General features: G+C 41.3%; 2 protein-coding genes, 3 non-coding genes and 1 pseudogene across 7 annotated transcripts; 1 reads left to right on the top strand and 5 right to left on the bottom strand.

Moving 5' to 3' along the window:
* Positions 1-28,784: 28,784 nt before the first annotated feature.
* On the bottom strand, positions 28,785-28,975 carry LOC112439523 (U2 spliceosomal RNA). Its single transcript, XR_003027792.1, has one exon. It is a non-coding gene; the product is annotated as a U2 spliceosomal RNA (small nuclear RNA).
* An 18,589-nt stretch (positions 28,976-47,564) lies between these two features.
* Positions 47,565-47,670, top strand: LOC112439416 (U6 spliceosomal RNA). The gene has a single exon (XR_003027701.2). It is a non-coding gene; the product is annotated as a U6 spliceosomal RNA (small nuclear RNA).
* Positions 47,671-55,876: 8,206 nt separating this feature from the next.
* On the bottom strand, positions 55,877-55,980 carry LOC112439482 (small nucleolar RNA U13). The gene has a single exon (XR_003027757.1). It is a non-coding gene; the product is annotated as a small nucleolar RNA U13 (small nucleolar RNA).
* Positions 55,981-68,784: 12,804 nt separating this feature from the next.
* Positions 68,785-141,090, bottom strand: PPP4R2 (protein phosphatase 4 regulatory subunit 2). Of its 3 annotated transcripts, none has more exons than XM_034956888.2 (9): positions 141,012-141,090; positions 139,683-139,764; positions 90,598-90,768; positions 78,862-78,955; positions 76,932-76,969; positions 74,255-74,329; positions 73,860-74,003; positions 72,877-73,166; positions 68,785-72,621 (listed from the first exon to the last, which is right to left on the bottom strand). In XM_034956888.2, exons 1-9 carry the CDS (start codon positions 141,019-141,021, stop codon positions 72,296-72,298), a joined length of 1,230 nt encoding a protein of 409 aa, XP_034812779.2. In that variant the 5' UTR covers positions 141,022-141,090; the 3' UTR covers positions 68,785-72,295. The 3 variants fall into 3 exon arrangements, with proteins under 3 accessions (XP_034812779.2, XP_034812780.1, XP_034812781.1); XM_034956889.3 differs by having other exon boundaries at positions 140,770-141,089; XM_034956890.2 differs by lacking the exon at positions 90,598-90,768 and having other exon boundaries at positions 140,770-141,052.
* On the bottom strand, positions 74,833-76,917 carry EBLN2 (endogenous Bornavirus like nucleoprotein 2). The gene is given in 2 exon segments (XM_014344297.3): positions 74,833-75,754; positions 75,756-76,917. Coding segments are annotated over 2 exon segments (816 nt in total). The 5' UTR covers positions 75,917-76,917; the 3' UTR covers positions 74,833-75,099.
* LOC112439432 (U7 small nuclear RNA) lies at positions 110,082-110,147 on the bottom strand (annotated as a pseudogene).
* Positions 141,091-144,179: the final 3,089 nt, after the last annotated feature.

Raw genomic sequence — 144,179 nt, 5'->3', positions numbered from 1 at the left:
GGGGAATGAACCAAAATCTCCCCAAAAAGGAAATAAAGTGCTGTGTGTTTGAACTTCCCCTGGAATTGTTTTTCCCTTAAAAATCAGTGTGTGACAGTCAAATGCAGAAAATGCCACAATTGTAATAGCTTTTTCAATGCCATATTTAAACAGCTGAGTGTATAACTTTTAAACCCTTCTTCAAAAACTCATGCCTGACTTCTATTTAAAGATTAAAAGAAAGTCTGACTTGTTTATTGATCATTCACTTAATTACCAAGTATAACAGTTTGCATTCTCAATATGATTTATTAATGACATAAACTTAATATTAACTCATGCTCAACTTGATACCATAATAGCCTTATACAGGAAGCTCTAAACATGTTACACTATTTTTACAGCCTTCTGGGGCTTAATTCCATCCTATCTCTTGATTGAAAACTTCCTCATCTGATCCAGAGAGTTTTCTCCCCAAGTTTTCTTATTGTGAGTCAAGATCTGTCCATGTAAGATTCTTTTTATGTTGGTATTTTAATTGAACACTAAAAAATAATAGTTCTTGGAATACAAGATTTAGTGTAGCCCATAAAAAAATAAAATGACAATAATAAAAAAAAATCTAGCTCACTCACATAAATTAAGGCAAAGCCCTAAAAATTCAACCCTCTGAATATCATATATTCTGCAGTTGATTTTCCATTTTCACCTCAAAATGCAATAAATTACAAAGTATTAGCATGTAGCAGTGCAACATGGATACAGATCAGACACACAATTCTCCCTTAAAACATGGAGGCCATTTCTTATATTTGTCTTTCCAAATCTTTATTAACTCCACAAAAAGAGCTTATTGAAGCCCTACCTTCACTTTGACCTCAGGGGCTTTCAGCCAGTAAAAAAAAAACAAAAAACAAAAAACAAATTAGAACTCTGATATTCACATACATATGGGGGAAAATCAATAGTTTTAATTTTCACATTGAGGCCCACAATTTTCAACTGATGGCCTCAGCAGGTTTTAATGGACACAAACAATTTACTTTTACTGTTTTAATTGTTTTTAGTCAATCACTTTTTATTGCGCCTCTACATCTGACTAAACAAATTAATCGAGCTATATTCATAAATGATGACTTGGTAAAATGGCCGGTTATGTGTATTTTACTATTTGAGTCTCAATTACAGGCGGCATTAGGAACAAGCTGGCCCAAAAGGTAGCACTGGTCATTAAAGCAGAAAGCAGAACAAGTCGGGAAGAAAATGACAGAGCCGTGGCCTTCTGTGGGTTAGGGCATCGAGGGCAGCTCCCAGCAGTTCCCTTTCTGCCATCTGAAAGCAAACGGCCCTCAAGTTGTTCCCTGGGGAGAAGTGCAGGGTCGTGGGTTTTGGGGATGGCAAAGGCCGTGGAAGCCAGAAGGCAGGTGAGAGCTGTTTGTGTCTAGTTAATTGGAAGACTCTATTACAGCCCAGGCCAGCCTGTAGTCAGACATGCAGACTGTTGTGTACACAACCCACTTTCTTTGGAATCAAATAAACCCTCTTCACTTTGCAAAAGCCCATAATATCCTGGAGCTGCAAGTTATCACCTCTAAATAGGTCATTTGGGGACCCTTTACAAACATCAGGAAAACCCCCTTCTCACTGAAAAAGCTTAAACACAATTTCTCCTAACTTAAAAATCTCCTTACAGATCTAAGAGTTGATCTGTAAGAGCCTCGCCAGAGATAAATATCTATGCCACCAACACAATGTTACATTTTAACTCCTAGAATCTGCTTTGATCATATGATCCAGTCCTGGGCTTGATTTGAATCATTAGTGAAAGTTAATCAATTCCAGTTGTCATCATGGTTTATAGGACACATTTTCCAGACCTGCCACCAAAGTGCTTTTTAACTTTGAAAAGTCATGGCGGTTTCTGGGTATCTCACTAGAGAGCAGCTGTATCGCAGTGGGTATGACTTTTGCAAATTCGGTTACATGCACTGGCCAAAAACATAAGTGGGGGAAGGTGAAAAAGGAAATAATTCAAATAGTGCAAATGATTGTGCCATCCATCCACTTGATGAGCACGTGTCCCGGAGAGGGCATGAGATTGGAAATATGATTCAGCTGTCCCCATTGCTGCTCTAAGCTCTGTACCAATTCACACCTACTTGCTGCTCAGCTGAAGAAACTGCAATGAGTTCTAATTCATGAGAAGTTAACTGTGTTAGACTCACTGACAAACAGAACCTTAACTTCCAAAAAGCAGTGGCTTCCTAAGGGAATGTCAAGGATAATTTGGGCTCCCCTAATGTGTTCCCAAACACCATCTTTTTTTTTTTTTAATTTTTTTTTGGAGACGGAGTCTCTCTCTGTCACCCAGGCTGGAGTGCAGTGGCACGATCTCGGCTCACTGCAACCTCCACCTCCCGGGCTCACGCCATTCTCCTGCCTCAGCCTCCCGAGTAGCTGGGACTACAGGCGCTCGCCACTACGCCCGGCTAATTTTTTGTCTTTTTAGTAGAGACGGGGTTTCACCATGTTAGCCAGGATGGTCTCAATCTCCTGACCGCGTGATCCGCCGGCCTTGGACTCCCAAAGTTCTGGGATTACAGGCACGAGCCACCGTGCCCGGCCCCAAACACCATCTTTAGCATTAACTCCTCTGGGCAACCCAGTCTGAAAGTTCTGCTGCCTCAAACCAAAATCCAGGAAGATTCCTCCCTAGCTTGATTTATTTACACGTTCCAGTAGTCAAACCCTCAAAATCCACGACTTGACCCAAACGGCAAATAATTATTCCTTTTAATTGTGGTAAATCACTCTGGAGTAGGCAAATATTTGATTCTCAATTAATTCCCCCCCAGCACTCTCAGCAATTACAGTGCAGCTGCTCCACGACTCCCTCCACTTCCCCATTAGGACAGAGCATGGGTCTGATTGAAGGGACAGGTGGCTGACAGTGACTTATAGGGGACAGGCTGTGCTCTGAGAGTATATGGCAAAAGCAAAAATTATGAGGAAATTAATATGCAGCTGTGAATTGGCATTCAGATGTAGCAGACGAATCGGAGGCCATAGTCTGATTTGGCTAAACTGCTGAAAAAGATAAAATGCTGACTACAGCTAGCACACATCCCTAGTGCCTAAAGGAGCAGTGATTTCTTTGAGAATTCAGTTATCTATTGCATCCTCCTCTCTAAAGACAGGGGTTTTATCTATCTATCTATCTATCTATTTATTTATTGAGATGGAGACTCACTCTATCTCCCAGGCTGGAGTGCAGTGGTGCTATCTTGGCTCACTGCAACCTCCGCTTCCTGGGTTCAAATGATTCTCCTACCTTAGACTCCTGAGTAGCTGGGATTATAGGTGTGTGCCACCATGCCCAGCTAATTTTCTTATTTTTAGTGGAGATGCAGTTTCACCATGTTGGCCAGGCTGGTTTCTGACTCCTGACCTCATGATCCGCCCGCCTCAGCCTCCAAAAGTGCTGGGATTACAGGCGTGAGCCACTGCACCCGACAAAGACTGGGGTTCTGTAGAAGAGCAGAGAACTAGAACATTTTTCCAGGTTCCACTCCTTACTAGCTATGAGACTGTATTCAAGTTACATAAATGATCTGTGCCTGTTTCCTCATCTTTAAAGTGGAAATAGGCATAACACCTCCTACTCCTTAGGCTGGTTGCTAGACTCTAATAAGTTCATACACATATTTGTTACATGAATGAATAAATAAGTGTTAGTTGCTATTATTACTACTCATAACGATATCATCTTCATTACTATGAAAGTTTAAAAATATACAGAATAGGCCAGGTGCGGTGGCTCACGCCTGTAATCCCAGCACTTTGGGAGGCCGAGGCGGGTGGATCATGAGGTCAGGAGATCCAGACCATCCTGGCTAACACAGTGAAACCCAGTCTCTACTAAAAATACAAAAAATTAGCCCAGCATGGTGGCAGACGCCTATAGTCCCAACTACTCAGGAGGCTGAGGCAGGAGAATGGCGTGAACCCGGGAGGTGGAGCTTGCAGCGAGCCGAGATCACGCCACTGCACTCCAGCCTGGGTGACAGAGCAAGACTCTGTCTCAAAAATATACATATATATATACAGAATAAAACAATAACGTAAGAAACTAACACATGGCAAAATTTCCTCCCACTACATTCCCTTTCCACAGTCGCAGCCACTTGGTCATTGTGTATTAGGAGGCTGTGCCTCAATTCTCTCTTCTGCCTTCTTTCTTTTTAAGAGATGGGGGTCTCACTATGTTGGCCAGGCTCAAGCAATCCTCCTGCCTCAGCCTCCCAAGTAGCTGAGACTACAGGAATGCACCACCATGCCTAGCTCTCTTCTGTCTTCTTTCTGTGCAGCTGACTGAAGAGCTGTAAAATCCAAGTCTTGAGTACTGGGGAGATTAAATACAATAAAGTCACAGAATCTTCTTTGGCCCAGATCCAAATGACCTAAGAGAACTAGGGAACTCCACGTGTACCAGTCCAGTTTACTAGACCCCTCCACATGGGGGTTTGGGGTCTGTGGTGGTCATCCTAACAAAGTCCAAGAGTTACTTGCATCTCACTCAACCACATTACATAGTAAAAATGAAAACATAAATCTGGATCACAATTACTGCCAGGTCACTGAAGTAGCGCTAGATGGGATATTTGGTTTCAAGTCTGGGCTTAGGAAACCCCAGCAAGAGACCTACTGTGAAGAAAACTGAAGCTATATCATGTTGACTAAGCATCTGAAAAGAGAAGATAGAGGTCGCAACCCAAAGCTATTCAATCAACACATTTTGCTCAATTGCCTTGCCTAGACACTAGGGCTATAGTAACTAACTGGGGAAGATGGTCTTAGCCCCCATGAGATTTATAACCCACAAACGAATTATCTTTTTACCTAACTATGGAATACAAAACTATACTATCCAGGTTCTTTGCTTATAAGCAAGAGAGATGGACTCTAAGAAAGAAAAGAGGGCTTTACTAGAGCTATAACACTGTGGTAGTTTACAAAGATGGCCCTAATTTCTCACCCCTCCTAATCTCCACACCCTTTGCCATGTAATTTTGCAGTATCCACCCACCATGGCAGGGCTGAGTTGTTCCTCTTTGGACACGAGGCTTACCTGTGTCACTTGCTTTGGCCAGTGGGATATTAGCAGGCATGACATAAGCAGGGGCTAAAAAAAGGATTCGAGGGTAGCAAGCTGTCATAGACTCAGTTTTTCTATTCCTCACCTCTAAATACAACTAAATACCCTGTAAATAATTCAAAAGATATGATAAAAGGTGAAGAGAGAAACTAGACTGCCTAGGGACCTAAGGACTTGAAGAATGAAAGAATAGTAAATTCCCTGGGTTTTCATTTTATCTCCCATGTATTCCAGACCGGGTACCAGAAAGCCTGTAACCCAGAACCACCAACAGGCATGGACCAAAATAAAAAGAGAAAAATTAATAAAGAAACAGAAAAGGCCCACTCTGGCCAGAGTTCCCATCAGGGATTTAGAAAGGAGACCCATTCCCAGTGAGACTGGCAGCCTGATCTACCTTTACCATCAGCACCAGCTCCAGAAAACAACCATCCTAATCTACCCACAGCATCAGCAACAAAGTAAACCGGGCAGGGGAATCACCCCCCATCCCACATCCCACACCAGGCTGCACCAGCAGACCCAGCATCTCCCAGCCCTCTGCCCAAAAGGCAACCCAGGTCTAGCATTCCCAGCCTTCCACTCAGTAGCAGAAGGTAAACCAGGCCCAGGGCCTCCTGATTCCCACCTAGTGGCAGGGAACCACCAGACCTTGTAGCTCTTGGCTTTCCACCCAGCTGCAGAAGGTGGCCTACAAAGGCACTTTTCTTCCCTAGGAGCACCAACAGAGATAGAGTGAGAAGCTCACCTGTACCAGGTGGCAAAATAAAAGGCCAGGAGAAACATTCTCGGTCCTCCAGGTCCAGCAACCCTAGGTCCAACTTAGTAACACCAGATGGCACAGGAAAGCACTTTTGCCCTCTCCTATTCTTAAATTCTACTCCCCATTCCTGGGCAGCACCAGGAAGGACCCAGCAGAGGCTCAAAGGAGCCAAGAGAACAAAGCAAAGCAGAATAACATTGCAGGAACTTAAAAAACTATATTGTCATTGGAACACAAGCCTATTAAAGTAGGCCAGAACCTACACACTAAACCTAAAAAGGGAGTTTTCCTGCTAAAATAAAGATGATTTAAATAGAATCAAGAACCAGGAAAATCTCAGCTTGAATAAGAAAAGACAATCAACTGGCACCAATACTGAGATGAATCAGATATTGTAACCTGACAAAGATTTTAAAGCAGCTGTCATAAAATTGCTTCAACAGGTAATTATGAATTCCCTTGAACAAATTAAATTATATAAAACTTCAGCAAATCAATAAAACTTATTTTAAAAATGAAAATTACAGAACTAAAAAATACAGTAACTGAAATAAAAAATTCATCAGATAGGCTCAAGAGTAGAGTGAAGATGACATAATATAGAATCAGAAAATTTGAAGACAGATCAATAGAATTTTCTCAATCTGAACAAAAAAGAAAATTGACTGAAAAAAAAATAAGCAGGGCCTCAGGGACTTACAGGACAATAATAAACACTTGTATCTTTGGGGTTATTGAGGAGAAGGAGAAAGAAGGTGGAGCTGAAAAAAATATGTGAAGAAATAATAGGTGAAACTTCCTAAATTTTACAAAATACCTTCCCAAATTTGATTTAAAACCTCTAGATTTAAGAAGCTGATGGAATCCCAAGCAGGACAGATCCAAAGAAATCCATGCAAAGACACAGTGTAAGTAAACTCCTGAAAACTAAAGACAAAGAAAAACCTTAAAAGCAACCAGTGAGAAATGATGCATTATAAGAGAACATCAAGTTAAACAAGAGATTGTCATATGAAAACACAGAGATCAGAAGGAAGAGGCACAATATTTTTCAAGTACTGAAAGAAAATAACTGTTAACTATGAGTTCTGGATCTGATAAATCATTGTTCAAGAATAAAGGAGAAATAAAAACATCTCCAGGTGAAAAAGAACTATGAGAATTTCTCACTAAAAGACCTATCCTTAAAGTATAGCTAAAGGAATCTCTTCAAACAGAATGAGAATGAGAAAAGAAGAGCATTAGAACTTCATAAAGGAAAGGAGATACTATAAACCTAATATTTGTCTCCTCAAAATTCATATATTGAAATCCTAACCTGCAATGTGATGGTATTAGGAAGTGGAAGGCTTTGAGAGGTACTTAGGTCATGAGGACAGAGACCTCATGAATGGGATTTATGCATATATTACATGATCCCAGAGACATCCCTTACCCTTTCTACCATTTGAGGACACAGCAAGAAGACAGCCATCTATGAACAAGGAAGTGGGCCCTCACCAGACACTGACTCTGCCAGCACCTTGATCTTAGACTTTCCAGCCTCCAGAACTGCAAAGAATAAATTTCAGTTGTTTATAAGCCACCCGGTTTATGGCATTTTGTTATAGTAGTCCCAACACACTAAGACAGACTACATGAAATAGATAAAAATAAGGATTAAAATTATAGACTATTGGCTGGGCGCGGTGGCTCACGCCTGTAATCCCAGCACTTTGGGAGGCCAAGGTGGTTGGATCACGAGGTCAGGAGTTCAAGATCAGCCTGGCCAACCTGGTGAAACCCCATCTCTACTAAAAACAAAATACAAAAATTAGTTGGGCAGGGTGGTGCATGCCTGTAATCCCAGTTATTCAGGATGCTGAGGCAGGAGAATCACTTGAACCCAGGAGGTGGAGGTTGCAGTGAGCTGAGATTGCACCACTGCACTCCAGCCTGGGTAACAGAGCGAGACTCCATCTCAAAAAAAAGACAGAAATTATACCCTTGCCCTCCAGAGTTTTAAAAATCATATTTTATGGTTGAAGTAAAATTTATAATACCAACTGATGTTGCACTTAATGTATGTAGAGGAAATACTTGAGACAATTGTATTTAAAAACTATGGAGAGTAAAGAGACCTAAATAGAAGTAAGGCTTCAATGCTTCATACAATGTGATAAAACATTGATATAAGTAGGTTGTGGAAAAGTATATACATACATTGTAATATCTAGAGCAACCATTAAAAAATCTATGAATACTATATACAAATAATACAAACAATATAAATATGCTCAAAACCAGTGTAAATAAAATAATCCCTAAAAAATGTTCAAGTAATCCATAGGAAAGCAAGAAAAGAGAAACAGAGAAATGAGAAACAGAGGAACAAACAAAAAATAAAGAAATGTAGACTGAAGCCTGATATATTGATAGTTATGAATGTTAGTGATCTTCATGTAACAACTAAAAGACAGGGATTGACAAAGTGGATAAAGACACATAGTCCAAAGGTACACTGTCTACAAGCAACTTACTTCAAACACAATGACAAAGTTTGAAAGTAAAAAAATGGAAATGAATATATCATGCTAACATTAATAATAATTAAAAAGCAAGAGTGGCTATAGTAACTCAAATAAAGCAGAGCTGAGAGCAAATAAAACTATAAAGAATAAAGAAGGATATTACATAAAGATAAAACAATTCACCAAGAAGTCACAGCAATCCTAAATGCATATGCACCAAGCAACAGAGCTTCAAAACATATTGCTATCATCTGAATATATGCCCCAAAATTGACATGTTGGTAACTTAATCCCCTGTGTGCAACAGTGTTGAGAGGTAGGACCTTTTTGGAGGTGTTTAAATCATGAGGGCCCCCCTCTCATGAATGGATTAATGTCCCTATAAAAAGGGCTGGCACAAGTCAGTTTGTTCTCTTGCCCTTCTGCCTTCCGTCATCTGAGGACACAGCAAAAAGGACCTCATCAAATGCTAGTGCCTTGATTTTGGACTTCTCAGCTTCCAGAATTGTGAGAAATAAACTTCTGTTCTTCATAAATTGGCAAGTATCAGGTATTCTATTATAGCAATTCAAACAGAAAAACTGATAGAGCTGAAGGGAGAAATATACAAGTTTACAATTACTGTTGGGGACTTCAACACCACACTCTCAGCAACTGATAGAGTTACTAGACAAAAAATAAGCAAAAATATAGCAGACTGAACAATACCTTCAACTAACAGGAACTAATTGGCATTTATAGAATACTCAACAACATCAGAATACACATTATTTTCCTCAAAAAAAATGTGGAAAAGAATACCACAATAAACCATATTCTGAATCATAAGGCAACTCCCAACAAATTTTTAAAAATTAAATCATAGAGTTTTCCAGCAAGAATGAAATCAAACAAAAAATCAATAACAGAAAGAGAAAACGAAAATCTTCAAACACTTGGAAATTAAGTAACACCTATTTAACCAACCCAAAGGTCAAAGAGGAAACCTCAATGGAAATTTGAAAAAAAACATAAACAGAATGAAAATTAAAATACAACATTTAAAAATATGCATAGCATAGCTAAAGCAATGTTGAGATGAAAATTTATAACACCAAGTGCTTACATTTAAAAAGATGAAAGATCTCAAATCAATAATTTAAGTATTAAATCAAAAAACTAGAAAAAAAGAAAAACAAAGTAACAGTAAAGAAAGAATGATAGTAATCAGAAATCAATGAAATTTAAGATAGGAAGAAAGTAGAGAAAATCAATGAAACCAAAACTGATTATTGGAAAAACGTTAATAAAAGTAATAAACATCTAGCAAGACTAAAAAAATAAAAAGAAAGGAGACACAAATCACCAATATTAGGAATCAAACACAAGAGCTATCACTACAGATTCTGAAGCCAAGAAAAGGAGGCTAATCAGGGAATACTAAATACAACTTTACACTCATAAATTTAACAATTAGAAGAAATGGGGCTGGGCGTGGTGGATCATGCCTGTAATCCCAGCCCTTTGGGAGTCTGAGGTGGGCGGATCAGTTGAGGTCAGGAGATCAAGACCCCAGCCTGGCTAATGAGGTGAAACCCCGTCTCCACTAAAAAATACAAAACTGAGCCGAGTGTAGTGGCACACCCCTCTAATCCCAGCTACTTGGGAAGCTGAGACAGGAGAATCACTTGAACCCAGGAGGCAGAGGTTGCAGTGAGCCAAGATCGCACCACTGCACTCCAGCCTGGTGACAGAGTGAGACTCCATCTAAAAAAAAAAAAAGAAGGAAGAAGGAAGAAAAGAAGAAGAGGAAGAAGGAGGAGGAGGAGGAAAAGAAAAGGAAGAAGAAGAGGAGGAGGAAGGAGGAAGAGGAAGAAGAAAAGGAAGAAGAAGGAGAAGGAGAAGGAGAAGGGGAAGGGGAAGAGGAAGAGGAAGAAGAAGAAGAAGAAGAAGAAGAAGAAGAAGAAGAAGAGGAGGAAGAAGGAAGAAGAAGAAATGGACCAATTTCTTGCAGACTACAAACTACCAAAATTAACCAAGCTAAAATAGATAGCCTGAATACTCCTATAATCATTAAAGAAATTGAATATATAATTTAAAAGCTACAAATAAGAAAAACCCTCTGCTTCACTGAAGAATTTTACCAAACATTTAAAGAAGAATTCATTCAAATTTTACACAATCTATTCTTCCAGAAAATAGAGGAGGAAATTAGTCTCAACTCATTTTATGAAGCCAGTATTACCTTGACACTAAAACCAGAGAACTACAGTACTAAAAGAAAACAAACAAGCAAACAAAATACCACAGGCCAATTAGTTCTCATACCACCTAGATGTAAAAATCTCAACAAAATAATACAAATAGAATCCAAAGGTATATTTAAAAAAATCATACACCATAACCAAGTGGGATTTATTCCAGGCATGAAAGGCTGGTTCAACATTTGAAAGCCAATCAATGTAATCCAACATATCAACAGCCTAAAGAAGAAAAATTATATAATCATTTCAATTGATGCAGCAAAATATTTGACAAAATCCAATACTAATTTATAATAAAAACTCTCAGCAAGCTAGAAATAAAGGAGAACTACCTCAACTTGATAAAGTGCATCTACAAAAACCTATGGATAATACCATACTTAATAATGAAAAGCTGAATGCATTCCCACTAATGCTGGAAACAAGGCAAGATGTCCTCCCTCATATTCTTCTTTAACATTGTACTGGAAGGTCTAGCCACTGCAACAAAGCAAGGGGATAGGGGAAGACATACAGATTGTAAAGGAAGGAATAAAACTGTCACTATTTGTAGATGATAGAACTTTCTACATTAAAAAAAAAAAAAAAAGCCCGAAGGTATCTACCAAAATAAACAAGCAAACAAAAAACATTCGTAGGCCGGGCACAGTGGCTCACGCCTATAATCCCAGCACTTTGGGAGGCCAAGGCAGACAGATCACCTGAAGTCAGGAGCTTGAGACCAGCCTGGCCAACATGGCAAAGCCCGTCTCTACTAAAAACACAAAAATTAGCTAGGTGTGGTGGCACACGCCTGTAATCCCAGCTACTCGGGAGGCTGAGACATGAGAATCACTTGAACCCAGGAGGCAGAGGTTGCAGTGAGCCAAGATACTGCACTCCAGCCTGGATGACTGAGCAAGACTCCAACAACAACAACAAAATTCCTAGAACTAATCATTGAATTCAGCATGGTTGCAGAAAACAAGATTATACAAAAACAGAAAATCAATTGCTTTTTTTTTTTTTTTTTTTTTGAGACAGAGTCTCACTCTGTCACCAGGCTGGAGTGCTGTGGTGCAATTTTGGCTCACTGCAACCTCTGCCTCCTGGGTTCAAGCGATTCTCCTGCCTCAGCCTCCCGAGTAGCTGGGACTACAGGCACACACCAACACACCCAGCTAATTTTTTTGGTATTTTTAGTAGAGACAGGGTTTCACCATGTTCGCCAGGCTGGGGTCTTGATCTCTTGACCTCATGATCCTCCTGCCTCGGCTTCCCAAAGTGCTGGGATTACAGGTGTGAGCACCAAGCCTGGCCCAATTGCATTGTCATATGCAGTCATATGCTGAATAGCAACGTTTCAGTCAATGGTGGACCACATACATAAACGTGGTCTCATAAGATTATAATGTCATATTTTTGCTGTACCTTTTCTTACTTAGCACTGTGTTATAATTGCCTACAGTATTCAGGACAGTCACATGCTGTATAGTTTTGTAGCTTAGGAGCAATGGGCTACACCATCTAGCCTGGGTGTGTAGGAGGATAGACCATCTAGGTTTGTGTAAGTACACTCTGTGATGTTCCCACAACAATAAAATTGTGTAACACATTTCACAGAACATATCCCTGCCATTAAGCGATGCATGACCGTATTAAAACTTAACACATGATAGCTGAAATTAAAAACACAATACCATTTACAATCACACCTAAGAAAATGAAATGCCTAGATACAAGTATAACAAAATACATACAGGATCTGTGTGCTAAAAAATCACAAAACTCTTAGTAAAGAAATCAAATAAGACCTAAATACATGGAGAGATACATGCCATGTTCATGAATTGACAAACTCAACATATTAAAGATATCAATTCTCCCCAAACTGATCTATAAGTTTAATGCCATTCCTATCAAAGCATCTAAGCAAAGTTTTTTGTAGACATAGACAAGCTTATTCTGAAATTTATACAGAAAGGCATAAGCCCTAGAACAGCCGAAATAATCTTGAAAGAAAGAATGAAACAGGAGGATTCACTGTACTTGATATTAAGGCTTACTATATAGCTACATAAGACAATGTGGTATTGGTGGACGGAGAGATACATAGAAAAACAGAACAGAATAAAGAACTCAGAAATATAGCCACACAAATATGGCCAACTGATTTTTCACAAAAGTGCAAAAGAATGGAGGAAGGATGACCTTTCTGACAAATGGTGCTGGAGCACATGGACATCTGTAGGCTAAAAATAAACTTTGACCTAAATTTTACACATTATATGAAAATCAACTCAAAATGGGTCCTGAACATAAATGTAAAATACAAAACTGGAAAACATTCAGAACACACATAGGAGAAAATCTTTGAAATCTGGGGCTAGGCAAAGAGTTCTTAGACTTAAAACCAAAGGTATGATCCGTAAAAGGAAAAATTGGTAAATTGGACATCATCAAAATTAAAAACATCTCTTCAGAAGACCCTGTTTAGAGGCTGGATAGACAACTCACAGACTAGGAGACAATACATCTGACAAAAGATATATAGAGCATTTAAAGAACTCTCAAAACCCAACAGTGAAAAAGCAAACAATTTAATTCAAAAATGGGCAAAACCGTGAACATAAGTTTCACTGAAGAAAGTACACAGATGGCAAATAATGACATTAAAATTTTTGTTCCACATTTGGATTTATTTTAAAAAGACATTAAAATATTTTCAACTTTATTAGCCATTAAGAAAAATGCAAATTAAAACTGTAATGAGATAATACTGCACACCTATCATAATGGCTAAAATTTTTTAAAAATAGTGACCACCAAATACTGGAAAGGATAGAGAAACTAGATTATTCATACATTGCTAGTGGGAATGCGGAATGGCACAGCAACTCTGAGGTTGGCAGGTTTTTTTATAAAAACCAAACATGGAACTGCTATACAACCCAGTAATTGCACTTTTAGGCATTTATCCCAAAGAAATAACACTTTATATTCACACAAAAACCTATACACAACAAGAAAACAGCTGTTCATAACAGCTTTATTTGTAACAGCTAAAAACCAGAAATAATCCAGATATTTTTCAATCAGTGAATGGTTAAACAAACTATAGGACATCCATATGGTGGAATATTACTCAGCAATAAAGACGAACAAACTACTGATTAGCAACTTGGATGAGCATCCAGAGAATGATGCTGTGAAAAAAAGCCAATCTCAAAAGGTTATAGACTGTATGATTTTATATATAACATTCTTGAAATAAAATTATAAAATCTGGCCAGGCGCAGTAAGTTCACGCCTATAATCCCAGCACTTTGGGAGTTCGAGGTGGGTGGATCACCTGAGGTCAGGAGTTTGAGACCAGCTTGGCAACATGGCGAACCCCATCTCTACTAAAAAATACAAAAATTAGCTGGGTGTGGTGGTGTGTGCCTGTAATCCCAGCTACTCGGGAGGCTGGGGCACAAGAATCACTTGAACGCGGGAGGTGGAGGTTGCAATGAGCCGAGATGGCACCACTGCACTCCAGGTTGGGCAACAGAGTAAGACTCTGTCTCAAAAAAAATTATAAAATTGAATGCACACTCAAACATTCTTGAAATAAAATTATAGAATTAAATACACACTCATACACATACATACACACACACACACACAAATGTGTACAAGTTAACTGGGAAGACCTGAATAAGATCAGTGCATTGTACCAATGTCAATATCCTGGTTGTGATACTGTACTACAGTTTTGCAAGCTATCATCACTGACAGAAATTGGGTAAAGGACACATATATTACTTTTTCTTTTTTTTTTTGAGACGCAGTCTCGCTCTGTTGCCCAGGCTGGAGTGCAATGGCACAATCTCGGCTCACTGCAACCTCTGATTCCCGGGTTCAAGCAATTCTCCTGCCTCAGCCTCCCGAGTGGGATTACAGGCATGTGCCACCATGCCTGGCTAATTTTTGTATTTTTAGTAGAGACGGGGTTTCACCATGTTGGTCAGGCTCGTCATGAACTTCTGACCTCAAGCAATCCACCCACCTCAGCCTCCCAAAGTGCTGAGATTACAGGTGTGAGCCACCGCACCCAGCTGATCTCACTATATTTCTTACAACTTCATGTGAATCTATAATCATCTCAAATAAGTTTTTTAAGAAAAGGGAAAAAACAGAATTTTATTTTTTGTTTAAACGGGTTTGTGTATCAGAGCCTTCTCTTTTTTGCCTCTGCCGTTGCAGAGGCAAAACATGCCTGGATTAGTTGGCTTGGAGGATAAAAGATATGTGCACCAGAGCCCATCACCCTAGGTGCTCCAGCTGAGGCCACCTTAGATCTGTCAACAGCAAACCCAACCTCAGTCATGTGGAAACCCATGCAAAATCAGCAGAGCCGAGCACCAGCCGACCCCAAACACACAAGCAACTAATACTTACTGCTGAATACCACTGAAGGTTTTGTGGCTGTTTGTTATATACCATTATCATGGCAATAAATAACTGATACAACAGCCCAGTCTCAGAAAATACACAGCCAAGTTAGCTCCATGGAGGCAGGCAGACCAGCATCACTGGGTTTTCCATATAGGGATACAGCTGCTCCCACCATTTTTTGTACTTGAGTCTTGTGGCTCAAGTACAAAATATTCAAAATCTCAGGAAGTGTCTGCTTGGCTTAGCTCAGATTCTGTCCTCAATGAATATGGGACCCCCTAAGGAAAACTGGAATACAATAAAAGAAGGGATAATAGCCCCTAGCCAGGCAAAAATGAAAGATGTCCTCGCCAAGACCAACACGTAGTATTTACTTATGCCAGAGTGAGGGATTCACTTCTAAAACAGATTTTAGAATTCACCATTGCCATTTTTAAATCATTTTAAGGGAGAACAGCTTTGGGAAAGTAGACCACATTGAGAGTCAGTGTAACAAAATAGTTAATAATAAATATGTTGACCCTAAAACTAGACTGTGTGGGTTTGAACTCAGCTTCTCTGCAAAATTACAAACTTCTTGAGTTGAGCAATTAATTAATTTGAAAAATGACATATCCTACACCCAGATATGAAGGGATTTTTTCAATGTCTATTACCACGTTTAAAGCTCCAAAAGTCCTGAAGTGCAGAAACCTGTGTATGTGGGATTAACTCAGCATATCACTCAGGTTACTACGACAGAATGGTTTAGGGGCAGGCTCGATTTGTATCCTGGCTCTGTGTAACCTTGGATAAATCATTTAACCTCTCTGTGCCGCAGTGAACTTATCTGTAAAATGGTGATAGTAACTGCACCTATCTCACAGGGTGACGACTTAGTTATTCTGTGTGTAAAGCATTTAGAACAATGTCTGAAGCATAACAATTTCCAGTACATGCTGATTATTATTAATTCTTTAATCCTTTGCTTGCATAAAGAAATTCTTTGCTTTATCATTCCTCCTGGTGGATGAAAACAGAATTTACAACATTTGACCTGTGAGTTTTAACAACAGGAAAGGCCATATGTCACATTTCATCCCTTGGCAATTGAGAGGGAATAACTAAAGAGCATCATAAATCCCTAAATCCTGATTTTAACAGCTACAGCGACTGATCCTTTGATACCTAACATCCCGTTTCACGATTGTAAATGTCCAATTCCTTTCAAGGTTTCACAAGGATACTTTATGGCCATTCCTCCATTGATCACATGGCTTACTGACACAACACAGCTGAGCCAACCAAGTCTTTCAGTATACAGAACAGCTCTCTTCTCTGTTTGTGGGCATTGGATTAATAGTCAATGGTTGCCATGGCTGTGTGGTCATCACACATTGGGCCACACAGGATTAGATCAAGGGAAGCCTCCTGATAGAGTGGGCTATATAAGTAATTTTTCATCTCTGAAGACCTAGGTTCAAACCTCACTGACACCACAAGATAAAACAGGTTTTGTGGCCTCAGTCCATCCCACAATTTGTCAAAATCCAGCAGAAATGAAATCCTTCTTGAAGGGCATTAATCAAGAACACGAAGTCATCACAGCCAAGGATTGATGGGTTATAGGGAAGCTAAGAGCTACAGTGGGCATCGTCGGCCTAATTAGAAATGGCTTCTTTTTGTTAAGAACTTCTCCAGAACATAGGCTCAGAAGTAGATAAAGGCACAGACAATAATACTACCAGTCCCCATCCCCTCCTCCCTACCCCTGGCAGATAGTCACCTACTTTCTGCCTCTAGAGAGTTGCCCATTCTGGACATTTCACGTAAATGGAAGTAGATAATATGTAGTCTTCTGTGCCTGGCTCCTTTCACTTAGCATGTTTTTAAGAAACATTCATGTCATAGTATGTACCAATACTGCATTCCTTTTTATGGCTACATAATATTCCAATGTAGAGATACACCACATTTTATTTATCTGCTCATTGGTAGATGGACATTCGTTTTGTTTCTACATTTTGTCTAATATGAATAGTGCTGCATGCTTTATTTTTTTGTTTCTACATTTTAGCTCATATGAATAATGCTGCATGCAAGTTTTCATACACAAGCATGAAAACACATGCACAAGCTTTTGTGTGCACATATGTTTTCAATTCTCTTGGGTATATATATCTAGAAGTGGAATTGCAGGATCATATGTAACTTTATGCTTAACCTTTTGAGAAACTGACAGTTTTCCAGTGTGCACCATTTTACATTCTCAACAGCAGAGTATGAAAATTCCAATTTCTCTGCATCCTCACCAACACTTGTAATTGTTTTTCTTTTTTATTATAGCCATCCTTATGAGTATGAAGTGGTAGCTTATTATGGTTTTGACTCGTTAAACATATTTTATGTGCTTACTGGCCATATATATTATATATTTTTATATATATAAATAATCTTTAGAGAAATATCTGTTCAAATCTTTTGTACATTTTTAAACTGGGTTATTTGTCTTTTATTGTTGAGTTGTAAGATTTCTTTATGTATTCCAGATACTAGTTTTTTATCAGATATATAATTTGAAAATATTTTCTTCCATTTTATGAATTGTCCTTTCAATTTCTCGATGGTATCCTTTGAACCAACTTTTTTTTTAATGAAGTTCAATTGATCTAATTTTTCTTTTGATGCTTGTGCTTTTGGTTGGGGATTTCTTTTAAGTGGCAAAGCCATAAAGAAGATAGGAAATTTTGAATCACTCATAAATTCTATAAAGGCTGCCTACTTGATGTTATGAACAGTCACAAACCCTTCAACCCACAGTCTGGGGTATGTATATCTTTCAGTTGGCCCACAAAGTAGCTTTGTTTTAATGGAGCTGAGGTAGGAAGTGGGGCTCAACTCCAGAGGCAGGGCTCAGACACAGGACCAAATTGAAGACTAGCTAAAACAGGGATGGGGGTGGAAGCAGTTTCCCATAAGACACACCCACCAGTGGGCCATGTCAGTTTACCATTGCCATGGCAACACCCAGATGCTGCCACCCCATTCCATGGCAACAACCCAACAACCTGGAAATTACCACACTTTTCCTAGAAATTTCTGCATAATCCACCTCTTAGTTTGCATATAAATAAAGTAGGTATAAATATGACTATAAAACTGCCTCTGAGCTGCTACCCTGGGCACACTGCCAGTGGGGTAGCCCTGCTCCACAAGAAGTAGCGTCTCTGCTGCTTTGCACTGCCACTTCAATAAAAGTCGCTGTTTAACACCACTGGCTCACCCCTGAGTTCTTTCCTGGGCAAAGCCAAGAACCCTCCCAGGCTAAGCCCCAGTTCTGGAGCTTGCCTATCCTGCATCAGAGCCAAGGTTTAAAAATCTGGAATTTCAGCCTCTACAGAAATATTTGAAGAACTGGTCATATAAGGCCATCTATTCCCACACTCTACAGGAATCAAGAAGTGGCTACCACTTTAGCTGGGCCCTAGACAGTATTTACTATTCTCATTATTATTAGCAGCTGCCTCAGAGCCTCAGAGGCCTAGTTCCTCTCTCTGTATCTTTACAATAAATCTTCTCCTTGTAGTAAATTGAATGCATTGCTTATAACCTACATATTCCCAATAAAATACATGGGAGTATTTTCTTTTAGCAGGCAGACCGTAAACGACATTAATATGAAGGGAAGAGAGAGAGCCCTCTTCCTCTTTACTCTGGTATTTCCCAATAGAGCAGTAGCAGTACTCTCCACCTCCCCTTCATGTCCTACCCTGGGATGGTACAGATGAGGTCTTTGAGGGTGGATAGAAGGAGCAGGCAGGGCAGTGGGCTCAGGACTAAATCCTTGGCCCAGCCCTGCCTCAACTTTTACATTAAATCCAGGAGTCTTATTTTTAAAATGGAAACACCAGCTGCCTAGGTATTCTATTAGTCAGCATTCTCTTGGTTATGGATGGCAAAAAACCTTGCTCAAAGCAGCTCAGGAGAAAGGGGGAATTTACTGGCTCACATTCCCAAATCAGGGTGTCAGCAGTGTAGGCATGGGCCCAGGAATAGCTAAGGCCATGAATTGGAGCTCTCTCGACTTCCCACCCATCTCCTGTCTCTGCATTTCTCTGCAGTACTTCTGCAGTCTCTCTTCCCACAGAACTATCTGTCAAATGCCAGAGATCACAGAGGCCTGACACACAACTCCCAGACTCTCATCCCTATATCCTTGGCCAGAGAAAACAGGGCCTTTTTCTCCCCAGTCCAATTTGAGAAAGTCCAAGGAAAACCTCTGATTGGACCAGCTTGGGTGACGAATTGCATTCACTCATGGACCAATCACAGCAGCCAGGGAATGGGATATTCTGGTCGGCCCACCTGGGTAACCGACCAACCCTTCCAACCATGACTCTGGTCAGAGAGATATGGTTCTGTTATTTAGATCAAATGGCCAGGCCAGGTGCAGTGGCTTTTGCCTATAATCCCAGCAGAGGCCAAGGCAGGTGGATCACTTGAGGTCACGAGTTCCAAACCAGTCTGGTCAACATGGAGAAACTTCATTTCTACTAAAAATACAAAAATTAGCTGAGCATGGTGGTGTGTGCCTGTAATTCCAGCTACTCAAGAGGCTGAGACATGAGAATCGCTTGAACCCAGGGGACGGAGGTTGCAGTAGGCCGAGATCGCACCACTGCCCTCCTATAGTCCAGCCTGGGTGACAGTGCGAGACTCTGTCTCAAAAAAAAACAACAAAAACCAAACCAAACCAAACAAAACAAAAAGGCTAAAGTGTGGCAGGAGGAGGAGAGGATGAGACCGGCATGAGTTGATCACTGAAGGTGTGTAGACATGCCTGGGATGCATTTCTTAATATATAAGAACTATTAGGAATGAATTTTTTAAATGATGGTCAAAGGAAGAAAGTGTGTCTGGCACTTGCATTGTTTCAAATAGCGTGCCATTTACTTTTTAATGTTTCTTATGGTCTTGTAGGGTATTCTTTTCCCTACTTTGCAAACAAGCAAATTAAATCCAAGATAAATTAGGTAACTTACTCAAAGTTCCCAAATGGACAAGCGACTTCGCTTCTACTCAGGATAATGCTAAACTCTTCACTTGTGACACCATTCCATGCTGTTTTGTTTTGTTTTGTTTTCCCCTGGAAAGACAAAGGTTTAGAAACAGCAGCAGAATTCATCAAAGCCTCTGCTAAGCCCCTCCACCCAGACCTCCGGCCCCTCATGTAGAGGAGATCTCTATAGACCTGGATAGCAAACAGTTACCTGGCTAGTCAGCTCTGACTAATTTAAATTGGCCTAAAACAATAAAGAAAGAAGATGTGTGAAGCTGCCTCTGGGTTGAAAGATTTAAAAAAAAAAAAAAAAAAAAGATGCTGTGATAAATTGACAATGTCTGTCATGGGCAAAGGAAAGATAATTTAATTTCACCCCCAAATTACTAGACAAGAGAGTATCACCCTGATTATTTTGACCTCTAGATGATTTTTTTATTTTCTATTGCTATCCAACTTTCCTTTCAACATACTTTGGAATAACATTACTTTCTTTCCTAGCATCCTTCTTCCTGTACCCCCGAGTTCCTGAAATGCTGCCATGGTTAAAACATCATTTATTAAGATCCCCTGTTACTATACTTTGCTCTTCATTCTTAGCGCCTTGTGGCCACTCTGTTTCTCTTATGCAAGCGAGGGTCTTACATTATTCTGTGCACATCTAGCTCCCGCATAGCTCAAAGCATGGATCTGCAGCCTGCAGCCTCTTTCTTATTTATCAAGACTTTCCAGGAAGAGCAGGGTCTTCACCATCTTCACCAGCACAGCTTTCTCATAACCCATGCAATATATATAATCATACATAAGTAATGCATATACAAAGAGATTCTTTTGCCATTGAAAAATGCACAACTGTGCAGATCCCAGATGCACACACACACATACACGGCTTCCTAAACCCTATAAAGAAGTGCTATAAACTCCAACTTTTTTAGGATGTGTGTGTATGGAGAGAGAGAGAAAGTTTCCAAATTTATACATTCTACTCCAGTCCATTAGTGAGAAATGGGTGAAAAAAAACAGTTATACAGACATATAATAGGATAACACACAGCCACAGTCATCAAACAAAGCAAGCAGTGGATCTACAAGTCCCGGTATGGAAAAGTCTCCACCATAGGTCATTAAGCAAGCAAAGCAAATCAGCCTATGGAAAATTGTCAAAACATAACAAGGGTGTTCAAAGATAATGGGCAGTCACAGATACCAATATCCACCAACAGGGAGCAAAGCAAAGATGTATGAACAGTCCCATTTCTGATAAGACAATAATATATTAGCATGTACCTTACAAGTAAATCTGAAGGCCAGGCATGGTGGCTCACACCTCTAATCCCAGCACTTTGGGAGGCCAAGGCGAGCGGATGAGTTTGAACTCAGGAGTTCAAGACCAGCTTGGGTAACATGGCGAAACCCAGTCTCTACAAAAAGATAATAGTAATAATGGTAATAATTTTTTTTTAGACAGAGTCTCGTTCTGTCACCCAGGCTGGAGTGCAGTGGTGCAATCTTGGCTCACTGCAACCTCCACCTCAGGTTCAAGCAATTCTCCTGCCTCAGCCTCCTGAGTAGCTGGGATTACAGGTGACTGCCACCATGCCTGGCTAATTTTTGTATTTTTAGTAGAGATGGGGTTTCACCTTGTTGGCCAGGCTGGTCTCGAACTCCTGACCTTGTGATCCGCCTGCCTCGGCCTCCCAAAGTTCTGGGATTACAGGCATGAACCACTGCACCTGGCCATTATAATAATTTTTTAAAAATTAGCTGGGCATGGTGGTGCACACCTGTAGTCCCAGCTACTCAGGAGGCTGAGGTTGGAGGATTCTTGAGCCCAGGAAGCAGAGGTTACAGTGAGCCAAGATTGCGCCACTGCAGCCTGGGTGACAGAGTGGGATCCTGTCTCAATCAATCAATCAATCAATATGTGAAAGACTATACGCCACCATAAAAAGTCATAATCCATGGGAAGTGAGATCACGAGAGACATTTACTTTTAAGGTTATACATTTCTATAATGATTGAATGTTTATTAACAGAAATGGGTTAAGATTTTTAAAAATCTACTTTGTAGAAATGGAGGTGTCATTTAGATGTAAAATTCCACCTGAGGCCTCCCTCAGAAAGAAAGGAGGGAAGAGGGGAAAGAAGAGAGGGAAGGAGGGAGGGGAGGGGAAAGGAAACAGGGAGGAAGAGAGAAGGACTAAATTAAGCTCCTCCTTTAATGTAGAATCGTAACCACTTTGAGCCCTAGGATTATTTTCAACTACGTGCATAAACCAAAACTATCAAAGGCTAACTTTTTAAAGTTGGAGATGAAATGCAGCAATGTCCTGAAATATAAAAGGCCCTATATCCAGACACAGCCTCTCTCCCTAAGTGCCTGGGGGAATTGGATTCCTCCTATAGCCCCTCTTTCCCACCTCTCTGAGGTTCCTGAGCTCCGCCTGTGTATGTCAAGATACACTTTTCAGTGTTCCAGTGCAGCCCTGTGGCCTAGCAGAGCTCACACGGCTTCAGTATTTCCATTTCCCGCCTCCCCGCCGGGATGACAGCGAATTCTCTCCCTACACCCCTGATATTTCCAACTGTTGTGTCTTGAAAGAGACACTCAGACTATTTGGCCCAACCATCATGGTCAATGGAAACGGGCTTCTTTGACATCTTTTCTCTCCAGATTACTTCTCCTCTGATCACTCCTCATGCCACTGGATCCCTTCAGCCCTTGGACGACAATCAGGCCTCACCTTGAACCCCTCGGGGAGCCATCCCAGGGCAATCTCCTCATGGCCATCTGTCACATCTTCAGACAGGGCAGAAAGTTGTTCTTCCATCAAGTGGACTATTCATTCCCCTCCACAAATTAACTCTCTGCTCCTCTCATCCAGGTCCCCACTGTGTTATTGTTGTGATGTGCTCCATCCTTCCAGTCGAGGTGACTTTTCATGGTTTTCCTAGAAACCTTGGTTTGCTACCATGTATGCCTTGATTAAAAATGTGCTGTCGGGTGAAACATACTATTCAGGGGAGGGTTATTTGTTAATTAGTAAAACAAATCAGGTCAAATATTTCTCATAAAGATTTTGCACATCTGCAATTCTGAAATGGCTTACATTTAGCTTCTTAAGTGATTTTTTTATAAAGAATAAACACAAAAGAAAATCTACATTTTTTAGACAAGTTCTAGAAGTAGTAACAACAGAGACCTTATTTGTTCCTGTATCAATATTTTTTCACACAATCATGCATCAAAAAAATTATTATTTGTAAACTATTGCTTTTGTTTTTGTTTGAATTTAAAAGTAGGGGCGGTAGGGTGTAATGGTTCATGCCTGTAATCCCAGCACTTTCGGAGGCCGAGGCAGGTGGATCACTTGAGGTCAGGAGTTCAAGGGCAGCCTGGACAACACGGTGAAACCCCAACCCTACTAAAAATACAAAAATTAGCCAGGCATGACTCGGAGGCTAAGAATCGCTTCAACCCAGGAGGCAGAGGTAGAAGTGAGCTGAGATCGCACCACTGCACTCTAGCCTGAGTGACAGAGCAAGACTCTGTCTTGTTAAAAAAAAAAAAAAGTAGGGGCTACCTAGGTGAGAGAGGCCATTTGACCCATTCTATTATTTGGGAAGGCTTTTTGCTTTGGACCATCCACCCAATATTTCATAAAATTCGGATGCTTTTTGGATAAGAGGTCTTCAAACACAGTGTTTACTCCATTTATACAATACCTCTTTACCTGTTCCTAAAATTATATGGGCAAGTTGCTCACCTCTCTCATGGGCCCCGGCTGAGAGCAGGAGCCTCCTGTCTTTATTCACTGTAGCTCTCTTAGCATGGTGCCTGGCAGGCAGGAGCAGCTCAATGTGTGCTGCCTTAGTGAACTGCCATGTGTTATGTTCTATTTTTATTCTTTTTTTAATTCTTATTTTTAGAGACAGAGTCTCACTTTGTCACCCAGGCTGGAGTACAGTGATGCAATCATGGCTCACTGCAAGCTCGACCTCCTGGGCTCAAATGATTCTTCTGCCTCAGCCTCCTGAGTAGCTAGGACTACAGGGGTGTCCTACCACACCTAGCTAATTTTTTTAGTTTTTATAGACACGGGGTCCCACTATGTTGCCCAGGCTGGTCTTGAATGCCTGGACTCAAGTGATCCTCCCTCCTCAGCCTCCCAAAGTACTGGGATTACAGGTATGAGCCACCTCACCCCGCCATATCTTTATTCTTGATTGGTCTTCAATCAGGCCATGGCTCCCCCCAGCCTTGAGGAACTGGAACGGACAGACTGTGTCTCACTTATCTTTTTATTCCTAGAAACTGGCACAAAAGCCCTTAACACTTTAAAATTTTTTCCAACCTCCAGCTATAAGCCAGGCATTGTGGAAGATACAAAGAGAAGAAAGATAGGATTGCTGCCTGTGATAACCTGCCTTTTATTTATAGTAACAGTGATAAAAATGACTCAAATGCGAATGTTTAATATGAAACTGTGTTAATGCCACGCATACATTACTTCGTTTCATTCTCCCAACAGCCCCTTGATAGAGGGTGTCTTCCCCACCCCCACCCAACCCCGCAATTTTACAATCAAGGAAACTGCAGCTCTGAGCAATTAAGGAATTTGCCTTGGTTCTAACTTGCTGTCAGCTAGAGAGGGCAGAGCAAGGATGCCCACCCAACACAATCAGGAATATTGAGCAAGACTTGGCAGTGTGTGGTTTCACACGCAGGATGATGGGAGGGCCAAGAAGGACACACCATAATCAAACAGCAGTGAGGGCCACTGTTCCAACAAAACTGCTGGGGTTGCAAGTGACAGAAATGGAAATCCAACTCAATGTGGCTTTAAAAAGAGAGAAAGGAAATTCATTGGCTCAGTACATGGAAAAGCCCAGCCATCTGAACGTAGCTGGATCCCAGATGCTCAAACAATGTCAGGAAGGCTCATCTCTAAGCCTGGGTTCCACTTTCCTCTGGGTTCCTTGCCAGGCAGGCGTCTGCTCTGATGATGGCACAGATGTCACCAGCTCCAGGAGCACATCTTGCAGCTTAGCATCCCCAGCCAAAAAAGAGGGCATCATTCCCGGGAACTCCAGCAAAGTCCTGAGTCTGACTCTTATCCCAAGCAGACTGCTGTGTGTGTGACTGGCCTGGGTCATTTTCCCACCCCAGTCAATGTGAATGAAGTTGTGGATCAATCTCCCCAAGCGGACATGGACCTCAAGAGGAAAGGATTAACCCCAAGGCACTGGCCACCAACAGGCAAAGATAGCACGATTCAACTCTGGCCACCATATTTGTTTAGCTTCTCTCCCAGCCTGATACAATAAAATAACATTTTAAAATTAAATGTTAAGTTAGTAAAAGTAATTGTTATAAATTAAATAGTAAAAATTAAATTATTTCCATTTAAAAGATGTAAATAAAGAATATAAATGAAAATTTTAAATATATGAATGAAATAATTTTTTGAAACTATGAGCAGCTTTATGATAGGCTGGCTGTGAGCTGTAAACTAGAAAGGGAGAGAAAGTTACCTGTAAATTTTTCTTTGTCCACAAAAATAAAGGCAGATGTCTGAGTGAGCACCAGCAAATGCTACAGAGGCACTTCTTATTCCAATGGCTGGGAAGTGTGAATTAATCAAGAATCTGTCCAGATGAGATACAAAAACAAAAAAATATGTACACAATATTTTTGAAAATAAACATTTTATTGTAGAGTGATTTTAGATTTACAGAAAAGTTTCAGTGATAGCACAGAGGGTCTCCTTATACCCCTCACTTGGTTTCCCCTTTTTTTTTTTTTTTTTTTTTTTAATTTGAGACAGGATCTCACTCTGTCACCCAGGCTGGAGTACAGTGGTGCAATCGTAGCTCACTGCAACCTCAACCTCCTAGGCTCAAGTGATCCTCCCACCTCAGCCTCCTGAGTAACTGGGACTACAGGTGCACACCACCATCCCCAGCTAATTTTTTTGGATCTTTTTATAGAGATGAGATTTTGCCATGTTGCCCAAGTTGGTCTCTAACTCTTGAGCTTAAGTGATCCACCCGCCTCGGCCTCCCAAAATGCCAGGATTGCAAGTGTGAGCCACTGCCCCAGGCCAGTTTCCCCTGTTATTAACATCTTATCATGATTTGTCAAAACTAAACTGACATTGGTACATTTCACCAATTTTTTCATTCATATCCTTTTGTTTGTTCCAGGACCCAATCTAAGCTACCACATTGCATTGAGTCATCATGTCCCCACAGTCTCCCATGTACTGTGAGATTTTCTCAGGGTTTCTTCATTTTTTATGACCCTGACAGTCTTAATGAGCGCCAGGTATCCTGTAGAATATCTCCCATTGTGGGTTTGACTGATGCTATTCTCATCTTATCTGGGGCTACATACATAACATTTTGTTTTAACTTCAAACACATAGATTATCATCACTAGCCAATATTTTGATGAATGATGAATACCTTTAAGGATGGGTTCCCTAATTGGAGTTGCACATCTTCCTCGCATGAACCACAGTCATAATGTACCATCTCTGAATTCTGGATTCAAGTTATTTGAAGAGGCTTTATCAATTAAGAATGCTTTGGGTTGCAATTAAGAATGGCTTAAGCAATGCAGATATTTAATAATCTTATATATCAAATACTCTCCTCTCTCTTTTTTTTTTTTTTTTTTTAGACAGAGTCTTGCTCTGTCGCCCAGGCTGGAGTGCAGTGGCGTGATCTCGGCTCACTGCAACCTCTGCCTCCTGGGTTCAAGTGATTCTCCTGCCTCAGCCTCCTGAGTAGCTGGGATTACAGGCATGCACCACCACACTCAACTAATTTTTTTTTTTTTTTTGTATTTTTAGTAGAGACAGGGTTTCACCATGTTGGCCAGGATGGTCTTGAACTCCTGACCCAAGTGATCTGCCCTCCTCAGCCTCCCAAAGTGTTGGGATTACAGGCGTGAACCTGGCCCCAAGAAACATTTTTAGGGGAGTTAGGGAGTGAGATGGGGAAGGAAGGAACCCGTCCAGATGGCGTTATCAGGCCAGCTACCACTGTAGGCACCTGGAGCTTAACCCTGCTGGGCAGCTCTGGGAAGCAGTGCAGAGCACACCCCAGAGCCATCACGCCAAGGGCAAAGGGCTGGGGGACTTATACAGTGGCTCCTGCCAGTCATCTGGGAGGCAGATCTGGGGGTGGGAGGGGGTGGTGCTAATTCTCCAGCACTTTGGGTCAGAGTAAGGTGTGTTTGTTTACCTGAGTCAGAAAATCCTCAGGTAAAAGCATGCCAGTGTTGGCCATTGGAATCAGGCCTGTGTGCACTGCAGCGCAAGGCAGAGAGGATGTGGGCTGGGTCTGGGCAGTGTCCACTGTAGTCTGTTTACCTGGACAGTGTGTTCTGTCCAGCACTCAGCACTCCTCTCTCCCCACCTTCTTGAATCATTGAGGCCCATCTAAGCTTACTCCCTCCTTTACTCATATCCCTGATCAGCAGGTAGTGCTGTTAGGACAGCGTAAATCTCACTTCTTATCTGTATTTCTCACAGAGCCTAGCACAGTGCTTTGATGGGTAGAAGCTCTCTCAGTTGACCCCCGTCTAGCTTACTTCCCGATTAGCTGCTGATGTACAGTCCCTCAGCGAAACCCCTACCTGAGGCCCCTCGCTCACCTAGGGCACAGGCACCCCCTACACTTCCCTGCTGCTGACTCGGTGCTCCCCTTGAGTGTCCTGCGTTTGTGCCTAAACCTGCTTATGTCAGCTGTGATATAATTTACAATAAATCAACTAAATTAAGTGCATTGAATAATAAATGAATTAAATTGAACATTATGTCATCTAATTAGACACAAGTGCAAACATGGTCTTTTTTTTGACACATGGACATGTATGTTTATTGTAGCACTATTTACAATAACAAAGACTTGGAACCAACTCGAATGTCCATCAGTGATAGGCTGGATAAAGAAAATGTGGCACATATACACCATGGAATTACTACGCAGTCATAAAAAAGAATGAGTTCATGTCGTTTGCAGGAACATGGATGAAACTGGAAGCCATCATTCTCGGCAAACCAACACAGGAACAGAAAACCAAACACCGCATGTTCTCACTCATAAGTGGGAGTTGAATAATGAGAACACATGCACACAGGAAGGGGAACATCACACACTGGGGCCTGACGGCGGGGTTGGGGGGCAAGGGGAGAGAGAGCATCAGAACAAATACCTAATGCATATGGGCTTAAAACCTAGATGACTGGTTGGTAGATGCAGCAAACCACCACGGCACATGCATACCTATGTAACAAACCTGCACGTTCTGCACATGTATCCAGAACTTGAAAAAAAAAAAAAAAGAGGAAGAAGTTCAAGTCCAGGCTGGGCCACACTGGTGGACCCCGTTCCTTTAAAAGGTCACCACCACTCGACTGCCAAGCTGAGATCTAAGGACCTCCAAGAAACATTGAACACGCTCTCTCTGCATGCAGATACAGAAACGGGTAGTCTCGTTTTGGGTTCTAGTCTTCCCAAAGTGCTGTAGACACAGCGAAAATGGGAGTGCCGAAAAGTCCACCTTATGTCCACAGACCAGGAACCTCAAGGTAGTTCAAGGAATAGGAAAACCAGCATATCACAGATACTAGGTGTGCAAGCTACTCTGCAGTGTTCTTCCCTTCTAAAGGGGTGCGCAGTTCGTGGAGCTACTGCAATACCAGGTCGATGCGTGGAGTGGAGAGAGCAAGCTCCTATTCCATCTCCCTGCTCCAAAAACCCATTTAATATATTGTCCTCGGATAGAGAACATATCAGATATTAAACTGATAAGAACAGTTACTAGACTTGATCTTAGTCCAAAGGTCAAGAAGCGTTACCGTTGCGTTCGCCCCCGCCGTCACCGTCCCACTCTCATCCATATTAAAGTCGCGGTGAGAGCCCCACCCTCGCTCCTTGCCTCATTGCCTTTGTCTCGTCCACACCACTATTGACGCCATTACACACTCGGGCTGATTTCTTATTCTCCACGTTTTAAAAGGGAAATCTTACACCCGTGCTTGTTCCGGCGTTCCCGGGCTTTCATTTCGAGTTTGCATGCCCCGTGCTTTCCCACAGAGCGTGGCCTCCAGGGTTGACTCCACCCCCGGGGCCGCCTCCTCGTGGGGAGACTAGGCTCCACTGGGGTCGACTTCCTTGTTTTTATGGACGGAGAGAAAAGACAGAATTGAAAGAGACTGAGGGCTAAAGCGAGAGGGGTCTATGGAAGACACCTGTTGGCGGAGAGCGGTCCACGCAAACATGGTCATTTTTAAGAAAACTAAGATAAGTGCTTTGGAAAGAAAATTTGCTAACAAAATTTGCTGTTAAATGGCTTTGAAGTGCTTTTAGGTTCACTCTTCTTTGGCAGACACAGTTGCCTGGGTAACTCCACACCTTTTTCCCACCCTTTTCTTCCTGATCTGCTTCTGCTACAGATGCTGGAAAGCTAAGTGCATGAATTCCCAAGCTGTCTTCGTGGCTGGATATGTCTATGACCCACTTCTGACTAAAGAGTAGCTAAAAATCTGATGGGGAAGGGGGCAGTCTGAGAAAAATTGCTTTCCTGATATAGTGGACAGATGCACTTCAGCTTTTTCCTGCCTTGAATATAGATGTAATACCCAGAGGTGCAGCAACCATTTTGTGATCATGAGGCTACAAGCCAACATTGAAGACTAATAGAATGGAAAGAGAGACAATGCTTGGGTCTTTTGCGGAATCACGGAGCAACATTGATGTTGGAATGTCTCCCTTTAGACTAAGATGCCCTCGGCTGGGTGCGGTGGCTCACGCCTGTAATGTTCCTAACTCCCGCAAAGATGTTTCTTGGGGCCGGGCGCGGTAGTGCATGCCTGTAATGTTCCTAACTCCCCCAGAGATGTTTCTTGGGACCGGGCGCGGTAGCTGACACCTGTAATTCCAACACTTTGGGAGGCTGAGGAGGGCAGATCACTTGGGATCAGGAGTTCAAGACCATCCTGGCCAACATGGCGAAACCCCATTTCTACTAAAAATACAAAAATTAATCTGGTGTCTTGGAGGGCGCCTGTAATCCCAGCTACTCGGGAGACTGAGGCAGGAGAATCGCTTGATACCAGAAGGTGGAGGCTGCAGCGAGCTAAGATCGTGCCTCTGCACTCCAGCCTGCATGACAGAGCACGACACTCTGTCTCAAAAAAAAAGGTTTTTTGGGATTACCTCCCAAATAAACTATGTAGAGGCAAATCTGCATCACAGGATCTATTTAAGAGAAATACTAATTTAAGACAAAGCATATTAACAATAGTCACTTCCATTGATTGAGGCTTTAAATATGGGCTGGTATTGTGCCAGGCGGCTCACATGCATTATCTCACTCACATTTACAACAATTCCACAAGGGAGCAGCTATGTTATTACAGTCAGGCAAAAAGTTGAGGTTGGCTGAGTGCAGTGGCTCATGCCTGTAATCCCAGCACTTTGGGAGGATGAGGCAGATGGATCAGTTGAGCTGAGGAGTTTGAGACCAGCCTGGGCAACAAGGCAAAAAAAAAAATCTCTACAAAAAAGTATAAAAACTAGCCAGAAGTGGTGGTATATGCGTGTGGTCCCAGCTAATTGGGAGGCTGAAGTAGGAAGATCACTTGAATCTGGAAAGCAGAGGTTGTAGTGAGCCATGAGCACGTTACTGCACTTCAGCCTGGGTAACAGAACAAGACTCTGTCTTTAAAAAAAAAAAAAAAAGTTGAGGTTCAGAGAGGTTAAGTAATTTGTTCAACTACACACAGCTAAAAAATGGCAGACATCAACAGATGAATGGATAGGATAAACAAATTGTTCATACACACACACATGCACACGCACACAGGAATATTATTACAGTCTTAAAGGAATGAAGTACTGATATATGCTACAAAATGGATGAACCTCAAGAACATCATGTTAAGTGAAAAACCCAAACACAAGAGGCCACATGTTGTACAGTTACATTTATATGAAGTATCCAGACAGATGAATCGATGGAGACAGAACTGAAATAGTTGCCAGGGGCTGGGGGAGGGAGGGAATGGGGAGAACTTGCTTGATGAATGAGTTCACTTTGGGGTGATGGAAATGTTTTGGAACTGAGTAGAGGTGGTGCTTACAAACCACTGTGAGTACACTAAACGCCACTGAATTGTTCACTTTAAAATGGTTAATTTTACGATATGTGAACTTCCTGCTCAATAATATTTTTATGGCAGAGCTGGGAGTTTAAGCTAGGTGACTCCAACCAAGAAACTCTGATGTCGGTGATCCTCAAAGTGCAATCCCAGAAAGCAGTGCAGCATCACCTGGGAAGCTGCTAGAAATTCTCATTCTTAGGCCTCACCTCAGATCTACAGAATCAGAAGCTCTGGAGGTGGGGCTCAGCCATCAGTGTTTTCACAGACCCTCCAGGCGACTCAGATGAGCTGAAGTGTGAGGAGGACTGCCCAAAAATCAACATGAGTCTTATTCTCTGTCACACTCAGCCAATCTCAACCCATACATTTCACGTGAAAATAAACTATTTGTGGGTTCCTTGATAATAGGACTTCAAGGGCTCGTGTGGGTGTGAGTTTGAGTGTGTTCAACTCATCACACACACACAAGTTTAGCAGCCAAGGTGGGATCAGGATGCCCTTTCTTTCAAGGTGTGTGGACGCCCCCCAAAGCACAGTACAGAGAGCTGGGCTGCACCACCTTGGCAGGGGAGAGGCCTTGGCAGGCCTGATGCATCCATCTTCACCTGACTGTGAGGAGGCTTGGGTGGGGCGGGGCGCCTGTTCACCAGACCAGCTGAGCCCAAACCGGCAAATGTTTCCCCACCATAAAACAGGAGGAGATTCAGGAGCCGTGCCAAAAATAAATCTCCTAAATATCCCCAGGCTCCGCTGCCTTCCAAATCTGTCCCTTTTTCAGTACCCAGTGAATTTACTAACAAAAGCAGTTAGATAGAGAATTGAAATTATGTTCCTTTTTATACTGGGTTTAGAGCTTTAGTTCAATTCCAGGGACAAAACTCTTGAAAGTAGTGGTTCATTTTAAAAACAAATTCCAATGAAACAGCCAAAATACCCTACCTAGCACATGGGATTCCCTTTTCAGTGTTCCATGGAGCATTACTTCCTGAAGATGTTACTAGGAATGTCTGGAAAAAGGGCGTGGTGGACAACTGAACTTGAGAAACGGTGTTTCCTTGACCCACCTTTTGGAAAGTCAGAGTGCACATTCGCATATTAAAGGCTCTGAGAGATCCTGCAGCACAAAACCCTGCTTAAGTGTGTCCGACTCAGGCTGTTACAAACTCCAAACTTATTTAAGAGGCAGCAGAGCCCAGCAGTTAAATTCGAGCTCTGGAACCAGCATCTGGGTTCATATCCTGACTCAGCCACTGGCTGTGTGACCGCAGGGAAGTTAGTCACCCTCTCTGTACTTCAGTTTCTTCATTGATAGATGAAGATGAAAACTGACCAAGTTCAGGGGGACCTTATGAGGACCAGCTGAGTTAACGCAGATACAGCAAATACAAGGCCTTACACCACTTAGCACATATTCAGTCCATGTTAGATGTGTGTTACATTTTTAAGAATAACTTAATCGGGGTGGGGCGTCGTGGCTCATACCTGTAATCCCAGCACTTTGGGAGGCTGAGGGAGGTGGATCGTGAAGTCAGGAGTTCGAGACCAGCCTGGCCAACATAGTGAAACCCCATCTCTACTAAAACTACGAACATTAGCCGGGCATGGTGGTGCGTGCCTGTAGACCCAGCTACTCTGGAGGCTGAGGCAGGAGAACCGCTTGAACCCGGGAGGTGGAGGTTGCAGTGAGCCAAGATTGCACCATTGCACTCCAGCTTGGGCGACAAAGTGAGACTTTGCCTCAAAAAAAAAAAAAAATTAATCGGTTTATTACAACATCTTGCCGACCCTAGTCCACTGAGCATATTTTTGGAAATGTAAGAGATACGACCTTACCTTTGTCAGAAACACAAAGAAAAGGACAATGGGCTGTTCCTGATAAAAAGGAAAAGGTTTAGAACCAACTGTCCCTTTTAAAGCCTAACTGGATACGGACTGAGCAGCAAGTGTGAATTCATCATTCTGGTGGGAGCCCTCTACCTATATGCCTGCTCTTCCTTTTTTCCCTAGAAGATTTCCCCTGGATGTAGATTCCCTTTGGATGGTCTCCAAATATGTAGATAGAAACAACAGATAGGGGCTGAGCGTGGTGGCTCACGCCTGTAATCCCAGCACTTTGGGAGGCCGAGGCGGGCAGATCACTGGAGTTTGAGACCAGCCTGGTCAACATGGCAAAACCCCATCTCTAGTAAAAATACGAAAATTAGCTGGGCATGGTGGTGTGCGCCTGTAATCTCAGCTATTGGGGAAGCTGAGGCAGGAGAATTGCTTGAACCCGGGAGGCAGAGGTTGCAGTGAGCCGAGATTGCACTACTGCACTCCAGCCTGGGTCACAGAGCAAGACTCTGTCTCCAAAAATAAAATAAAGTAAAATAAAATAGGCCAGCCATGGTGGCTCACACCTGTAATCCCAGCACTTTGGAAAGCCAAGGCAGGCGGATCACCTGAGGTCGGGAGTTCAACACCAGCCTGGCCAACATGGTGAAACCCCATCTCTACTAAAAATACCAAAAAAAATTAGCTGGGCATAGTGGCAAGGGCCTGTAATCCCAGCTACTCGGGAGGCTGAAGCAGAAACATCACTTGAACCCAGGAGATGAAGGTTGCAGTCAGCCAAGATTGCACCACTGCACTCCAGCCTCGGTGGCAGAGCAAGACTCCATCTCAAATAAATAATAAAATAAACAGGAGAAAAGATGTGTTCGTGATTTTTTTCCAATTCTGCCATCTCAGAAAAATGAGTAATTAGCCAGGCGTGATGGCAGGCACCTGTAGTCCCAGCTACTCGGGAGGCTGAGGCAGGAGAATCCCATGAACCCGGGAGGCGGAGCTTGCAGTGAGCCGAGATTGTGCCACTGCACTCCAGCCTGGGCAACAGAGCGAGACTCCGTCTCAAAAAAAAAAAGAAAAAGAAAAGAAAAATGAGTAATGCTGTCTAGGATCTTAAGAAATGCATCAGTGTCTTCAAATGTATTCAAAACATACTTATTGAACTTTTATTATGTGCTAGGCACCATCCTACGACTGGCATTATGGTAGGGAGAAAAACAGATGATGTCCCTGCTTACATGGAACTGTCAAAATGATTGACTCTGGGCTCTGTATTAGCCAGACAGAGATAGGCGGATGGTTGTGCGAATATTCATTATTAAATGCTTATTATGCACTGGCCTTGTGTTAAGCATTTTATGTGTATTATCTTATTGAGTCTTCACAATAACCCTAGGCAGGCATGACTGTCTCCACCTAATAGATATGAATTGAGACTCAGAGAGTTAAAGCCTTCTGCCCAAAGTCACACAGCTGGTGGAGAGCAGTGCTGGACCAGGATTGATTGACTTTAGATAGTTTGACTCCAGAGCCACATTCCACCACACCACAGCTTTCAAGAAAAAAGAAGATATGGAAATGTCTTGCCTTCACTTCTTTCTTTTTTCTGCCTTAGTGTCCTGATTCCCAAAAAAAAAAAAAAAGATATAATAGGGATAATTTAACATCCTCTGGATTATTTTGCATTCTTGCAATGATCATGCATTGCCAGAAAAAATATTTTTGGTTTTTTCCCTCAAAGGAGGGATAAATGCTAGTTATAAAAATGCAGGCCAGGCCAGGTGCAGTGGCTCATGCCTGTAATCCCAGCACTTTGGCGGGTGGATCACTTGAGGTCAGGAGTTCAGGACCAGCCTGGCCAACATGGTGAAACCCCATCTCTACTACAATTACAAAAATTAGCCGGGCATGGTGGCAGGCACCTGTAATCCCAGCTACTTGGGAGGCTGAAGTGGGAGGATTTGCTTGAGCTCGGGAGGTGGAGGCTGCAGTGAGCCAAGATCGCCCCACTGCACTCCAGCCTGGGCAACAGAGTGAGACTCCATCACACACACACACACACACACACACACACACACACACACACACACATAAAATGCAGGCCATCTAGAAAGGTATTCATGTCATTCACTCAGTAAAGCTCTGTGCTGCTGTTTGGTGGCACACACAGCAGAAACAGAGGAGGGAGACTGGCATCGTCCCTGCCTTCTTGGAACTGAGAACTGGGCAGGGGAGAAGGACTGGGCATTTCATCTCAATGGGGTCGGGGACCTCCAGGAGAGACATTTGGGGCTGGGAGAGTCTGGCCTTGGGGAGTCAGGGCAGGTTCTCTAAAGAAGTGAAGACTGAGCTGATAAAAGGAGAGGCAGCCAGGTGCAGTGGCTCACGCCTGTAATCCCAGCACTATGGGAGGCCGAGGCAGGCGGATCACAAAGTCAGGAGTTCGAGACCAGCCTGGCCGACATGGTGAAACCCCGTCTCTACTAAAAATATAAAAAATTAGCCGGGCGTGGTGGCAAATGCCCGTAGTCCCAGCTACTCAGGAGGCTGAAGCAGAAGAATCACTTGAACCTGGGAGGCAGAAGTTGTAGTGAGCCGAGATTGTGCCACTGTACTCTAGCCTGGGTGACAGAGTGAGACTCTGTCTCAAAAAAAAAAAAAAAAAAGAAGGAGAGGCAGCAAAGGGAAAGTGGGCTGTCAGGGAAGAGGCTTCCCGGTGGAGGAAAGAGCCTGTGCAAAGGTCCTCAGACTACCAGGGCCGAGGCTGGAGGAAAGGAGAGATGGCCTGTCGGACCAGAGAGAGAGGGAGCAGCTCAGGTTGGCAAGGCAGGCATGGGTCAGACAACATGAGGCCTCATCAGCATATCTTGTGTGGTCGGCGAGGCTTCATCCTTAGAACAATGGGCCCCACTGAAGAGTTACAAACAAGAGAATGAATCTCTTAGAATCGCCCAAATGCCACCACCCAGAGTAATAACTTTACATGCCTTGCTGTGTGTCCTTTGCAACTTGGGTCCAGGCACTCACATTCACAAGCATAGAGCTATTGCCTTTTCGAATGCAGACCCACACGACACAGTCTTTTTTCCAGACTGCTTTTTCCTGTTAGCCATACGTGGTGGACATCACTTCAGGTCAATGCATGTGGCTCTGTGTCATTATTTTAATGGCTGCTTATTGTTCCATGACATTAAGGGATCAAACTTTGGCTCTCCAGCCTCCGTCTATGGACATCGGGGTTGTCTTGTTCTCCCTCCCTTTGTGGACACCACAACAGTGCCATCCTCACGCATGCACCACTGCAGTTTTTCTTCAACCTCAGCGTGGCTGAATTCCCTTTTCCTCAACAATGTGGTTATCCCAAGGCCTGGCCTGCCCTTGATCTGAAGGTTTAGCATCTGAGTGCCAGTGGGGCTAAACAAGACGTATGGCTTTATTTGGCAGGGGTGAAGATGGCAGTTTCTACCCTGGTCCAAAGCAGATGGAGGGACCCGGAGAGAGATTAGAATAAAGAGGGAATTGGCAGCTGGGTCTTCCTTTGGGAGTGAGGGAGGCCAGCGAGGATGAATTAAATGTTTAAAAAAAAAAGGTGAAATGAGCTGGAATCCAGCCATGGGCTCGCCTTGCATGTGACAGCGGCACATATGTCCGAGGAAGCTGGACTCTGTCACGTACACTTTTCAGGGGAGCCCATGGTAGAGTGGAGAGGGGCACAGAGTCAATGAGGCCCAGCCCATCTCACCCATCCTCATCCACCATGCCCCAGCCTCAGCAGCCCTCCAATCTCTTATCCTGCCTTGCCCGGCCTGCCCCACCTCGGGACCTTTGCATGGGCTGGGCCCTCCACCTGGACTGCTCTTTCCACATCTTTCCATGGATGGAGACTTCTCATCCTCAGGTCTCATTCATCTGTCCCATCTCCATGACGCCTTCACCAAACATCCTATTTAAAGCAGTCCTTCTGGCCAGGCATGGTGGCTCACGCCTGTAATCCCAACACTTTGAGAAGCGGAGGCAGGCAGATCATCTGAGGTCACAAGTTTGAGACCAGCCTAGCCAACATGGTGAAACCCCGTCTCTACCAAAAAATACAAAAATTCACCGGGTGTGGTGGTGGGTGCCTGTAATCCCAGTTACTTGGGAGGCTGAGACACAAGAATCACTTGAACCCAGGAGGTGGAGGTTGCAGTGAGCCAAGATGTCTCCTTTGCACTCCAGCCTGGGAGACAGAGCGAGACTCCATCTCAAAAAAAAAAAAAAAAGCCGTCCTTCTTCCCTGCAGCACCCCCACACTGTCTGTCAAATCACCCTCTTTATTCTCCTTAGAGCACCCATCAAAAGCATCTTGGTTTTTACTTTACCTGCTCTGAGTCCACCATCCCTTCCTAGGATGAAGACTCTGTGAGGACTGGGATCTTGTCTTTCTTATTTCTTATTCCCCATTGCCTAGCACACTGCCTGGGACAAGGAGCCCACAATATATGTTTGATGAATGAAAGAATGAATGAATGGAGTCACATGGACCTGGGTTCACGTTCCAGCTCTGCCATTATATGACCTTGGGTAAATATTTAACGACTTTAAGCTAGCTCCTTAGTTTTAAAATGAGTATGATCAAAGCTCCCACCTCACTAGATGGTCATGAAGATTAAGCAAGATGATGCCTGTCATGCCCCAATCCCAGTGCCAGCTGCAGGAAGTGTTTTGTGCAGAACAACAGGGAACAGAGGTCTTTCCAGAGGAAATCTGGCCTTTTCATGAACCAGTGCCACATTCAGTTCTTCCCTAGGCTTCCAAATCCGTAATTCTACCCAGAACAGGTACACCACAGGTCTCTTTATGGCTGCTGTAGACAGTTGAATATAATTATCAAACAGGTTCTGGGGACCAAAAATCCACCAGGTGTGGTGGTGGGTGCCTGTAATCCCAGCTACTTGGGAGGCTGAGACACAAGAATCACTTGAACCCAGGAGGCGGAGGTTGCAGTGAGCCAAGATGGTTCCTTTGCACTCCAGCCTGGGAGACAGAGCGAGACTCCATCTCAAAAAAAAAAAAAGCCATTCTTCTTCTTTACAACCCTGCTCAAAGATCAGTTTTTAACAATTAACAGGGCCTCCGAGGCAGGTTCTGACTTACTCATTAAGGCAGGAAACAAACCTCTCTCCACCGTCCACTTACAGATTTAAATACCAATGATTACAGCCAACTAGGGCCACACCCATGAGCTGACCAGCAGGATTTTTACAGAATTTAACCATTGTTGGATGTATCTATCCTTGAATTCTCAAATTCCCAGCGAGAAAACTTTGGATTTCTTTTATTAGCTGCTGCACATGCAGAGAAGACAACTCCTACATGCATGGGGATGGTAGCAAACAGGCTTTCCTCTTTCAGAACAGCCAGGAGCCAGGTTGTTCTCAAAGCATCGTGCTCCCTCTGCTGGACATTGCCTAAACTGCAACTCCAGTATCCACATCAGCCCCCTCCTGAGTGCCTGCTACTTACCAGGGACAATGGGGACACACGACGACCTTTTACTCCACTGAATGAAAGATAATCCCCTGTCACATGTGACTTTTATTAAGTTATACATGGGAGGTGGGAGTGCAGACTCTTAAGATAATGAGAATTAAGGCTTTTGCCAAAATGAGGCCACACCTCGAAATCCTTTGCTGTGGATTTCAAAGCAAACTGGCACCTTGAGGGGAATGGGCGGTGGGGGAGTGTTTGGGCTTGTTTATGCTGAGCAAGAAAGGGCTTCCTGTTGCTAAGAAGGCCTGATCTGAAGCTCCCAGAGCCTCCATGGGCTGCCAACATTTCTTACACAACCCCCTTTGATGGCCTTGGTGCAAATTAATGAAACTGCACAGAGGTGATTTCCCTGGAAATCCACCGGGCTGAGAATTCAGGGAAGTTGAGGCTTGAGGCAGAAAGCTGGGGCTGGGGTGCCGCCAAGCCTGGGACAGAGGGCAGCAGGCGGACGCTTTCCCCGGGGTGCAGAGGTGGGTCCCCGGTCACTCGAATACAGGGGTGGGAGGGTGGGCCAATGAGGCCCAAAATGAGATCACTAGCAAGACCCCATCAAGCTCACTCCTTTCAACCATACGTTTAGTTGTAGACGTTGCCTGCTAGAAACAATGTCTTCCCATCATTCTTGATAAAAGTGGATTTTCTGCTGCTAAATTGAAAAGTCCCCGACTTTCCTTCTTGTCCTCTTCTGAACAGCTCTTTCCAACCCCCCTCCCTCCTGCCCTATGGAGATTACCCCTTGTTCACCATAAATGGCCAAAACCCAGACACAAGGCTGAAGCCCGTCCATGGGAGGACAGTTGAGAGGGTGACAGCATTCCACACCACGGAGTGGGCCCAGGATGGGAAAGAAGGTGTGTAAGCCTCGACCCCGGGCCTGGAGGGATGGCCAGGTATACTGAGTGAGAAAAAACCACACAGAAAAGTTGTACAGTTCCATGTCAGACACCCTGTAAGTGGCCAGCAAGGTTTCTAACTTATCTGTATGAACAAGAGGACACACCCCAAATAGTCAGCACTTGCTACTTCAAGGTAGCCACGTTGTTTGACGGGGAGGGGAGACTGGTATGTCCTTTCTACACCTGGGTGTCATGAGTCTGGTAAGAAGAGGACCCAGCTCTTGCCAGGTGGGTCCCAGATGTGCCTCCGTGGAGCCTTTCCCTCCCTCCCACCTTGATTTCCCCTTTGAGCTGTGTTGTCAGCTTTCACTGGAACATAGCTCATGGCTCGTGGCATATTTTAGCACTCATACATCAGTCCTATTTGCCCTAGGTTTTGAACTACAAAGACATAGACATGTCTTTGTAGCCCCTATATCTAGGCCAGCCTAGCCTACAATAGATGCTCAATAAATTCTTTCAAACTCTCTGGAATGAGAAGAAACATTCAGTAAATGTTTCCTAGCAACTGGGAGAAGTGAATGACTTAGAGCACACCACAAATGGAACTCCAATTGAATTAAAGAACTAAACAGAGAGAACCAAATACTCAGTGCATCGCTGTGGTTCTTAAATTTCAGCAGGCAGCAGCATCACCAGGAGGGCTTGTTAGTTTCTGATTGCATAGGTCTGTGGTGGGATCTGAGGTGTGCTCTTTCCAGTAGCTTCCCAGGTGACGTTGATGCTCCTAGGCCAGGGACCATCTGCTGAGAACCGCTGTCCTATGGTCTTAGGGTAACTTACTCCATTTCAAGCAAAGGAATAAATTAAAACAGAAAAGGGAGATTGGACCAACAGTTCTGGGACTTGGTTACCCATCAGAATTAGGCCCACCCAGCGTGCTGAAATGTAGATTCCAAGGAGGTCACCCTCCAAAGCTGACAGTGGAGCCCAGGAGTCTGTATTTTTAAAACAAATACCCCCAAGCAAGTCTAAGTCACAGCCAGGTTTGGGAACTACTGATTCACCTACACATATTTCAAACTTCAGAGAATGGAAAACACCACCAGAATGGAAGATAAAGAGAAAAACAAGGGTGGATTTGCATGGAATAAAATAGAAGGCTGAGCGGCTCACTCCTTCACTTCCTTCCAATCTCTGCTCAAATGTCACCCTTTGAGAGGCCTTCCCAATCACCTCATATCTAATTGCAGCCTGACCCAGCACTTCCTGTCTTCTCTACCCTGCTCTAGTTTTTGTCTCTGTAATAGTAATTGCCACCTAACATTAGGTATTTACCCACTTTGCTGCTTGTCTTCTGTCTCCCTCTAGAATGAAGATGACAGGAGGTAGAGAACTTGATCTCTTTGGCTCATTGCTACTCCTTGGGTGCCTGGACCATACCAAGCCTCAAGAACAATTTGTGGAGTGACAGAATGAACTATGATATCAGTAATTTGGGGTTCATTGAGTCTTGTTTTATGGCTTGGTAATGGTCCAGTTTTATAACTGTTTCCTGAATATCAATAAAGATGTGTCTTTGCTAACTGTTGAGTACAGAATTCCACAAATGCCCTGTAAGTCAAGCTTATTGCTGATGTTATTGAAACTTTCTACATTCCTATTACATTTTTGCCTACTTGTTTGTGGCAAAATCTCCCACTATAATAGTAGACATTGTGTGACTAATAGTAGACAAATGTGTGACAATTAGGCACATTACATACATTATCTCTCTTATCATAGTAATCGTTCCAGTTACTATCACTATGTAGTAAATTACCCCAAATTTCATGGCCAAAAAACCCCACCATTTTCTCATGCTCACAGATTCTATGGGTCAGGAATTCTTGTCCAGCAGAGTAGGGACAGCTCATCTCTGTTCCACAGTACCTGGGGCCTCAGCCTGGCGATGCCAAGGCTGGGGCAACTGAGGGCTAGGGACCAGGATCGCCTGCAGGTGTCTTCATCACGGGTGTGATGTTGATGCTGGCTGTCAGCTGGGAACTGCAGTGGGGATGTCACTCCCTGAGGTCTTTTGACACATGTTGGCTTGGGCTTCCACACAACATGGCAGCTGGGGTCCAGGAGTGAGCATCCCAGGAGAAAGCACATGGCCTTTTTACGATCTAGCCTCAGAAGTCACTCAGCATCACTCTGCCATACCACAGCCAAGGCCACATTCAAGGGGAGGGGACATGAACCCCACCTCTTGATGGCAGGACTGTCAAGGTCACATTATATGAAGAACATGTGGGAGGGGAGATAGTACTGCAGCCATCATCGGAAAATACAGTCTGCCCTAGCATCCCTCTGAAATCGATTTTATTGTTCTCAATTTTAAATTTATGAGAACTAAGACATAGAAAGGTTAAGTAACTTGCCCAAGAGCACTCAGCTAGTTAGTGGCAAAGTGAAGACTTAATCCTAGGTCTCCCTGACTCTAAATTACATGTCTGATTGATAGACAGATAATCTATATGTGTATGTTATGTGTGTGTGTGTGTGTACATATATATAATTCATTTATACTCAAACTTATTTTTAAAAATAATTCAAAGTGGCTAAATGCAAAAAAAAAATCATAATGTTTCATATTCAGAAAGTAATTCCCATAACTTATTTATCTACTACTAGTATTTTTGGGTTCTCAGAAAGAGACATTATTACTTTATGTTTCCCAAGCATAAGGCTAGTTTTTATTTCTGCCTAATGCAGTTAAGAGAAAGAAGGTGAACTAACAAGCAAGAATCAATCAACTTTCCAGGACCTTGGGAGGACACAAAGCTCCCCTCTGCTGCCTGCCCAGCTGAAAGAGCTTCTCTCAGACTTTCAGCATGGAGACGGCCCAGAGGTCCTGGGACTTGGATCCCAGGAGGACCAGATGAGCCCGCCTTTCTCCTTCTCTTCCCCTCCACCTGAAGAGCAGAAATAATTACCCTTCCCCTTCCCTACTTCACAGGAATACGCCAACCACGTGAGCACGTGAGATCCAAGTCACTGGAGTCCAAGCACAGAGCATTTTCTTTTTTTTTTTTTTTTTTTTTGAGATGGAGTCTCACTCTGTCGCCCAGGCTGGAGTGCAGTGGTGCGATCTTGGCTTACCGCAACCTCTGCCGCCGGGGTTCAAGCGATTCTCCTGCCTCAGCCTCCCGAGTAGCTGGGATTACAGGCACCTGCCACTGCACCTGGCTAATTTTTATAGTTTTTAGTAGAGACAGGGTTTCACCATCTTGGCCAGGCTGGTCTTGAACTCCTGACCTTGTGATCCACACACCTTGGCCTCCCAAAGTGCTGGGATTACAGGCGTGAGCCACCCCGCCCGGCCCTGCACAGAGCATTTTCAAGACTTCCCTGAATTGCTGGATAGAAAAGTGAACAGGACCCTAGAGACCTTGGGCTGTTGTGGGCATCAGAATCCTGGGAACCCTTTTTCGAAATACAAATTCCCGGGACCCCCAACCAGAGCTTCAGAATCCACAGGCTGGGGCCTGGCACGTATTAAAAGCTCCCCACGTGACTCTATTGACCACCCTGGATGTAAACCAATGATCCAGTTTGAGGCCCATTATGCAGCTGGTAAACAGAGAATCAGGGGTGCAAGTGGCCCCCACATAGTGACCTAGAAGGTCAGTGCCAGGCTGGGACCCCAGCTCCAGCAGCCTCCCTAAGATTTCCTTAAAGTACGTTTTCCCTGCTCCAACGTGTGCCATGAGCTTGTTGGTTTATCAGGCTGAGCTGTTTAAAATAAATGAATGGCAACAGCAAATTTCCAGGACAGAGTCACAAAGGCCACCAGACCTTGGTGCAGGACAAGCTGTTCCAATCATACACGTTGCCTATTTTCATCCTCACTACAGGCCAAGAGACAAAACTACAGTCATGCCCATTTTGCAGATTGGGACACAGAGAACTTGAGAAGACATCTGTTTTAGCTGGGCTCAAATAGAACTAAGTCACCACATCACTGCTGCCTCCACTTCCCTAATAGCTAAGCTCACCTCCCAGACACCAGTTTAAGCCTTTCACAAAGTCTAGGGTTGTGCGAGATCTATGTTGCACTAAATATACTCTTATTATTCCTATTTAACTCATGATCCACTGACACTAACATATATTGAGGCCTATTATGCAGCAGGTGCTTTGTCAGGTGCTATTCATTCTTCGTAGCATTTAATTATTTCAACAGGAGGCCCATTGCTCTACCCATTTTAGAGATCAGGAAACCAAGGTTTGGAGAAGTGAGTAATTTGACCAAATTTGCACAGCTGCTAAATGGCACAGGCGCCTATGCTTTGATGCTCTCGTCATAGTATATGGACCGGCTGGGTGCAGTGGCTCACACCTGTAATCCCAGCACTTTGGGAGGCTGAGGTGGGCGGATCACTTGAGGCCGGGAGTTTGAGACCAGCCTGGCCAACATGATAAAACCCCATCTCTACTAAAAAGTACAAAAAAAAAAAAAAAATCAGCTGGGCATGGTGGCTCATGCCTGTAATCCCAGCTACCCGGGAGGCTGAGGCACAAGAATCAGTTGAACCCAGGAGGCAGAGGTTGCCATGAGCCAAGATCACGGGCTCTGGCCTGGGTGACAGAGTGACACTTTGTGTCCAAAAAAAAAAAAAACAGTATATGGACAGTGTACTGCCTTCATCTGGAGAACGTAAGCTCCCTATGGGCAACTTCCATTCTATATGTAACTTATATATTAATAGATAACTTATAAGCTACTTATCAGTAACTTATATACAGTATAAGTGTGGTTTTGCACACCATTTTTCCTCAACGCCAGACACAAGCATAGCGGCGGGCACGCTGTAGGTCTTCCAATAATCCAGTTCAGTGCAATTAAATCCAACTCAACATGACAAAGACTGAAACGTTCAGCCTCTCCTGGAAACAAATAGTACCTGTGGTCCACACCTCACCTTTGTAGCTCCCGGCACTGGGCCCAGCACCCAGCAGGGACTCGGAAGACAGCCGTGAATGGTGAATAACGCTTCGAGGGGAGCTGTTTCCTCCCGAGCGTCCTTGGAGAGGATCTACAAAGAGGCCTTTTTGTTTGCGGCTGCGCAGCAAGCCCCCAGCAGGCCTTTGGGGAAAGCTGAGCAGAAAGCAGGCAGGTGGTTGTGCAATGGTGGAGGTGGGGACTGCTCCCCCTGGATCACCCTCCAGCACTACCAGTTCCCTCTCCAGAGCCAGCAACCCTGAGGGCGTCCAGCAGCCCCTCACTCCTGCCAAGCCAGGCAGGAAGCATGGCCTCTGCTTACTCCCAGTCCAGTCCCCTGAAGGGACTTGGTCTAAACCAGTGAGGTGTTTTCCACCGAAACTCTTCAATCAGCTATTGTCATTCACTGGCCTCTTCTCTGTTTGATAGTGAGGCTTTGCCTTTGGAAAGGTTTTGTTCTGCCCTTCAGGGACACCCAAGCTGGTCCTGAGATAGTGAGTGCAGCGTAGCTTTTCCGAGGGTGTGATCTACTATAGAGGGTCTCTACTAAAAATACAAAAGTGAGCCGGGTGTGGTGGTGCATGCCTGTAATCCCAGCACTTTGGGAGGCCAAGGCGGGGGGATCACTTGGGGTCAGGAGTTCAAAACCAGTCTGGCCAACATGGCGAAACCGCATTTCTACTAAAAATACAAAAATTACCTGTGCATGGTGGTGGGCGCCTGTAATCCCAGCCACTCAGGGGCTGAGGCAGGAGAATCCCCACAGGCAAGTGGAGGTTGCAGTGAGCCGAGATCTGGGTGACAGAACAAGACACTGTCTCAAAAAAAGAAAAGAAAAGAAAGGTATGGTGGTGGCAGGAAGCACAGGAAATGACTCATGGGCATCTGGGAGGAAGCAGGGCACACTTGAGTGGAGAGGAGGGGTGACCAGGAGGGGAAGACAGGGAGTGCACCCCAACAGCAGGGGCGTTGCAGCAGGGAATGGGATTTCACCGGGAGAGAGAAAATGATTGCCCTGGGTCCTTGTTAATTGAAATACCGAAATTCCCCAGCAGCTGGAAAACAAAGGCTTCTAAGAGATTCACTGTGCACCTCATTGGGTCATATCTGAGAGTACAGCGACAGATGTGGCCACCATCAGCACACTCTCGCCTGATTATTGCACCTCCCATTAATGGTCCACACAAGCACAAATTCACATGGTCCATTCAGTCATAGACTAAACATCCAAATATGTAAGCCTGGCTGGGCATGGTGGCTCACACCTGTAATCCCAGCACTTTGCGAGGCTGAGGTGGGCGGATCACTTGAGGCCAGGATTTCGAGACCAGCCTGGCCAACATGGCAAAACCCTGTCTCTACTAAAAATACAAAAATTAGCTGGGCGTGGTGCTGCATGCCTTAATCCCAGCTACTTGGGAGGCTGAGGCAGTGGAATTGCTTAAACTTGGGAGGCTGAGGCAGGAGAATTGCTTGAACCTGGGAAGCGGACGTTGCAGTGAACCAAGATTACACCACTGCACTGCAGCCTGGCCAACCCAGTTGAGACTCCGTCTCAAAAAAAAAAAAAAAAAAAAAAAAAAAAGTAAGCCTATGCTATGGGTTCTTTCTCATCCAGTCTTGATGTCATAAAATATGGGACAAAAAAAAAGTTGTAGCATATTGAAAATTTATCATAAATGTAAACAAAGGAACTGACTAGAACTCTGTCAGAGGAGACAAACATATATTTCCTTGACCAACAAGACATAGAAAAAGTTAGCAAAGTTTTGATTAAGCCAAATATTTTCTGAATTCCAGGAATTTTTACATAAATATAAAACTGAGTATAAGAGCATTTTTATTTTAATTTTTTAAAATTTTAAGCCCATCCTTTAATATTTTAGAGTAGAATTGGGAAACTCCTCAGTAACAAGGAAAACTGTACAATTGAGTTAATTCAAGTCCTGCTTTTGTGTTCGTCACTGAAGAATTCTGTGGCACACTGAAAATTTCGCTTTTATAAGCTTTTTAAAGGAGAGAGAAAGAGAGAGAGATGGATGACTCCGGTTCCATCACCCAGGGTGGAATGCAGTGTCATGATCACAGCTCACTGCAGCCTCCACCTCCTGGACCCAAATGATCCTCCCACCTTGGCCTCCTGAATAGCTAGTACCACACACAGGCTTGCACCACCATATCCACCTGATTAAAAACAAAAATTGTAGAGATGGGGGCCTCTTGCCGTGTTGCTCAGGCTAGTCTTGAACTCCTGGCCTCAAGCAATCCTCCCTCCTTGGCCTCCCAAAGTGCTGGGATTACAATCGTGAGCCACCACGCCTGGTCTCAAAACTATGTTTTCTTCTATGTTTTTCATTTTATGATAATATCCTGGTATGTTTCCAGTTCACCTAGAGAATGGCTCCTCCAAAAAACTATGAAGTACTTATGTTTTGTCTATTTTCTGAAGACAGTGAGGGTGAATATTGTTCCTGGTATAAACCTTTGGAAACATAACTTTCAGGATCCTGCAGGTCCTTTAAATTATCATCCTTTGTTCAAGGCTTGTCTTCTCCAAAAGCAGATGGGAGTTGGCCATGACTTACAATCATGATTGAAATCATGAACCTAAATCTTACACTCTCCACACTCCTTATGCCCCCTCCAAATGTCCCATAAGAGCTCTCAGTTCCTACTTCAGGAAGGAGGGAGGGAGGGAGGAACAAAAGAGGAAGGGAGAGAGGGATATGGGGAATGGGAGAAAGAAGCAGTTTAGGTTACTTCAAAAGCAGGGCTGGGTGCGGTGGCTCATGCCTGTAATCCCAGTACTTTGGGAGGCCAAGGCCGGCGGATCAACTGAAATCAGGAGGTCAAGACCAGCCTGGTCAACGTAGTGAAATCCCATCTCTACTAAAAATACAAAAATTAGTTGGGTGTGGAGGCGGCCGCCTGCAATCCCGGCTACTTGGGAGACTGAGGCAAGAGAATCTCTTGAACCCGGGAGATGGAGTTTGCAGTGAGCCGAGATCGCACTGTTGCACTCCAACCTGGGCGACAAGAATGAAACTCCATCTCAAAAATAAATAAATAAAAATAAATTTAAAAAGCAGATAGCATGCTTGCTTCAGCAGTACATATACTAAAATTGGAACAATATAGACAAGATTAGCATGGCCCCTGCATTTAAAAATAAAAAATAGGCCAGGTGCAGTGGCTCACACTTGTAATCCCCGCACTTTGGGAGGCCGAGGCAGGCAGATCACCTGAGGTCGGGAGTTTGCGACCAGCCTGACCAACAGGGAGAAAGCTCGTCTCTACAAAAATACAAAATTAGCCGGGCATGATGGCACATGCCTTTAATCCCAGCTACTTGGGAGGCTGAGGCAGGAGAATCGCTTGAACCCAGGAGGCGGGGGTTGCGGTGAGCCAAGATCGCGCCATTGCACTCCAGCCTGGACAACAAGAGCAAAACACTGTCTCAAAAAAATAATAATAAAATAAAAAATAAAAAATAATTAAAAAAAAAAAGCAAGTAACATATACGCATTGAACCAGGATTCCTATTTCTAGGAACTCATCTTACATACACACTTGTCCGCTTGTGAAATGATACATATACAAGATTAAAAGACTCTTTGTATTAGCAAAAAATAAAAATAAAAATTGACAAGAACCTAAAATTTCATCTGGAAGGGATAAATTAATTACGGATTAAATCTGTAGTATTAGGAGTTAAACAGGTACAATGGAATACACTGCAGCTATAAGAAAGAATAAAGAGGGTCCGTATTAACTGTTGTGTAATCATCTTCAAAATACACTGTTAGATGTAAGGGGTAAAAAAAGGGCCCGGGCGCGGTGGCTCACGCCTGTAATCCCACCACTTTGGGAGGCCAAGGCGGGTGGATCACTTGAGGTCAGGAGTTCGAGGCCAGCCCGGCCAACCTGGTGAAACCTCATCTCTACTAAAAATACAAAAATTAGCTGGGCATGGTGGCACAAGCCTGTAATCCCAGCTAGTCGAGAGGCTGAGGCAGGAGAATCGCTTGAACCCGGGAAGTGGAGGTTGCAGTGAGCAGAGATCATGCCACTGCACTCCAGCCTGAGAGATAGAGCAAGACTCTGTCTCAAAAAAAAAAAAAAAAAAAAGACACAGCTCAGAACAATTCTATTGGATGCTTCCACTGTGTAAACAAGAGTGAGATAAGACGTAGGTCCAGGTATTTGATTACATTTGCATACAATGTATCTGGAAGGACCTGTATGAGCTGGGAACCCCGGACACCCTCACAGAGGAGAACTGGGTGGGCAAGGGATGGAATCTTTTTGTTGTCTTTAACATTTTGAATCATATGATTGCATTCGCCTTTCAATATAAACATTAAGCTCAGTTGTGGTTTTTTTTTAGACGGAGTCTCGCTCTGTCGCCCACGCTGGAGTGCAGTGGCGCAATCTCGGTTCACTGCAAGCTCCGCCTCCCGGGTTCACGCCATTCTCCTGCCTCAGCCTCCCGAGTAGCTGAGACTACAGGCACCCGCCACCACGCCCAGCTAATTTTTTGTATTTTTAGTAGAGACGGGGTTTCACCGTGTTAGCCAGGACGGTCCCGATCTCCTGACCTCGTGATCCGCCCGCTTCAGCCTCCCAAAGTGCTAGGATTACAGGCGTGAGCCACCGCGCCCGGCCAAGGTCAATTTTTTTAATTGAATAGGCAAAAGAAATCCAGGATCACTCCATGTCTGGGTTTGGCCAATATTTTCCCAAGGCACCAGAGAGTAAATATTTAAGCTTTTCAGGCTAGTAAGAGCTCAATCACCACCACCCTCAGCAATGTCTTTGAAATTCAAAAGCAGCCATGGACAGTAAGTAAAGGAATGGGTGTGGCCACATGCCAAGAAAACTTTATTGAAGATGCTGAAACTTTAATTTCATGTAAGTTTCACATGTCATGAAACATTCTTCACTTGATTTTCCCCCCAATTGTTTAAAAAATGTGAACCCATTCTTAGCTCACAGGGCTGTAATCGGCCAGCTCCTGGTCTGTGGTGATGGCCTCTTCATTTCTGCAGTGATCTCACTATAGCTTAGGGGTGTGTCCAGCTCGGGGCACCTGTGTTAAGAGGAATATTAACCAGCGAACTGGTATGCCATCAGTCTGGTGCCAGGATGGGAGGAATGTTGAAAAACTTGGGGCCATAGATCCTGAGGAAAGAAAATTTGGGATTAGAGGGCAAGAGCAAAGTGGAATGAAACCTGCCATCAAATAGGTGATGGGCTGCGGGAGGGGGATCCCGGTCTCAGATGCAGCGTGGCCAGGTAGGACAAGGTAGCTTTGGGGCTTCACCCAAAGGAGAAATATTAACCATTCCTAGAGCTTCCGTGGAGAAGGAAGCCCTGGAGCAGCGACCGAGATGCACTTAGGGCACCAGTGGATCAGTGGATAGGATGCCCTCGGTGTCCCCACCCCATCCCTGTCCTCATCACCTCAGGGCACATGCACCCTCCACGGCCAGAACCTGCATTTCTTTTTTCTTGCTTGCTTTCCTTCTTTCTTTCTCTTTCTTTCTTTTTTCTTTGTTTCTTTCTCTTTCTTTCTTTCTCTCTCTCTTTCTTTCTTTGTTTCTTTCTTTCTTCTTTCTTTTTTTTCTCGCTCTGTCACCCAGGCTGGAGTGCAGTGGCGCGATCTTGGCTCACTACAACCTCCGCCTCCTGGGTTCAAGAGATTCTCCAGCCTTAGCCTCCTGAGTAGCTGGGACTACAGGCTCCCACCACCATGCCTGACTAATTTTTGTATTTTTAGTTAGCGACAGGGTTTCACCATGTTGACCAGGCTGGTCTCGAACTCCTGACTTCAAGTGATCCACCTGCCTTGGCCTCCCAAAGTGCTGGGATTACAAGGGTGAGCCACCACGCCCGGGCGTCCTGCATTTCTTTACCTGGGAGCTTCCTTGGCTGCCACTGTCTGCTCTGCCCACCCACAAGGCAGGTCAGAAGCACAGGGAATTAACCCCCCTCAGAAGCAGCGCTTCACCCGTGTTGGTGGGTAAATGTCCCAGTTGTGTCCCCACTGGGAGAATAGCTCTGTGGGGTGCAGTCTACACCAAAGAGCTCCTCAGCAGGGCCAAGCAAGGGTGAGCCAAGAGAAGCACTCACTCCCAGGCCCTGCAAATTTTTAAACTTTAATAATTATACATGGCCAGGCACGGTGGCTCACACCTATAATCACACTTTGGGAGGCCAAGAGAGGCGGATCACTTAAGGCCAGCTGTTCGAGACCAGCATGGGCAACATGGCAAAATCCCACCTCTACTACAAATGCAAAAGTTCGCCAGCTGTGGTGGTGCACACCTGTGGTCCCAGCTACTGGGGAGGCTGAAGTGGGAGGATCACTTGAGCCCAGGAGGTCGAGGCTGCGGTGAGCCAAGATAGCACCACTGCACTCCAGCCTGGGCAACACAGCGAAACACTGTCTCAGACAAAAATATATATATATATTTTATGGGCTCGCAATCAAGTGCATAATAATTTTTTCTTTTCCTTGCATTTTTTGAGGGGAAATTTATCTTCCCAGCCTGACTCCTCTATGCCACCTGAAAGAAGACGTAACCTCATCTCATTCCGATTCCCTCCATGATTTCTGGGGATTTCTCCATCTCTCTGAGTTGAATCCAGTGATTCAGATGGTTTCCCTCGGCCTCCTTCTCCTTCCCTGGGGTTGCTCGGGGTCTCAGTCCAGACTGACACATCCACTTTCTCTCTCTTCTCTCAGCTCCCTTCTGAGCGGCGATCACCTGTTCTGCGTGTTTCCATGTCTTCTCTTGAACCCTGACCCAATCTTGCGCTTACAAGTTTAGAACGTTCCTCCCTTTGTTTCTCCTCTTCACCAGGGCCCTTAAAGTGAGGAGCTCCCACCTGTAGCAGGCCAACAGGTAAGCCTAAACACAGGAGGTTGCTTGTGTCAGTTACCTGTATGTCCCCTGTCTATGCAACAGCTCAGGTATGTGTCCAGCAGGCATTTCCGATATTTTCAAGACCCAGCTACCAAAGGTGGCCCCATGTAGACCCGTCCCCACCTCAATATAGGGCAGTGACTCTGGCCAAAAATCTTGCTTGGCTCATGTTTCTTTCATAGTCCATATTCAATCGGTCAACAAGTCTTGTCAGGTCCATCTGCAAAATGTATCCAGAATTTTATGCTGTAGAATATTATTCAGCCATAAAAAGGAATGAAATCCTGTCCTTTGCAGCAACATGGATAGAACTGCAGGTCATTATGTCAAGTAAGCCGGGCACAGAAAGAGAAATATCACATGTTCTCACTCATATGCAGGAACTAAGAAAAAGTGGATTTCACGGAGGTAGAGAGTAGAATGATGGTTACCAGTCTGAGAAGAAAATCAGGGGATGAAGAGAGATTGACTACTGGGCACAAAAATACAATTAGAAGGAATAAGATCTGGCCAGGTGCGGTGGCTCACGCCTGTAATCCCAGCACTTTGGGAGGCCAAGGCAGGCGGATCACGAGGTCAGGAGTTTGAGACCATCCTGGCCAATATGGTGACAGAGTAAGTCTCTGTCTCAAAAAAAAAAAAAAAAAAAAAAAAAAAGAAGGAATAAGATCTAATGTTCAATAGCACAGTAGGGTTACTATAGTTGAAAATAATATTTTGTGAGTGTGTGTGTGTGTTTTAATACAGAGATGGGGTCTCACTATGTTGCCCAGGCTGGTCTGAAACTCCTGGGCTCAAGCAGTTCTCCCATCTTGGCCTCCCAAAGTCCTGGGATTACAGGCATGAGCAACTGCACCTGGCCAATAATGTACTATATATCTCAAAATAGCTGGAAGAAACTTGGAATGTTCCCGACACAGAAAAATGACAAATGTTCAAGGTGATTGATATGCTAATTACCCCGATTTGATCATTACACATTGTGTGCATGGATCAAAATATCATACTTACACCATAAGTGTGTGCAAACATTATGTATACATAAAATTAAAATTAGCTGGGTGCGTCTGTAGTCCCAGGTACTTGGGAGGCTGAGTCTGTAGTCCCAGGTAGAGACTGAGGCAGGAGGACTGCTTGAGCCCAGGAGTTCAAGACCAGCTGGACAACATAGACTCTGCCTCAATTTCCAAAAAAAAAAGAAAAAAAATGCCGGGCGCAGCGACTCACGCCTGTAATCCTAGCACTTTGCAAGGCCGAGGCGGGTGGGTCATTTGAGGTAAGGAGTTCAAGACCAGCCTGACCAACATGGCAAAACCCCATCTCTACTAAAAATTAAAAAAAAAAAAAAAAATTAGCCAGATGTTGTTGCACATGCCCTGTAGTCCCAGCTACTCTGAAGGCTGAGGCAGGAGAATCACTTGAACCCAGGAGGCAGAGGTTTCAGCATGCTGAGAATGCACCACTGCATTCCAGCCTGGGCAACAGAAAGCGATTCTGTCTCAAAAAAAAAGAAAGAAATTTTAGAAATAATTTCTTTTAATGTAGCCATAATTTAACCACTTCTTTCATTGAGAACTTCTCACTTCTCTCTCCCTCTCCCCTTCCTCCTCATGGCTCTTAATTTCTATCTATTGCCATCTCAGGACATTGTTTGATTTTCTCCATGGTGCATTTTGCTTTCTGAAAGTAGCTTGTTTGTTCAATTCCTTGTGTAACGACTTTCTGTCTCCCCTTCCTCTAAAATGTAAGCTCCCTGAAGACAGAGACACTGTCTGGTTCACACCTGCTAGATGAATACAAGTGAAGGCATTGCAGAACTTGCCTTCTTCAAACATGTGCAGCTAACAGCTTCCAGCACCAGAAAATTGAAATTCTCTTTTGCCTTTTCTTTAATGCTTTGCCTCCATTTCTAAGCTGGTTTTCTTCTGGGTCTCTGTTCTGATTCTCACACACCTGAGTGTGACTTACCCTGCTTCCCTTGCAGATGTCGTTGTTCGTCCCTCAAAATGTTTGTGGCACATTTCACGGTAAGGCTCTGAGACAGCGCTCCAAATTGTGTCTACATATCTTCTGTTGTGGTTACTTTGAAGTTTGTTGAATTATATTGTTTTGACAGAACTGTCACATCTCAAAACGTGTTGCTGACTAAAAACATATGCAGAACTTTTTTCCTTTTCTTTCTTTCCTTTTTTTTTAAAAAGGAAAAACTCTACCATCATCTTGCAACTAAACGTATGGCCACAGGAGGGCACCATGAGGCCGCACTTCTGCTCTACGCAAAGTGGGTGGAAAATTGAGACCTGACGGTGGGGACAGTGCAAAAAACTCTGGGACTTTTATTCTTAATCTCTTTCTTCATTCCAAGATCTACCGCCCAGTGGTAACACACCCTTTGGAGAGCAGGCTGAGAAAATCAAATACTGGTACAACATTAACAAATAATAATAATTAATAATAAGCTGTGAATGTCTTCCAGTTCGTAGAAACTATAAAAGCACATTTACTCAGATATACTTTGTTCTAAGTTATTTTTATCAGGGTTGAGTAAAAGTGTATAGATCAACAGCTATGAGCAAAAATGGAAGAAATCTGAAACTCCTGTAATGACAGACTTCAGGAAAATGTCCTCTATTGAAGTAAAAAAAAAAAAAAAAAATTAGCAAAGTGACAGGATTGGGATGCAAACCCTGGCTGTGTATACAGCGTCTGTGTTCTGCTATTACACTCCATGTTCAGCACAGCCCAATATGGGAGTCACTAGTCACATGTGCACATATTTAAATTTTAAATTAACTTAATTAAAAGTAAATAAAATTAGGCCAAATCCAATTAGGATTTGGAAGAAGTGGGGAGACAAGAATAGAAAAAGGCTTTCAAGGCCGGGTGCAGTGGCTCACACCTGTAATCTCAGCACTTTGGGAGGCCGAGGCAGGTGGATCACCTGAGGTCAGGAGTTCGAGACCAGTATGGCCAACATGGCGAAAACCATCTCTACTAAAAATACAAAAAATTAGCCAGGCATGGTGGCATGCGCCTGTAATCCCAGTTACTTGGGAGGCTAAGGCAGGAGAATCGCTTGAACCCGGGAGGCAGAGGTTGCAGTGAACAGAGATGGCACCATTGCACTCCAGCCTGGGTGACAGAACGAGACTCCATTTCAAAAAGAAAAAAAAAGAAGAAGAAAAAGTCTTTCAATATGCACTTATTGACAGTTTTTCACATAAAAGGGGATGAAAAACAGAAAGTTAAATAAATAAGTTGCACATAAACTTTGTAAATTGCCCTTACACAGGGTTCAGGCAAAGTGGAGGCTGAGACTTTGGCATCAGAGAACCCTACTCAACTGTTAACTGGCTGTGTGTCATTAGAGAGATTAATTTCCCTCTCTGAGCCACCATCTTGCTTATCTCTACAATGGAGATAATAACAGTCCCTACTTCTGGGAGTGTAAGGATTAGGAAATTAAATCTTTTTTTTCTTTTTTCTTTTTTTTTTTTTTTGAGACAGGGTCTCACTCTGTCGCCCAGGCTGGAGTGCAGTGGTGCCATCTTGGCTCACTGCAGCCTCTGGCTCCTGGGTTCAAGCAATTCTCCTGCCTCACCCTCCCAAGTAGCTGGGGTTACAGGTGCCCACCACCACACCTGGCTAATTTTTGTATTTTTAGTAGAGACGGGGTTTCACCATGTTAGCCATGCTGGTCTCGAACTCCTGGCCTCAAGTGATCCGCTTGCCTTGGCCTCCCAAAGTGCTGGGATTACAGGCATGAGCCACCGTGCCAGGCCAAGAAATTAAATCTAAATCACCTGGTGCATAAAATGCCAAAATGGCTCCACTAATGACCTTTTATTTCACATCCCCAGCTGTATGACTTGAGAAGTGCCACTCTCTGGTGTCAATTTTAAAAGAGATGTCTCTCTTTTATTAAGGATTACCAATTGGGTCCCCTTTGAAGTTCCTCAAGAGATACCAGGAAAGCTTTCAATAGCTTTTAACTCAAATAAATTTATGAAAATGATTATAACACCTCCATCATTGCCATTTGCCCCAGACATTGCTACCATAGGGACCAAGATGTTGTCAAGGACCTGCTTTTAGACTTTGTTGACATCAATGTCAGATCAATGGCTGAAATAAAAGCATCTTCAAAATACTTCATAAAGCAACTGAATGACATGAGTTGCACAGAACATCCAAGCCTGCTTGGAGTGCCATGTTTGGTCAAGGAGAGGGTGGAAGAGGGAAACTCAAGACCCACTACCTGCTTTCAAAAAGTCTTTCTCCATAAATAATACAGGAGTTTTAAAAAGATAACAGATACCTCAAGCATTCACTGGAAGAATCACATCCACAAATTCTAATTTTGGGTTTGTATTGACCACAAGAGTCTGTGTCCAACACATGTAAAAGACTTTTTGGCAAATTCATCACTTTATATACAGTTTGATTTTGGATACCTTTTTCATTTTACTTTTCTTTTTTCACATCAAACGGGGAATGTGCCAACATCGTAACAAAGTCTGAGGGAGGCACATCTCACATACGAGCGTGAAAACCCAATCATCACACTTATGAACTATAAAAGGATCCTGGATTTTATTAACGAGCACATTTCTGGGTTTTGCTCTGCCAAGCTTCAAGCTTTCATCCTCAGGCTAGTCTCCTCAGAGATAGAAAGCAGCTGTTCACTTCAAGACCTGAGTCTGAGTTCCGTGTAGGAAGAAGAGGTCAGAGAAGGGAAAAGGTAAAGGGGCCAAGGGCGCAGAACTTTCTCCCAGCAAGAAAACATCACTCCGGACTTCTGCTTTCATCTTGTCGGCCAGGGCTGTATCACAGGGCTATTCCTAGGAAGCTGGGTGGCCAGCAGGTCGCCTTTCCACCCTTTATAGAAAAGGTAGGCAATGGCCAGGTGCGGTGTCTCACGCCTGTAATTCCAGCACTTTGGGAGGCTGAGGCAGGCGGATCACTTGAGACCAGCCTGGCCAACATGACAAAATCGCATCTTTATCAAAAATACAAAAATTAGCTGGGCATGGTGGTGCATGTCTGTAATCCCAGCTACCAGGAGGCTGGGGTGGGAGAATCATTTGAGCCCGGGAGGCAGAGATTGCAGTGAGTCAAGATGGCACCACTGCACTCCCGCCTGGACGACAGAGTGAGACCCTGTCAGAAAAAAAAAAAAAAAAAAAACTAGGCAAGTGGAGAGTGACAGATAATGGCTTTGGGATATCAATCATTGGTCTATCAAGGGACCCAGCCAAGAGTTTTCAGTGTTTTCCTTTGCCGGTTAAAGACACTAAAGCACTACCAGCAACTCTCACCTATTACCCCTATCATTTCCTAAAAGAAAGGGTATTTGAACACTGCCAAGGCCGGGCACAGATGCCTGTAATCGCAACACTTGGGTAAGCCGAGGCAGGCAGATCTCTTGAAGCCAGGAGTTCAAGACCAGCCTGGCCAACATAGCAAAACCCCATCTCTACTAAAAAAAAAAAAAAAAAAAAAAAAAAATTAGCCAGACGTGGTGGTGGGTGCCTGTGGTCCCAGCTACTCAGGAGGCTGAGGTGGGAGGATCACTTGAACCTGGGAGGAGGAGGTTGCAGTGAGCCAAGATTGCACCACTGCATTCCATCCTGGATGACAGGGAGCTTGTCTCAAAAAAAAACAAAATGAAAAAGAAAAAAAAAAACCCACAAAACCTGCCAAAAGAGGAGGAAAGACAATCTCAGAATAATGATCTGCCCACACACTGCACCATCACTTTCGTTTTGTGCAAAATTCCCCCCATTGCTCTTAGTTTCTGAGACATTTTCAGTGAAACGTCAGTCCTGGGAGTGGTGCTGAGTGATGGTGGCCCTGCATTCGCAGCAAGATGCGTAAACCACAACACTGAAGGGCCTATGGCGTTCGGAGACAAAAACTGGAAAAATAATGTTTTTCGGATTTCTTCATACAAACGACCATGGAAGTAAGTCTTATTACAAACTTACATGAGTTGTCATAAATGGAATGAGAAGTAGAAGGTGGAGGGGAGGGGAAATGTCTTCAGGTAGGATACATGAGGAAATGTCTTCAGGAATAAATACACGAGGAGCAGCTGTCAGCCACAGAAGGCTTTCACAAAGGCAGCAGCAGGTTGGGCCGGTCTTGACAGAAAGTGCAGACAGCTGGCCCTCCCAGGATGGGAACGCTGACTCCACTCAAGGCATCTGGTTCATGCACACTCCGACGCAAACCGTGGTGGGATGGTAGCTTCAAGGGGTCGTGCTGTCATTTCTCTTCAGTGAATAGGTCACATGGCTAGGGAGTTTGAATCTTTCCCTCCTTTTCCCAAAGAAGATTTTGTACCTCTCACAAACAAACCATCCCATTTAAAGGAAGAATGCAAATTTTGCCTGGAAGAGCAGACTTGAAATCGGTCATTAAGAGTATTAAAGGTCATTTCTCCACTGAGAACATTCTAGGCATTTCAATTATTGGCAGCAGCCCTTCAAGACTGTTTTTCTGCTAATTTTCCCTCAACCTCTTCAGTTGCATTCTGAATTTTCAAAAGTAGGACCAAGCTAGTTATGAGTGACTGTAAATTTGGAGGACGGAAATACACATGAAAATAACCACTACTGGCCAGGCGCAGTGGCTCACACCTGTAATCCCAGCATTTTGGGAGGCCGAGGTGGGCAGATCACGAGGTCAGGAGATGGAGACCATCCTGGCCAACATGGTGAAATCCCATCTCTACTAAAAATACAAAAATTATCTGGGCCTGGTGGTGCATACCTGTAATCCCAGCTACTCAAGAGGCTGAGGCGGGAGAATCGCTTGAACCAGGGAGTCGGAGGTTGCAGTGAGCCGAGATCGCGCCACTACACTCCAGCCGGGTGATAGAGCAAGACTCCGTCTCAAAAACAAACAAACAAACAAAAACCACTACTTAGAGATCACTGGGTGCGGTGGCTCACACTTGTAATCCCAGCACTTTGGAAGGCCGAGGTGGGCAGACCCCATGAGCCCAGGAATTCAAGACCAGCCTGGGCAACATGGCGAAACCCCATCTCTACTAAAAATATAAAAAATTAGCCAGTAGTGGTGGTGCACTCCTGCAGTCCCAGCTACTCAGGAGGCTGATGTGGGAGGATTGCTTGAGTCCAGGAGTGGGAGGTTGCAGTGAGCTGAGATCATACCACTGCACTCCAGCCTGGGCAACAGAGACGCCATCTCAAAAAATAAAAAATAAATAAAAAGTTAAAAAAGAACAGAGGCCAGTAAACTTTTCCATCAAGGCACAAATAGTAAATATTTCAGGCTCTGTGGGCCACATGGTCACAGCTCTACTGCAGTCCTAGCAAGAAAGGAGCCACAGACAATACATAAAGAAATGGCAGTGGCTGCATTCCAATAAAACGTCATTATGGATACTGACATTTGAATTTCAAGTAATTTTTACACAAGTCACAAAATACTACTTTTCTTTGTGTTTTTTCCAATCATTAAAATAGAAAAACTATTCTTACTTCACAGGCCATAAGAAAACAGGCAGTGGTCCCAAGGGCTGTAGTTTGCTGATGATCCCTGAACTAGAAAATAAAATAGATAAAGCACTGAGGAACAAATTGAACAAGAAATATGCAAACCTCCATGAGGAAATTTAAACGTTTTTGAAGTCACAAAAGTTAACTTGAATAGAAAGGTATACCATGTCTTTGGTTAGAGAGATTCAACATCCTGAAGATGCAAATTCTTCCACAATTAATTTTAAAATGTATTATGAGGCCGGAAATGGTGGCTCACGCATGTAATCCCAGCACTTCGGGAGGCCGAGGCAGGTGGATCACCTGAGTTCAGGAGTTTGAGACCAGCCTAGCCAACATGGCAAAATCCCGTCTCTACTAAAAATATAAAAAATTAGCCAGGCATGGTGGCAGGTGCCTGTAATCCCAGCTACTCGGGAGGCAGAGGCAGGAGAACTGCTGGAACCTGGGAGGCGGAGGTTGCAGTGAGCCAAGATCGCACCACTGCACTCCAGTATGGGTGACACAGTGAGACTCTGTCTTAAATAAATAAATAAATAAAGTATTATGATCCAAATTAAAGTAGCAAGAGATCTTTTTTTTCTGGAATCACACAGCTGACTCTGAAGTTGATATGACAAGATAAATAAGCAAGATTAGGTCTGGAAAATTGAGAAAAAGAAGAACAAAAAGGAAGCAGCTGTACTAGAATGTAAAACACTGTACACATCAGCAACTAAGCCAGTGTGGTATCAGCACACGAATGGACAGACAGAACACATCCAGAAATATTAATACATCCAAATGAACCCAGGACTTACTGTGTGATGAAGGTGGCATATCAAATCAGGGTGCTAAAGATGAAGTTTTTAATAAATGGTACTGGGCCCTAAAGACAAACAGAATAAAAACCTAATAGTATGCATCAGGATAAAAAGCACTGCAAGAAAACCAAATATTAAATATAAGAAATGAAACCATATAAGTTAAAATGGGAGGAGCCAGATGGTGCACAGTGGCTAATGCCTGTAATCCCAGCACTTTAGGAGGCTGAGGTGGGAGGATCACTTGAGCCCTGAAGTCAAGGCTACAATGAGCTGTGATCACACATTGTCCCTGTCCAGGCTGGGTGACAGAGTGAGACCCTGTCTCAAAATAAAATAAAATAAAATAAAATGGAGAAAGCCATTCTAAAACTAATTTAAAATCCAGAACCATTAAAAAGAAAAAACTCATGAATTCAAATATATAAAAATAATTTGCTTATGATTTTTTTTGTTACGCAAAGATCAAAGGAAAAAGACAAACTGGAAAAACAACATGATTGTAACATCACAAAGATTAATTTCCATAATCTATCAAAGAAATTCTAAAGAAAATTCTGAAATGTTCTAGAAATTCTAAAGAAAAAGACCAACAACCCAATTTGGAAAATGGGCAAAGGACGCGAACTGAGAGGTCACAGAAAAATACCAATAGCCCCTCAACCTGGGGAAAGACCTACACTGTTGGTGAGGCCATGAGAAACAGGCACCCCCATACACAGCTGGTGGGAGAACAGAACATAAAGCCTGAGGAAGGGGAATTTGATAGGAACTACCCAAATTACTGAAGCAGTTACCTTTGACAGGACCCACTTCTGGGAATCCTGATTGGAAACAAGTGGAGTGTACATCCACTCTAGAGACTACAGGAAAGAAAGAACAAGAGTGATCTCTACATGGAGTATGGTGTGAGCAGCAGGATATATTAAGTGAAAAAAGGCCAGGCACGGTGTCTCAGGCCTGTAATCCCAGCACTTTGGGAGGCTGAGGTGGGTGGATCACCTGAGGGCAGGAGTTCGAGGCTGGCCTGGCCAACATGGTGAACCCCTGTCTCTACTAAAAATACAAAAAAAATGAGCCGAGCATGGTGGTACATACCTGTAATCCCAGCTACTCAGGAGGCTGAGGCACAAGAATTGCTTGAACCCAGGAGGCAGAAGTTGCAGTGAGCTGAGATCACGCCACTGCACTCCAGCCTGGGTGACAGAGTGAGACAATGTCTCAAAAAAAAAAAATGTGTAAAAAGCAAGGTGTATGCTACTTTTGGGTAAGGAAGAGAAATAAGACTACAGATAGATAGATAGAGACATAGATAGATGATAGAGATATAGACAGATGCTAGAGATATAGATAATAGAGATATAGACAGAGAAATAGATGAGATATAGATAGATGATAGAGATAGATGATAGAGATATAGACAGATGATAGAGATATAGATGATAGAGATAGATAGATGATAGATAGATAGATGATAGATAGATAGATAGATAGATAGATAGATAGATAGATAGATAGAGACTAGACATTTTCTTTTTACTGTTTTGGGTGTTTTTGAGACCAGGGTTTTTGCTGTGTCACCCAGGCTGGAGTGCAGTGGCTATTCACAGGCAAGATTGTCGCACATCACAGCTTCCAACTCCTGAGCTCCAGTGATCCTCCCACCTCAGCTTCCCAAGTAGCTGGGACTACAGGTGCATGCCAACATGCCCAGCTAATTTTTATTTTTGGTAGAGATGGGGGTCTTGCTATATTGCTCAGGTTGGCCCTCAAGTGATACTCCTGCCCCAGCCTCCCAAAGTGCTAGGATTACAGGTATGAGCCGCCAAACTCAGCTCTAAGATAATATGTTATAATTCTTTTTTTTTGAGACAGGGTCTTGCCCAGCCACCCAGTGGCACAATCATGGCTCACTGCAACCTCAATCTCCTGGGCTCAAGCAATCCTCCTGCCTTGGCCTCCCAAAGTGCTGGAATTATAGGCATAAGCCACAGCACCCAGCCACTATATATTTTAATTTGCTTGTATTTGCATCAGGAAATACTAAAAGCAAGAAACTAATAAAAATGGTTACCTATAGATTGGGAGCAAGGGGGATAAGGACAAGAGTGGGAAGGAGAATTTTGTGTCATTTTGACATTTTAACCATTTAAAATTGTCTACTTTTCTTTTAATGAGTTCACTTATTTAACAAACTTTAATTGAGCAATGCCCCAGGCATTCATGAATACCTGGGTGTCGAGGAGTGGATGCAGACAGAGAATGTGACAGTAGGCCAGGTGCAATGGCTCATACCTATAATCCCAGCATGTTGGGAGGCCAAGATGGGCGGATCATTTGAGGTCAGGAGTTTGAAACCAGCCTGGCCAACATGGTGAAACCCCATCTCTACTAAAAATACAAAAAAAAATTAGCCGGGCGTGGTGGTGGGTGCCTGTAATCCCAGCTACTCAGGAGGCTGAGGCAGAAGAATTGCTTGAGCCCAGGAGGCGGAGGGTGCAGTAAGCAGAGACCGTGCCACTGCACTCCAGCCTAGGCAACAGAGCAAGACTCTGTCTCCAAAAAAAAAGACAGAGAATGTGACAGTATGCTCATAAATATGTATACTTCTACATATTAAAAATATATCTCTGAATATCTGCTTTGGTGCAATGGAAAATAATTCAGTTACATGATTAAGAAACCAAATCTAATTAGTAATTGAAAGTGCATGTGTATGAGAAAGAGAGATGGAAGAATTAGAGACCCTATTCGAGATGCAAGTGCATTCTCAGAGATGGCAGTTGCTGTCTTCAAGGGAACCAAGCCCCTCTGTGGGGGACAACCACTGCACTCAACATAAAATGTCATTTCAGAGACACCATATTTGAAATAGAACTACCTCCTCCCACAACCCTTCTTTCTTGCTTGCTTTATTTAGGATCATTGAACTTATCACCATCTTACATATATTTTTACTTATCTTGTTTGTCTGTCTTCATTAACTACCCCAGGGCCATACTCGTAAGAAATCCCTTAATAAACATCTGTGGATGAACAAATGAGCAGATCGCTGCCTGGATTGACTGATGGCTCTTTCTGAGATGTTTGACTCCAGAACGCTGGTTTTGTTGTCTCAGAAATCTCGATGCATAAATCCCTGTGGCTGCTGCTGTTGCAAGAACGTATGCAAAGTTGGTCATCGCCGTTGATCCAATCGAGGTTATGTGCGTTGCTGGCGTAGCACACATACTTAAATTAATCACCACTGGAAATGTCTTTAGGAGGACTATACTGACTCCACAGTGAGATAAAAAGTTAGCATGTCCTTCCAAAAGTCAAGGAAACAGAGCAGCAAGGAGTAACTTTGACATTAGAAGAGCATGTATTTGTCATTGTGGGGATGACTGAAATTCCACATTTTCTTGCCAAGCCAAAACCAAGAGCTCTGCAGAGCTTAAGAGAGGAAAATACCCACAAAATTCCTCGGAAGAAATGAAAATGTCAAGCCAGGAGAGGCTGTTGTGACCGGTCCATGCATTGTGCAGGCACGTGTCCTGTTTCAGTGGGTGGCTTATTTCCTTACTTTACATAAAATAATGGTGTATGTTACCATCTTAGATGACTGGGAATATAGCATGTGGTTTGCCTGCCAGATAAGGTTCCATTCTCACCTCCAACCACATCCCTAGGTGCAAGGATGTCTATTTCACATTACCTAATAATTCAACAAAGAACACTTAAAAGTTTAATGACTTGTTTTTTTCTTTCCAGAGGGCACTGATTTTAAATGTCTCCATCTCAAACTGCTTGAACTGAGCCAGTAATAGTCACAAGTCAAAATACTATGAGATCACTTAGTAGGGGACTGGTTAAATTAATTATGGTTCATCTATATACTGAAAGACTATGAAGCTGCTAAGGTGACTAGAGCACTTTCTAGGTACTGATTTGGAATATCACAAAACTCCAGTAAACGGGGAAGGAAAAAAAAGACCAGGTGCATCCATCTCAATGGGTTCAGTGTGAACTCACCATGAAAAGGGGAGTGGGATAGGCTGGGCATGTTGGCTTACACCTGTAATCCCAGCACTTTGGGAGGCCAAGGCGGGTGGATCACCTGAGATCAGGAGTTCGAGACCAGCCTGACCAACATGGTGAAACCTGTCTCTACTAAAAAGACAAAAATTAGCCGGGTGTGGTGGTGGGCGCCTGTAGTCACAGGTACTCGGGAGGCTGAGGCAGGAGAATCACTTGGACCCCGGAGGCGGAGGTTGCAGTGAGCCAAGATCATGCACTCCAGCCTGGGCAACAAGAACAAAACTCCATCTCAAAAAAAAAAAAAAAAAAAAAAAAAAAAAAAAAACAAGAAAGAAAAGAGGAGTAGGGGAGAGGTAGTGATGGCCACCTTGTGCTTGCCAGAGTATGCAGTTATCTCTAGAAAGATACAGCACATTTCTTTTCTTTTTTCTTTTTTCTTTTTTTTTATGGTGAGACGGAGTCTTGCTGTCACCCAGGCTGAAGGATACAGGACATTTCTGCAAAATGCTTTTTTTTTCTTTTGAGACAGGGTCTCACTCTGTCACCCAGACTGAAGTACAGTGGCGTGATCTCAGCTCACTGCAACCTCCACCTCCTGGGTTCAAGTGATTCTTTGTGCCTCAGCCTCATGAGCAGCTGGGATTACAGGCACACACCACCATTCCTAGCTCATGTTTTTGTATTTTTAGTAGAGACAAGGTTTCACCATGTTGGCCAGGCTGGTCTTGAACTCCTGACCTCAAATGATCCACCCACTTTGGCCTCTCAAAGTGATGTGATTACAGGCATTAGCCACCACTTCCGGCCTGCAAAATGCTGTTTTTTGAACTCATTTGTAGGTAGGGCTTACTATCTACCAGTTAGTAATTGAAAGTGCATAAGTATGTTTTTTTCTAGTAGTTAACGATTAATCCTTTTCTAACGGTTAATCCTCTTAACAGCCCTGTGAGGTAAGGGCCTCATCCCCCTTTTCTACAGATGCACAGAGATCACACAGCCAGAAAATGGCAGAGCTGGGATGAAAACCCAGGGAATCTGGCTCCTAGTCCTGGAGCATTCTGCCCCACTGTTAAGACTGGCCTGGGGCATGGGGGAGAGGGGTGTAACCAAGGGATCTGGAAGCAAGGGTAGGTGGATGGAAATAGTATATACTATTTTGTTCTATTTGAATTTTTGTCAGGTGTAAACATTACCTATTTTTTAAATAATTTTTAAATTTTATTTTTAAAATAGATAATGCATTCAAAATGTCTAGCTGGAAAAACATGGGTGATCCATTTAGAAGGATCAGGTGAAAACAGATGGTGAAATACATGGAATGTGAAACCAAGAGCTTGGGTTTGTTGTGAATGATGAGGAAGCTTTTTGATGTTCTGAATGTGGGCAACTGGAAGTGGCTCTGAGAATCTTCAGCCACCAGGCATGGCTTCCTCTCTGCGGTTCACCTCCTCAGGGTCACCCTCCCCCTAATTCTACAAGCCCTCCAAGACTAGCCAGCACCTAAGCATAATGGATAACAACCACTGGGCTTTGGAGGCAGAGCCACTGATTCTCATTCTGACCCTCCACTTTTAAAGGGTCCCTGGGCAAGTTGCCTTTCTTCAACTTAAATATCTCATCCATAAAATGGGCATAAGATTAAGCACCTCACAGGGTTGATAGTATGGTTAAATTAGGTAATACGTGATATGTGCTAAGGATAATGTCATGCATAAAGTAAGTGTTCAATTAGTGCTTGCTATTATTATCCTAGCATTGACCAGTATTGAAATCTCAACTTTGATTCCAAAAAAACTGTTGTCTTCCCCAGGGACAACCAGTATCTTCCCCTCTTCCCTTCATGTTTCTCCTTTCTCCCTTAAAAGAAACATCAGGTGCTGGACCAGATGTAGTTTATACCCATAGTCACTTAATGTTTCCAACAATCCTACCAGGTAGATATAACTATACCCATTTTCCAGATGAGAAAACTAGGCTCAAAGAAATATTGTAACTTACACAAAATGCCTCAGCTGGGAATGGTGAAGTTGTGACTTAACCCATATCGTGCAACTCCCATGCCACTCTCCTCTGCCCATTACACCATGCTACCTGATGGTCCTGCTCACCTAAGGCCAAGCAGAACCTGCCTCAACTGAGAAGCCTTCCCAGACTGCCACAGCTGCACCAATATGGTTCTCCTGTGCACCTATGCAAGTCACACACCAATTTGTTAAAATCTTGCATTGCTTATTTTCTTCAGGGTGATTGAATTCCTCAAATATGAAATTGGACTAAATCTACTCTTTTTAGCCCCCCAAATACACAACTCATGAAAGTTGCTACCTAACAACAGACATGCTTTTCTCCATCTGTATGTTGTGTGTACCTCTTCTTAACTCCCTTTGTTGGGATAAGTGAAATCTGATAGTCATCATTTCATGAAATTCCAAATGAATACTCAAAACACCTGGAATTCTTTCTGTGCTGTTGTTTTTTAGAGGGAACTTATGAAATATACTGGAAAATATTCCCTACCTCCTATATCTGGATACACTTCTAATATTCAAAACACCACCATCATAATGATCCCAAGACACTGCAAATTCTATTGCAGTTTGAATCACCCAATATTGAGATATATTTAGTTTATGCTAAATCCCTGACTTTAAAATAACTGACATATTTGGCGAGCTGCTGGATCCTAACACACTTCCACCTTCAGTCTTTACTTGCACTGCCAAAGCTGTGGGAGAGGCATTTTTGACAAACCCACAGTGGAAACTGACCCACACATTTCAATAGAAATGTTACAATTGCTACATTTAACCACAGTAATACACTCAACATTAAGGCCTAAACAGCTTCTTGTATAATAATCTCAAAGTTAGCCACATTTTAAATAATTTACATGAGAAACTGTATTCTGAATTCCAATCAAGTAACGTTTTCAGGTTGAAAGTGGGAAACTGCATGCATTCTTAAATACACATGGGAATTGTTAGTTACCAACTAAGCTTACCCTTCCACTCTGTAGCATTGCATGAAATGCAAAGAAAAAGTTATCATCCAAAATGAAGACAGAATACTGAACCCATATTTATCTTTCAAATTCTCAGCGATTATAGGCAGCATCAAAAGTCTCACAAGCCTACTCAACTGCAAAAATTTCTTGCTGCAAGTATTACTGAATATCAAGTCCCATTATACCATGTCTAAAGCAGGACTTGGGTAATATGTCCTCCTGTAGCAGCACCTATCCCCTTTAAGAGGTGGGTGTGCTATTGTGCTTTCTATAGGCAGGGAGTAGCTGGTCTCATTCACGGAAACTTCCTTTGTTAAGATGCTCACTTTCTGGTGATACCGTCCAACTGCCCACTGATTTCCTGGCAAGGGCATTCAACAGAATGTACTGCTCCCAATCCCACAAACCTAGTAGCAAAGTTGCAGGGGTGACCTTAGCACACTTGAAGTGGGCAAAGTAGACACAGAATCGGTAAAACATAGGAATCTAAAGTGGGCTGTGGACCTACCACTTGCTTTCAATTTTGTTATCACTTGTCAAGCATGGGGCTAGCCTGTGAGGTTACAAAGATGAGTAAAACAGTGGAGTTGGCAGACTAGTATACAGGGAATTGCTGGCATTTTGGAATATTCATTACTTTTAGTTATGGGAAGAAAAACTCTGAAAATGTACAAATAAAACCTAAAGATGACAAACTCTACTGCTGAAGTTTAAACTTAAAACGTTCTGAAGAATAAAAGGGAATTGCATACTCTTCAAATAGGGAAGAGTTCACGCAGTTTATTCCTAGCCAGTGGAAAAATCAGTCTTCCCATCATTAGCCCTAGTTATACTATTTAGTAAACAAAATTAAGTAGGGGTAAGAGATCAAATATGAGAAGCTGAAAACTAAGACATTCTTAAGGTTAGAAACACACTGACTAGTACTCTCCTTAGTTCAGAGCCACAGATCTTACCCTCTACTGTAGCTACTGTGCGATATATGCCTAGAGGACCAGTCATGGTGGCTCATGTCTGTAATCCCAGCACTGTGGGAGGCTGAGGCGGGCAGATCACCTGAGGTCAGGAGTTCAAGACCACCCTGGCCAACACTGTGAAACTCCATCTCTATAAAAAACATATATATACAAAAATGAGACGGGCATGGTGGTGCATGCCTGTAGTCCTAGCTACTCAGGAGGCTGAGGCAGGAGAATTGTTTGAACCCGGGAGGCAGAGGTTCCAGTGAGCCGAGACCCAGATCATACCACTGCACTCCAGCCTGGGCAACGGAGGAAGATTCCGTCCCAAAAACAAAAACAAAAAAAAGCATAGGAAAGGAGACCCAGAGTTGAAAACAGAACCCTCCTCTCCACTTCAGGTAATTCTACACTTCTTACCATGTAGTTGCCTGAAGGTGGGATTTCAAAAATGATTTTTTTTATTTTTAAAGACGGAGTCTCGATCTGTCGCCCAGGCTGGAGTGCAGCGGTGTGATCTCGGCTCACTGCAACCGCTGCCTCCCAGGTTCAAGCAATTCTCCTGCCTCAGCCTCCTGAGTAGCCGGGATTACAGGTGCCCACCACCACACCCGGCTAATTTTTGTATTTTTAGTAGAGACGGGGTTTCATCATGTTGGCCAGGCTGGTCTCGAACTTCTGGCCTCAAGAGATCTACCTGCCTTGGCCTCAAGTGCTGGGATTACAGGCGTGAGCCACTGCGCCCAGCCTTTAAAATGATTAACACAAATATTGTAAATATATACATGTAAGCTAGTGCCAAATTATACCAGTGGAGACTTATTTAAATCTGGATTTTGTTGACAATCAGCATGACTTGCCTGGCAAAGAACCACAACTGTCAAGTCAGATGCAAGCTCTGCAGGAACACTTTGTCACCATGTAAGAAACAGGGCTGTAACAAAGTCACGCATTGAGTTTCCTCAGTTAAGGATTTGAGGTGGGTGGTGGCGCAGGGTGGGGGGGGGGGTTGGGGGAGTCGGAGTGGCAGCAGGGCAAATAAACCATTATGGCACATAAAATAATTACACACATAAAAATATTCTAATTTATATTTTATTGCATTATGAAAATAATACATTTGGCAAAGTAATCTAGGCTTCAAGTTGAAATAAAAGAAAATCCTGAAGAGTGTACTGATTTTTAAAATGTGAAATAGTAAGATGTATTCTAACCAACACATACTAGCACTCTTATTAGGCCAAAACCCAGTAAACCTAATTTTTATAATTCCATATGAAATTACAAGGTGTTTTGCATTATGATTAGCACAAATCTTGAGAACTGACCCTCACTTTATCAAAACCAATGTTAAATTCCTGTTCAGAAGACAATTTGAAACACTACCGAAAATTTTTAATTCCTTTGGTTTTATAAGTTGCATTTTCATCCTTACCATGTTACATTTTTTTCATAATCAAACATTGTAGCAGCTTTAGATTCTGCCCAAGTACCTTTAAGTAAACTAGTATATTACATTTACATTATTTGAAAAGTTGATTTTACAAATGCAAAAATGCATAAATACATGCCTATCTACACCGGCAAAACAAAATACTCTGAATCTCAATGCTTTAACAAGCCACACCTTCTGGCCGAGGATTTCTGGGATGCCTTTACCAAGCCACAGGGCCTGGCTGGCAATTCCACTACTCCAAAACACACGTCTGAAAGGTGTAGTTACAATAAACCCTAAGCAGGTTAAATTTATCTAATAATCAACATTTAAAATATGACATTTTCACTACTTCTGCTACATTTTTCAGAACTGAAAATATATTTTTCAAAAATGTACAAGGATATTTTCACTTTTTAAAAGGGAAAAGTGCTAGAAACATAATACATATATATATATATATCTCACTTTCCTCATCACCATCTTCAAATTTTTTTTACATGTTGGGTTATAGTCTAGAGAACAGGTAAGCAATCTGCTCAACGTCAGAAACAAAATATCTTTAATCACTGAGGTCTCCATTCTTCACTTAGATCTTTTTACAGGACTTTGCTTGATATATGTTAAGAAATATGCCTAAAATCACTTCTGTTCAGAAGTGAATCAGTTACTATTAGAATTGATTCATAAATGAATCAGTTACTATTAGAACTGACATTTTCATTAAGCAAAGTCTGTGTTAAGTGCACCTATGAATACCTGCGGAAATTTACTTCCAAATGGCCATCAATATCTAAAACCAGCTGAACGAGGTTTCCCAATGTAACTACAGAAGTATTCCACCTACCCTAAAGATATTCCATGAGCATTCTACAATTATCTGTATAAACAGCAACAAGTTTCATCTATGATCAACATATGAATATCTAATAAATATTAAAACTATTAAACTATAGATTAAAATGCAGATCTCTCATAGAGTTAAGTGATGTCATTTTGGTACATTCACCATTATTGTACTTTATTTAATAAAGAAATACATTTGCCCTTGCAAATATAGCAATTGCAAGTTTACAAATAAAACCACAGACCTCAAAGTCATAATGCTAAATCTTCAACTTATAACAAAAGTAAATCAATTTGTTTACAAATGGTCCATGGCACTACAATTAAAATAAAAAATATCAAAGGTCACAGGATCTTAGGTAGGTTTACTGACAATTTCATAAATATTCAAAAGAAAATTTCAAAATTTGTAAACTTAAATTTGCTTCATTTTAACATTTTTGAAAAAATTTTAAAAAATTTACAATGGTTAATTTTTCTCCCCTCTTGGGTATAGTAAATCAATATTCAGATTTCAACTATTAGACATAGTCATAAATATATCATCTAGCTGTTGTGAACTTTACAGTCAAGTCAGTCAGTAGTATATTATCCTACAAACATAAATGGATCCAAATCGTTTTGGTATTTATAGCCATGATGATTTAAGTAGTCAAAACGCAAAACTTGTGGTTGCCCCCCAAATCACCCAAAAGCATATTATACAGTGTCAGAAACTGTTTGCATCAGTTTTAGAAGCTCATCTGTGTAGTTCAGGTATCTGAAACTAAAAAAGGGGGGGATTCTTTCATATTTTGATAAAAATGTACTCGAATATTTCATAACATTAACATTTATTGCTTTATATGAATACTGTATTGAAAGCCCAAGCATTCAGTTTACACACAGAAATTATACAATTATATACCGCTTCACAAAGGCAGTGAACACATTACATTCTACAAAATCTACTTTACAGAAATTTAAAAACTTTAAATATCAAAAGGTACAGCTGAAGAAACAGGTATAAATTTGGCAGCCAGTAATTTTGACAGGGAAGTTGCAGCTTGCATGACTTTAAATATGTAAATTTGAAAATATTGAATTTCGAGTAATCATTGTGCTTTGTGTTGATCTGAAAAATATAACACTGGCTGTCGAAGAAGCATGTTCAAAAATATTTAATTCACTTCAAAATGTCATACAAATTATGGTGGTTTCTATGCACCCCTAAAGCTTCAGTCATTTAGCTCAGGTACATACTAAAGTAATATATTAATTCTTCCAGTACAGTGGTGTTTCATACCATTGACATTTGCATACCCTAGAATAATTTAGAAAGACATGTGTAATATTCACAATGTTCAGAAAAGCAAGCAAAAGGTCAAGGAACCTGCTTGGTTCTTCTGAGATGGTCTCATATCGGCTTCATAAACATTCATTCTACAAAATAGTAAGCTAACATTTGAACACAATTTCCAAGATAAAGCATATTTTCTCATAAATAATGAAGTCTTTTTCTCAGGCACCTCAGAAGTATACAAAAGAATTTGAGTTTGAACAGATCTCTTGGAATGTGTTTAACCTGGTATTTCAACAGACTTAAGATTTCCAGGGTTTCACAAGGGCCAGATTTTATTTCAATTACTCAGAAGAGAAAGAAAATGTCTTCTGAAAGAGGTGAACTCAATCATTACCAATAGAAAAAGTATCCACTGTATTCATCTCTTATAGAAACAGAAAAATATAACATTTCCCCCCTTAGAATTATATATATATATATATATATATGTGTGTGTGTGTGTGTGTGTATGTATATATGACTTAAAGTTCCATTGTACGTAGCCAAACAATAAAATCTGGAAACCAGCATGAAACCCTATAATTCACATGTTAAAATGTTGAAACTATGACCAAAATATGAAAACTGCTAGAGCTATCAGAAAGAGACAAGACAAAAAGCTTCTTGCATATGTATAAACTAAATGTGATAATCTCAAAAAACTTTTCAAAATTATAATTACCTTCCAGTTTAAAAACTTCAATCCTAAATTAAAAAAAAAAAAAAAAATCTATCCACAAACCACTGATTTGCCCAGACCAAAAAAAGAAAGAAAGAAAAGTCAGCGGTAAGGTAAGCAGGACCCAGAGGAGCTGATATTCACAGTTCTTACGTGTACAACTCTTTCAGGAATTATCCATAAAGTACTTTATTTTACAACCTGCTTCTCTTGTAAAACTAAAGGTCCATTTTATTACATAAAAGTTTTATACAGTGTTAAAACCAGAACTGTATGTAAAATACTGCATCTAAATGTTTCTAAATAGTTAGTCTTGTTCCATTGGTTCATCGGTGACTTCTGTGGCTTCGTCATCATTTTCCATGGATGATTCTGAAAGAATCTCTCCAGTTTTACTGGAATTGGATCCTACTAATTCTTCTGTTTCACGGCAGTCAGAAGAACTACTACTTACAGGGCCTTCGTTTTCACTACCTTCAGAATGTAGCAAATCTTTCTCAGCTTGAGACACATCAGATTCCTCCATTTGATTATTTTCCTCAGAAGTCTCTTCATTCACAGTTAAGGCATCATCAGATTCTTTTTCTTGATTTTTTCTTTCTGGGATCATTTCTCTTGATGTCATAAAAGACTCTAAAAATAAGCAAATGTTGTTGTAGTTAAATTTTATTTTCAAAATACCTCCACAGTTAAGTTTCATGAATTCTGATATTCTATAGTTCAAATCACATCCCCTGAAATTCAGCAGCAACTACATACAGGTGGGAGAAAAGCCCAACATCAGCATTATAAGGAGTTCCATTACGTAAAATTCTTTCACGAAAAAAATGAAGTACAAGAATTTGAGGATCTCCTTACTCCACCCTTTTACAGATGGTCTCTAAATACCTTCTTCTTCCTCTTCATCCTCTTCTTCATCCTCTTCTGTACAGTGCTGCCGGGTACAATGGCTATCTTTGTCTTTATCCTGAGATGAAGATGATGCTTCTGTTTCTCCTACCATAACTGAAGAAATTTCGCTGGAAGTCGTTTGACTGGCTGTTTCTCTGACTTCACCTTCTTTGTCAAACCTGAGTCTTTTTACCTCATGCCCCTCAGCTTCCACAGCATCTTCATCTGGATGTTTATTTTTCAAAGGGCTCACTGAGGAAACTTCTGATTCAGATGTCGAAGAGTCACTGTAAATGTTTTTTTAAAGTGTCATTAATAAGATTATATTCCCCATCTTCTACATCCCCATTTTTAAGGTTAAATAATGTTTTAAATTGTATTTCAGTGTCAAAGTTAAATTATAACACCTGAACAAAGAAAAACACAAGAGAATAATTTCAAGGTAAACTAAACTGTTTGATGAATAATTCCCAGGACTCAGAAAAGCTCTATGACCTTTCTGTGAAATTCTCCAGTAAGTTAAATATTCTCCTACAATAAACCCGCAAGTCTTCCATACGGACATACTCTCTTAAGTCCTCTCCCTCATTTAGTCTTCCTTCCCTTAATGTGATACAGAAAATTTGAAGATATAAACAAAAGGTGTCCTTTTATGAACTACAATGAGAAACGACTCACAAAATCAACTTATTTATAAAGATCGTTTCAAGTAACTTTCAGAAACAACAAATGAAATGGATCATATCTACGTTACTTTTAGACCCTACATAAACAGTCTCCACAAATTAGCAGTTTTAAGTCTTGTCTATGTCCACCTTCAACATTTGCTACAGCTGCAAAGAGAAGCCAGTGCTCCTATAAACCGCATGAAAACCTTGTTCTGTCCCTCAGAACTTATAAATAGTAAGTGATAAGCACTGATTAAATGTTAACTTTAACTTTTAATAAAAACACTGTTTTTAAATATAAAACATACAAACCTGTGATTTTTCTCCTCATTTTGCTGCAAATTTGCCTCTTTGCTGTCTGTGCTCTCAGGCAACCCATTTGTTGTCATGGGGGCTGACAAAGAAACCTTTGGTCGATTAAGTGGCCTGGGTGTCCCAGGCCCATTTATATTAGACCTATAATAAGATAAATGAACATCATTTCCTATTTTTATAAAAAGTCATCCCTCTTAAGGTATGTTGATGTGAATACATCACAGAAGTATTTGCTGCAACTTTGTTTTCAGGCCCATGCCTTACCAAATTAATTCTATGTAGTTCATCCTATAGTGTCCATAAAATGCCCAATTTTAAAAAAGTACACTAAGCCTGCTACTCAAAATCAGGACAATGCAAACTCTGTAGGTATTAAAAATCTAGAATCTCACCTCTCAGTATAGCTTGGTGAATTTCCAGGAAACATAACACCATTCATTCGATTTAAACTATTGGAATTGTTTTTCCTATAAGAAAAGAAAATACACTTGTGGATGACTTAATTTTTTTTTAGATGGAGTCTGGCTCTGTCACCCAAGGTAGAATGGAGTGCAGTGGTGCAATCTCGGCTCACTGCAACCTCCACTTCCCAGGTTCAAGCAATTCTTATGCCTCAGCCTCCCAAGTAGCTGGGATGACAGACGTGTGATGCCATGCGCAGCTATTTTTTGTATTTTTAGTAGAGACGGGGTTTTGCCATGTTGGCCAGGCTAGCCTCAAACTCATGACCTCAAGTGATCGGCCCACCTCGGCCTCCCAAAGTGCTGGGATTACAGGCGTTAAGCCACCACACCTGGACTTTTTTTTTTTTTTTTTTTAAATAATGAGAATTAGTTCATGTTAGGAGTGCATGGATCTATGATTCCACCCAACACTCCCCCCTCAAGATCTTACAGGGTAGATGCCATTTGAAGCAAAGGGAGTGTGATGGTTGATCCTGGTATAACATCAGGAGCTTTAAATCCCAAAAACGTGGGGTTGCTCATCTTGGCCCAGTAGTTTGCCGCTGTTGCTAAGTTTGGGAACATTCGTGGTGATAGCTCCCCAATAATGGGGTGGCAAAGTACACCCCCAAACTCAAAATATTTCCCCAATGCCTTTTTAACCATTGTTTTTTTTTCTCCTCAAAGACTGGGATCTCAGACACAATGGCCCGTAGAGCAATGGAGCCAACCATGCACTGATCTAGAAACATTCTCACAGCATTAATAGGTTGTCATCTGTGCTTTCTTGGCAACTAACTTGACTTGCGTAGCTTGTGTAGAGGGGATTCAAAGTCTCCAAATAGAAATGTGAACATTAATTCTCCAACCCACGGTCTTGAGCTGATCCAACCTATGGCTGATTCTGCACTGTAGCTGATTAGCAGATCAGCACTCTCACCATGTGAAAGTCTTCCAATAGATGCCATCATTGCCTTGAATCGTCTCTGAACTTGGAGACTGCTGGTGCAAATCTTATCACTTGATCCAGCGGCAACGCCTATCAAAAGGTCACAGCAGTGGCGGAGAACTGATGACTTCTCAAGGGCAATAAAGTTAGGCATATCTTTGAATCCGCTAGCATAAGGAGTACCCATTTCCTCGTTCTCATTCCCAACCACAGTATTAGACCTCTTGCTCACACCAACACTCAGTAATGCCTGGTGTAACCAATCAAATATGAAACACAAGAATACTAAACTTGGGGTCACAGGGTGGAAATGAGATTTATGTGCTGGGTCTAGCATAGACTTGGCTGCTTTTTTAATGTCCTTAATATCCCCAATGCTGGGTTGGGGTTCCAATGCATCCAGTGGATACTGTCTGTTTTTCCCAGATAGCTCAAATCTTCCTTGAAGGTCAGGGAGCCCACTCCTGTCCACTGCGTCATCTGCTGGGCTGCTGGGCTGAGTCCTTTCTTAGATGAGACATTGTGGGAAATTGGTTCCGACTTAATTCTTTAATTTTGTTAAGAATCATAGGTCTAAAAGATCTTTTGTAAGATCTGTCACAGACCCAAACAAAAAGACTGTGAGAATTAACATAAGCATACAACTTAAGAAAAGAATCCATTATTAGTCGCTATGACTTGACTCTGCACTTCACCATTTTTCCAAAATACCTCACGTTCGTGAGCAAAAAACATATTTTGCTTCATAAAAGAAATTTTTATCATGTATACATTTTAATAGTTTTTCTGTCAAGAAATATAGTATGGGATTATTTTAGTATCTTATTTAGCAACATAACTATAATCTTGGGAACATTCTAAAAACAAATTGACTGGGCTGGGTGTGGTGATTCACACCTGTAATCTCAGCACTTTGGAAGGCCAAGGCGGGAGGATCACTAGAGTTGAAGGCTGCAGTGAGCTATGATCACTCATCACCGCACTCCAGCCTGGGTAACAGAGTAGTCTATGAAAGCAGAGCCAGATTAACCTTAAACCAATGGTTCTCAGCAGGGTACAACCTCCTCTCCCTGCCTTTCACATCTCCAAGAGACATCTGGCAATGTCTAAAGATATTTGGAGAGGGGAACACTACTGGCATAAGTGGGCAGAGGTCAAGGACAGTGCTAAACCTCTTATAAACCCCAGGACACCCACTCACAACAGAATTATCTGGTACAAAATGTCCATAGTTCCAAGGTTGAGAAATTGTATCCAAATTTAATTCTTACTTTGCTATATCTAAATCTTGACAACTGGAAATATTTTCCATCATGAAGAGAAAAGCCATCAAGTAGTTATTCCAAACATGGGAATTATGCCCTAGAAACACCCTGGAAAGGCATCTAGAATGGCATCTCAGGGCAATGAGTGCCACCACAGTATGTAAATCCAACAATATTAAAATTACAGTAAATCACCAATCTCTTTAATCCAAATCTCTTTACTGGAAAAAACATATAGATAATGTTATTAGTAATATTCTACTTTGGGGACTGAATGGTAGGTTCACAAGTATGTTATCACACTTAATTACATATTAAATAAATTCAGTCTATTTTAAGAATAATATATTAGAAGCAATAAAATGATTAAATATAGTAAATAATATACTAGAAATAGAAAAAATATACTTACTCTGAAGAAGGATAAACACAGCTAACAACCATCACATTCTGCAATAACAAAAACCAGTGATTTAGTATGAAGAAAAGTACTACAACATAAAGTTTAATCATTTTTGTTTCTAAAATCACTCTGGTGGGTTAAATTTCCATTGATTCTAATTTTGCTAGTAAAGGAAAATGGTTAAAAATGAAAACTGGTAAAACAGCAAAAACTAAAACAATAACAAAGGACCAAAAGAGAATATCCTACTCAGCCACTGATTTTTTTTTTCCTATACTTATTTTTTACCCTAATCTAGTTATTCTAGACCCGTAACATCATACACTATATGTAGTAGAGTAACTAAGCTCAGATGGAATCAACAAAGATATTGAGAGATTGAAGTACTTAAGACATACGTAATTGATTTTCCTTACAAAGCAACACCCAATCCACGGCTTGTTGTGTTGCATCATATATCCCACAGAAAGAGACTCAAACCTTTTTTGTAATGTATTTATGATCTTCCCAGTAAAAATAACTTTACTAATATTCAGTGTTCACTGAAAGTTTACTGTGAGTCACAGTAAGTGTTTTGCATTTAATCCCCCTCATAGCCCTATTATTAACCACATTTTACAGAGGAGAAAACTAACTGGCCCAAGGTCACACAACTATGAAGCACTGCAACCCTGATTTAAAGGCAGGGCACCTGGTATGACTACTGTAACATATTGCTACTTTATCTGAAAATCTCCAAAATGTAATTATTACAACTCCTGGAGCTGAAAAATAAGTACTGATGAGCCATCTCAGTTTCCTGGCCTTTGGGGATATTATTCAATTGAGTGTACAGAGGATCAATAAAATATATTAATCCAGTATGGCCACAAAAACTACTGTAAATCACTATGTAATGGTTTTTGATTCCTGTTCCCAGGGTAAAATAAAGTGGACTTGAACCAGATCCTTAAATGAACAGTGGAGTGTTTTCGGACCAATCATCAACTGAAAATTAGAACTCATTAGTCCAATCTTGGTTCTCACAGGGCTTCCTTCATTTTTCACTCAAGACAAGTCAATTTCTTACTTTTCATTCCCTTAAACACCTTGAATCTTTGTTCTTCACACCATTTCCTTTTTTTTTTTTTTTTCTGAGACAGAGTCTCACTTTGTTGCCCAGGCTGGAGTGCAATGGTGCCATCTCAGCTCACTGCAACCTCCGTCTCCCAGGTTCTAGCAATTCTCCTGCCTCAGCCTCCTGAGTAGCTAGGATTACAGGCGTGCACCACCATGCCCGGCTAGTTTTTGTATTTTTTGCAGAGACAGGGTTTCACCATGTTGGCCAGCCTGGTCTCGAACTCCTGACCATGATCCACCCACCTCAGCCTCCCAAAGTGCTGGAATTACAGGCATGAGCCACCGCACCCAGCCCACACCATTTCCTTTATTCAGAATACCCTTCCCTTATTCTAACACTCCCTCAACCCCCTCCACACACAAACACTAATGTTTATCTGTAAATCTGACCTGCATCTTTCTACTCAACACCTCATTTATATGCTTGGCACCAATAAGTTTCCAAAGTTATGTACCTTTGAACTCCAGAATTGAGAAAATGAATGCCATGGGTAAGTTTATAAAACACTCTATAAAGTTAAAATAGCAATTATAACTTCACAGAACCTTTAATAAGTTGATATACACTATGAATTTCCAAGAAATAATAAGCTGCTTTCCCCAAACTTCAATGACCAACACACAAACCCTCCTCTACCCGGTCCTATTAAATCACTCTGTAAAACAGAATGCAATTTGGAAAACAATTTGGGAAACTCAAGGTAGGCTGAAAAACATATTTCAAGAAGTGGTACCTGAAACAGATCTTACTCAATGTTCTTTTCTAAAATAAAAGCTATTACACCACGGCATAATATAATTCCAATAATAAAATAAATACCTTTTCTACTCCTCTGAGAAATTTATCGGTTCCTGTATAGTTTCTCCTTGGATCTGTTAACAATTCACATAGTCGCTGAATAGTAAAAGGGATACTGCAAAAAAATATAATTTTACAGTGTGAGATCACTGATAATCAAGAGAACGAGGAACATTATTTCTTTTGCTAGGTAAAGCTTTATCTAGTCACCCATGTATTAAGCTACAAAAGAAAATGCTATAATAGGGAAATAAATGGATGAGTCATTTAAAAAAAGACAATAAAATAAGCATATCTTTCTATTTCACAAAAAACCCATTCTCCCTTCCTTTAAAAAGCAATAAAGGTGGGGGGGGAGGGAGAGGGGGAATGGTTAACGGGTACAAAAATATAGTTAGAATGAATAAGATCTAGTATTTGATAGCACAACAGGTTGACTACAATAATTTATCGTACATTTTAAAATAACTAAGAGTATAAGTGTACTGTTTGTAACACAAAGCATAAATAAACGCTTGAGGTGATGGATAACCCATTTACCCTGATGTGATTATTATGCATTGTATGGCTGTATCAAAATATCTCATGTACCCCATAAATATGTAAACCTACTATTTACCAACAGAAATTCCTGTTGTTTTTTTTTTTTTTAAAAAAAAGCAACTTAGAACACCCAAAATCAACAGAAAGCTTCAAAACTGAGGAAAAAATTTTTATATAATAGAAAATTCTAAATCCTGATAATCTGATTTTTAAGTTTACAAGAGAGGTAACACAAATAATAATCAAGTTGGAGGTTATTTAATATATGTATTTTTCCTCAAGTATTCTTCTGCACTCAAAGGTTTCTTTAAAATGTTCAAACAAAACTACAAATAAAGTATTTTAAATGTGGTTCTGCTCCATTACTGCAATTTCATATATAATCTACGTTTAATCCAACTTAAAATATACACAACATTTATTTAACTTTACCAAATAATTTCACTATACCTCAATTTTTCCTTGACCACAGTAAATACAAAACTGATACAAGCTGGAACTAAAATCATTTTATAAATATTTTTAAGTTTTGAGCTCATGTAGCTATTAGCATTCATAAGAATTACAAGCTGAACAGAACAGCAGAGTTATGAGCACGAGGTACGACAAACGCAGCTAAGAAGTACAAACATAAATCTTCAGACTTCAGTGTCTGCCATACCAATCTATTTATTCTCCTTAATGAAAAGAATTACAAAGCCTCAAATTAATAGTTAACATTCACAAAGGTCTTCATTTTTTATAGGCAGTGTGATACAGAATTTTCTTCCACCACAAGGTATAGTAGTTAGTGAGTTACAATGCCAGGACTCAAACTCAGTCTCTCTAACTTCAAATCTCATGTCCTTTCCATTGTACCACACGTATTTTACAAAATTATAGTTGTTTATTTTCTAACTGGATAAACTACATTTGGTTCTCATATTCTTTGTATCAATACTATTCTTATGTTCAAAGTATAAGATGTGCAAAAAATTCTGAAAGTGCTTAAAGTGCATGTTATTCATATGAGAACAAATGTTTTTAGATAAATTTGAGAGTCCAAGAATCAATCTTTTGTCTCAAACCTAAAATCGAATCCAAACCTAAAATTGAGAAAAGACAAGGCACAGAATAAAAGATTAAATGTTTGCCTGATATTCTAAACATTCAGAACCAACTAGAAATTCCTCTGGGTTTCTGAGGAAGAATACTTTTTTGCTTTTGAAAATCTACTCAGAGTGAAGTACAATGTCAAAACGAAGAATCCTTTTAAATGGGGAAGTACAAAGCACACCAACAGCATTACTAATTATGAAACAATAAGCTTATACATCTTTTGTTTCATTCCTATAAAGACAACCATTAGAAATCTATAGCTAATACACAAAACTAACTCTACTTTAAAAATATTTAAGCATTTTCCACATGTATAACAAACAGTTATTAGTTTCTCAATTGTCTGTCCGTGAAACCCAGTATTATCGGGGATTTCAGATTAGTGGTATAACTCACCTTAGCTCCTCTTCTAGTTCATGGCTCTTCAAACCTTACACACACAACACACCTAAGCTATTTCCTCATTATATCACCCCATAGTGATACTGTCATTAAAATTTATTATTCAAAATATACAAAATAGCACCAACAGGGTATTCAACAAGTGTTTCGGTATTCAAATAGTACTTAACTGAAAAATACTGTCTAGTGATTATGCTTTTTCTTCCAACTAAAATTCTTTCCCACATTAAAACCTAATGTTTTCTCACTAATTAAAATTAGTTTTAACAGATGAATATTTTAAAACTTCTTGTTTAACAACATGTACACTGAATGTTTTGGCTAATTTTCTTTAGAAATGTAAGTGAAATTGTAGCCAATTAATATTTTATGTGTTGCTTAATATTAATACTGCTTTGGGAGGGGGTATGTGTTTACATAGCAATACCAGCAATGATAAAACGAGTTTAAGTTCTTAGACAATTTCAGAAGCTTTTTTCAAAAGATCCTTATTTCAAAAAGTAAAAGAAACTTTTAAAAGTCATTTTACCAAGTATCCAATAGATGGCACTAAAATGTCACACAACACTTCCTTTTCTCACATGACAGGCTAAAACCCAACCAAACACTTTCTGCAAATCAATGGATCCACTAGAAATATTAGTATGATAAATGAACGTAACAACAGCATTGAAAGGTCTCTTTACATACAGACTGTACTTTTAAACTTATTCCATAAATATAAGAGCCTATTATAAACTAGAAATACCAACCTTGCTCAACAGCAGTCAAAAGACATGTAAATAATTACAATTACAGTAATAACAACACTGTATAAAAAGTGCCATGGAGACAGAATAAACTGTATGCCAAGCTTAGTAAGCATGACACTGGGAAAACTTAGTTTGAGGTAGGCCTCTAAAAGGAGGCACAAGAATAAACCAGATAAACCAGTACAAAATGAATGCATTTGGTACAAGCATATGAAAGCTCTGCTCTCTGATACTCAACCATTAGACATAGCATACAAAATAGTTTATTCTAACTTCTGAAAATATTAAGGCTTTTCCCACACATACTAAGAAAAGCAAATATAGGGAGAGGAGCGTTAAACCCACATGCCACTCATTCTCAATGAAAAGTCTATTCAGAAATCCTTAAATTTGTGGGGAAGTGGTGATCAGATGTTAATTAGCAAAGTTATACTGTAAAATAAAAAACCCTGGGCCAGGCACGGTGGCTCACGCCTGTAATCCCAGGACTTTGGGAAGCCGAAGCAGGCGATCCCCTGAGGTCAGGAGTTCAAGAACCAGCCTGGCCTGTAATCCTAGCTACTCGGGAGGCTGAGGCAAAAGAATTGCTTGAACCTGGGCGGTGGAGGTTGCAAGTTGCAGTGAGCCGAGATCGAGCCACTGCACTCCAGCCTGGGTGATAAGAGTGAGACTGTCTCCAAAAAAAAAAAAAGCGTTTGGTTTACTCTGATATATCATCTGATTTATTCATAATGTAAAATGGAAAACTAAGATGATATAAGGAACTGAAAAAAGGACATGACTAGCTAGCATCTCAAATTTTTTAAAACAGTGCCTACAACATCCAGTAACATTTTTTAAACCCCCCGCCCCACACATTAAGGATCCACCTTTGCTAAATATATATATATATTTTAATATACACACACACACACACACACACACACACGCTACCCCACTAGGAGACCTTACTCAAAACTGAATTTACCTGAGTCTTCATGGGTCTCATGGGACTTGTCTGAAAACAAGGGTTCTACAAGTACACTTCAAAGATTATCATGATGACTAAATACGACATAATGTATATGGTATATTAAATCACCTAACAGTGCCTAAAATATTTCAGAAAGTTCAATAAATCTTAGTTCTTATTGTCATCATTCCATCTACTCTTTGATAGAGATTGTGGGAAGGCACACATGGTCCAAAGACCAACAAAACCAAAAGTATAGGTCTGTCTTTAAAAATACTCCCTTTAATTCCAAGGAAAATAACTAACCCTAATTAATAGGATCACACATTTTACCTTATATATCTTAATTTAAATGCAAGCTGTCCCTATTTACTTTTTTTTAAAAGCAGAAGTCTTGTACACCTAAAAGCTATGGAAATTCAAATACCAAGAAAGTCGCTGAATATCAGGGAAAGACATCTCAACATAAAGTAGCAATTCAATGCTATTTTTTAAAAGATAAATTTTAAGTCATAAGGCTAAACACTAAAGAAATAATGTCTTAAGCATGTATTTTAACCTAAATTTCTATAAAAGTACTAAGTTGAAAAGAAGGCACTCAAAAAATAAGTGCACACTTCATTCAGACTCTAAAAAAATCAGTTTAACTACCTTAACTTTAAATTATATAAGCAACTTTTCCACATGAAAAAGACAAAGGAATGTAACATGTAGCACAGAGGCTACTGGAGTAAACAGCTAAAGAAATGACCATAAAATCTGACATCCTACTAAAAAAAAAGTCAAAACAGTCATTCACTTTTGTTTTACCCATGTATATGTGGATTTTACTGTCTTTTCTGACTAAATGACCACATTAGTGGTGTCTTAGTTAACAGAAATACTGAGTGAAACTTAACTGTCAACATGGAAACTAACCAAAGACTAAGTTCATAATTTTGTTTACACCTACAAAGTCTTACAAAAGTCAGAAATACCATTAGAATCCTGTGATACTAGCTTTACTTGAAGCAATATGTTCTTTCTGTACTCAGGCTTTAATATTTACATAAACATACACATTCATAAATATTTATATTTATGAATTTTGGGTTAAGGAGTGGTGCCGACACCAGTTTACTTACATCATTGGGGTTCCTTATCATTATTAAAAGAGGCGAAATTAGCTGAGCACGGTGGCTCACGCCTGTAATCCCAGCATTTTGGGGGACCGAGGCGGGTGGATCAACTGAGGTCAGAAGTTCAAGACCAGCCTGGCCAACATGGCGAAACCCTGTCTCTACTAAAAATACAAAAATTGGCCGGGCATGGTTCATGCATGCCTGTAATCCCAGCTACTCAGGTGCTTGAGGCAGGAGAATTGCTTAAACCCAGGTAATAGAGCAACACTCTGTCCCCACCAAAAGAAAATTCATACACATATAATCTTATGTCTCAAATCAAATGACAGATTTCGCTTTTTTTTTTTGAGATGGTGTCTCGCTCTGTCACCCACGCTGGAGTGCAGTGGCACCATCTCGGCTCACTGCAACCTCTGCCTCCTGGGTTCAAGCAATTCTCTTGCCTCAGCCTCCCGAGTAGCTGGGACTACAGGCGCCTGCCACCACGCCCAGCTAATTTTTTGTATTTTTAGTAGAGACGGGGTTTCACAGTGTTAGCCAGGATGGTCTCGATCTCCTGACCTCGTGATCCGCCTGCCTGGGCCTCCCAAAGTGCTGAGATTACAGGTGTGAGCCACCACGCCCAGCTAATTTCACCTCTTTTAATAATGATAAGGAACCCCAATGATGTAAGTAATGTCTGCACCACTCCTTGACCCAAAATTAATCTATAGCAATTGTCAAAGCTTTTAATAAAGTTAATCATCTCTTGGAGTTCGTATAGTCTGAACTGTTATTTTATTTGCATCAAATATAACTAGCAAGAAAAAGTTAATTAGGCTTTCTGTTAATTTCAATTTTTAAGTTTATTAAAGAGAGTATCACATCAAGCCATATTACCACTAGACAAGACTAGGTGGGGAATAGTAAGGAGGGATGGTTACAAAATCATGCCAATTCTCAAGTAATTATTCTAAGAGAAAGAAAGGGGATAAAGAAAAAACAAGTAAGTAGGGGTGGGTGGGTGTGGGTTTGTGTATGTGAGAGAGACAGAAATCTGCCACAAATAAGTACATTTTAACTAATATACTAAACACTGACACAAATAATTAACAGCACAAAAACCTATTTTCCCCAGGCAACTGGGGAGCACAAAAATCAGGAAGCAATAAAGTGGATCAACAGTGTCAGAGAACAAAGTAATAAATGGCTAAGGACCCATTCTCTCAGTCCCTGAATCAACTGGAGCTAACCGTAAAGCAAACAACACACAAACTGAAAATCAAATGTGGGTTGTTTTATTCTACAATCCAGACTTTGGAGTATAAAAGTCTCATATATAACTTTAAAAGATCATGAGCAGTACTCTCAGCTGTGACTGACTGTACCTGCTTAACAGATGATATAAAGATTATTAGGTATCAAAAGTTTTCCACTTTTTCCAGACCTCCTCATAAATATATAGGAACGCTATTTTAGTTTACTATTCAGAGTGAGGAGGCCGACTGCCTACTTTAGAGAGGTCTTAGAGGTAACAGCAATGACAAGAAAGGGTCAAAACTTGAGAGATTAATTTACTTTTATATTCATTATTCTTTCATTTTGAAAAATTCAGAGAACATAAAATGGTATCTTTTAAAACTGCCAGGAATGTAACTTACATGCTCTCTATCCCTCAAAATCCCTCTTTGTGTACACCATTATAGGAATGAACCATTACCTATTAGCAATTCCTAAATTATATTCATGGTCTCTGTAATAGGAGGAGGATTTTCATAAATGGCCCTGGTTTGAGTAAACCCATATAGTCTTTTTAATTATAATTCCAGAGGGCATAAAATGGTCTTTTAATTGACCATTTCATTAAAATTTTTAGTTTCGTTCATTTTAATTTTTGGTGTTTCTCATCTGACAAACTGTAACTTCACTTTTGGAGAGTAGTTATAATCCATCTTCTATGAAATTTTAAAGTTCCAAAGTAATTTTAAAAGACAAGAAAATGACCAAAAAAAAAAAGGAAAGAAAGAAATTAAGCATTCCATTGTGAGTCTTCTATGCCTCAATAGACAAAATAGATATAAATATACTTTTATTCTTTTTTTTTCTAGTCCCCAGTTATTCAATATTCTTTTCTTCACTCATTCATTCATCTATCCATCTATGCACCTAGTCACTCCATACTTGTCTAAGAACCTACTATATTCAGGCACTCACTCTTCTAGGCCTTGTTTGGAAAAGACTGTTACCCCAGCTCTCCAGAAGCTTATAGTTCAGGAAATCAAGTAAACAAGTGCATGGACAATTTCCACTTCAAAGAGGGAAAAATCTGTACTTTGGCCGGGCGCGGTGGTTCACGCCTGTAATCCCAGCACTTTGGGAGGCCGAGGTGGGTGGATCACAAGGTCAGGAGATCGAGACCATCCTGGCTAACAGGGTGAAACCCCATCTCTACTAAAAATACAAAAAATTAGCCAGGTATGGTGGCGGGTGCCTGTGGTCCCAGCTACTGGGGAGGCTGAGGCAGGAGAATGGCATGAACCCGGGAGGCAGAGGTTGCAATGAGCTGAGATTGAGCCATTGCACTCCAGCCTGGGCAAAGAGCGAGACTCCGTCTCGAAAACCAAACAAACAAACAAACTTGTACTTTGGTAATATACTAAAATAATTTTAGAAAACGGATAATCTTTCTTACGGCAAAATACTAGGAAGCATTTAATATAAAACTTTTACAAATTAAAAGCAAAAACAACAAAAACTTACCAGTAAGAAAATTAGCAAAAGAAAGCCAAAAGAAGATATAAAGGGCAATTCACAGAAAGGCTGTAAGTACACAAAAAGATGTTCCATTTCACTTACAGTCAAAGAAACACAAATACAGACACATATACAGTACCGAAGAATTACAATATCTGCATTTATTACAAAAGAAAGCATCAAAACCACATTTTGCTAAGTCAATTTTGCAGCACTGATAAACTGAAAATTAAGTGTTCATAAGCTAACCTAGCAATTACATTTCTACAAATTAAAAAAAGTAACAATCTGGCCAGGCGCGGTGGCTCATGCCTGTAATCCCAGCACTTTGGGAGGCCAAGGTGGGTGGATCACCTGAGGTCCGGAATTCAAGACCAGCTTGACCAACATGGAGAAACCCCATCTCTACTAAAAATACAAAAATTAGCCGGGTGTGGTGGCGCATGCCGGTAATCCCGGCTACTCAGGAGGCTGAGGCAGGAGAATCGCCTGAACCCAGGAGGGGGAGGATGCGGTGAGCCGAGATCGTTCCATTGCACTCCAGCCTGAGCAACAAGAGCGAAACTCTGTCTCCAGAAAAAAATAAAAAAAGGCAACAATCTATACGTATATTCAAAACATGACATTCATCAACAAAAGATACGTGGAAGGATGCTCACTACAAGCACTGCTAGTTAACAGCCAAAAAAATTAATGTCTATCCATCAATCAGGACAGGCAAATAAAAACCTATTATTCACATAATAGAAAACAATGTAGCCATTTCAAATAAATAAAAAGATAGCTTTAAATGTACTAATATAGACATGTTGAAGCTTCTCTAAAAGGAAAATACCACTAGCATATAGCATGATTCTACTTTCATTCTTTATGTACTTCTGTAACAGTGGGGATCTTTTTAAAAGCGTGAACATACACCGCTTTTGTAATTTAAAGATTATCTATTACAAATGGGGGGAGGAGTGTATAAGAATGGACAAACCCTCAAACTGGTGGAAAACCAACAAAATGTTACTTCTTAGTAAATATTTTTAAAAACTATATATATATATAAAAAACACAAAAATTGAAGATTTTGTAGACATGTTTCAACATACCAATATATTAAAATACAGACAAAAAAAGAGTAAATTAAAAATAGAAAAATCTTGATGTATCACTGATTAAATAAGACTTAGATTCTGCCTGCTCAGAGAAAGTGATTCATAAACTGAAAAATCAAATTTAAAAAATGTAAGTTCGGGCCAGGCGCGGTGGCTCAAGCTTGTAATCCCAGCACTTTGGGAGGCTGAGGCAGGTAGATTACTTGAGGTCAGGAGTTCCAGACCAGCCTGGCCAACATGGTAAAACCCTGTCTCTACTAAAACTACAAAACAAATAAACAAACAAACAAACAAAAAAAAACATAGCTGGGTGTGGTGACGCACACCTGTAATGCCAGCTACTCGAGAGGCTGAGGCTGGAGAATAGCTTGAACTTGGGAGGCGGAAGTTGCAGTGAGCCCAGATGGTGCCACTGCACTCCAGCCTGGGTGACAAAGACTCCATCTCTAAATAAATAAAACAAAACAAAACAAAACAAAATTTCAAAATACGGTTCAAAAATAAAGTTGTAAAAGAAGAATGCTCAGGCATTTAATGACTGTTCAAATCATTTTCTGAAGTAGGTGAATTACCTCTTTTACAGATTAAGAAATTACAAATATTTAGATTTATGTAATAAATACACATTAGTTTTATTATAATATTTATATATAATATATAATACATGTATTTGTTTCTAGCCCAACTTAATGTGAAAGAACTGAAAATGGTATTTGCTATTACTAATTCAGAATAACAAGTAAATCTGCTTACAAAGCAGCAGTATAATTTGACCTGTTTCACCTTAACTTTTATTTTTGAATGACGGCCATAATTTATTGAAATAAAAGATGAGTCACTATGTCTAAGTACTATTTATATATATGTACAATTTATAAATAACCCCGAGAAGTATTCTCTTTTTTTTTGAGATGGAGTCTCGCTCTGTCACCCAGGCTGAAATGCAGTGGCGAGATCTTGGCTCACTGCAGGCTCTGCCTCCTGGGTTCACCCCATTTTCCTGCCTCAGTCTCCCGAGTAGCTGGGATTATGGGCGCCCGCGACAATGCCCAGCTGATTTTTCTGTATTTTTAGTAGAGATGGCGTTTCACCGTGTTAGCCAGGATGGTCTCAATCTCCTGACCTAGTGATCTGCCCACCTCAGCCTCCCAAAGTGCTGGGATTACAGGCGTGAGCCACCACACCTGGCCCCGAGAAGTATTCTAATCTTGAATGTATTCATTTAGTTCAATAGTAAATCTTATGCAACATGCTTCTAAAATGTATCATGTGGCTATTTCTTGGATAAGTGCTTTTAAAATGTTTTTTTTCCTTTTTCTGAAAAATTTTAAAATCTTGATATGGAAATATACACATATTGGTTAAATAATTTCAACAGTCCAACAGGGTGCACAGTGAAAATAGGTCTCCTTCCCATCCCAGGTCCCCAGGGGTAACCATAACTGATGAACCTCAAAGACAAAAGCTATGATTTCTCCCCCCCAAAATGTTTTTGTAACAGACCCAAAGTCAAGGCCTAAGGGTTTGACATTTCAAGCAAAATTCTTAAACCTAAAAACAGTGGAATATGATATAAAGCAAACCGTTAACTGGATTACACTATCTTATTTCGAAATCCCATGCAATTAAATACCTAAAGAATCAAGCCATTTATGCCATCTAAAAATACAACTGAAACCCTTCAAATACTATCTAATTCTAACTATGAATTCACTGGTTAGAAAAACCACAATTCATTATATTTGGTATTGTTGTTGTTCCACACCCTAAATTAACGCCAAACTAAATATCGAATAATTCAACTTCACAAACACTTCTTCCCTTCAATAAAGGAAACCGTAAAAATACAAAGTCCTGGCTGGGCGCGGGGGCTCACGCCTGTAATCCCAACACTGTGGGAGGCTGAGGTGGGCGGATCACAAGGTCAGGAGTTGGAGACCAGCCTGGCCAGCATGGTGAAACCCCATCTCTATTAAAAAATAAAAAAAATTAGCCGAGCACCATGGCGCGCACCTGTGGTCCTAGCCTAGCTACCCGGGGGGCTGAGGCAGAATTGCTTGAACCTGGCAGGCGGAGGTTGCGGTGAGCCGAGATCATGCCACTGCACTCCACCCTGGGTGACAGCGAGACTCTGTCTCAAAACAAAACAAAACAAAAAACAAAGTCCTAAAAAGATAGAATTTAAAATGACAGAGTATGAGACACAGTAACATTTCTTTAAAAATGAGTACTGCCGGGCGTGGTGGCTCACGCCTGTAATTCCAGCACTTTGGGAGGCCGAGGCAGGCGGATCATGAGGTCAGGAGATCGAGACCATCGTGGCTAACATGGTGAAACCCTGTCTCTACTAAAAATACAAAAATTAGCCGGGTGTGGTGGCATGCGCCTACAGTCTCAGTTACTCGCGAAGCTGAGGGAGGAGAATTGCTTGAACCCAGGAGACAGAGATTGCAGCGAGCCAAGATCACGCCACTGCATTCCAGCCTAGGTGACAGAGCGAGACACCTTCTCAAAAACAAACAAAACAAAACAAAAAAACCAGGGAGTTTTACTTTTGTACAGAATATCTTTTTAGTGTTTTTAATGTTTTACAAGCGGCCAAAAATGGTTACTTGTAACTAACAAGGAAGCCGTTACTTAGGAGAGAAATGAGGACTCCAAAAAAAGTCTAAACAAAAACTCACTAAAATACTTCCATAAATTACTATTTCGTTTTAAAAGAAATGTGATTTCTCAATGATATAAAGGTTCTATATAAAGTATGAAGACATAACACCAAATATAAAACAGGAAAGAAAAACCATTAAAATGTTTCCTGATAAATGACTGTTTCCACTGATACCTATAAAAAGGTGGTTCAAGTTTTTTAAGAGGCTACAAATATTTTAAATAGTTGTAAGCTAAAAATCATCAACTACTACATGTCACTAGAAACAAGGAATTTATTCTAATGGATAATCAATCAATTATCAACCAGACACATCAAAATTAAAAGAAAAATCTATTGATCTTCTGCTAAAAATTAAATCTTTAAAACAGTATTAAGTGCATACCCATTAAATCCAGTGACAATTTTCAGTATTCTTTCCTTCATTTCATCAAAAGGAATATATTCGACATTAGGGTTGGGAGGACCTCTTGGCTCAGGAGCTGAAGTTCTGAAATCATCCATCACTTTCTCCAGTTTGAAAATAAAATAGCCTTTAAATTGGGACCACTGAATCCTATAAGCAAAAAATTAAAAAATATATAATACCATGTAGCTTCACAATTCTTGAACACAAAACACAAATATAAAATATGACACTAATACTAACAAAATTAAGATGTGAATAATTAGTAATGAGAATGCCGTCATTGAAGAGCACACATCATGCCTCATTTATCACAAGCTCCATCCTGATGCTATCCAACTCCCAACCCAAACAAAACCCAGATCTCTCATTTAGATCTTTTAAATGAACTACCTCTGCCTGAAAGTCTATGGTGTGTTAGGTCCTATTCTTAGTATGTTTAAAATAGTATTTTGACTTTCACTCATAACAAACCTAACCAGGGGGGCATTAGTTACACTATCCTATTAAGTCAGAATGAATCCATACCTTAATCATCCAAGTTACAATGTTTGCATGGACTAGTAAAATTTGTCTATTATCTACTAAATAACAAAATAACTTTACTTTCTTTTTTTTCCCCTTTCAGTTAATATCTTCAGGCTCTTTTGTCACTTAAGAGACAAAAGGCATGTACCTATGATTAAGGCACATAATCACAGGTTCTATCCAACCAGTACTTGCACAATAAAAATACATAATTTGCTTAGGTACTTTTCACATCTATTCATTTATCAAATTAACATAAACACCTTTTTATCCCTCTTTCCTCACATTTCACCACTAATATAAAAGGAAATTTTGTGAGGATACCTGCCTGAATAGTGTAAATTCCAGGAGACACGGGAGTCAGGAATGTTAACCATTTCCTCAGGCAGACAGTACTACCATTAGTGACAGCAGATCAATCTCTTCACACAGGTTGACTACTTAAACAAATTTACACAAATTAACGGGAGCCCATCTGTAATCACCTTCTATCCCATCCAGCAACCCTATAAACTAGGGTAGCAGTTTTCAAATTGTGGTCCAAGAGGTCAAAGCTATTGTCAAAAGAATCAGGGCTGACTAGTTCACTGTTAATGTGTGCAATGATGGTATAAAAGCAAGGTGGATAAAACTGATAATCCATGTAGCAAGAGTCAAGACAGCAGCACCAAACTGTATTACTAGCTGTAGTAGAAGCCATAATTTTCAAAAACTCGTAATTTAAAAAATCTGTTTCACTTAAAGTGTAAAAGACATAAAAATTACTAATTTCATTAAATCCCAACCCTTGAATACATCTTTTACATATTCTGTGTAACAAAATGAGAAACAGATATTTAAAAAATTATGCTGCATATCAAAGAGGTATGGGATTCTCAAAGAACAATACCTTTATTTAGACCGTTGCCAGCTGAACTAGCTATTTTTCATAGAACAGCATTTTAACCTGAAAGGACTGCCACACAAATAAAGCTTATTTAGATTAGCAGACTGGGTGTGATGGCTCACACCTGTAATCCCAGCAGGCGGATCACCTGAGGTCAGGAGTTCGAGATCAGCCTGGCTAACATGGTGAAACCCTGTCTTTACTAAAAATACAAAAATTAGCCAGGCGGGGTGGTGCATGCCTGTATTCCCGGCTACACAGGAGGCTGAGGCAAGGAGAATCACTTGAACTGAGGAAGTGGAGGTTGTAGTGAGCTGAGGATTGCATCACTGCACGCCAGCCCAGGCGATGAGCAAGACTCCATTTCCAAAAAAACAAAAAAAAATTAGGAGAATGTGGTAGACATTTTCTCAAAAATAAATAAAGTGAACCTGTCATTTCAAGATAAATAACTGACAGTATTTGTTACCAATGATAAAAATTTGAACTTCTAAGCAAGAAACTAAAAGTCTGGACAATTTTTATTCTTCACTGTGAGCTTGAAAGCTTCCTGATATAGTCCCAAAATATTCTGAAGGCAACCAGTATCGACATAAAAATATTACATGAGGCCAGGTGTGGTGGCTCACGCCTGTAATCCCAGCACTTTGGGAAGCCGAGACAGGAAGATCACTTGGGCCCAGGAGTTGGAAGCCAGCCTGGGCAAACAGCAATACCCCGTCTCTACAAAATAATTAATTACTAATTAATTTAAATTAGGCATGGTGGTATGCACCTGTAGTCCCAGCTACTCAAGAGGCTGAGGCAACAGGATTGCTTGAGCCCAGGAGGTAGAGGCTGCAGTAAGCCAAGATCACACCACTGCACTCCAGCCTGAGCGACAGAGCAAGACCCTATCTCTTAAAGATACTGTGTGATACCAAAAGCACAAGCAACAAAATAAATTGAATTACATCAAAATTTAAAATTTGTGCATCAAAGGACAGTATCAACAGAGCAAAAAGTCAAATCGTGAAATGGGAGAAAATATTTGCAAATCTTTTATCTGATAAGGGGTTAATATCCAGAATATATAAAGAACACCTACAACTTAACAAAAAAGATGACCCAATTTAAAAATGGGCAAAGTACTTAAATACGCACTTCTCCAAAGAAGATATACAAATAGCAAACACACAAGATGCTTAACACCATTAATCTTGGGGAAATGTAAATCCAAATCACAATACCACTTTACACCCATTAGGGTTGGCTATTATCTAAAAAACAAGTGAACAAGTATTGGCTGGCCAAGGATGTAGAGAAACTGAAACTTTCCTTTTTGAGACAGTGTCACTCTGTTGCCAGGGCTGGAGAGTGGTGGTGCAACCTCGGCTCACTGCAACCTCTGCCTCCTGGGTTCAAGCAATTCTCCTGCTTCAGCCTCCCAAGTAGCTAGGATTACAGGTGCCTACCACTACGTCCAGCTAACTTTTTGTATTTTTAGTAGAGACGGGGTTTCACCATGTTGGCCAGGCTGGTCTGGAACTCCTGACCTCGTGATCAGCCCACCTCAGCCTCCCAAAGTGCGTGAGCCACTGCCCCCAGCCAAGAAACCAAAACTCTTGTGCATTGCTGGTAGGAACGATGCAGTCACTGTGGAAAGCAGTTTGGTTCCTCCAAAAACAACAACAACAAAAATTATGAAACCACCCTATGATTCAGGAATCCCATTTCTCCATAGATCCCCAAAAGGTGAAAACAACCCAAATGTGCCACCATCAGCACATGAATGGATAAGCAAAATGTGAGAGATAAACATAAACACACACACACACACACACACACACACACGAATATTATCCAGTCTTTAATCTGAAAGAAATTCTGACATGGATTAAGCTTGATGGCATTATGCAAAGTGAAATAAGCCAGACACAAAAAGAACGACTATTGTATGATTCCACTTATATGAGCTATCAAGAATAGTCAATTTAGAGTCATCTGGAACTGTGGCGAGGAAGGTGCAGGGACTTACTCTTTAATGTGTACAATGTTTCAGTTTGTGTAAATGAAAAGTTCTGCAGATGGATGACAGTGATGGTAACATACATCGTGAGTGTACTTAGTGCCAATAAATTGTACACTTCAAATAGTTAAAATGGTAAGGTTCACATTAGGTATATTTCAATAGGTATTTCCCCACAAAGAAGATACACAAATGGCCAATAAGCATATGAAAAGATGCTCAGCATTATTATCTATTAGAGAAATGCAAATCAAAACCACCCATTTCACACCCACTAGGGTGGCTATAATCAAAAAGATGAATAATAAACGAGTGCTGGGTTGATGTGGGGAAACTGGTAATGTCATACATTACTGGTGGGAAAGTAAAATGGTGTAGTTGCTTTGGAAAGTACTTGGGCAGTTCCTCAGAAAGGTAAATGCAGATTTGTAATCCAACAATTCCATTCTATTAAATGAGTGAATTATGTATTTTACCGCTATTACTTTTAAAAATGGTGAGGATAATTAAAAGCTATTTGCATGATTACTTTTTTCCACCTTTCCCTATCCTATTTTAGAAAGGGGAATTTGAGGATTAACAAGCAGAATTTTTAATTTTTAATTTCACAGAATTTTTGATATGCCTAATATTAATCCTTATTAATGTACAATTGCTTTTGGTTCCTAAAATCTATCTTTAAATTTTATGAGACTCTCCACATGCACTTCATACTTAAACATACCAGGGAAAGTTATACTGAAATAGGACGCTTATACTTTTCATTTCTTAAATTAATAATTTTTTGTGCTTTTAATAATCACCCACTAATTCATAGCGTGAGTTCAGATTTCCATATGCACAGAGTCTTGTGGTGTGTTTTAATCTCATCTTTCCATTAACCATCTGACATGACATGTTTGCGGTCCAAAAAAAGCACATTAATGGGAACAGCCAGACAAGAGGTATGGGACCCCAGGTAATGGAAATTCTGAAGAGATTCAAAGACTCTATGGCACTAACTCATGAGACAGAAATTAAGCCCCATAAATTGACATGAATTATGAACACACTGTAGTCTTAACTTTCAAATAAATCAAGCAGTTACTCTAAATTAGATCAATACGATGCAATTCAAGTGATACTACTCCACATATATATGGGGAGAGCATTCATAAAATGTGAAAGATACAGCTTTTTGATGGAGGACAACTATTTGATAAAAACAAAAACAGAAAATGCTTCCCTAAAAGTTATATAATTCAGGGGCCAGGCGCGGTGGCTCATGGATGTAATCCCAGCACTTTGGGAGGCCGAGGCGGGCTTATCACAAGGTCAAGAGACCGAGACCATCCTGGCCAACATGATGAAATCCTGTCTCTACTAAAAATACAAAAATTAGCTGGGTGTGGTGGCACACACCTGTATTCCCAGCTACTCGGGAGGCTGAGGCAGGAGAATTGTTTGAACCCAGGAGGCGGAGGTTGCAGTGAGCCAAGATTGCAGCACCGCACTCCAGCCTGGGTGACACAGCGAGACTCCATCTCAAAAAAAAAAAAAAAAAAAGAAATTATATTCAGGCACAAAAAACAGGCCATGCGCAAATCAACTAAAAACTTGGCAACAAAAAAAATTTCTTAGGAATGTACACTCACTGGATGAGTAGAAATGAGAACAAAAAAACCCTTGGCTTTCAATATGAAAATCAAATTACTCTAAAAAGATGCTCATAAGACATAAACACATTTTCAACTTCAGAACAAATTTCTCCACATAAAATCCCCTCCAATAAAATACATACTCAAAATTTAAATCTACTTTGCTGAAATTAACTCAATAATGTACTGAAATTAATCACCATTAACTAAGTAGCTTCACCTCCCTTCACTTCCTTTTTCTTCTCCCCTTCCATTTTCCCATTTTTGCAGTTTCTCCTGTAGGAAAGTACAATTCATATCTCTAATAAATATATCCTGGTGCTAGATTTTACATTGACCTTTTTTCTCCATAGGAACTCACAAGTTCATATTCAAACATGTTTCTCTCACAATTCTCTAAAGGCTAAAGGTATTTTCCAGAGGCTTAAGGACAGAAAATCCATCTTTTCTTTTCCCAAGTGGTGCTACAACAATTTAGCGGCCAGCGGCCAACCACTTTAACGTACTGGTTCCTACCATTTCCAGTTCTAAGATTACTCTCTACTCAGCCTATCTGCATTGCACACAAAGTGTGAGGAACACTAACAGCACAACAAAGCTCAGGAGAGTCCTACTACTATTAGCTACTCCAAAGGATGGCAAATACTGCACCATTTATAAACATCAAACGGGAATTTGAGAAGAATGAATAAATAAAATCTAATGGAGATGATCATTCATTAAAGGTGACAGGCTTAAAATACACTTAATGTTTAAAAGGCAGATATTTCAATCAGATGACTTAAAACGTCAAATAATTCAGTCTTAATTATATGACTGAGGCAAACAAAACAAGTATATTTAATCTGAACACTGAATTAAATAAGTGAAAGATCTGCAAAAGTAAGAAAACACTGAGTTGCTTACATAAAATTATGACATTTTCAAGGACTAATTTTAAAACACAAATTACTATCTCTATAAATGGGGCACGAAACAAGAGATTCTTTTACATTATCATTCCACATCATATTACATCTTGTCGACTAACTGAACATTAAAATAGATCAGTAGAACAGAAGAGAGCGGAGAAGCACACCCACACATATATGAAAATCTGATATATGGTAAAGGACAGATTAGTCAGTAAACTGAAAAATATTGAGACTACTCCAAAATGTTAATAGGATTTAAAAACTAAATAATGTGTTTTTTCTGATTACATCAATAGTACAGCCATTATAAGAAATAATAAAGACATAGAAGTAAAATGTATCCATAATCTGCAGTCAACCATCATCACTAAAGTAACATTTTAATATATTTTTCAAATTTGACATCCTAATATTCCTTTTTCCCTCCTCCTTACTCACTACGGCTATTTGCATGGGACAAACAGTCTTTGAGGGCAAGATTTTTAACTGCACCACGTATTTGTGCCATAATTTATTAATCACAGTTTAAAAAAATATTTAGGGCTGGGTGCGATGGCTCACGCCTGTAATGCAAGCACTTTGGGGGGCTGAGGCAGGCAGATCACCTGAGATCAGGAGTTCAAGACCAGCCTGGCCAACATGGTAAAATCCCACCTCTACTAAAAATACAAAAATTAGCCAGGCATGGTGGTGAGCGCCTGTAATTCCAGCTACTGGAATTACAGACAGGCTGAGACACAAGAATCGCCTGAACCCAGGAGGCAGAGGTTGCAGTGCGCCAAGGTTATGCCACTGCACTGCACTCCAGCCTGAGTGACAGAGCAAGACTGTCTCAAAAAAAAAAAAAAAAAAAAAAAAAAAAATAGGTCACATCTACTTCATTACAATTAAAAATAATTATGTAGTTATGTGATTAACAGCCTAATAATAAACCCTGTAGGCATCTATTTATCACCTGAGGATAGATTTCTGTAAGTGAAATTACTGAGTCTGAAGTATGAAGTACATACATCAAGACTTTTGTTTCAACCTTCAAAAACTCCCCAGACACCATGTACCATACTTTGTAGTGTCATCAGTAATATAAAGCAACATGTTACATTTGAGTATGATAACCTTTCAAAAATTCTGTCAATATGCTAGTAGAGAAACAGTTTAATTTACATTTCCTTCATTGCTAGTGAAATGGAATATTTTTACCTGATTTTGGCCACAAGACACTTGTTTTATGTGTTAACAGGTCCTTTGCAATCCCTCATCCCAGGGCTTCTTCAATTTTGGCTTCTTCACTCTTGTCGCCCAGGCTGGAGGGCAATGGCGATCTCGGCTCACTACAACCTCCGCCTCCCTGGTTCAAGCAATTCTCCTGCCTCAGCCTCCTAAGTAGCTGGGATTACAGGCACCTGCCACCATGCCTGGCTAATTTTTGTATTTTTAGTAAAAACGGTGTTTCGCCATGTTGGCCAGGCTGGTCTCAAACTCCTGACTTCAGGTGATCTGCCGCCTTGGCCTCCCAAAGTGCTGGGATTACAGGCGTGAGCCACCAGGCCCGGCCACTTGCTGACATTTTCAAGTTGGATAGAATTCTTTGTCACAGGAGGATGTCCTTTCTATTGGAGGATGTGGAGCTACATCCCTGGCCTCTACCCACTAGAAACCTGCAGCACACCACCCACTTCAGTTGTGACAACCATAAATGTCTCCCAACATTATCAAATGTTCCTTGGGAGTCAAAAATTGTCCCCAGTTAAGAACCATGGGCCCATTCCCCACCTCTCTAAAATTATTTGTCTTTTGCTTATTTTTGTGTTATAGAAAAGGTAAATTATGTGATACAAGTATGAACATAATTTTTGGATTCTCATTTTGTGCTGACTACTTCAAAAGTAAAAAGTATTGTTTTTGGCCAGGCATGGTGGCTCACACCTGTAATCCCTGCACTTTGGGAGGCCCAGGTGGATGGATCACTTGAGGTCAGGAGTTTGAGACCAGCCTGGCCAACATGGTGAAACCCCATTTCTACTAAAGATACAAAAATGAGCTGGCATGGTGGGGCATGCCTGTAATCCCAGCTACTCAGGAGGCTGAGGCAGGAGAATCACTTGAACCTGGGAGGCCGAGGTTGCAGTGAGCCAAGATGGCGCCACTGCACTCCAGCCTGGGCAACAAAAGCAAAACCCAGTCTCATAAAAAAAGTATTGTTTTTTATATAAATGAAATGACACTAAAATATTTCTCATGTTTCCTATTTTGAAATTATCCTTGAAGTGTTACATATTTTCTTGCTCATAAACTTCTATCTGAAGATGGCATAGTACCTGCTTTGAAACAATAAAGTTTTGACAAAAATTCTGAAGGGAAAGTATTTGCCACTGAAAGTGACAAATTTTTCAAATTAGAGTGCTAAATGGTTGTACACATAAAGGATCCAATCAGATGAAAAAGAAAGGTTCAGAAGGTAACACAAACTTTCAGACAATAGCTCAGTGTAAACCTGGGTTGCTTTCTTGGCAACTTACATATTCATGATAAGGATTCTAAAAATGCCTAAAGATTCAAATTACTACCTATTCATCCACCTCTCCCTACCAATTAAAACAAAAAGTCCAACCAACAGTATATTCCAGTTAGCCTGACTTGTGCTTAATTTTTAGCCTTTGAGCCCTTACAGAAAATGTCCCTGGCTGGGCGGATCACGAGGTCGGGATTTTGAAACCAACCTGGCCAGAAAGGTGAAACCCTGTCTCTACTAAAAATACAAAAATTAGCCAGGCATGGTGACACGCACCTGTAGTCCCAGCTACTCAGGAGTCTGAGGCAGGAGAATTGCTTGAACCTGGGAGGTGGAGGTTGCTGTGAGCCAAGATCATGCCACTGCACTCCAGCCTGGGTGACACTGCACTCCACTGGGTGACAGAGTGAGACTCCATCTCCAAAAAAAAAAAAAAAAACAAAAAGAAAAAAGAAAAAAAATGTCCCTAGAATCTATTACTATACCAACATAGACTCCTCCCTTCTACGTCAGTGCTGTACCAAAGATGACTCTTCTAACAGCACGGCTCACAATGACCACAGCCAACAAAGAGATGTTGAGTTTTTTTAACTTGTACTAGCTTAATGGCTGAAGTGGATCTACCTTCCTCCCTGCAACTAGAGAGTCACTTTTCTCACCACTTTTGCTCCTGCTTTTTACCACCCCCTCTACAATCTAGTTGATAACCAATTCCAATCTGCCATCAAAAGGGACTGATCTATCCCTTCACCCCCACATGTGTCAGACAGGACCGGGCAGGTAGGACCTGGGCCCTTTTTTTCATTCTACCAACTCAGCCCTAACATGAAGGTCAACAGCAGTTAGCAAGTCCTGAAGAAATATGTCACAATCCTTGACTAACAAAATTACTTTGTTACTGCCAGCAGGTGTGCTTAAAATAATAAAACAAAATTCATTTGGAAAACCAGACTTACAGATATTAAATAGAAAATAAAACATCATTAACACTTAATTGCAGAGATTTCAGTGATGGTACAAGAGAACCTAAAGATCACAGTGTAGGTTTAGGGCTCAACAAGGAAGGGCCTCAGGACAAAGTTGGAACTTTAAGCTGAACCTTACAGAAAAAGGAATTGGAAATATATTGACTAAAGCAAGAAGCAGGTGTTTAATATAAACAATAAATGAGTTTCTCAAACTCAGCACTATGGACATCTTGAGCCAAACGGTTTTAGCTTGTGATGAGCTGCTGTCTGTGTGCACTGTAGGATATTTGCATCCCTGACCTCTATCTAGCAGCAATCCTCACTCCAAGTGGTAAAAAAATGTCTCTACTCATTGCCAAATGAACCATAGGAGGGAAGTGGTTCCTGGTGGAGAACACTGCAATACACAATCCCTTTTGTTAACATCTTACTGGTTACCTTAAAATAATAAGGCTGGGGAAATCAGAACTGCCAAGATCAAAGTCACAAAATTTGAGGAATAAAATTTGTGGCACATGTATATACATCTTTTTACAGAAAGAGGGAAAGAGAAATCTAAATAATCTAAACCTAATACACAGATGATTCATTTAAAAAAATACATACTAATTAGCATTAAAATCTCATGAATCACTTTCAGTTGTACAGGACAATGTGCTATGAAGATCTAATCTAGAATTTTTTTTCTTGGGTGTAGTCGTCTGTGTATTAAGTGGAGGGGGAAAAAAAATCCCCCTTCTATCCAACCCAAAGACCAATCCATGTGATATACAGCAAAGAAGACAATAATCATTCCATTTTTGAATTTAGGGAGACTGAAAGACATATGTAAATGATTAAAGCTTAAAATATCTGTTACTGAAATATAAAAATGAGTTGGCACTGCCACAAGTGGTGAGAGATTACTGTATATTTTAATACAAAGGTTTTATCCTGAAGAATCTTGAGTTTGACAGTAAAACAAAAGTATCTTAACAATGTCTGCTATGTTAGCTAATATTTTGGTATTCGTTTATTTTGTGTAATTTTATATACAGATTACTTTCACTGCTACTTTAAAGTATATCCCAGAGTTATGTGCTACTTTAAAATTGCCAATCACGTAAGTAATAATTATCTGGAATGCATTTTTCTGTATCTCATACTTTCAAAAAAAGAAGAAAAAAATCATTAAAAGCAAAGTACCTATCACAAGAACAATTTGTACTTTGGTTTAAGGACTGAATACATGGAAAATGAACATGTCAACGCTACTAAATGAATTAACGCTTCCTGGGAATCTCCATTTACATATGACAAAACTAAAAAGATAAACTGGAAATTTGTACTGATACATAATTATACATATTTATGGGATACATGTGATACTTTTCATACATGTTTGCAACGTGTATTGGTCAAATCGATATTTGGGATATCCATTTCAAACATTTATCATTTGTGCTGGGAACATTTCAAATCTTCTCTAGCTATTTTGAAATATACAATAAATTGTTAACTATAGTCATCCTACTGTGCTATCAAATACTAAAACTTATTCCTTTTATCTGACTGTACTTTTGTACCCAGTAACCAATTTCTATTCATTCCTGGCCCCCCACCCTTCTCAGCCTCTGATAACCCTCATTCTACTCTCTACCTCCGTTAAGATCAACTTTTTTAGCTCCAACATAATGCATGAGAACATGTGATATTTGTCTTTCTGTGCCTGGCTTATTTCACTTAACAAAATGACCTCCAGTTCCATCCACATTGGTGCAAAGGATGGGACTTCATTCATTCTTTTTATATCTGAATTGGACTGTATTTCACTGTGTGTGTGCGTATATATACACCATTTTCTTATCCATGCATCCATTTGTAGATACTTAGATTGATTCTCTATCTTGGCTACTGTAAATAATGCTGCAATAAATATTAAAGTGCAGGTATCAGCCGGGCGCAGTGGCTCATGCCTGTAATCCCAGCACTTTGGGAGGCAGAGGTGGGCGGATCAGGAGTTCAAGACCAGCCTGGCCAACATGGTGAAAGCCCGTCTCTACTAAAAATATAAAAATTAGCCAGGCGTTGTGGTGTGTGCCTGTAGTCCCAGCTACTTGGGGAGGCCGAAGCAGGAGAATCACTTGAACTCAGGAGGCAGAGGTTGCAGTGAGCCGAGATTGTGCCACTGCACTCCAGCCTGGGCAAAAGAGCGAAACTCCATCTCAAAAATGGAAAAAAAAGAAAGTGCAGGTATCTCTTTGACACACTGATTTCTTTTCTTTTGGACATTTATCCAGCAGTGGGGATTGCTAGGTCAGATGGCAGACCTATTTTTAGGTTTCTGAGGAATCTCTACACTGTTTCCCATAGTGGCTGTACCAATCTACATTTCCACTAGCAGTGTACTAGTGTTTCCCTTTTTCTGCACCCTTGCCAGAATCTTGCTGTTTCTTTTTCTTTCCTTTTTTAGACAGGGTCTCACTCTGTCACCCAGGCTGGAGTGCAGTGGTGCAATCTCACCTCACTGCAACCTCTGCCTCCTCGGCTCAAGTGATGCTCCCACCTCAGCTTCCCGAGTAGCTGGGACTATAGGTGTGTGCCACCATGCCTGGCTTGTCTTTTTGATAATGGTCATTTAACTGGGGTGTATAACATCTCATCGTGGTTGCGGTTTACATTTTCCTGATGATTACTAATGTTGATCATATTTTCACATACCTGTATGTCTTCTGAAAATGTTCAGATAATTTGCCCATTTTAATTGGATAATTTGGTGTTTTTGCTTTTGAGTTGAATTCCTTACATATTCTAGTTATTAATCCCTTGTGAGAAAGATAGTTGGCAAATATTTTCTCCCATTTCATTTTCTTCACTCTATCGACTCTTCCCTTGTGTGGAAGCTTTTTAGCTTGATGTAATCCCATTCGTCTGTTTTTGCTTTCGTTGCCTGTGCTTTTGAGGTCTCACCTACCTTTGCCCAGACCAATGATCTGAACTGTTGGAAATGTTTTTTTTAAGAACAAAACTAGGGCCAGGCAGAGTGGCCAATGCCTGTAACCCCAACACTTTGAAAGGCTGAGGCAGGAAGACTGCTTGAGCCCAGGAGTTTGAGACCAGCCTGGGCAACATAGCAAGATCCCATCTCTACAAAAAATTAAAAAATTATCCAGGCATGGTGGCATGTACCTATAATCCTAGCTACCTGGGAGGCTGAGGTAGGAGGACTGCTTGAACCCAGAAGTTCAAGGCTGCAGTGAGCTATGACTGTGCCACCGCACTGCAGCCTGGGCAAAAGAGGAACAGTCTCTAAAAAACAAAACAAAACTATAGCTTGCTGCAGTCTCATCCCTCCAAAAGAAGTTATTCAAAAAGCACTACTCATAGTTATCAAATGGAGCTAGGATTCTTGAAGACTAAGAAATTGGAGGAAAATATGTGTCCACTAACTGGTAGGAATCTCCATATCCTGAGTAATAATAGTCAGCAAGTGTTCTGCGTTACCTGGAAAATTCTACACACACAAAAACTATAGATTTGGAGGGAAGAGGAGGAGTTAAAATAAAACAACTACTAACTCAATGATGGCACCATTTAACACTCTTTTTTAAAGGTGCATTGTTTAAAGACATTTATAAAAAGGAGGGAAGTAATCAAAAAACTGTAATAGTAGCACAAGAGGTTCAAAGTCTAAATGACCAGTTTAAAAAGAAAAATACACACACACACACACACACACACACACACACACACACACACACAGAAAAGTGGAGAAGAAACCAATAATTATTTTAAATCAAAAACATTTTCTAAAATGAAAAATAACAAGCACTGGTGAGGATATGGAGAAACTGGGACCAATGGGCACTGCTGATGGGAACGTAAAATGGCGCGGCCATTGTGGAAAACAGTTCCTCGAAAAGTTAAACACAGAACTACCATATGATCCAGCAATTCTACTTCTAGGTGTATACCCAGAAGAAGTGAAAGTACAGACTTAGACACTCGCACACCAACATTCACGGCAGTGTTATTCACAATGGCTAAAAGGTGAAAACAACCCTGAACCCTGAAACCATTACGTGAAGTAAAATAAGCCACACACGAAATATTTTATAATGTCACTTAAGTGAGGTACCTAAAATCCATCAAACTCAAAGACACAAAAGCTAGACAGGGATTGGAAGGAAGGAGGAATGGTCATTATTGTTTAATGGGTACAGAATTCATATTTGGGACAATAAAAAGGTTCTGGAAATGAATAGTGATGATGGCTCTACAACACTGTGAATGTACTTAATGCCACTGAACTGTACATTTAGCAACGGTTAAAAAGTGGTAAATTTCATTTTATGCATGTTTTGCCTCAACCAACCAATCCATAAATAATTCCCAGAATTAAAAAATACTAGTTTTCAAATTAAGAGAACTCACAAGAGTTACTGAAGAGTGACCAACACAAGAGTTGACAAATAGACTCACAGCAAAGCACACTGCAGTAAAACTGTGTAATTCTGGAATCAAAGAGAAGATTCTACAAAACTCCAGGGACATAAACCAGGTCACATACAAAGAGGGCTCCAGATTTATCAACAGGTGTCAAAGAAAGCAATGAAAAAATTCCTTCAAAATTCAGAGAGACAATAATTTTCAACCTAGAATAACCAGACTATCAAATAAGTAGGCAGAATAAACACATTTTCAGACACTGAAAGTACAAAACAAATTGTTATTGTGCCTCCTCTCATCCCACCAAAACAATGATGTAAACCAAGAAAGAGCATGATATGGTATCTAGAATACTGAGACTCCAACACAAAAAGTTAATTACAGGATGATAAAAATGGGTCTCCCACCGTAAGATGGTAGAATTTCCATCTTCATCATAACTTGGTAGGATTAAGGCAGGTCTAGAGAGCAACCAGTCCAGAATGGAGCAGTTAAGAAGGCTCAACAAGAGATTTTTTTTTTAAACATGAAATTGATATATAAACAACTAAAATTTGGGGTTGAATTAGTCATAAGCATACAGAAAATTAAACGAAAAAATAGCATTAACAGAGACAATGTATATATTGAATGCTAATGTGACCAAAATTTCAATGTAATTATACTGGAAAAAATGAGCAGTTAAAGTGGGAAGTTTGTGTGTATGCTTGGAGAAGGAGTACGTAAAAGAAACTAAATCTTAACTTTCATTAGTAAGAAATCAGACATTAAGAGAAAAAGTAACTAGACTGTAAAATTAAGAGAAAAAGTAACTAGTAAAAAGACTGTACCTTAGAAATAGGAAGGTACGCTGGGCGCGGTGGCTCACGCCTGTAATCCCAGCACTTTGGGAGGCCAAGGCGGGCAGATCACAAGGTCAGGAGATCGAGACCATCCTGGCCAACATGGTAAAACCCCGCCTCTACTAAAAATACAAAAATTAACTGGGCGTGGTGGTGCCTGCCTGTAATCTCAGCTACTCAGGAGGCTGAGGCAGAAGAATCGCTTGAACCAGGGAGTTGGAGGTTGCAATGAGCCGAGATCACGCTACTCTACTGCACTCCAGCCTGGCAGCAGAGCGAGACTCCGTCTCAAAAAAAAAAAAAAGAAATAATTTTAAAGCAGTTTTACTTGTAGCTCAAAAAATAAAAAACAAAGAAAATTTAAAGTGGTTGTCTCTCAGGAGCAAAAGAAATAAAAGAAAGTACACAGACTTTTTTGTGACCTTTATCGTATTAATAAATTCACTAATGCGTGTGCATATAACTTTAATAAAAGTAAAAACTAAATAATAAAAAAAATCAATTTAAAAAGAGTCAGGTGGTGCTCTGGAGTCTGGAAGCCTGACCAGGTATTTCAACCACTTTCTCATTTGTAGGGCCTAAGGCAGATAACCCTAGCCTCTCTGTTTCCCCCATCTGTGAAACAGGGATAATAATATTTAGTTCTGTTGCTGTAAGGGTTAACATTAGTGTAAGCAAAGTGCTTAGCAAAATGGCTGACACCCAGTAAGCACCTAATGGTCGTTATTCCTCAAGAAACTCAGGATGGGGAGAACATCTGAGTAATACAGTAGATATATGCAGACAGCTTTGGGGATGAGGGTAGTGTTCTGAGATGGCATTAAGTAAGGAAGACTGGAACAGTGAGAAAGACCTGTGTTAGACCACAGTAAGATGCTTGGGCTTATATTGGCATTCTCTCTGGCCTAGAAATACTTCTAAAGGCACTTTAAATATCCTCTTTCATCAGAGAGGATAAAGTCTCTACCCAACGTTGCTTTTCCACCCATTCACAAAACTGCTTGTTTTTTAAAAATAAATGAAATATTTCTTTCTTTTTTCTTTTCTTTTTTGAGACACAGTTTCATTCTGTTGCCCAGGGTGGAGTGCCATGGCACTATCTTGGCTCACTACAACCTCCACCTCCTGGTTCAAGTGGTTCTCCTGCCTCAGCCTCCCTAGTAGCTGGGATTACAGATGCATGCCACCATGTCCAGCTAATTCTTTTTGTATTATTAGCAGAGACAGGGTTTCACCATGTTGGCCAGGCTGGTCTTGAACTCCTGGCCTCAGGTGATCCACCTGCCTCGGCCTCCCAAAGTGCCGCGATTACAGGCGTGAACCACCGTGCCCAGCCATAAAAATAAATGAAATATTTCAACTAACAGAAAAGTACAGAAGAGGTGTATCACTTAGCTTTGTCAAACCTTAGCTACATTTTTATAGTTCTTGATGAGCTAAAAGACATTTACATATGTTATACTTACTCCAAAAATTCTTTTGACTCCACCAGGATTTCCTATCCATTGATTCTATTACCTTTTTACTGTCCCTCAACCCTCTGACAACCTCTCTCCCTTCATTACCCAGCTTCAACTGTAAAAATTATAATCTGGCCCAGTGCGGTGGCTCACACATGTAACCCCAGCATTTTGGGAGGCCGAGGCGGGCAGATCACCTGAGCTCAGGAGTTCGAGACCAGCCTGCTCAACATGGTGAAACCCCGTCTCTACTAAAAATACAAAAATTAGCCAGGCATGGTGGCACGTGCTTGTAATCCCAGCTACTCAGGAGGCTGAGGCAGGATAATTGCTTGAATCTGGGAGGCGTAGGATGCAGTGAGCTGAGATCACGCCACTGCACTCCGGCCTGGGCAACAGAGTGAGACTCCATCTCAAAAAAAGAAAAAAAGAGAAAAGAGAAAAAAAAAATATAATCACTCCCTCAGATATAGTTGGTTCTCTAGCCCTTCTCTGGCTTCACTGTAATTTAAAAAAAAAAAAAAATCAACATAATCCCCACCAAATCTGTGCCTACATAAACATAGGGAAGAAAGCAAAGACAAAGAAAAATCCACAACCATGCTGGCTGATCTTGAGTACGCTACAAATGCTACCAGACATTATCCCCAGTCTATTTCATTCTCTGACTCTCCCAGTAACTATTTCATATCTTCTCACCTCAACCCTACATTGAGTTTTCCCTCCCTCACACTCAATGACCTTGCTTCTTGTCGCACTTATAAAACTGAAAACAATAGGGAATTTCCAGGGTCCCACCAGTTACCTACTGTCATGTACATGTACACACCCTGAATTCCCACCTGTTATCATAGATGGAACTATCCATGCTCTGGTCTATTTATATACCAGATTTGCCATTTGATCACCTACTCAAGAGCATCACTTGAGCAATTCTCCCCTTTCTCCTATCATCTACATCAACTTTTTATTTGCTAATAATGGATCATTTCCACCAGCATACACATATAAAAACACTGATATTTCTCCCTTTTAAAATTTATTCTTTATTCCACTTACCCTCCCAGTTCCAATACCATTTAAAAATTTGCTGTGCTTTGTAATAAAAGTCCTTAAAACAGCTGTCTCCCTCCCATTATCTCTCAAATCTACTCCAAGCTTTCTGTCCCACCACTAAACCTAATCTGCATTTATCAACATCACCAACGAACTCCAATTGCTAAATCCACTGGTTAGTGGACAATTTTCTTAAATGTCTCACTAACAATATTTTACACAGTTGATCACTCCTCCTTAATTACTTTCCTGGGTTTCCTTTTATTTTTCTTGTTCATTTTCCTTTTCTGGTTTCCCAAACTGCTTAACGCTGGAGCACTCACAGTTCAGTCTCTCTTTTCTATCTACACTTGGTGATCTCATCCAGTCTGGAGTTTTTAATACTATCTGCATGCCAATTTTATCAGGATGACTCCTGATCCCCAATCATCCACCCAACCATTTGGCCAACTAATATTTGGCATGTCCAAAACTGAACTTCTGATCTTTCCCACATATTGCTCCTCCTACAGCCTTTCACCTCTCAGATGTGATGAAATTCCACACTTCGGATGCTCAGACAAACTCCTGAGTCACTACTGACTCCTTTCTTTCTTTTTCACATCACACTCTATCTTGTCTGGAAATCCTGTTGGTTGTACCTTCAAAATACATATACAATGTGACTAATTCTTAACACCTCCTGCTACCACTTAATTCAAACCACAAACATCTCTTAGTCTGATTTCAATACCCCTGCCTCTAGCTTACTTTACCTCAAATATATTTTCAGCACAGCCATTCATTGGACAATTCTTTTAACGCTTAAGTCTGATAGTGTCACTTCTCTGCTCAAAACTCTGTAATCCTAGCCAGGCGAAGTGGCTCACGCCTGTAATCCCAACACTTTGGGAGGACAAGGTGGGAGGATTGTTTGCATCCAGGAGTTCAAAACCAGCCTGGGCAACAAGATCCTGTCTCTACAAAAAAATTAAAAATTTGCCAGGCATGGTGGCACAAGCCTGTAGTCTCAGCTACTCAGGAGACTGAGGAAGGAGGACTGCTTGAGCCCAGGAGTTCGAGGCTGCAGTGAGCCATGATCACATCACTGCACTTACACTGCATGACAGAGTGAGACTGTCTCAAAAAAACAACAACAAAAAACTGCAACGGCTCTGGATTTCACTCAAAGGCCAAAGCCTTCACAGTGCTCCACATTGCCCTACATTATATTTCCCCCATTCCCTTTACCTCCTCCTCTCCTTGATCAGTCTACTTCAGCCACAGTGGCCTCCTTGTTAGTCTGTGAAAGGGCTAGACACACTAGTCCTACTTAAGGCTTTTGCACTGAAAGATTCTTCTACCTTGGCCGGGTGCAGTGGCTCACAAAAGTGCCTGTAATCCCAGCACTTTGGGAGCCCTAGGCGGGCGGATCACGAGGTCAGGAGATCAAACCATCCTGGTCAACATGGTGAAACTCCGTCTCTACCAAAAATACAACAATTAGCTGGGCATGGTGGCGCACATCTGTAGTCCCAGCTACTCGGGAGGCTGAGGCAGGGGAATTGCTTGAAACCAGGAGGCACAGATTGCACCACTGCACTCGAGCCTGGTGAAAGAGCGAGACTCCATCTCAAAAACAAAAAAAGTCTTCTACCTGGATTTATCTTCTATATATTGCATGGCTGACTCCCTTATCCTTGGGCCTCAATCAAATGTCACCTTCTAAATGAGACTTCCTCTGATCAACTTATTTAAAATTCCAACTACCTGGGCCAGGCATGGTGGCTCACACATGTAATCCCAGACTTTGGGAGGCTGAGTAAGACCCCGTCTTTTTTTTTTTTTGAGACGGAGTCTTGCTCTGACACCCAGGCTGGAGTATGGTGGTGCGATCTCAGCTCACTGCAACCTCCACCTCCGGGGTTCAAGCTATTCTCCTGCCTCAGCTTCCTGAGTAGCTAGGATGACAGGCGTGTGCCACCACGCATGGCTAATTTTTGTATTTTTAGTAGAGATGAGGTTTCACCATGTTGGCCAGGCTGGTCTCAAACTCCTGACCTCAGGTGATCCACCTGCCTCAGCCTCCCAAAGTGCTGGAATTAGAGGCGTGACCCACTAGTGCCCAGCCCACCCCGTCTCTTAAAAAAAAAAAAAAATCCAACTACCTATTCACTCTATAAAAAAAAAAAAAAAAAAAAAAAAAAGTTTTTTTTTTAACATGGGAGTTTGAGGGGAGCGGTGGGGAGGCTTTCTGGTAAAGACCTCCCAGAAAGCCTACTAGACAAATTCTGAAAGAGCTGTAACATTCTCCACTCTTAACTCTCATTTCCCTTACCCTTTTTCTTATTTTTGCATTGCCCTTACTATCCAGTAACATTATATAATTTATTTATCTACTGTCTACCCACATATTTATTCACACACACACACACACACACACACACACCTCACAGTTACCAAGAATTTATTCATATATATAAAACAAATACAAAGTCTGGCAAATAGTAGGCACTCAATAATTATCTGGTGATTGAATAAACGAATATCCTGAAGCCCACTCTGTGGGAATAATGTCTACAAACCATCTACAGTAGAAAAAACAAATCAGGTAGAAAAAATGCCACCTTTCAAGCCGATCTGGGAATTATGTGTAGAACTGCTTTGGCAATTAATAGGGGAATAGCTGGGAGCGGGGCTCACGCCTGTAATCCCAGCACTTTGGGAGGCCAAGGCGGGCGGATCATGAGGTCAGGAGATTGAGATCACCCTGGCCAACATGGTGAAACCCCATCTCTACTAAAATGCAAAAAATTAGCCACGCAATGGTAGCACACGCCTGTAGTCCCAGCTACTCGGGAGGCTGAGGCAGGGGAAGAGCTTCAGCCTGGGAGGTGGAGGTTCAGTGAGCTGAGATCATGCCACTGCACACCAACCTGGTGACAGAGCAAGACTCTGTCTCAAAAACAAAAAAATAGGGGAATAGATTCATATTTGAACTGTAATGCATAATAAAAATAGCAAGCACATACATAATCACAAATGCCAGGTACTGTTCTAAGCACTTTGGACATATTAACTCAATCTTCAGAAGCATATGTATGAGTTGGGTGGTACTACTCTCCGCATTTTATTATCAATAAGACAACTTCGAAACAGGTTAAATAAACTGCCCATAATTGCTCAGGTAATAAGTAACAGGGCTAGGATTTCAACCCAGGCATTATGGCTTCAGAATCCATACTCTAATTACATCATGACATCTAGTTACAGGAACAGTATAGGCCAGGAGTGTCCAATGTTTTGGCTTCCCTGGGTCACACTGGAAGAGAAATTGTCTTAGGCTGCACATAAAATACACTAACACTAACACTAATGATAGCTGATGTGCTTTTTTTAAAAAAAAAAAATCGCAAAAATCTCATAATGTTTCAAGAAAGTTTATGAATTTGTGTTGGGTCACATTCAAAGCTGCCCTGGGCTGCATGCAGCCTGTGGGCTGTATAAGCTCGGTATAGGCCAAAAAACATTTAATGCAAATATGCATCCCTAAGCTATTATGTGGTAAGAAAAGATATATAAAGAATTTAGTTGTCCTCAGGGAACTCACAATCTAAACAAAAAATAATGGCACGGCAAATTTTATATATGATGATAGAAGTGGGCTGAGTCACATCTAATTCAGGGTCAATGGAGGTTTTCTAGAAGAGATGACCCCTTGCATGTATCTTTTAAAATGAGTACAAAGTCAAGAGCAACACAGAAGAGGGAGAAAAAATGTACACAAAGGAAAAGTAAGGCCTTTGTTCCAGCAAAGGGAACAATATGTACAAAGTCACTGGTACGAGGCAGTACGAATTTACTACAGAATTGAGTAATTTAGGAGAAAAGACAAACACAGGGAACAAATAGAAAAATATCAAATTAAGTAGAGTCACAATTATTTATTTATGACTTAAATCTCATAAGAACCTTAAGTTTTAACTTGAGTAAGGGAGAAGGCGCAGAAAGATTTTAATCATGGGAATAACATACTTACATTGTAGCATGACTACTATTAATAGCATATATTAGACAAGACTAGAAAGGGCAAGCAAAATCAAGTTAGGAAACCTATAAAAACCCAGGCAAGGTGAGAATGATGAACAGATATTATCTACAGATCCATAACCCAATGTTGTCTTGAACCCTCATGTTCATTCCCACTAATGCTGCACCATTACAAATTCTCATCTCCTCTAGCTTAAATACCATAATAGTCTCCTGAGTGATTTCCCTAATTCCTTTAAATTAGACTCAATTTCTCCAAGGCAAAGCTCTGATTTATCTTTTCTCTGCTCAAAAGCCTTCATTAATTTCTAATGTCTTTCTAAAGCCAAAATTCTATGCATTAGCAGACCCTTTCTAATCTATCCTAATTCTTCCTCCACAGCTCTGAACTTTACTATTCCTTTGCTCACTGTTCCCTCTGCCCAGACTAAGTTGAAATGCCTCCTTGCACCATGATGCACTGCTAAATATTCCTTGCCAGAAATAAACTTTTTAAGTTACTGCTCCCAAAGCACTTTGTTTACAACTTCCTTAAAGCAACTATTATATTCTTCCCCAGACCATAATCACCAGTTCTATGTCTTTTTTTCCTTATAAGATCAGGTTCCATGATACTAGGCTAACAGAAGCTACAGTATCAAGAAATATAAGCATTTCAACAATTCAAAGATCTTAGTAAGAACAATAAACGTCTCACAATAATAGAACAAGGGTCAGTGCTAAATTTATCTGGACCCTTAAAGGTCAGAAGGTGATTCCCACTGACACAGTAAGTTGCCATTATAACCTTCACAACAGTTTTAAGATAATAATTTTAACATATTTTACCAATATGATGAATTGCAGGTACTGTATACACATATATGCTGATTATAGCACATACTAATGAGTCAGCTCCCCAGCTCATGGTTCCCATTTTCTTTAAAAGGTACTGAATACACAAGGATGGGCCTCCAGTAGCCAGCTCTGTTTCTCTCATCACCCCACCTGACCAGGGCCAGGCCAATCAGATATTTTCCTCCAAAAATGTGAAATATGGAAGATACCAAGACTGGAACTCAGTCCTTTGCTAGAACCTGAAGAACAAGTCTAACAACTTCTGCTGCTGAGGTCCCTGGGCTCCATCCTCATACCCTTTGGCTTGGTAGTGTAGCTCAACCCTTGTTTCTAAGTGTTACTTCAATATCCTTCTAATAAATATTTCTTTCCCTTCTTTTCTAGTTTTCTTTTGGGCTTACGTGAACCACAATCAGTTGTGCTGCTTGGAAGCAAAAATTTTTAAATGAATTTGATGCTTTCAAAAAGCCAAGTATTATTTTGGGACTAAATCTTAAATGCTTTAGCTTAAAAGCAGAAATCTGAGCTGTGAAGAAAGAAAAAAAAAAAGGAAAAGGAAAGGAAAGGAGGAGGAGGGAGGGAGGCAGGAAGGAAGGAGAGAGAAAAGAAACTCCTTTGGGCTTTCAAATTATAATTTAGAAGTTTATTTACCATTTAATATTTAAAATGCTGTGAGACTACTAAATTAATTCAAATCTGGGTGGACATTCCCAAATGAACCATTTAAAACACTGAGTCCAGCAGACTACCCAACACCTTAAGATCCACCAAAATACTCAGAGAATTTAGGTTTTAGTTTGGTTCTCCGCAGGTAACCCTACAGAATGTAAAAGATCCTCTATGTTGTTATACACATTGACAATCCTCCTAAGACAGATCACTACCAATAAAGTAACTTTATTGCTATTTTCCTTTCTTCCTAGAAATTTATCCCTTGATTTTAGTTTGATAAATTTTCCTTTCTACCCTTGATTATAAATTGGTGAATTTTACCTTTTTCCAATGTAAGTATCATAGATCTTCAAAATATATAAATGTTCCTGCATCAGACCCAAACACTGATTTTCCTACATTAGAAATTAGATCTGAATTTATTATGTATATATTTATGAATTTAAGTTTCTAGTCTGAAAAAAGGCTGTTCATTTCAGCCAATCATATCTATAAAATCTATTTTATTTTTAATATAAGCTTTTTACCTTTTAAAAGTATTAAAAAGGTAAATGCTTAGTGAAAATACAAATTAAGAAAAATTAAGCTACTGATGATGAAACTTTGTAATTCAGAAACAAAAACATTCAAACTGAATACCAAAAAGCAAAGGTAATCCAAATTATTCTTTTAAGTGGCTTCTGGCATTTCTCTTCCAAGTATATTATACCTGAAAAATCTGAATTTAATTCCTTAACATACAAAGGTTTGCTCAAGTATACTTTCATCTTTCACGGTGACTTTTTAAAAAGCAACTTACTAAATGGTCCACTTCCATTTTTTATTTTACTGAATGCACATAAATATTAAGTATATTCTAAATTAATATGCTATATTACATGGGATAGAAATGGAGGGACTGTCATGTCTTCCTTTGATGAACTACTGCACTGTTTAAATTGTTTTAAACAAGGTTTCCTACTTTTGTAATAAAAAACATATTTTAAATATCCAGCCATGTTTTTTAACACCCTATGCCTCATCTCAATACCAAATTCAGTGATTTTTAAAAAGGGCACATTAAAGAAAGCTTATTCTGGCCAGGCACTGTGGCTCACGCCTCTAATCCCAGCACTTGTGAGGCCAAGGCGGGCGGATCACCTGAGGTCAGCAGTTCCAGGCCAGCCTGACCAACATGGAGAAACCCTGTCTCTACTAAAAATACAAAATTAGCCAGGCATGGTGGCGCATGCCCGTAATCTGAGCTACTCGGGAGGCTGAGGCAGGAGAATTGCTTGAACCCAGGAGGCAGAGGTTGCAGTGAGCGGAGGTTGAGATCGCGCCATTGCACTCCAGCCAGGGCAACAAGAGCGAAATTCCATCTCAAAAAAAAAAAAAGAAAAAGGAAAAGAAAAGAAACCTCATTCCATAATGATTCCATAATTTAAAGTTTTTGTATTGTTCCATTAGCAATTTTAAAAAGGCAAAATCTCTTAAACAGTCACAAAGTAAGGATGCAATTTTACCCACAAATCCTCATAATGATCTGAACTTCTGAGCAAACAATACCAACTAAATATAAAAGCAACATACTAAAATGTCTCTTAAAACATTTTCTTACCTGAAACACAACATTATTTAAATCAGCCTATTTACAATGAATACTCAGAAGTCTTTCCTTCAAGAGTGAATGTCTCTTCCAAGTTGCTTGTACTATCCAATATCCTAAGCCTTCCAAGAGTTATTAATATTGTATCCATTAAATCTAAGTCAGCATCAAACTGTAAGACTGCATTGTTTAAAAAAAAAAAAAAACAAAGAAATGCGGCAAGCTGCAATTCTAGGTCACTATTGATGTTTCAAAGACTTTCCAATTTCAGAGATATTAAAATGTGGAGAAAAACATAATGATGATATTTATTGACGTTCTTAAACTTGGTAGCAAAGATAGGATTAAACTTCATTTTACTGAAGTTTGTAATTATGTCAAAATCTTTGGAATTTACATATATAGCAGAAAAAATTCTAAAGGCAAAAATTTCAATTTCAATTTTACTCCCATCTAATCTAACCAAGCTCTCTCACATTATGAACTAAGCACTTCACACATTATGAGGCTACTATCACTTGACACTGTAACTTTCACCTTGTAACTAAAACTTTTCAATGCATAACAAAAGTAATAATTGTTTGTTGACCTTCTATATACCTCATCAGTCTTAGGCCCCTAACCTAAGCTTATTTAAAAATCAATTGAAAAAAATTACTCTCTTAAAGGGCTACATTTACAAAAGATTTCCTCCAAGCCTAATTTTTAAAATGAAGTTAATGTATTTTGTACAGGCCAATGCTGATAAAAGCAATAAGCAAAATATTAAAAGAAACAGGCTGGGCGCAGTGGTTCATGCCTGTAATCACAGCACTTTAGGAGGCCAAGGAGAGCAAACCACTTGAAGTTAGGAGTTCGAGACCAGCCTGGCCAACATGGTGAAACTCCATCTCCACCAAAAATACAAAAACTAGCCAGAAGTGGTGGCAGGCACCTCTAGACCCAGCTACTTGGGAACCTAAGGCAGGAGAATCACTTGAACCTGGGGAGCGGAGGCTACAGTGAGCCAAGACTGTGCCACTGCACTCCAACCTGAAGAACAGAGAGATTGTCTCAAAAAAAAAAAATATGTATATATGTATATATATATACACACACACATATAGAAATGTAATACTTCACTGTTAATTTTTTAAATTACTACCAGATACTGTGGTTTGCTCACCACAGCACCCGCAATACCTAGCGCAGTACTTGGAACAGAATATATACTCAATAAATATTTGTTGACTTAAGTGATACCTTAATAAACATGAGAAGGAATGTGAGCAAACAATGTAAAATCAGGAATTACACAAATACTGTGATAAACAGAGCTTCCCCTTTGAGAAAATTCACACCAGTATTTTTTTCCTAATTTATGTTGAAAGTATCTAACCTGTCACATGGTATACATTTAATAAATTCCAGGCTGGGCGTGATGGCTTATGCTTGTAATCCTAACACTCTGGAGTCAGAGGTGGGAGGAAGGCTTCAGCCCAGGAATTTGAGACCAGCCTGGGCAAAAGGGCAAAACCCTATCTCCACAAAAAAATATATAAAAATTAGCCAGGCATGGTGTTGCAAATCTGTAGTCCCAGCTACTCAGGAGGCTGAGGTGGGAGGATCACCTGAGCCAGGGAGATTAAGGCTACAGTGAGTAGTGATCTTGCCACTGCACCCCCAGCCTGGGTGAAACAGTAAGATCCTGTTACAAAAAAAAAAAAAAAAAATTTTTTTTAATGAAATAAAATGAATCTAAGCCCCTTCTCCTTCCTACTCTTTTTAAGTGAGCTATATGAGTTCACTTAAAACATTTACTACACACAACTTAGTTAACATAATTTTCAAAAACGTATCTGCATAAAGCAATCCATACCTGAATTTAACCAGTAAACATTAAGCAACATAGACTAATGCACAAATCTTTGACAAGTGTTACATACCAAATGTGTGCCCTTACCCGCCCGCCCCACACCACTAAAATTCATGTGTTGAAACCCAACTCCTAATATGATAGTATTTGGAGCCCAAGCCTTTTGGAGGAGCCCTCATAATCGGATTAGGACCCTTATAAGAAGACACCTGAGAACTTATACTCTCTCCACCGTGTGAGGACACACCAATTATGCCAGAAACACCAGGCACGGTAGATCACACCTATAATCCCAGCACTTTAGGAGGCCAAGGTGGGAGGACTGTTTCAGCACAAGAGCTCAAGACCAGCCTGGGCAACACAGCAACACCCTGTCTCTACAAAAAAAGTTTTTTAACTTTTTTTTTTTTTTTTTTTTTTTTTAAGGAGACAGGGTCTCACTCTGTGGCCCAGGCTGGAGTGCAGTGGTGCCATCTTGGCCCCATGCATCCCTGACCTCCCAGGCTCAAGGGATTCTCCCACCTCAGCCTCCTGGGTAGCTGAGACTACAGGCACACACCACCACACCCAGCTAATTTTTGCATTTCTTTGTAGTGACAGGGTTTCAGCATGTTATGTTACCCAGGCTGGTCTCAAAACTCCTGGGCTCAAGCGATCCGCCTGACTCTGCCTCCCAAAGTGTTGGGATTACAGGCGTGAGCCACCCACCACAACTGGCCAAAATAATGTTTTTAAAATATAAGCCAGGCGTGGGGATGTGTGCTTGTAGTCTCAGCTACTCAGGAGGCTGAGGACAGGAGGACTGCTTGAGCCTAGGACTACAGTGAGCTATTGTCCCACCACTACACTCCAACCTGGATGATGGAACAAGACCCTGTCTCAAAAACAAATGAAACAAAAAAACAGGGCCAGGAAGAAAGCCTTACCACATAACCTGACTATGCTGGCACACTTATCTTAGACTGCCAGCCTCCAAAACCATGAGGAAATAAATTTCTATTAAGTCACCAAGTCAATGGTATTTTGTTATAGCATCCCAAGCTAAGACAGTAAATTTGTATTTTGAAGAAATCGTGACATATGATGCAGAAGCAAATAATGATAAAACAACCAAATTATGCCCTCTAGAAGAAGCCTACACCTTGACAGAATAATATTTATAACAAAATACCCCAAATATACAGTGGAAAATAAGACAAAATTTTAAATGGCAAGGCTATTATATTCTAGGAAAATCTGGGAAGCTCTCAGACAAGAGCCAAGTGGACAAATAGACAGAATCTGGACATATGGAAATTGGGAGAGAAGAGAGAGAGCAAGTATACTTCACTCAGAATACACTTTCACCCACTCACACTCATGACTCCAATCCCAATAATGATTTCTATTATTTTCTAAAGTTACAAATAATAGCTTCTAGGGGCCGGGCATGGTGGCTCACACCTGTAATCCCAGCACTTTGGGAAGCCAAAGGGAGCGGATCATCTGAGGTCAGGAGTTCGAGACCAGCCCAGCCAACATGGCAAAACCCCGTCTCTACTAAAAATACAAAAATTAGCCGGGTGTGGTGGCACACGCCTATAATCCCAGCTACTAGGGAGGCTGAGGCAGGAGAATCACTTGAACCCAGGAGGAGGAGGTTGCAGTGAGCTGAGATCACACCACTGCACTCCAGCCTGGGCAACAGAGTAAGACTCCGTCCCAAAAATAGATAAATAAATAAAATAATAGTTCCTTTGTAGATGAAGACAGGGTTCTGTTTTTCATCTACAGTGATGTATCTTTTAATGATGAGGGTATGTTCTGAGAAATGTGTCATCAGATGATTCCAATGTGTGAACATCACAGAGTGCACTTACACAAACCCACATGGTATAGTCTACTATACACCTAGACTATATGGTATATGGCTTATTGCTCCTAGCCTGCAAACCTGTAATGGTAAGTATTCGTATGTCTGAACATAGGTAAAATAGAAAAAGTACAGTAAAAATACGGCATTATACTATTATAGGACCACCATCATGTATGTGGTCCATCGATGACTAAAATGTCATTATATGGTACATATCTCTATTCATTTATCTAACCCAGCTCCTACTGTGTGACACATTCTGAGTAACATAAGTTCAGCCTCCTCAAAACTTACAGAACCACAAGTAGAAACAGACTAGTAAGCAAACAGCTATAACAGAAAATGCAATTGATGCATGTCAGAAATATGGCAGTTTTTATTGAGAAAAGGAGATCCAAGAAAACTTCTCAGTAAATAATATATATTTGAATGGGGGCCATCTGAACAGTCTTAAAAGACAAGTTGAAGGTATCCCATAAGGAAGAACATATGAGGCAATTAACAACAAAGTGCTATGAGAATTTAACACCAGCACAGTAGAACACTGCATATTCAGTGAACTTCAAGTAATGTGAAAAAGTTACGAATGGTGGAAAGAGAAGACTGGAAAGGTAAGAAGAACCTAGGTGAAGAAAAAATTTTAAAGACCAAGACACTACATGGGAGGCTGGGGTGGGAGAACTGCTTGTGCCCGGGTGGTTGAGGCTGCCATGAGCCATGGACACATCACTGCACTCCAGCCTGGGCAACAGAGCAAGACCCTGTTTCGGATAAATAATAAAATAAAATAAAGACTATGACAGCAGTCATCCCTTGGTATACTTTAGGAACTGGTTCCAAGACTCCTGTATATACCAAAATCTGCACATACTTAAATCCCGCTGTCAACCCTGTAGAACCCATGAATACAAAAAAAGCAGTCCATTGTGTAGGCAGGTTTCACACATCCTACAAATATTGTACTTTCAATCTATGTTTAAGTTGACCCCCACAGTTGAAACCTGTGTTGTGTAAGGGTCAAGTGTATATCTGCCTGGCTAAAAGTATAAGAAAGATAGGATAAAAATATAAGAAATATATTAACTAGCAATGATGTACAAAGGACATCAAAGAAACAAAATAGAGTGACCATACCTCCTAGTTTCCCCAAAACCAACCTGGTCTATATCTGCACGCCCAGTGTCCCAGCCAGTTTACCATCTCTACCATACATTAACAAAATATTGTTAATAGTTGCATTAAAACATGCTGGTATGAGCCTGGCCAACATGGTGAAACCCTGTCTCTACTAAAAATACAAAAATTAGCCAGGTGTGGTGGTGGTCGCCTGTAATCCCAGCTACACAGAAGGCTGAAGCAGGGAGAATTGCTAGAACCCAGGAGGTGGAGGTTATAGTAAGCCAAGACTGAGCCACTACACTCCAGCCTGGGCGACAGAGCAAGACTCCATCTCAAAAAAAAAAAAAAAGCTGGTATGGATTTAGTAGACTTCTCCACCTTACACTTCCAGCTTCTTCCAAAGTTCTTCCAACTTTGTCAAGAGTTTCCGAAATGCATATATATGATGCATATATAAGGAACAGAGTCCTCACTTTAACATACACTTAATTCTGAAAGATGACAGAAATAACCAATCTCTTTCTCTCTCACTCTTTCTAGACTCAATATATCTAACTCTTCCCTTTCAAGGACAGCATGCAGGGGACCCACCAGTGGCTAGGGCAGCTAGCTCCTTTGGGTGCTAATTGGGGGTGGGGGAAGTGGTCAGCACTGCTGTCACTGAAGACTGGTTGGTGTATCAGCAGTGGCCTGTGACCTGGACTGTAAAATACACACAGCTTCCAGGCTAACAACCGGCAGAGTTTATGGGAAACTAAAGGTTAGGTATACCTCTATGGTTACCTGTGGTTAATGAAGCCATGAGGCTACTAATCCATCAAGAAAGTGAGGAATTAAAGGCTCTCTCCCCACAGGTATGAAGAATGACCTGGCTGGGCACAGTGGCTGATGTCTGTAATCCCAGCACTTTGTGAGGCTGAGGTGGTAAATAGCTTGTGCCCAGAGCTTGGGACCAGCCTAAGCAACATAGGCCATATCCCATTCTCTATTAATCCCAGCACTGGGAGGCCAAGGCAAGCAGATCACTTGAGCTCAGGAGTTCAGGACCAGCCTGGGCAACATGACAAAACCCTATCTGTACTAAAAATACAAAAATTAGCTAGATGTGGTGACACATGCCTGTAATCCCAGCTACTCGGGTGGCTGAAGCATGAAAATCTCTTGAACCCGGGAGGTGGAGGTTTCAGTGGGAGGTGGAGGTTTCAGTGAGCCACTGAACTCCAGCCTGGGCGACAGAGTGAGACTCTGTATTTAAAAAAAAAAAAAAAAAAAAAGAAAAGAAAAAGAAACAATGAACCAATAAAGCCAGTTAACAGAATGGGCGACAGAGTGAGACTCTGTATTTAAAAAAAAAAAAAAAAAAATGAAACAGTGAACCAATAAAGCCAGTTAACAGACACCATATTTAAATAAACACAAAAACATCTAGGACATTCATATTATTTATTTCTCAAAATTATGCTTTACCGTCTCAAATAGAATTCTGATACGTAAAACTAAGACTTGGTTAAAGACCTTAATTGGTGGTCTTACCATTTTTTTAAATTTCAGAGGTCCTAGAAGAAAACTTCAAGACACTTTTAAAATCTTCAGGTATGCTTTCTCCTATAAAGCAGTCTCTCAACCTTGACACTACTGACATTTGGGGCCAGACAATTCTTCATTGCTGGGGAGTGTCCTGAGCTATATAGGATGTTTGACGGCATCCCTGCCCTCTACCCCACTAGATGCCGGCAGCATGCCCCCAAACTGTAACAACCAAAAACATCTCTAGACATTGTCAGCCCTGGTTTAGAACCACTGCTATAAGGCATTGAAAAAAAAAGTGAACGAGAATATTATAGAATTAAAGGAAAATGTGGAAAAAAAAACCCCACAACTCAAAGAATCTCAAACATCTTCAAATAATTTCAGATCTAATTTATTGTCAAGGGTTATTATTAGCTTAAACAGCATTGGTCAAATTAAATGTTTTATTTATATTTAGATTAAAATATGTCATTTAAAACTATTTTTAAGATAGTAGAGGCCAGGCATGGTGGCTCACACCTGTATTCCCAACACTTTGGGAGGCCGCAGCAGGCAGATACTTGAGGTCAGGAGTTCGAGACCAGCCTGGATAACATGGTGAAACCCTGTCTCTACTCAAAAAAAACAGGGCGGGTGCAGTAGTTCACGTCTGTAATCCCAGCACTTTGGGAGGCCAAAGCAGGTAGATCACGAGGTCAGGAGATCGAGACCGTCCTGGCTAACACGGTGAAACCCCGTCTCTACTAAACACACAAAAAAATTAACCGGGCATGGTGGCGGGAGCCTGTAGTCCCAGCTACTCAGGAGGATAAGGCAGGACAATGGCATGAACCCAGGAGGTGGAGCTTGCAGTGAGCCGAGATGGCGCCACTGCACTCCAGTCTGGGCGACACAGCGAAACTCCGTCTCAAAAAAAAAAAAAAAAAAAGCTGGGCATGGTGGCACATGCCTGTAGTGCCAGCTAATCGAGAGGCTGAGGTAGAAGAATCGCTCGAACCAGGGAGGCAGAGGTTGCAGTGAGCCGAGATCATGCCACTGCACTCCAGCCTGGGCAACAGAGCGAGACTCTAAAAAAAAAAAAAAAAAAAAAAAAAAAAAGACAGTAGGCTGGGCATGGTGGCTCATGCCTGTAATCCCAACTTTGGGAGGCCAACGAGGGCGGATTACTTGAGGCCAGGAGTTCAAGACCAGCGTAGCCAACATAGCGAAACCCTGTCTCTACTAAAAATGTAAAAATCAGCTGGGCATGACACACACCTGTAATCCCAGCTACTCAGGAGGCTGAGGCAGGAGAACTGCTTGAACCAGGGAGGCAGAGGTTGCAGTGAGCTGAGATCAAGTCACTGCACTCCAGCCTGGGCAACAGAGAGAGACTCTGTCTCAAAAAAAGATAGAGAGCAATCTTAAATCTTGTGGGTAGTGTTTTCATTCCTTCTGTTTTATAGGACGTTTCTGAGATCTCAGAGTGCTCTCAGTATTTATTTTCTTCCTATATCCTAAATGGCTTGCTTTGGCATGTTTATTAATAAACAGGCCAGGAGTATATTTCGAGGAAAAAAAATTACGACTGGGTGAGGGTGCTTACATCTGCAATTCCCGCAGTTTGGGAAGTTGAGGCAGGTGGATCACTTGAGGCCAGGGCTTCGAGGCCAGCCTGGGCAACACAGCAAGACCCCATCTCATTAAAATGAATAAATAAATAAACAAGGATTCCAACTAATAATTGATAAAGCAATGCTAGATTTAGAATATTATCACTTTCAAATCTCCAATGAAACAAATGATACAGGCAATTTTTTTAGTCTAGCCAAAAAATCTGAAAAAGGAACAACTCTATCAATGAGGAATCAGAAAATTACAAGTGGCAATAAAAAAAACTATAAGATGTTAGCACAAAATAAAACAATGCAAATTAAATAAAGCATTTTTCACCTACCAGATTTTCAGATTTAAAAGCCTAATAATGGGCTCTGCACAATGGCTCATGCCTGTAATCCCAGCACTTTGGGAGGCCAAGGTGGGAGAATTGCTTGAGTTCAGCAATTCTCAGTTGAGACCAGCCTGGGCAACCAGCCTGAGCAAGACCCCATCTCTACAAAAAAATTAATAAATTAGCTGCGTGTGGTGGTGCATACCTGTGGTCCTAGCTATTGGGGAAGCTCAGGTGGGAAAATCACTTGAGCCTAGGAGTTTGAGGTTGCAGTAAGCTATGATCATGCCACTGCACTCCAGCCTGGGCCAGAGTGAGACCCGGTCTCAAAAATACATATAAAAATAAAAATAATTTTAAAATCTGAATAATGCTTGGTGCTAACATGGATATAGAGATAACTTTCATATACTGCTAGTAGAAGCACATACTGAACAAGTTTTTTGGAAAGCCAGGTGGCAGTATCTGTCAAACATAGTAATGTACATAATCATGAACCCATAAATCCCACTCTTACATCTGTGCCAGTATATTAACTTAAGCACTGTTTGAATTGGTTGGTAACTGTAAACTGCCCAAAAAACCATCAAAGAAGACAGGTTAAATAAAGAACACCCAAAACAATAAAATATTATGCAGCCCATGAAGACAACGAGGTAAATTTTTGTGTTTTGGTAAGATATCTAAATACAAGCCCGGGCGCGGTGGTTCATGCCTGAAATCCCAGCATTTTGGGAGGCCAAAGCAGGCGGATCACCTGGGATCAAGAGTTTGAGACCAGCCTGGCCAACATGGCAAAACCCCGTCTCTACTAAAAATACAAAAAAATTGGCTGGGCATGGTGGCACGTGCCCGTAATCCCAGCTACTCGGGAGGCTGAGGCAGAAAAATTGCTTGAAACCAGGAGGTGGAGGCTGCAGTGAGCTGAGGTTGTGCCACTGCACTCCAGCCTAGGCAACAAACAGAGCAAGACTGTCTCAAAAAAAAAAAAAAAAAGAAAAAGAAAAAAGGTATCTAAATAAAGAAAATAACAAAAGGCAAACTGAAGTTTCATGGCATGTAACAAGAGGATTAACACACATACACTTATGTGTATAGAAAATTCTGTTAAGAATATACAAGAAATAGGTAACAGTATAGTTTGATTTTTCTTTTTTCTTACATTTTTGTAAAATGAGACAAACATCTAAAGCAGTATCAATTTCAATCATCTTTGCACATGAGTTTTCCACATTTATAGGCACAAGAATTACCTAATTTGTGTGATCCATTACACTCAAAATGCAGTTATTCTCGCCGAATTCCTCCTTAACCAAAATGAAGATGTAGATAGAAAACGCATATATCAAGATATTCTCCATATTTTAAATCCAAGTTTTTAAAGCTACTTTTAAAATTTTACCTGTTCATCTAACCATCTAATATTTTGTCAGAAATAATTTTTAAAGTAACCACATGCTGGCTATGGCACTGATTTTAGCCATATCCTACCAAAAGCAACATAGCAAAACCAAAGACCACACACAATATTTACAAGAAAACTGAATGACAACTTAACAAGGTATCATCCCCAAAAACTCTCTACTATGAACAAGCAAGCAGGGCAAGACTAGAAAAGTATCAGTATCTACACAAGAGGAAAAGAAACACGACTTGTCTTGCAATACCCTACAAACATGAAAATCTCAAATTCACCACTAGTATTCACTGGTAAGGGTGGTTTAAAAAAAAAAAAAAAAAAAGCCTACATTCTACCTACATTTAAGATTGCTCCTTACAGCAAGACACACTCTAGTATGCAAAAGCCCTAGAAAAGGTGGACCAGTCTCCAGTTAACAAATCTCTTTGAAACAAAAACGGCCACCACCTCAAAAGCCACCCTGGAAGTCACCATAGACAACAGTATCCCTAATAAAACAATCTCTAAAAATATTAAATTCCCTTTAGTTGCACAATTTTAAATAGAAATACAGTGCGCCCTCTGTATCTACGAGTTCCACATTCGCGAATCCAACCAACCTCAGATTGAAAATATTTGAGAAAGGGCTGGGCGCAGTGGCTCACGCCTGTAGCCCCAGCACTTTGGAGGGCAGAGGTGGGTGGATCATGAGGTCAGGAGATCAAGACCATCCTGGCTAACATGGTGAAACACAGTCTTTACTAAAAATATTTAAAAAATTATCCAGGTGTGGTGGCAGGCGCTTGTAGTCCCAGCTAAGCGGGAGGCTGAGGCAGGAGAATGGCGTGAACACGGGAGGCAGAGGTTGCAGTGAGCTGAGATTGCGCCGCTGCACTCCAGCCTGGGTGACAGAGCAAGACTCCGTCTCAAAAAAAGAAGGAGAAAATATCTGAGAAAAATTGTACTGAAATGTGGAGACATTTCTCGTCATTACTTCCTAAACAATATAAGATATAAAAACTACGTATCATTTATATTGTATTATGTATTATAAGTAATCTAGAGATGCACCAAGGATGTGCAAAGGTTATATGCAAATATTATACCATTTTACATCAGGGACTGAGCATCCACAGATTTTATGTCCAAAGGAGGTCCTGGAACCAATCACCCACATATAACAAGGGACAACCGTACTTTGCCATTAGTTGATAGAAAGCTACCTCACTCTCCCCCTTCCTCCCAGATACACACAATAGTGCAAAAATTACAAATGTTAAGACCTCGCACTTTCCTTAAATTTCAAATTCTATAACATATATTTTTCTCCAGTTTCATCACCTACAAATGGGAATATTAGAACTACCTACCAATATTGGTGTGGTAAGATTTTTACTTAACTGAGAATAACAAATCCAAGATGCATATATTAAATAGAAAGCTTAGAGTCGCTTCAAGTTAAAATACACGTATCAGTCTCATCACCTGTATGTTTCAAATTTATGTCTCTACAAAATTACAATTACTTAAAAGTTTTTTCCTTGAGGTGACGGGAAAATAGTCAAAATTACAAATGTTAAGGGTACATCAGTCATCTATCTTATTGACCCACACTCAACCTTCTCATAATTGCCCCCAAATCCCCCACAGTACATGAGGTCAAGCTTAGGTAAGCCACTTGAAAAATCTCAGAAATTACAGAAATAACGATTATAAGAGTCCTAACAAAAGCAAAAAGCTCCAATTTTTTTTTTTTTTTTTTTTCTGAGACACTGTCTCACCCTTTTGCCCAAGCTGGAGTGTGGTGATGCAATCTTGGCTCACTGCAACCTCTGCCTCCCGCGTTCCAGCGATTCTCCTGCCTCAGCCTCCCGAGTAGCTGCGACTAAAAGCGCCTGCCACCATGCCCAGCTAATTTTTTCTATTTTCAGTAAAGGCAGGGTTTCACCATGTTAGCCAGGCTAGTCTCGAACTCCTGACCTCAGATGATCCACCCGCCTCGGCCTCCCAAAGTGCTGCGATTACAGGCGTGAGCCACCGCACCTGGCCTAAAAGCTCCGAATTCTAACAGTGGTTTTGAAAAGATTCTGGCACTGTTACAGTAGAGGAAGAGGATGTAAGACAACTGAACAAGGGGCAAATGGTATGTATTAATAAAATGCAAATTACAAGAGGATTTGGAGCCAGAATGCCTGAGTATAAAACCCAGTTCCATTACTTAACAGCTGTACAACCTTGGACAAATTATTTAAGCCTTCTAAGACTCAACAGCCTCATTTTTAAAAAAGAGAAAGACCTACTTCAGATAGTAGTTGTAAAGACTAAATCAGGTTATGCATATGAAATATTTGATAATGTCTGACACAAAATAAATGTTCATTAAATATTTGCCATTTAGGAATAAAAGAAAGGCTGAGCCCAGTGGCTCACGCCTGTAATCCCAGCACTCTGAGAGGCCGAGGCAGGTGGATCATCTGAGGTCAGGAGTTTGAAGACCAGCCTGGCCAACATGGTGAAACCCTGTCTCTACTAAAAATACAAAAATTAGCGGTGGTGGGCGCCTGTAATCCCAGCTACTTAGGAGGCTGAGGCAAGAGAATCGCTCGAAACCGGGAGGCAGAGGCTGCAGTGAGCTGAGACTGCACCACTGCACTCCAGCCTGGGAGACAGAGTGAGACTCTGTCTTAAAAAAAAAAAAAAAAAAAAAAAAAGAGAGTGAGAGAGACAAGTAAATTATACTGAAAGAAGTAGAGTTTTAACCATGACTGTCTTCTAAGCAACGGTCAAACAAATTACAAGCATAGGGACAAGAGAGATACTATGACACTTATAGCTCCAAATGGCTCTTCACTCTACAGAGCCTCTCAATAAAGCTTTTTATTTTTCTAGCCAGGCATGGTGGCACATGCCTCTGGCAGCTACTGGGGGCGGGGGCTGAGGCAGGAGGATCATTTAAGCCCGGGAGGTCAAGGCTGCAGTGGGCCATGATGGCATCACTGTACTCCAGCCTGGATGACAGAGCAAGACCTTGTCTCAAAAAAAACAAAACAAAAAAGTTTTTTATTTTTTTGCGTTAAGTGGTAAGTGATAACGAAAAAGCCCTACTTCCATGCCACATTTTTTAAAATACCACTAAGGGCATTATTACTACTGTTTTATATCATTACTAATTTGAGACTTGAATTAGCTATTATTCAGTTTATAGTCAATGGTGTGAGTTCTCAAAAATATTTAATATTCAGGTAATAGGTTACCCAAGGTATCCGATAGGGATGGAATGTGCAAGTGGTTACATGTAGATTTCCACACACATGTATTACAAGCAATGCAAAACCTGGGCAGCCTGACACATCAACAGGACTGCTCATGGGTGAAACCAGAGAGAAGACAAGCAAACGAACACATCAGAGAGCTGGTGAAAATGAAGATCTAAAATACATTTCTCAACATATAATGTTTTCCATAGACATATGTAATTAAACAGTAAACACTCTCAATTATCTACACTGTTATGTTTTAGTCAGCGATTCAGTTTTTTGCTATGGATCCTGAATAACAAACTTCTACATCAAAAAGGGAAAAGACCTTCAGTCTACAAGCAGAGAGAAAGCAAGGTGCTCTGTGGACTATAAATTCCTTATCTTCTTACTAATGAGATCTGAAGCTTACTAATGATGTTTTGAAGCAACGTGAAGTTTTTGACAGGTGTCCAGTAATGTCATATACAGTAATAGTCCATAAACATTATGATTCCATACATTCACTGGCAGACACAAAGTGGATCTGTAGATACAGATACACATGTGCATACAGGTAAAACTAACAGATATTTTAAGAACCTCTTTGTGACTTTAAAGAGTTTAGTAGTAGTGGTGACTGCTCTTTCTCATGCAATATAGACAACTGCTTCTCAACTTTTTAATGTCTCCACACCATTCACCAATTACTAATTACTCCCGAACAGTTAACATCTCATATTATTATCAGACACTTTAACACTAAGCACTATCACCATGTCCCATTCCCCACTCGTAGTCGCTACTGCTACAATACCACCCCCAGACAAATAGTGCTGCAGCACAGAGATTCCTCTAAGCTTTCAAGGTGGAAGGAACCTTGGAGATCATCTATTACAAGCCTCTCATTTAGTATCTGAGGAAACTGTGACCAACAGTAACTTAAGTGATGAAAATCACTAAAAGTAGAATAATTAGTTACAGTAACTCCCACTTACAGGACACTCACTATCTGCCTGTCGCTGCATTAAGCACCTTATAAACTCATTTAATCCCCACAACATCCCTTTAAATAGACCTACTTTATTACCTATATTTACACACCTGGAAATTAAGGGAGAGAAGTCAGCCTTGGTCATATAGTAACTACGTGATGAAATTCAGAATTCAAACCTAAATCTGTTTTGTGCTCTCCTGACTGTCCAATCAGAGTTCATTCCACAAGATTAAGTACTTTAGACTTGTTTCTTTAGCCATATTCATTCTATTTATGCCCAGCATACAGATAATTTTTACTGTCCCCCAAGTTTTCATATCTATAGCTATATACTTTATTATTCAAGTACTCACAACAGTTGAAACAACTAAAGGTACAAACCCCATTTTTTTAAGTGAGGAAACAAGCTCACAAATAATTTGTCCAAAGTCTCACCAAGAAGTAGAAAAGCTAAGTTTGGAACTCAAGCAATGTTCTCTCCAAGACATGACATTACTCCACCATCACCACATGCTAACTCACATGCAACTAGGAAACTAGCCAACGACTAGTAAAAACTAAACCGACCATGGAAAACATGAGCTTATTTGGGCACCCAAAAGAATGAAGATAAGAAAAATTAACTCTACTCAGAAAGTTGGCGTGCCTAACTTCCAGTGTACCATTCAGGTTTACATGATGTGATGAAAAAGAAAACTATAATTTTATTCATGTTCATATCTTAATAACTTCACTCACTGGAATATTCAGAAGCAAAAGGGCATCTATTCAACTAATATTTACTGAAAATCTATTGTGCTTCCTCTGTGTACCATTGTGATGACAGCACATGAGAGGACTTTAGGTGACACATGGATAATTCATATTTTAGTAATTTTAGTATTTATAGATTGTAAAGTGACTCAGAAAACGTAACCACTATACCAAGCCAATGGCTTCAGATCTTATTTCCCAAAGCAAGATTAAGGGAAAAAAATTAACACAGTGGTTATGGGAGGGGGGGTGGGGGCTGGGGGTTGAGGGCTTGACCTTTATCTGTAATATTCTTTCCACCTAAAAAAAATTTTGAGGGAAAAAAACTCAGCTGACCTGAAAAAAAGCATTAAAGAAGTAATTGTACAGATGTTACAAGAATGTGGAAAAATTCATAAAGGTAGTATTTTGGCTGACATTTTAGAAATAATTTTCAAAGTGTTTCAAGAAATACTATGTTAGACAAAATAAAACAAAATTCCCTCTTAAGAAACCCCACAGAGGCCGGGCGCGGTGGCTCACACCTGTTATCCCAGCACTTCGGGAAGCCGAGATGGGTCGATCACTTGAGGTCAAGAGTTCGAGACCAGCCTGGCCAACATGGTGAAACCCCATCTCTACTAAAAATACAAAAATTAACTGGGCGTGGTGGTGTGCACCTGTAGTTTCAGCTACTTGGGAGGCTGAGGCAGGAGAATCGCTTGAACCTGGGAGCTTGAACCCAGGAGCCAGAGGTTCAAATGAGCCAAGACACCACTGTACTCCAGCCTGGGTGACAGAGTGAGACTCTGTCTCACAAAAAAAAAAAAAAAAAAACCAGAAAAGAAAAAGATAAAAGAAACCTCACAAAAGGATCTAACAGCCTCATGGGCTTAAGGAGAATTTCTTTATAATAATGCGGGTCTTAGTTGTCGATAACTACTTTTAAACAACCTTTTATTTTCTTACTGTTATGTCAAAATACCTGAACACAAAGAACTTCAAACTGTAGAGGGGGAAAAAAAAGCAGAATCAAAATATGCATTATCAACAACATAACAACGAGTATTATTATCGAGCATTTACTCTGCATACCAAACACTGTGCTGAGTTTCCTATGTATTGCCTGCCCACACTTCAAGGTACTATTATTATCTCATTTTATAAATGAGGGAAGTGACTTAACAGGGTTGTAAAAGTTTTCCTAAAAAGCAGAATTCTAAGAAGGTGGCAGTGGTGCTACAGTTTTTCATCTCTCTAAAACCTTATGGCTGACCAAACTAGAGAGCAGAACCAAAAACCAGTGGACCATATTTACAACAAAACTAGCTGACACAGTATTCCCAGACTCCAAAAAGTGGATGAGGAAAAACTGATAGTCACATGACCTCAACATTACTGGGATCTGTGACAGAGAGAAGTCAAGGTGTATTTCAAAGGCCTAGGAACAGGAGAATCATAAAATAGCCAACAGGTATTCATTGGAAATCACTGCAGACCAATTTGAGAACAGCAGCTGAAACTGAGATGGATTTTGCCAACTCTAGCAATGAGTGAATAGACTGCTCTGAGTTCGAAAAGACGAAGCAGGTCTTGCTCACTTGAGCTCTTGAAAGTGACCCAACAGTGCTCCAATCTAGAGGTAAGCCCCACAATGAGGAGAAAGAGTCAAGAGAAATGAAGACAAGGTTCAAAAAAAAGCAGGAGTGGAGAACACAGCCTGGAATTTCAGAATGCAAACTGCCGTGTTCTTAAAACACTTCACAAAACCAACGAGAGTGCTCCATGTAGTTAGAAAAGCTACTCTGGGCCAAGTGTGGTGGCTCACGCCTGTAATCCCAGCACTTTGGGAGGCCGAGGCAGGTGGATTATGAGGTCAGGAGTCAGCCTGGCCCATGTGGTAAAACCCCGTCTCTACTAAAAATACAAAAACTAGCCAGGCATGGTGGCGCGCGCCTGTGGCCCCAGCTACCAGGGAGGCTGAGACGGAAGAATAGCTTGAACCTGGAGGCGGAGGTTGCAGTGAGCCGAGATCATACCACTGTATTCCAGCCTGGGCAACAGGGCGACACTCCATCTCAAAAAAAAAAAAAAAAAAAAAAATTGTGGCATATTCATACGATGCATCTACTCAGAAATAAAAAGAAATACAAACTATGTTGAATAGAAGAAGCCAAAGAATACATACTGTATGGTTCCATTTACATAAAATTCTAGAACTCACAAACTAATCTACGTTGACAAAAAGTTGCTTGAAGGGAAGGCAGCACACACAGGGAGGGAAGATTGCAATGGGGCATGAGCAAACTTCTGGGAGTAACGAATGAACATGTTCACAATCTTGATTGTTGTGATGGTTTCCTGAGTGTAGATATGAAAACTTAGCAACCTGTACATTTCGAATAAATACAGTGTACTGTATGTCAATTATACCTCAATAACACTGATTTTTTTTTTTTTTTTTTTTTTTTGGAGACAAGAGTTTCACTCTTGTTGCCGCAATGACGTGAGCTCGGCTCACTGTAACCTCTGCCTCCCGGGATCAGGTGATTCTCCCGAGTAGCTGGGATTACAAGCATGCACCGCACCCCGCAAATTTTGTATTTTTAGTAGAGATGGGGTTTCTCCATGTTGGTCAGGCTGGTCTTGAACTCTCGACCTCAGGTGATCCGCCCGCCTCAGCCTCCCAAACTGGTGGGATTACGGGCGTGAGCCACCGCACCCGGCCCGTAACACTGCTTTTTAAAAAAGGACTCAAAAGAAGAATTCAAGACAAAATGATAAGTACTGAAGATATGCAAAGATGCAGCAATATAGTCTCCCTCCCCTCCCCAACAAAAAAACCAAAGACAACAATTCACTTTCTTGAAATATTTAATATTTTTTAAAAATTTAAAAATTCATATTGAAAGACTACACCACCAGTGTGTAGATAAGTGGATAAAAAAAAAAAAAAAGACCACACCATATACCTGAGTACAATGACTCCAAAATATCCAACACTGATTTTCAAAATGCTTTTAAAGATCTAGTCTATAAAAACCACTGTATTTTGGCCGGGCGCAGTGGCTCACACCTGTAATCCCGACACTTTGGGAGGCGAAGGCGGGGAGATCACGAGGTCAAGAGTTTGAGACCAGCCTGGCCAATATGGTGAAACCCCGTCTCTACTAAACATACAAAAATTAGCCAGGCATAGTGGTGGGCACCTGTAATGCCAGCTACTGGGAGGCGGAGGTTGCGGTTAGCGGAGATGGCACCACTGCACTCCAGCTTGGGCAACAGAGCAAGACTCCGACTCAAAACACACACACACACACACACACGACTCCGACTCAAAACACACACACACACACGACTCCGACTCAAAACACACACACACACACAAACACACACACACACACACCCCACACTGTATTTTAAAGAAAAAAATCTTCTAGGAAGGTAGGGAAAAAGAGTGGGCAGTTCATAAGGTAAAAAAATTATCATCAGATGTTAACAGCTGGCCAGGCATGGTGACACCTCTGTAATCCCTGCACTTTAAGAGGCCAACAAAGTGGGCAGATCACTTAAGCTCGGGAGTTCAAGCTCAGGAGACCAGCCTACAAACATGGTGAAACCCCATCTCTACAGAAAACACAAAAATTAGCCAGGTGTGGTGGCATATACCTGTAGTCCCAGCTACAGGGAAGGATGAGGTGGGAAGACAGAGTTTACAGTGAACCAAGATTGCATCACTGCACTCCAACCGGGGCAAAAGAGCAGGACTCTGTCTCAAAAATAAATAGATTTTAACAGTTTTACTGGGGGAAACAATAGAATTAACAAACTTAAGACACTCAAGGATAGAAAATGTGAACCGAAGATTTTACTTCCAGCCAAAGTGACCTTCAAGATTAAAGGGCACATGCCAGGCACGGTGGCTCATGCCTGTAATTCCAGCTCTTAGGGAGGCACAGGCAGGAGGACAGCCTGAGCCCAGGAGTTTGAGACCTGCCTGGGCAATATAGCGAGACCCCATGCTCAACAAAAAGGGGAAATAAAAAGGGGGGCAAAAAAAAAAAGAATAAAAGGCACAGACAACATACAAGACATACACATAAGAACTCCAGGCCAGGCGCGGTGGCTCATGCCTGTAATCCCAGCACTTTGGGAGGCCAAGACAGGCAGATTACTTGAAGTCAGGAAATTGAGACCAACCTGGCCAACACGATGAAACCCCATCTCTATTAAAAATACAAAAGTTAGGCCAGGCACAGTGGCTCACGCCTGTAATCCCAGCACTTTGGGAGGCCAAGACAGGCAGATCACCTGAGGTCAGGAGTTCGAGACCAGCCCAGCCAACATAGTGAAACCCCGTCTCAACTGAAAATACAAAAAAGTAGCCGGGCGTGGTGGCATGCACCTGTAATCCCAGATACTCAGGAGGCTGTGGCAGAAAAATCGCTTGAACCCAGGAGGTGGAGGTTGTAGTGAGTCAAGATGGCGCCATTGCACTCCAGCCTGGGCAACAGAGCAAGACTCTGTCTCAAAAAAAAAAACAAAAACAAAAACAAAAAAAACTCCAGAAATATTGTTTCAATTAGCCGCTTTTCAATAATCTATTAAAGAATAAGCTTCATTCAGACAACCAAACTGACTAGAGACAGAGAGAATACAATGACAATGACATAAGGACTGGTTGTAGGCATGAGATATATACCTACTGTAAAACTAAGATTGACAGTTAAAAGGGAAAGTCAGCCGGGGCAGTGACTATGCCCGTAATCCCAGCACCTTTGGAGGCAAAGGCAGGGGGAGCATCACTTGAGGTCAGGAGTTCGAGAACAGCCTGTTCAACATAGCGAAACCCCGTCTCTACTAAAAACACAAAAATTAGCCAGGCAATGGTGGCACGTGCCAGTAACCCCAGCTACTCAGCTGGCTGAGGCACAAGAATCACTTGAACCCAAGAGGCAGAGGTTGCAGTGAGCTGTGATCGCACCACTGCACTCCAGCCTGGGCAACAGAGTGAGACTCTGTCTCAAAAAAAAAACAAAAGGGAAAGTTACGTAATAGCAATATGCTCAGACAATGTAGACAGAAAAACTTTTAAATGGGGGCTAGAAATAGAGAATATGTAAAAAAAAAAAAGTTAACATTCCTAGTAATTATATTGGTGGCAGTAATATTCGCATTATTATTTTAGACTTTCTGATGTGTAATGTTGGTTACAGTCAGTAATTACAAGACATCCTGATTCTATCATACCCTGCCTGTGTTCTTGAGAGAACCAGGATTTCTGGTATTCAAAAAGTTATAAAAACCCTGGGCCAGGCGCAGTGGTTCACACCTGTAATCCCAGCACTTTGGGAGGCCAAGGTGGATGGATCACGAGGTCAGGAGATCGAGACCATCCTGGCTAACACAGTGAAACCCCATCTCTACTAAAAATACAAAAAAATTAGCCAGGCGTGGTGGCGCATGCCTGTAATCCCAGCTACTCACAAGGCTGAGGCAGGAAAATCGCTTGAACCCAGGAGGCAGAGGTTGTAGCGAGCCGAGATCGCGCCACTGCACTCCAGCCTGGGTGACAGAGCGAGACTCCGTCTCAAAAAAAAAAAAAAGAAAAATCCCTATGCACTCCCATGTTTACTGCAGCACTATTCACAACAGCCAAAATATGAAACCAGCTCAGTGCAATGGCTCATGCCTTGTAATCTTTGCACTCTGGGAGGATTGCTTGAGGCCAGGAGTTGGAGATCAGCCTAGGCAACATAGCAAGACTTTGCCTCTACAAAAAAAATTATAAATTAGCCAGGCATCGTGGCATGTACCCTATCTGTAAGTCCTAGCTATTCAGGAGGCTGAGGCAAGAGGATCCCTTGAGCCTAAGAGTTTGAAGTTGCAGTGAGCTATGACTGAGTTGCTGCACTAAAGCCTGGGCAACAGCAAGACCTTGCCTCAAAAATACATTTTTTTAAAACAAGGAACCAACCCGAGTTCCCATCAATGGATAAGAAAATGTGGTATATTATTCAGCAATAAAAAAGAATTAGATCCTGTCATTTGCAACAACATGGATGGAACTATAGGCCATTATGTTAAGTGAAGTTAAGTCAAGCACAGAAAGACAAACATCACGTTTTCACATATGTGGGAGCTACAACAGTGGATCTCACAAAGGTAAGAGTCTAAAGACTGATGATTACTAGAGACTGAGCAAGGAACAGGAGAGATAAAAGGGGAGAAAAAAGAATATACATGTATCTATTACCACCAAACTGTACACTTAAAGTGGTAAAGATGGGGCCGGGGGCGATGGCTCACGCCTGTAATCCCAGCAGTTTGGGAGGCCAAGGCGGGTGGATCACGAGGTCAAGAGATAGAGATCATCCTGGCCAACATGGTGAAACCCTGTCTCTACTAAAAATACAAAAATTAGCTGTGTGTGCCTGTAGTCCCAGCTACTCGGGAGGCTGAGGCAGGAGAATCGCTTGAACTCAGGAGGTGGGGGTTGAAGTGAGCCGAGATCGCGCCACTGCGATCCAGTGTGGCATAGGGCGAGACTCCATCTCAAAAAAGAAGAAAGAAAACTAAAATGGTAAAGATGGTAAATTATATAAGTGTGCAAGTGTGCGTGTGTGTGTTTGAGACAAGGTCTTACTCTGTTGCCCAGACTGGAGTGCTGTGGCACAATCACGGCTCACTGCAGCCTCAACCTCCCAGGCTCAGGTGATCCTCCTACCTCCTCCTCCCAAGTAGCTGGGAGTAGCTGGGACTACAGGCGCATGCCACCACGTTAGGCTAATTTTTTATATTTTTTGTAAAGACGGGTTTCACCATGTTGCCCAGGCTGGTCTCGAACTCCTGGGCTCAAGTGACCCTGGGCCACCTGCCTCAGCCTCTCAAAGTTCTGGGATTACAGGCATGAATCACTGCACCTGGCCAGTAAATTATATAAGTATATTTTACCTAAACAAAAAAAAAACTTTTTAAAACGCTGTATTCCTCATCCTGAATTGCAAGTCTTAGTATTTTATGTAGCTGAGTAATAATAAACTTCTCTACCACCAAGATTGTAGTCTTGAAATGCCATTTCCCACTAAAAGGCAGGTCTTCTTGAGAAATATCTGATTCACATCTGGGGCAGGAAATGAGCTTGGAACATATTCTTATACCAGAGAATAAGGATACTATCAAAAACTACTAAGGTCACGTCAAAAGGACTCTGGAGCCAACTGGAAAAGGCTACCACTGACCAAATGGGAGACAACTTGACCGTCAAAAAGGATAATTGCAACTCAAACCCATCAAATACCTTTAAATCCATGACTGAAATGCATCAAGTGTTTAAAATCATGATTGAAACACACCATATGTTCCTGTTTATTCAGCGCATACTATATATTTAGCATGATGTCAGAAACTACATTACCTTCAGAAGAGTGTATTCTTTCCAACATAAAAACAATTTTTTGAAGTGGCCAGAAACAATTCACCTGGGGATTAATTATTTTAGTTATATACATATATAGTTTCCCTCTTCACATCAATTTAGTATGTCTTGATATCTTTCCTAACATCCTACATCAGATGTTTACAGGTAATTTTAATAGACTAAGAAGTAAAAATGTTCAAATTTTTCCTACAGCCTCCTCCATTTTTCCTACAACCTCCTCCATTGTAAAAGCCTATACTTACAATTCTAAAACCTCTCTAAAGCTAAAAGCAAGTGTCAAATCAATTGTCTTTTGAAAAGAAAACTAAGCAGCCTGGGGGGTCACTGATTTTGATCCATAAACAGTTTCACATACTACTTCTGTTAATGCTTTCTTGCTATAATGCATCAGTGAAAATAAAAACAACTATGAAATTTTTTTTTGAGACAGAGTCTCACTCTGTCACTCAGGCTGCAGTACAGTGGCACCAACCATCATGGCTCACTGCAGCCTCAACCTCCCACGTTCCAACAATCCTTCTGCCTCAGCCTCTGGAGAAGCTGGGACTATAGGCATGTACCAACACACTCAGGTAACTTTTAAATTTTTTGTCCTGAGCTCAAGTGATCCACTGTTTCCCAAAGTGCTGAGATACAGGCATGAGCCACCACATCCGGTGGAAATGCTTATCTTAAGCAATCCACTCATCCTAAAACATCAGAAAAGTCTAAATTGCTGTTCTTTAAATTTTCATTTTCATTCTCTCGTTACAATCTCACATACTAGACAAAGCTTAGTTTAGCCATAAATGGGTAGCAGAAACTCTGCAAATGTCAGTATCAAAGATATGCCATGTTGATAAAAAGAAATCAAAGCTTAAAGCTAAATGCATAAACACTGGCTGCTATTTACATAATAAAATAAAAAATATTTTCCAAATTCCATTGAATATAAGAATCTAACTACACCAATCATTTCAGTACAAAACATGCTTAGTGAATACATAAACACCTAATATGGGGTGGAGGATTGGGAATTTTAAGTCCTCTTCTACCAGGATAAAATAACTGTCCAAAAAAAAATCAGATAACTTCCCCAGCCACTTGGTGTTCCAGTAAGACAGGATATTAAAAAGCTATCTTTTAGAAACTTTCAATTATTTATACATTTATAGGCAATGTACTTTATCAAAAAGGGAAAGCAGTGTGTACAAACCTGATAAACTGAGTAAGACGTTTTAAGTACTCATCTCCAAATAGTTTGATATCATCTTGTATATCAAAAAACAGCCAAAAGTAAAATGCTATTTGGCTTGACATTGTTGACAGGGCTAAGTCTGTGCCGACTAGCAATTCAAGAGGAATAGTGGCAGTCTAAGCATTTATGTTTTAGGGATTAATTTATTTTTGAAAGATGGCATGTGGTCATTTTTAGGCTTATCTATATAAGCACAAATTAACAGTTTTACATTGTTCTAAATCAAGATGTTCTATATGAAACCCTAATGCGAAGGTAAAAATGACTTCCCCCCAAGAGGGTCCCATTTTTTAATGTAATAAATAGAAATACAAGATTGAACACATCACAGTGACGTTCTCAAAATGACTGGTGTATTTTAATAGAATACTAAGGAGACTCAGCTTGCAGGCATGACCATTAAATCAAGCACTGAGGCAGCAAAGGTTTTTTTCTTTCTAAAATTAGGCTAGTTGTTAAAAGGCTAGACTACAACCATAAGCAAATCTCGTGAGAAATGAACACTTGCTAATAATAAAGCCAGAGAAATTATACAATACTTGCTGAAAGCTACACTCATACTGGGCAGATAACCCACTTATTAACACTGAAACCATAGAAACCTACCCCTTTCCTGCTGCCCCAGCCCCCACCCAAAGACTACAAAAAGAAGTCATCAAAGATGCACTGTTCTCTACAAATAAACTTAGCCAGATTGTGTCTACCACACAAACTGCAAAACAATGACCTGGAATGTTCCTTCTGAACACAGCCCTAACTTTATAGTGTAAGTTTCAGATTCAGAACATTTGGAAACGAGCTTAATAAAATGCTGAGCATATGTAACAAGTCAGCTATCTTAGAAAGTCTACAAGTCAAAACTGTAGCATCTGGAATTTGTCAGATAATCACAGAGTCCTCCAGACGATAAATAGAAGTGACACTTTAAACACCTACATATGCAAATATGACCAAAAAAAGGCTAGACACACGACAATATGAGAAAACACCACCAAGACTCTGAAACAGAATCAAAGCCACAAAATTCTAGGAATAAGCCTATTTGTTATGGCCAAAAAGGGTCATAATGGAATAGGCATTCTTCCTTTCTCTGGCTCGTTAAGACTAATACATTCTCTAAGCGTGCCAAAGCCTAGCTATAAAGAAAATTCTAACATACACAAGTTTTTAAAATCCGTTACAGACCATGTATAAAGTAAGTAAGCGTATACGTTCTTTAAATGTAAATATATAAATTATTTAAATGACCAGGACTTCTACAATTTAGAATGAATTATTTAATTATCCCAAAATATACTTTTTTCCCTTTCCTGAGCAATTCTTAATAATGCACTGGTCTATAACGACAAATGCATGTTTTCAACTCACATTGTTTCTCCAGTCTTGGCTACATGACAAAGAAACTGATCCAGGACAGGACAAACTTCCTTTTTCCCCCTCTTCTCAAAATCTAGATGAAAGAAGAAAAAAAAACGTTATCAGTTTTCTCAAAAGCGCTCTAAAAACAAACTTTCCTCCTAGTCCTTTACCTTATTAAAAATCAATTAAATACAAAATTAAAAAAATAAGGCCTCTCAACCAAATTACCACCTCAATCCTCCAAGTTCTACTTCCAACATGTCACCCTCTTTACAGATAACAAGAATCCTCCTAAAGGGGGCACTCAACTTCACAAACCATTTTTAACGCAGTGCTTCTCGAAGTGTGGTCCGGGGGAACACCAGCATTATATTAAGCTGGGAATCCAGCGACAATAAAAATCCCCAGGCCCCGACTCCCACCAATTGTTCATCTAAGTCCATAAATCTGCCTTTCTAAGAAGCACCAACTACTCCAAGTTGCCGTCCCCAAATGATTGTGAATGTCAAAGAATAATTCTCAAAACGCTGAAATCTCTCTATTCGAAGTTTGTAAGCCACTGTTCTCAAGCCTGTTGCGTGGAAGGCGTGCAATCAAGAACAGTGAAGGCAACCACCTCGAAATTAGGGCGCGGAAGGATGACTTCAAAAGCCCTGAAAAAGGCATACTGAGACAACTTAAAAGTTGCGATGCCACCCCCTACCCCCGCCCCCACCAACCGTTTACTTTTTCTCCCACCCCAACGCCTAGCGTGCGGGTAGCCTGGTGGAGAAAGGAGGATGTCTGGGAGGGAGGGGTCTGCGGGTCCGCGACTCGTCCCCTGAACGGGTGGGAGAAAGACTGGGGCCCCCGCAAGAGCTTCCCCGGCTCCCCTCCCCCAGCCCAGACGCCGGCGGCCGACACAAAGCCAGAGCGGGGCGGGAGGGAGCTGCCCACAGGGCTCCCCGCCCCTGGGGAGGTGGAGGGGGATGGGAGCCCGGGAAACACTCTCCCCACGCCGCGCCCGGCCCCGGTCCTCGGAACCATCCGCCCTGAAAGGAGAGAAGAGCGAGCCGGAGAAGGTGAGGGGGAATGAAGAGGGGGCAGCTACCCCCACCTTTCAGCGCCTCCTGGAGCCTCTCGACGTCCATGGCTTCCCGGAGTCCCTCACAGCCTCCGCCTCCCTCCGCGGGTCTCCTGGGGACCGGAACGCCTCCCCCCACCCCCCCGACGCCCTCCCCCTCCCTCGCACACACTCCGGCACGCAGGCGACCGGGGGGGGGAAACGAAGGGAGCCGGGGGAAGCGTGCGAGAGCGAGACCGACAGAGCGAGCACCTCCCCAAGCCGCTACCACCAACCCTCCAACATGGCGCCCGGTACGTCACCGCGCGCACGCTCCCTGCCGCCGTCCTCGCTCCCGCTGCGCGCTCCGGCCCGGAACCCGAGAGCGCGTGCGCGGCCGAGGCGTGACGCTGGGGCCCAGTGGCGGCTGCGTCCCAGCGGCTTCCCGAGCCTCAGCCCGAGCCTCAGCCCCAGCCCCAGCCCCAGCCCCAGCCCCAGCCCCAGCCCCAGCCCCAGGCTCCGCGGAGCTGAAGACTGGACGGTCAGGCGAGAGGGTTGCAGGCGGACTCCTAGGCTTTGAATCCCTGCCATTTCCTCTCTGTGTGAACTTAAGCTACTTACTTCGCCTGTCTGAGCCTCATTTTCCCCATCTGTACAGTGAGGGCACTGGTACCGATGCCCTATGCAGTTGCTGTGAGAATTCAGTGTATACACTGCACGTTCAGAATGCGCCTAAAAAACGTAGAGCGAGGCCGGGCAGGGGGCTCAGGCCGGTGATCCCAACACTTTGGGAGGGAGGCCGAGGCGAGAGGATCGCTTGAGCCCAGGAGTTCGAGACCAGTCTGGGTAACAAAATGACCCCGCTCCCGCGCCCTTCTCTATATAAAAATAAGTACAGGCCGGGCGCGGTGACTCAAGCCTGTAATCCCAGCACTTTGGGAGGCTGGGGCGGGCGGAGCACCTGAAGTCAGGAGTTGAAGACCAACCTGGCCAACATGGCGAAACCCCGTCTCTACTAAAAATACAAAATGTAGTCGGGCGTGGTCGTTCGTGCCTGTAATCCCAGTTACTCGGGAGGCTGAGGCACGAGAATCGCTTGAATCCAGGAGGCGGAGGTTGCAGTGAGCCGATATCGCGCCACTGCACTCCAGCCTAGGCGACAAAGCGAGACTGTTTCAAAAAAAAATAATAAAATTAAAAATACATACATACACTAAGCATTGCTAATAATCCTAACAAGAATACCTCCCTGCTTAACCCAACGTTCGTTCGTCACTGGCCCACCTGTGGCAAGAAGTAATGTATACAGCAAAGTCATTAAGAGCTCAAGGTTTGGAATCAATATTCAAATCCCAACTCAACTACTTACTCCTTGTGTGGCCCTGAAGTAGTTACCTAAACTCAGGCAGCTTCAGGGTTCTTATTTATAAAATGAGGGTTGTAAAACGGCCACGAGGATTGAGTGAAATGGCAAATGTGAAACATTTGGCACAGTGCGTGAAACCTGGAACACTCAACGTGGCTGGGTTTTTATTACCACTGTTATCATTATTACATGACATAATCTCCCAGGAGGTAGGAGAGGGCGGAAACCTCAGAAGTCCTCTGCAGCCCTGACATTTTACAAATGGGAAAGCTGTGTCACAGGCAGCAAGTCTGGGGAGACAGAACTAGAACCCAGAACCCAAATCATCTGGCTCCCAGCCAGTGCGTGGACATTTTTATACTCATCTGTGAGCTTTTAAAAGAAAAGGTACTGCCCGGGCACGGTGGCTCACACCTGTATTCCCAACACTTCGGGAGTCTGAGGCAGGCGGATCACCTGAGGTCAGGAGTTTGATACCAGCCAGGCCAACATGGCAAAACCCTGTCTCTGCTAAAAATACAAAAAAAAAAAAAAAAAAAAATTAGCTGGGCTTGGTGGCGGGCACCTGTAATCGCAGCTACTCGGGAGGCTGAGGCAGGAGAATCCCTTGAACCCTGGAGGCTGAGGTTGCAGTGAGCCGAGATACTCCAGCCACTGTACTCCAGCCTGGGCACGACAGAATGGGACTCCGTCTCAAAAAAAAAAAAAAAAAAAAAAAAAAACAACAGAGAGAGAGAGAAAGAAAAGAAAAGGTATTGCGTTGTTCCACCTCCTCTTCCCAAAACCCAGCATAGCACAAAGTCATGGAAGGAAGGAGGGGAGAGAAGGACCAAGGGAGGGAAGGAAGGTTATTGTTTGGTCTAAGAAGATGCAAGTTTGGACACAGCCTTTACACTGTTGACCCTCTTAAAAGACAGTGGGTCTGACCCTGATCCTAGGTGGTAGATGTAGGCAAAAGACATTCACACCCAAAATAGCTCTCTCAAATTGTGCCATCAGAGAACCAGTCCCCTGTGTCTTTAGACCTTCATTGTTCAGAGCATCTAGCTCAATTACAAATATCCTTGCAGAGAGAGGGAATAGGGTAGCACATCAAGCACTTGGCCAGCACTTGCCAGGCACCAGGTTTAGTTTATCCAGGTCCCTTCCAGTCTGAAAGGGCCTACTGCCTACATGGCAAAGCTTAGCCTCTCCTTCTATCTGCCACTCTACTATTCAGAAGGGTCTCTTACTGTAAGAGCTCTGCTGTACAGTAGATATTAGCCATGTGTGAATATTGAAATTTAAATTAATTAAAATTAAATAAAATTTAAAATTCAGTTCCTGAGTTCTTCAATAAAAATCCAATTCTTTTTTTCTTTTTTCTTTTTCTTTTTTTTTTTTTGAGACGGAGTCTTGCTCTGTCGTCCAGGCTGGAGTGCAGTGGCGTGATCTCAGCTCACTGCAACCTCTGCCTCCCGGGTTCAAGCAGTTCTCTGCCTCAGCCTCTCCAGTAGCTAGGATTACAGGCTCACACCACCACACCCAGCTAATTTTTGTATTTTTAGTAGAGATGGGGTTTCACCATATTGTCCAGGCTGGTCTTGAACTCTGGACCTTGTGATCCACCCGCCTCAGCCTCCCAAAGTGCTGGGATTACAGGTGTGCACCACCGCCCCTGGCCTAAAAATCCAATTCTTTGGTCACACCAGCCACATTTTAAGTGCTCAGTAGCTACATGTGGCTAGTGGCTCCTGTATTGGATAGTTCAGATAAAGAAAATTTCATTATTGCAAAAAGTTCTATTGGAACTTTCTGTTGGAGAACACATTATGCTAATTTCTAACACTTTGTTTTGTCCCTTTCATTGCTGTCAGCTTAACTGAATTTCTTATGGTTTTTCAGATCCCACCTGGTCTTCAGATAATCAAGGCTTGTGCCCCTCTGGTTAGCTCCTCCTCTCCAATGCACTTTGCTACGTTCCTCTGCAAATTCAGATCTCTACTTAAACACCACTTCCTCTGGTACACTTTCCACGATTCCCTTAGGCTGTCATTGCTGTGTGCACTTTGTCGCCCGTCATTGACCTTATCCAGTGTCTGGAAGTCAAGATTACAAG

The sequence above is a fragment of the Pan paniscus genome, chromosome 2 (assembly GCF_029289425.2).
Source record: "Pan paniscus chromosome 2, NHGRI_mPanPan1-v2.0_pri, whole genome shotgun sequence".
Lineage (NCBI taxonomy): Eukaryota > Metazoa > Chordata > Mammalia > Primates > Hominidae > Pan > Pan paniscus.
Note: the sequence above shows the minus strand (reverse complement) of the source record. Positions and strands in the feature narration are given on the sequence as shown.

Bases quoted from the DNA above. Each gene is read 5' to 3' on its own strand.
- PPP4R2 (XM_034956889.3), bottom strand. From the start codon at position 140,803: ATGGACGTCGAGAGGCTCCAGGAGGCGCTGAAAG. The intron at 76,970-78,861 runs GTATTTATTTTA...TTGTTATTGCAG, and splicing joins TTCTCAGAGGAGTAGAAAAG to AATGTGATGGTTGTTAGCTG. The intron at 74,330-76,931 runs GTAAGTATATTT...CTTTTCTTATAG, and splicing joins TGTGTTTATCCTTCTTCAGA to GAAAAACAATTCCAATAGTT.